The sequence below is a fragment of the Lynx canadensis genome, chromosome F2, assembly GCF_007474595.2.
Source record: "Lynx canadensis isolate LIC74 chromosome F2, mLynCan4.pri.v2, whole genome shotgun sequence".
Taxonomy (NCBI): Eukaryota; Metazoa; Chordata; class Mammalia; order Carnivora; family Felidae; genus Lynx; species Lynx canadensis.
Window position 1 is genome coordinate 53,226,122 of NC_044320.2, and position 144,179 is coordinate 53,370,300.

The following is a 144,179-nucleotide window of genomic DNA, read 5'->3' on the forward strand; positions in this document are numbered from 1 at the left end:
ACTGGTGTAGAACGCATACGGAATTGGATAACCAGTGTCCTCCTTCTCTTGATTACTGCAAATACTTGTGCCTGCCACAGTGCTGGTTTCCAGAGTTACATTAATTTTAAAAAGACAGTCCTTGTGAGGTCGGCCCCGATTTCAGTTGCTGCACAGAGGGAATTTCAGCATGCAATATTTTAGAAAAGCAATTGGGCATATCCATAAGGACTGGGCTCGAAGACGTCTGCCTAGGAAAAAGACAAACAGACCAACTCCTCTTTCTTTGCGCCGCCTCCCTAGGGGCCTGGAGTGCATATACACTGGTCACTCCAGGCACTCACAACCGGATGACTGCTTCCGGTGAATGCACCAACCCACCTGCAGGCTCCGCCCCGAGGTCCGCCACCCTCCCAGCAGGCGCTGCGCGTGAGTCGTAGCCCCGCCTCTTGCGGCGCTGTGCTATGGCGGAATTGGACATAGGACAGCACTGCCAGGTGGAGCATTGCCGGCAGCGAGGTGATCTAGCTGTCCTTAACTCTAGGCGTGGTAGATGTGTACCCCGCTGAGCCTCCACGGGCAGTGGCGGCGGGTGAGGGGAGGTCTTGGGGTGGGGTCGAGTCTGCAGAGGCAGGGCGGGTACGTCCCTCCTGGGTCGGCAGTGAGATGTGTTGATATTTTTGTTGCCCCTGAGCCTTTGGCAGTCTGGCGGTCTCTTTGGAAGGGAACTATGCAATTTCTGGAAACATGGCTTGCAGTGTTCATTTTGGGTTTCGAGTGCGCTTTGCCAAGAAGTTGCGTCGCTCCCAGTCCTTTCTGACACTTAGGTCTGGGAGTGTGGAGACCTGTGTTCCCCTCTGGTCCTGCCACTGCGGCCTTGGGCAAGACACCTCTCTTTCCCAAACTATTTATCTGTTCCTCATCTGTCAGATGAAGGAGTTGAGCGAGATCCGTTTTAAACCTGGTCTTCGCAGCTTCTAGTGAGAACGCCCTTAGCTTTGATCAGACTCTCCTCCTCGGGTTTCTACTAGGATGATCACCATGCTCACTCAGTTATGTCATTCTTTGAATATCACTGACTCAACATTTATTGAGCATCAGTTTTGGTGCTGGAACTGCATAGGAGGGTATACAACACGATCTTTTCCATAGAAAAGCTTTCAGAATAATCTGCAGTTTGGAGCATTAATAAGGTGATGTTCTCTCTATGCTGAACTGAGAGACGATGTGATATACACACAGTCCAATGTAATAGTCAGTGGTAGTATGGCACAGGCCTTAGGATGGCCTGCATCTGGAGCAGGCAAGTTCCCAAAGCATTACAGCGGTATAGAATGCTCAGTCTTTGGTACCCAAGTTTCACTCCCAAATGTGTGCTATGACTGTTGGCCACTGTTTGCCTGGGTGGCAAACAGGTTTCATCTCTCACTGCAGCCTCGGTTATTGGTAGTAGGTACCTGGTGAATGGAGTACTCTTGACATTTAGCCCAGATGTCATGGGAATGTTAACAACTGATTCGTGATACCTGTTGTGGTCAGTGGGCAAAAGGGCACAATCCCTGGTAGGTTCTTGTTACCTACAGCACTCTATGTGTATCTTTTACCACTAGCTGTCATGGCCAGCCGTTCAGGAAACCTATTTCCTTGCACATCTTTCACAGAGAACCTTAGCCAATTGGGTTTTGACTGTAAGTTATGTTTATGTCTTGTATACCTGATTACCAAATCCATGGTATCTACCAACTTCTGATAGCTCTTAAAGTATAAATATATATGAAATGAGACCAGGGTGTAGCTCTTTTGGACTAGCGGAGAGGGGTTTTTAGAGGGTATTATGTGAGTATCCTAAATTTTGTTTAGCTTTTGTTGGATAGAGGGATGGTGTCAGGAAATTACCTTCATCTTAACTCTTCCTTCTGGGTCCTCTTGGTTTGCATTTAATTTTTAGTTCATCACCAAAAGTGCAAGCATGTACAATTTCTCCAATTTAAAAGAGGCATAAAAGTTGAACAGTATTTTATGGTTCAGTTTCTTGTTGACAAATGAATACATACTTCCTTGGCCTGAAACATGCTCACAGTGTCATACTTCAGAACAATGGTGTCAATTCACTTAGGCTACTTCTGAGGTATAAGAAGAAGAGCTTTGTTCAGTCTCTTGTTCCACAAACGGAATTATCCAGGGATCCCTGTGGATTATAATAGGATCTCTTCTTTCTGTTTTGGATAAGGTATCCTGTAGGATGAGATCTTTTGCAGGGCAATTGTAGTCTTTCTGTAAAGTGTGGTGCCTTTTGTCTTCACTTTGTAAAAGTGGTGTGATTGGACATTTGCAGCTTCACTTGGCTGTATACTGTAATACGAGGTCAAAATAGTTTAAACAGTCAATAATTTGGAGAGTGATTGTATCTAGTGAGAGTGGATACTTTTGTGTGCTTTTCAAAAATTCATTTCCTAACTTAGTTGTTCCTCAACAGAAAGGAAAAACAATTCAGGACTAAATATGGCAGTATCAATTTATCTATTGGATTTCTGAAGTATCTTTGAACACATTTCCCCATAGTCACCACAGGATTTTTCTGAGTTCAGTGTATTCAAAACAAGTTAATTGTTGCAGTTATTACTAATTAGTTACTTCCTATTCTTATCTTTTACATCTATCTCATTTGGTTTTTGCAATTAACCTGTGAAGTACGTGTGACATACAGTATAGAAATATGTACACACATATAAACATGTACATACAGAAGACATGATATGCCTGTACTTAATATCTATTTATGTCTATACTACCTGATAATAGAGCTTTGGTTTTGTGTGCATACACACACACACACACACACAGAGTACTATATTCTATATCAAATATATATCCAAAGCCCTATTTTTTTTTAAATATTTTACTGAGTAATACAAATGGTTCACTTTATTTCCCTATAACTTTTTAATTGGCATAGTTAACATACAATGTTATTAGTTTCAGGTGTGTAATATATAGATTCAGCAATTCCATATGTATTACTCAGTGCTTACCATGATAAATGTAGTCACCATTGTCACCATACAATGTTGTTATAATATTGATTATATTCACTATGCTGTACTTTTCATTTCTGTGACTTACTTTATACCTGGAAGTTTGTACCTCTTAATCCCCTTTATCTATTTTGCCCATCTCCTCACCCACCTGTCCTCTGGCAACCAGCAGTTTGTTTTATGTAGTTGTCAGGTTTTTGGTTTCTCTGTTTTGTTTTTTAGGTTCCACGTACAAGTGAAATCATATGGTATTTCATTTATGATACTCTTCTGGTTCATTTATGTTGTCACAAATGGCAAGATCTCATTCTTTACGGCTGAGTAATATTCCATAGTATGTGTACATACCACCTCTTTATCCATTCCTCTATTGATGGACACTTGGGCTGCTTCCGTATCTTGGCTATTGTAAATACTGCTGCAGTAAACACAGGGATGCATAGAACTTTTTGAATTACTGTTTTTATTTTCTTTGGGTCAATAATGAGTAGTGAGATTATTGGATCATATGGTATTTCTATTTTTAACTTTTTCAGGAACCTCCATACTGTTTTTCACAGTGACTGAACCAATTTACATTCTTACCAACAGTGTATGAGGGTCTCTTTTCTCCACATCTTTGCAGACACTTATTTCTTGTGTTTTTGATTTTAGCCGTTCTGATAGGTGTAAGGTGATATTTCATTGTGCTTTTGATTTGCATTTTCTTGAGGATTAGTGATTTAAACATCTTTTCATAGTTCTATTGGCCATTTCTATATCTTCTTTGGAAAAAGGTATATTCAGGTCCTCTGCTCATTTTTTTTTTAATGGAGTTATTTGTGGTTTTTTTTGGTTTTTGAGTTGTATAAGTTATTTATTTATTTATTATTTTTTTATATTTGGGATATTCACCCCTTGTCAGATCATTTGCAAATATCTTCTCCCATTCAGTAGATTGCCTTTTTGTTAATGTTTTCCTTCAGTGCACAAAAGCTTTTTATTAGCTGTAGTCCCAAGTTTGTTTTTGTTACCCTTACCTAAGTTTTCTAGGAGTTTTATGTTTTCAGGTCTCACATGTAAGTCTTTAATCCATTTTGAGTTTATTTTTGTGTATGGTGTAAGAAATTTGTTCAGTTTCATTCTTTTACATGTTCAGTTTTCCAAACACCATTTATTGAAGAGACTCTTTTTCCATTGCATATTCTTGCCTCCTATTTTGTAGGTTATTTGACCATGTAAGATTTTAGACCATTGTGTTTTCATTTTCATTTATCTTCATGTATTTTTGATTTCCTCTGTTGATTCATTATTTGATAGCATGTTGTTGAGCCTCCAAGTATTTACGGTCTTTCCAGACTTTTTCTTGTAATGGATTTCTCATTTCATACCATCCTAGTTGGACAGTCTTCCTAAATTTATTGAGACTAGTTTTGTGGCCTAATATGTGATCTTAGAGAATGTATTCTGTTTTTGGATGGAATGTCCTGTATATGTCTGTTAGGTCCATTTGGTCTAATGTTTCATTCAAAATCACTGTTTCCATATTGATTTTCTGTTTGGATGATTTATCCATTGATGCAAGTGGATTCTTAAAGCCCCCACTATTTTTATATTGCTGTCAGTTTCTCCCTTTATGTCTGTTAGTAATTGCTTTATGTATTTGAGTTCTTCTATGTTGGGTACATAGATATTTACAATTGTTATATCTTCATGTTGGATTGTTACTTTTTGTCTTCATGTAGTAGGCTTTGTCTCTTGTTACAGTGTTTGTTGCCTTGGCCTTTTTTTGGCTTCCATGTGCATGTTAGGTTTTTTTCAGCCCTTTACTTTCAGTCTGTTTGTGTGTCTTTAGGTCTGAAGTAAGTCCCTTATAGGTAGCATATAGATGGGTCTCGTTTTTTAATCCATTCAGTTGCCCTATGTCTTTTGATTGGAGCATTTAGTCCATTTACATTTAAAGTAATTATTGACAAGTATGTAGTTATTGCCATTTTGTTACTTGTTTCATGGTTGTTTTTGTAGTGCTCATGTTCCTTTTTCTCTTCTCTTGTGGTCTGATGGCTTTCTTTAGTGTTATGCTTGGATTTCTTTCTCTTTATTATTTGTGTATGTCTTACAGGTTTTTGATTTATGGTTACTGTGAGGTTCATATATAACATCTTATGCATACAGCAGTTTATATTAATGTGATGGTTACTTAAACTTGAACATTTTAAAAAGCACTAAATTTTTACTCTCCACCCCCCACCCATGTTTTATGTATATATCATGTTTTACCTAATTTTAGGACTCATTTTTGTGGATATCCTTAATTACTGCCTTTTAATTTCCATGCTGGTTTTATAAGTGATTTATCTACTACCTTTATTATGTTTGCTTTTACCTGTGGAATATTTTCCTTTCGTAAGTTTCTTCTACTTAAGGTGTTTTCTTTCCACTCAGAATTCCCTTCAATGTCTTGTGTAGGGCTGGTTTAGCGGTGATGAACTCCTTTAACTTTCGCTTATCTGGGAAACTTTATCTCTCCTTCTATACCGAGTGATAACCTTGATGGGTAGAGTATTTTTGTTTGCAGGTTTTTTCCTTTTAGTACTTTGAATATATCATGCCACTACCTTCTGGCCTAAAAAGTTTTTGCTGGTAGCCTTATGGAGTTTTCCTTATATATATGCCTGGTTTTTTTTTTTTTTTCTTGCTGCTTTTAAAATTGTCTTTTTGCCATGTTAATTATAATTGGTATGAACCTTCTTGAGTACATCTTGTTATAGGTTGTCTTCACTTCTTAGATACGGATGGCTGTTTCCTTCCTCAGATTTGGGTATGTTTGTTATTTCTTCAAGTAATTTTTCTGCCCCCTTCTCTCTCTTCTTCTGGGCTCCCTATCACGTGCTTTTTAGTACGCTTGATGATGTTGCTGAGTTCCCTTATCCTATTCTCATTTATTGTTTTTTCTTTTTGTTCTCCAGCTTGGTTGCTTTTCATTATCCTGTCTTCTAGATTGCTGATCTGTTCCTCTGCCTTTCCTAATCTCTTGTTCTCTCTAGTGTGTTTATTTCAGTTATTGAATTCTTCATCTCTGACTGGTTCTGGTTTACATTTTCTGTCTATGTGTTGAAGTTCTCACTGATTTCATCCATTCTTTTCTCAAGTCCATTGAGTATCTTTGTGACTAATACTTGCTTTTTCGGGCATAGTGCTTATCTCAGTTTCTTTAAGCTCTTTTCTGTGACTTTGCCCTGTTCTTTCATTTGGGACCTATTCCTGCCTCTGCATACTGTGTAACTCTCCGTGTTTGTATTTGGGAGATCTGCTATGTGTCTTGGTGGTGAAAGTTAGTGTACTTCTGTAGAAGAGGTCCTGTGGTGCCTTGTAGCACAGTACCCTCTGGTTGCTAGAACCATCTGTTCCAGGGATGTCTTCTGGATGGGCTGTGTGCACACTGTTGTGCCTGAGCCTCCTTTGCCTTCATCCCTGTTGGCTGCAAGACCTACTTTGCCTGCTACTGGGCGGAGTTTGGTTCCTATATTGTTGAGAGACCCTGGTGGGCCTGTAGGTGAGTGGGCCAGCAATCAGACTAGGTGTCTGCCATCAGCCTCTGTGGTCCCACTGAACGGCAGGGCTTTCCCTGCTGCATGGCCTGCTAAAAGTTGCTGGAACTTTGGGCAGACTGGTGTGTGGGATTATCTCCATCTCCCCCCAGGGCAGGAGTCGCTTTGGAGTGACACTGGTCCCTGCTGGGACTGCTTGTAGTGTGACAGGAGAGGAGCCACTCTGGAGGGAGTCTGCTGAAGTGAGCAGGTTGGATGTGGTGGAAACGTAGGTGAATACATGGGCAGACACATGGTGCTGGCAAGGTGGTCGGTAGTTAGTGCTCGTTTCTCCAAGCGTACAGCTATCTGGCCTGGGAGAGGAGAAGAGAAATGGTGCCTCCTAGCACTTTTGTTCTTGGAGAGGTCTGCTGGAGGTCCCTGTCTCTCTAGTGCACACTCTGAGATTAGTAAATGAATTGCTTTCATGAATACCCCAGGTGTTTTTCAAACTGCTGCTTCTGTGCTAGTCTCCAGCAGTTATTTATCATGTTGGCTCTTTAAGGGTCAGGACTCAATTTACTATTGCCTCCAGCTCTTGGAGATTTTTGAAGTACCTGCAGTTAAGCCCCACTGATTTTAGAAATTTGTCAAGTTTAGCCTCCCTGGTTTTCAAAGCCAGATGTTCTGGGACTTCCTCTTCCCAGTGCCTGGGGTGCACGGTATGGGCTCTGATCCTCTAGCTTTTCCGTGTTTTGTGGTGTCTCTTCCATTGATGGGAAGTCTTACACAGGTTTGGTTCCTAACTGTCTGCACCCCTCCTACACTTCTAGTGTGGCCTCTCTCGGTAGGATTAAGTGTGGAAGGTCTGTTCTAGCTGTCTTCAGGTGGTTTTCAGATGTAGCTGTTATCTTGGTTTGCTGATGGGAGGAGGTGAGCTCAGAATCCTCCTACTCTGCCTTCTTCTTTCCACCCCCTCCCACAAAGCTCTACTGTTAAACAGTTTGTAGTGTTGCTAGATTAATAAACTGTGGAATCATAATGGAAACCCAGGATTTTCACTTCAAATGCAGGACTTCTGCAGTATAAGGTACTCAGAAATAACACATAGTAAATCTGGTCAACCATAACAACCCAGAACTTTTTTTCTGATTTAGCACACTACAAGTAACATTTATCTTCTGATAATCCAGTTACTCTCTGTGCTTGAGGTTTTGATAGCTTTTGTTTAGCTACTTGTTACACTAGGATATTGGTCAAAAAGGAAAGTTCTCCAATAGATGTAGTTCAGTACTTCTAAAAATCTTTTTAAGGAAACTAAATCAAAATTGGATACTGACCAGTGCATATAACATTATAACATTTTCCCTCAATTTTAGATTTTCTCCCATTTGTTTGTGATGGTTGTTCCGGAGTATTTTGGTAAGTTAAATCTTTATGCAGCATTTGGGAATAATTTTAGTGTTTGTAATAAGACATTTATTTCTGAAAAGCAGAATGATTTAAAATAGTTCTTACTTTAGCCATTGATATTTTATATTCATAATTAGAAAAAAGATTAGGCATAGGCTCTGATTACTTGTGGATATATGTGGCTAAACTTCAAACTTTCAGAAATGGATTTATGTGTGTGATTTTTTTGTGTGTGTGTAAAAGTTGTATTTGTGTCTTAATCGTAAGGGGAGAACATATCCACAATTCAAAGAATACGGTAGAAAAAAAAATCCAGGTGTTGTTACTACTCTTCATCTTAGTTAATCAAATGAAGAGCCCAACCTATACATCTCTTAAGTTGGCTATCACATGTTCTTCGTACACATATCACATGCAGAGTAAAACCTGGAACCTAACCAAAGATTTTTGGAAAATGTGTTTTCTTTGTAATTAAACTTTCATGTTTTAGGCATTTCATTGATTAAATAGAACACTGAAAGAATTATTTTCAGAAGATCACTCAAAGATTTATTAGGATTAAATAAAAGTAATGCATATTTTTAAGTCCTTTAGAACAAGAGCACTTCTTTGACATTTTATTTCTGATGGTCTTTGAGAAATACAAAGAATCTTTTAACTCCTTTTATTTGCACACACCTTGGAGCACTCAAAGGTATGTTAGAGTGGTGAATCGTATTTGTGTACGTTCAACAGTTGGGTTTTGAGACTCTAGATGCTCTACCTTTTGCCATTTCAGCTTATTGTATGCAGAGTTTTAATGTCGTGTAACTAATCTTGAGGATACTAGCCACTAATATATCTCCAATTAACTGTAGTTATATTTGATTGTTTGTATTTAAATAAACACTTTTTTTTAAAATTATTTAAGCCTTGAACACAGAAGCAGGGAGTCACACAGCTGTCGTGAGGTATGTTAATAGTTCTCTTAATAAAACCTGTTTCTTTTTATGTACTTTGATTTTGAATTTGATTCAGTTTAAAACCAGTCAGTGTACCACAGATTAAAATTTGGCATACTAAACTGATGATGTAAAGAGGCTCTTACTTCATTTTGTTATTTTTCATAGTTCGTTTTAAAGAAAAATTGGTCTCCTTAGTAATGACAAATCGTTAGAATTCTCGTATATTTCAGTTATGTTTACTTAGCCCACTTACAGCTTTAGGCTCTATATTTATAAATATACAGTGGAATTAACAGCCTCATCATATACTCCTTCCAGTTCACCTTCACTGTTTTGTTCATTTTCCCTGGATCCTGGTGTTAGGATTGTGTGGTTGCAGATTGTTCTGACTCCATTGGCCTTAGATCACCAAGAACAAACTTGTAGTCCGATAAAAATCCCCACACCAATTCTGACCAAATTGAGACATTAATAAGAGCTGTTAAATAGAAGCCAAAGTATCCTCTTTATTACTCATAAAGGATAAACTGAATGAAGCTTAGTGTAGAGCCTACTAGGGTGCAAAGGAGATTCAGAATTAGGCAGATTTTCCCACCAATCACACAGTGCTTCACCAGGTTAGGCCTTGAAGAGAAAGCTGAGCCCAGCATGCCAAATGTAATTTTCTCCAACTCATAACAAGTGGCTCCACCTCCTTTGGTCCGAGAAAGGCAGAAAGTTAAACTGAGCTCACTCCATTTAGAAAGAAGCATTTGAGGGGCGCCTGGGTGGCGCAGTCGGTTAAGCGTCCGACTTCAGCCAGGTCACGATCTCGCGGTCCGGGAGTTCGAGCCCCGTGTCAGGCTCTGGGCTGATGGCTCAGAGCCTGGAGCCTGTTTCCGATTCTGTGTCTCCCTCTCTCTCTGCCCCTCCCCCGTTCATGCTCTGTCTCTCTCTGTCCCAAAAATAAATAAACGTTGAAAAAAAAAATTTAAAAAAAAAAAAAAAAAGAAAGAAAGAAGCATTTGACCCACACTTTTCAGTTAGTATTTATTCCTGACCAGCAATTACCAAGCACTTTACTGAGGATTTTTATATCTGTTCTCTCAATTATAGAAAATTCGAGTTAAATGAACTTCTGTTCAAATCTGGTCCTTTGAGGTTGAGGTGATTTATGTGATGAAAATAAAAATTAGCATATTGGTATTATGCAGGATTAGTTGGAGAGAAATAGTCATATAGTAAACATATTAATGTTTCTTATGCAGCTTGTAAGTCCTTGTACTTTCCTTTTTCTTACAATATTTGATTTCTATGAACGTCTCTTGTGCAATGTCAATTAGATCTCATTAATTAAATAATGAATTGAAAATCGTTTTACCAGTGGACCATTAGAACAAATTTGGAAAAGTAGTTAAGAAGTTAACCCCAAGGCGCACCTAGGTGGCTCAGTCAGTTAAGTGTCTGATTGGATTTCAGCTCAGGTCATGATCTCATGATCTCCTCCTAACAGCATGGAGGACCCTGCTTGGGATTTTCTCTCTTTCTCTCCCTCTGCATGTCCCCTGCTGCTGCTGCTGCTGCTGGTCCTCTCCCCCTCCCCCCTCCCCCTCCCCCTTCCTCTTCCCTCCCTCTCCCCCCCTTCCCTCCGTTTCCCCTCTTGTGCTTGTGTGCTCTCTCTCTTCCTCTCAAAATAAATATTAAAATTAATTCCAACAAGGTATAACTACCATTTATATAGACGAATGCCCTTTGGTTGTAGATTTTAAGAAATTATCTTGGGGCACCCGGGGGGCTCAGGTGATGAGCGTCTGTCTGACTCTTGATTTTTGGCTCACCTCCTGATCAGAGGGTTGATGAGATCCAGCTCTACATGAGGCTCTGGGTTGACATCACGGAGCCTGCAAAAGTTCATTCAACTCTAGAAACATGGTTATTTAAAACTCAAACTATCCTGACCTGGATATATATATTTTTTAATCTTGTAACATCTCTTCTTCTGATGTAATATTTGCTGGTAATACAATAATACATGCAGAATAGAGAATGTATCATTACAGAAACTGTCTTTAATCTTCTGTATCATAAACATAATTTTAAGTGTTCTTTCATATATATACGTATTAAACTAAAGTCAGCATAGAAAGTAGTTATGACTTGCTCTTTGAGGGTTGATGAGATGGTCACCTAAGCATATTATTATGGGGGCATCTTTGTTTAGGACTGGTACAGAGTAGAACTCTAAAATTATGAAGAGTAACTGAATAGTCATTTTAACTTGACTTAGAAGATAAATACACCATAGTAAGAAAGTTATGAAAATGTAGAACAGTCAGCACAGTAATAATCATTTATCACACAAACATTTATGATAATCTGTTAGGTGAGAGACTGTAAGTTGCTCTAACAAGTTTAAGCAAAAATGTTACATATGTTGCCTTCCAAAATAGATGTTGATTTGTGTTATATATGAACTCTATAATGCCATTTCCTCCTTTTTCCATTTTCAGGTGACCATAATCAATGAGAGACTGAAGTCGGATAAGCCCACATCTTACCCATGCTCATTCAGGGACTGTGCTGAAAGAGAGCTTGTGCCAGTTAAATGTCCTTACTGTGAGAAGAATTTTTGCCTGAGGTGATCACTCAGACCATTCAAATTCTATGTATCTGTTTAAGTCTTGCAAATACGTGAACTAGTGTCACTCTTCTGTTGCTCATAGGCACCGTCATCAGTCGGATCATGAATGTGAAAGACTGGAAATTCCTAAGCCTCGTATGGCTGCCACTCAGAAACTTGTTAAAGACATTATTGGCAAGTATCTAGAAAGTTTGGTTGTTTCCTTACTGCTGTATATCTGTTAGTTATGGAGTCCTGCTTCTTATGTCAGCTTGCCACTTAAGGAAGGTGGGTTTTTTTTTTTTTTTAGTGTTAATTTTTGAGAGAAAGAGAGTGAGCAGGGGAGAGGCAGAGAGAGAGAGAGAGAGAGAGAGACCGACAGACAGCCAGAATCTGAAGCAGGCTCCGGGCTCTGAGCTGTTAGCACAGAGTCCAACATGGGGCTTGAACTCATGAATTGTGAGATCATGACCTGAGCCAAAGTTGGATGCTTAACCAATGGAGCCACCCAGGCACCCCTGGAAGGTGTTTTTAATGGCCCCAATGGTTGCAACCTGGTATAGATTTTGATGGCATTTATGTGCCCATATTTCTTAGAATGCTGACCAATGAAAGATTGGAAATTCTATGGAAGTACTTACCCGATATTCTCTTTTACTGGGCCACTTAGATCAGGTGGTCAAGTATCATGGCTGGAAATGGTATTCATAAGGCCAGCGCAGTGGTTTGCTTTCTCTAAAGACTAATCATTAAGTCTCATCAGCTGTTCTGTGAATGCTGCTGATAATCTGAGGTGCTGGGAAGAATGTATCTGTTGCTTAAACCAGTCTCTCTGCCAACATGTTCAGAATTTTCATTCTGTATTAAGGATAGTACCTTTATTAAAATCTATGACCAAATCTTAAAAGTTTTCTGCAGGGGTACCTGGGTGGCTCAGTCGGTTAAGTGTCCGACTTCAGCTCAGGTCACGATCTCACAGTTCCTGAGTTCAGTCCCTACATCGGGCTCTGTGTGGACAGCTCAGAGCCTGGAGTCTGCTTCAGATTCTGTGTCTCCCTCTCTCTCTCTCTCTCCCTCTCTGCTCTGCTCTGCTCCTCCCCAACTCATGCTCTCTCTCTCTCAAAAATAAACATTAAAAAAAAATTTTCTGTAGGAATGTTAGTGATTTGTTTTGGATTAAATAGGCTTAAATTGGAAAGGAAAGCACATAACAGTGAGTTTTTTCATGTAGAGATTGCTTAGATCAACCTTGATGATATTTTTATAATAGTCATGTATGATACCAACAAAAAAAAATGTGGTTCTGTATAACTATTATGTGTTATTTGTGTATATTTCAAAACTATAACAAATAATAGAACTCTGGAAATTTTTAATGTAAAAATTCTATGTGCTTATATGCTTATACTTATTTCTTAGATTCTAAGACAGGAGGGACAGCAAGTAAACGAAGGAAAGGTGCAAAAAACAGTGAAACGGCTGCAAAGGTAGCGCTGATGAAATTAAAGATGCATGCTGATGGAGATAAGTCATTACCACAGGTTGGTCTCAGATTTTGAAAAACAAAAATGTTTCAAATATAGCCCCCTTTTGACTCCTCCCACCCAACAAATAACAACTTATCTGAACTTGAAATGTATTGTTACTGGTATATGGTATATATCTGCGTAGATAATAATTTTGACTTTTTCACTTTGAGAAGTTACAGTGAACCAGATCAACTCTTTTTTTCACTTGGCATCATATTTTTAACATTTGTCCATGCTGATACATTTAGTTCATTCATTTTAGTAGGTATACATTATTCCATAGTATGAATATGCCACAAATTATCCATTTTCCTAATGAAGATTCAGACGTTTTGCTATTATAAACTGTTACAACAGTGAACATCCTTGTGTATATGTGGGAATGATTTTCTAGGGTGGTCCCTTTAAAACTCCATAATATCCATTATATTTTATAGAACATTCCAGTAGGTACTTGTGTACGTACATACTACATACCTATATACATAGCTTAACACATTATCAGTAATACGTAGCCTTATATGTTACATACTAGCCTTATGTGTTATATACTCTGATGTTTTTTTATTCTGTTTTATTTTAAAGACTGTTGATTTTATAACCCCTAAAGGATTGAGACCATCAGATTGAAAAATGCTACTTTAGGGAATATACCTAGAAATAGACAAGCTGGGTCATGGAGTTTGCTTATCTTCAGCTTTATTAGACTGTTGTCAGTTGTACTGATTTATCTCATTCCTACAGTGTCTGAGAGTTGGTGTTTCTTGTTTCTAAATTTACTGAAGTTTAAAGTTGAATTTCCTTTGTGACTAATAAGGTTCAGCTACTTTGCATTGACTTATTGGCCATTTTACCTGTGTAAATTATTCATATCCTTTGCACAATTTTTCTGTTGGGTTTTTTTTTTTTTTGGTACTGCTAAAAATTATAGGATTGTTCATATATTCTGAATTCTGATGCTTTCTTGAGTAAATGGATGTCACATATCTTCTCAGTCTATGGCTTGTTTTCACTTTGCTTTTAATCTCTTTAGTAGTTCAGACTTTAGAATGTTAATGTACTCAAATTTATCGTTTTCCTTAATTTGTATGTTTGGAAATGAGATTTTCTTATATTTTCTTTCAGAAGTTAAAAAAAAATTAACTCTTTGTTCCATTTCGAATTTAGTTGTAAATAGAGATTTTTTTCCCCCAGTAGGGATTTCCTGTTGTCATAACATAAGATCATGAGTTCCTCCTTATAATGATACCTTTGTCATACACCATATTGTTCTACATGTAAGACTAATTTAGGGATCTCAGTTCAGTTCCTTTTGTCTGTCTTTGCATTAATATCAAACTGTCTTAATTATCATAGCTTTATAATAAGGACAAGTCTGTCCATGTTATTCTTTCAGTCACATCTATTCTTGGCAATTTATTCATTTGTAAAAAAAAAACAAACAAACAAAAAAAAACCCAAAAACCTACGACCACTTTGACCCGTTCTTTGAAATTGCAATTTTGATAGGAATTAATGCTAAATTTTAAACTAGAGACAGTTGACATCTTTAGAATTTTGATTCTTCCCATCTATGTCTATGATTGATCTTTCCAACTTTTCTTTAGGTCTTTTTTTTTTGATCTTTAACATTTTATAATGCATATATATATATTACATATATATTTATATATCTTAGTCTGCTAATTGTTTTTGCTGCCATTGTAAATAACTTAAAAATTTTTTTTTCTAAATGTTTATTTTTGAGAGAGACAGCATGCGAGTGCAGGAGGGGCAGAGGGAGAGGGAAACACAGAATCTGAAGCAGGCTCCAGGCGCTGAGCTGTCCGCACAGAGCCGATGCCAGGCTCAAACTCACGAACTTTGAGATCATGACCTGAAGTCAGACGCTTAACCGACTGAGCCACCCATTGTAAATAACTTAAATGGCGCCCCCATTGTAAATAACTTTAAAAAAATTTACTTTCATGACTGATTATTGCTCGTTGTTTGTTGTATGTTGTCCTTCCATCCAGCAAATAATCTTCCTAGGAGTACCCATAGTTAGATTTTCTGGGATGTTTTCTGTGTAGCCTTATCTTCTGCAAATGACAGTTTTGTGGTTGTGTGTGTGTGTGTGTGTGTGTGTGTGTGTTTGCCAAATTTTCTTTTCTCTTTCTCATTATTATTGTCTTAGTGTATTGGCTGAGATCTCCAGAACATCTTGAATAATGTGAGTGATAGTAGGATTCTTCATCATTTCTCTGACTTCAATGCAAATGATTTTAAAGTTTCATCAGTAAATACTACATTTGCTGTAAATTTTCAGTAGAAGCCTTTATCAGGTGAGCAGTACTTCTTTCTGTTCCTAGTTTGCTAGGACTTTATATCATGAATATGTATAAATTCTTACTGTAAGTTTTTTTTCTACCTCTAGTAGGATGATCAGGTATCTTTTCTTTCCTTATGAATGTTTTCAATTACATTAATCTATTTTTCTGTAAAATCACCCACATCTTCCAAAACAAACTACTTGACTCTGGTATATAATTCTTTTAAAATGCACTGCTAAATTGATTAGCTAATATATTATTGTTTGCGCTATTAGTAGCGAGACTATGCACATAAAATTTGTTGAGTAGCTTTCTCTCTTCTATTCTTTGAAATCTTTGTAGAGGATGGGGATTATTTGTTCCTGAAGGGTTGGTAAAGGGTGTTACAACGTTTGAATCTGTTGCCATTTTTGAGGGGAGAATCTTGAATATGGTTCAATGTGTTAAATAGTTCTTGGTTTATTTGGATAGTCACTTCTTCTGAAATTTTGGTAAACATTAATTGGTCTTAAAACTTACTACTTGATGTAGATTTTCCAGTTGATTGTTCAAGTTTTTCTCTTACGTTCCAAGATCTCTATTGTGTCTTTAGTAGTCATTCCATTTCATTGTTAATATGTTTCATTTGTACTTTATTTTCTCCTTGAACAGTCTTGTTAGAGGTGTGTGTGTGTGTGTGTGTGTGTTTATATTTTAGTTGTAAGAAGCATATCTTGGTTTGATTGACCTTTCTACTGGTTTTCTGCTTTCAATGTCACTAAATTCTGATTTTTATATTTCCTTTTATGTTGGATTTTCTGATCTTTTTCCATCTTCTGACCTTGACAGTGAATTTATTTTCAACCTACTTGTTTGAGTGTGGGTTTTTTATTTGGTAACTTGATACAGTTTTAAACACAGAAGTTACAAAAGTAGTACAATGATTTTTTTCCACATCCTTTATCCAAATGTACCAGTTACTTACATTTTGCTCATTTTGCTTTGTCATTTGCAGTCTTTCTCCTGCCACCCCTCCCGTTTGTATGTATTGATATGCATGTCTGTGTACGTGTGTGCGTACTAATTTTTGGTCTGCTTGATCTATTGGTTTCTGAGACTGAGGGTGTTAAAATCTCCTGCTACAACTGATTTTGTCAGATTTCTTTCTTGTAATTCTAATGTTTTTTCTAAATAATATTATCAGGTACATGAAATTTTTTCATCGTTGTATCTTTATGAATTTTACCTTAAATCCTATTGTGAATTATAATACTGTTTCACTAGCTTTCTTTTAGTGAATGCTTAACTGTTACGTCCTTTTAAAATCCCTTTTATATTCAACTTTTCTGTGTTTTGTTTTAGGGTGTCTTTTGTAAGCAGCATATAGCTGGACTTTCTTTTTTTAATCCAGGTTGATAATATCTCTTTTATAGGTGAGTTGAATCCATTTGTATTTATTGTGATCACTGATACATTTCAACATACTTCTTCCATCTTAAGCTTTCTGCTTATCATCCTTTTCCTTGATTTATTTCTCTCTCCTCACATCCTTCATGTTGATTGCATTTTCTGTATTCCCTTTTATTCTGCTGGTTTAGAAACCATTGATTACAGTCTTCTTTTGTTAGTGATTGTTCTTAATATTTTCCTTTTTTTTTTTTTTTTTGAAAACTTCATTTGTTGGTTTTAAAATTGCAAATGTAGTACATGCCTTTACAAGTGTAACTTTTAACAGATCTGTAAGGAGAAAAACCAAACACACGCTCCTGTGTCCATGTCCCTCCCACTAAAGCAGTTGTTTTCAACTGAAGGTGATTTTGATCACAACTGGGCATGGGGATGCTATGAAATCTAGCGGGCATAGGCCAGAGATTAACTATACATAGGACAGTGCCCACAATAAAAGTTTTCTGACATTCCCAAATGTCAATAGTGACAAGGTTGAGAAGGGCTGCCCTAAAGTATCCAATAATATTGCTGAAATTATTTTGCAATTATTTTATTCCTTAGGCATAATAGTAAAAACTTGTATAGCACTTACTTTGTTCTAGGCCCTCTTCTAACACATTTAATCCTCACAACATGCTTATGAGATAGGAACTGTTATCTCTGCCTAACAGGTAAGAAAACTCAGGCACAAAATGGTTAAGCATAGCTAGTAAGTGGTGAATTACAAATTGAAACCAAGTAGGCTGGCCTCAGAAAACAGATTCGTGATGCACTTAATAGTTCATCATGGAGCATGACACATGTCTGTAGCTATAACTTTTCCCCTTGCATTAATGTGTGTCTTTATACACATATATATTTATACATATACATGGATGCATACATATATATGTGTGTATACCTGTGTATAATTTACATAAATGGATGTTTACTTGTATATGTATGCAATCGCATAAAGAATGTTTTTTGGTCATTATTTTATAAAAATGGCATCATCTCATTTAGTCAATACTTTTTTTTTTGAGCCCCTACTATGTATCAGGCCCTGGGTATACAAGAGTAAATAGAAGTCCTTGCCAACATGGAATTTATATTCTAATGTGGTGAGTTAACTGTTAAATACATACTGCCATGTCAAATAGTGATTATAGCTGTAAGTGAAAATAAAGCAGGTTTTAGGTAGATTATTACCTGTATATATCCTTATTAATGCCCAGCAGAAATTTTCTCAAGGGAGCTGGTATAGCTCTAACTCATTCTTTAAAAACTAGATAAATATTCCATAGTGTGGATGTACAGGTCTGTAGATTCTTACTTTGCCATTTTCCTATTGATGAACATTCACTTTGTTTCCAGTTTTGTCTACTGTGCTAAGTAGTCTTGGTCTGGTTTCTTCTTTTTGTGAGATAAATTCCCAGGAGTGTGTTTGTTGGGTCAAAGGATATGTGTATTTTAAATCTTCATAGATGTTGCTAAGCTGCTTTATAAAGAAGTTGCAACAATTTACATTTCTACTGGCAATAGTTATAATAGCCTTTATTGACTGATTACACTATGCCAGCCATTGATTTTTGGCTTTAAATCTTTTTTACCTCCCTTAATACAACCTCCTGGTATATTATATATCCTCATTTCACACATGAATGATTTGAAGTTATTTAAGATCACTCGGGTGATAAACCTGCCATCTTACCCAGTTTAACATACTGCCTCTTGTGGCCAGATATGAGGTGCGCTTCCCCTCCTCCCATGGTTTCTAGTAGCTGTTATATGTTTTAGTGTGTTCCAGTCTAATGGCTATAAAAAGATACCTTCTAATTGCTTTAATTCGCATGTTCAGTTTGAGCATCTTTTATTATGTTTGTTAGCCATGTGTAGTTGTTCTTTCAATCACCCTTTGATCATTTTTCTTTTTGGTTGCCTGTTAACCCATACTCCTGTCTTCTTATTTTGTTTGGACAACTTCTTATGGAAACTCTTGGAATATAATAGATATTCTTTTTCCAAATCAGATTGATTATAGATATGTTTTCAAAATATATCAAATATATTGATTTCACTTATGTATCTTGTTGACATGTGTTTTAATTTTTTCTAAGGTGGGCCTTTTTCTGCTTCCCCGCACCCCCCACTTTGGTTTCTTTAGGATCTTTATTTTTTGGCATTTTGCATTTGTCTTTAATCCATCTGGAATTTGTTTGTAGCATGTAATAGGAGCTGAGGACCCAATCTTATTTTCTTCCAGTTTTTTAGCTAGCTTTGCCATCACCAATTATTAAATCATTTTTCCTTTTGAAGATGATAGTTGGTATTCCAATTCATGACAAATTTAAGATTTATTTTTACTGGATCTATTTTTGGATTTCCTATTCTATTCCACTCATATTTTTTTTTACTCCCAGGTCAGTACCAAATTGATTTGATGCAATAACTCTATAGAATGTTCTAATATATGATAATGTAAGTTCACCTATATTTTTTTCTTAGCAGTTTTTTTCTTCATATTTATTCATGCTTATTCTATTTAAACTAAAACTTTCTCTGAGATGGGGGGATGGGCAAATCAGGTGAAGGGGAGTGGGACATACAGGCTTTTAGTTATGGAATGAAGAAGTCATGGGAATAAGAGACATAGCATTAGGAATATAGTCAATGACATTGTAATAGCATTGTATAGGGACAGATGGTAGCTATACTTGTGAGCATAGCATAATTGTATAAACTTGTTAAATGACTGCTTTACACCAAAACTAATATAACCTTGTGTATTAATTATACTTTAAAAAAAAAAACCTAGGATTTTTATGGTTATCCTAATGGGACAAGGTTTTAAGTGACAGACTCCAGCAAGTAACGTTAAAGATCATAGGCTCTTTAAAGGAGAAATGGAGAAACTGAGAGAAATCATTATAAATAGCATGAGAACACACTATGGTCTTTAGAAATGTGGCTTTCCGTGTCCCCCAGTTCCCACAAGGATGTAAGCTGTGAATAATGGTGCCGACAGGAGGTAAAGATTTGGCCATTTATGAGAAGCCCCCTTGGCTATTCTCAAGAGGATTTTTACCCTCTTGATACCTTCCTCTTTATCGTGGAGATTCTGGCCTCTCCCTGCTCACTAGGTATAAGTAACTGATGGAAAACCTCAATACATTATCTAGGGATTTCTGTAAAGTTAAAGTAAAATTCAGTCTCCCAACAAGTTCTGACTATTAGCAAGCCCTGACTGAGTATCATTCCTGAAGGATTCACTTTGGGTTTGTGCTATAGAACATTGTCTTCCTGTCTAATAACCTTGTATGCCTTTTCATTTATTAAAATCGTGTTTTAGTGACTTCTGTAACATTTTATGTTTTTCATTTAAGTCTTATTCCTTTTCATCCCTAATTATCTCCTGGGTTTTGTTTTGTTGTGAACATAATGTTTCCCCTAACCTCTATATCTAGGTACTTCTAATATAGAGAAAAAAGATGTTCAGTCACATTACCAAATGCTTTTCTTTGCCTTCAATTTCCAGGTGAACAATCACACCCCATTAACATAAGGGTAGTTTTAATTTTTTTAATAATTATACTAGCTGGTTCCCTTTTTTGTACTGTATTATCTAGAGTCTCCATTGTAATGTTTTATAATGTGATAATAGACATGTGCTAACAATTTTAATTTTTAACATATATAACTAAATACCAATTTGTCTCTCAGAATTTAAAGTTACTTGGTATTGTATCCTCTTGAATGAGACAGGAGTTTGACATGCTTTCTCAAGTTGAATATGTCCTATCCCATCATCCTTGTTCACACATGATTTTTAAGTCAGTACTATAGCTATTTAAATTTGCCAACATATTTTTTTGAATTTCTCCTTTCCTTAGGACTCACTTTTATTTTGGCTAAACTACTGGTAGTTCTTTCATTAAGAGTCTTCATTGGTGAACTCTTTGAGTCTTTTTTTTGTCTGAAAGCGCCCTTATTTTGCCCTCACTTGAGATGGATTGTCCATTAGACTCTCTCAACTCTCTTAATATACTATTCATTGTTCCCTATTGTCTATTATTGGGGAAACATCTGTCAATCTTATTGCTTTATGAGTAATCAGTCTTTCTCTAGTAGCTTTTAAGAGTTTGGTATTTTCCAATTTCAGTGCAATGTTTCTACATCTGGATTTATTTTAATTACCCAGCTTGGGCCTGGAGGTACATCTTTAATTCCACTTATTTCTTCACTTTTGGAAAATTACAGTCATTTTCTCTGAATATTGCTTCCTTCTGAAATCTTGTTAGACCTATTTTTGGGATGTATAATTTCTATCTTTGTATCTATTTGTGCGGCATTCTAGAGGACTTCCTCAAATCCATCTTCAGGTCAATTAAGCCTTTTTATTGAAGATTATCAAAATTTCTCCTGTTTGAGTTTATTTCAGAAACTGTACTTAAAAATTTTTATATTTCTCATTGGATCTTCATAGCTTGTCTTATTTCATTTGTTTTTGTTTCATACCTTCTTGTTCCATTTTTATGGATATTTCATAATTTAAAAAACTTTTAGGGGTGCCTGGGTGGCTGTTGGTTAAGCGTCCAACTCTTTTTTTTTTTAATTTTTTTTTTTAACGTTTTATTTATTTTTGAGACAGAGAGAGACAGAGCATGAACGGGGGAGGGGCAGAGAGAGGGGGAGACACAGAATGGAAGCAGGCTCCAGGCTCTGAGCCATCAGCCCAGAGCCCGACGCGGGGCTCGAACTCCCGGACCGCGAGATCGTGACCTGGCTGAAGTCGGACGCTTAACCGACTGCGCCACCCAGGCGCCCCATGGCGTCCAACTCTTGATTTTGGCTCAGGTCCTGATCTCATAGTTGTGAGATCAAGCCCCACTTTGGGCTCTGTGCTGATAGCCTGTTTGGGTTTCTCTCTCTCCCTCTTCCTCTGCCCCTCTCCCCACCAAATAAATAAACTTTTTAAAAATAAAAAAAATAAACATAACTTTTTATAATGTCTTTTTGAATTCAGTTAGTTCGTCTGCCCATAGTAAGGTTAACTTTTGAATTTCCATTTGTAGATTCTGCACGTTCATCTTGAGTAGGAGGTTCTTAACTGTATCTCACTGTTGTCACTCACCTCTTCCTTTGGAGCAATTTTGCATTTTCTTCCACTGGCCTTACTTAGGATTTCCATTCCAATCCAGGTTTCAGATTGGCAGTTTGGGCTTTTGCCCTCCAGAGATTTTCAGATTATTTTGGATCCATTTACTGACTTGGAAGATGCTGGCTTTGTTTGCTGTCAAGAGGTTTTATCCATGCTTCTCTGCCTTTCTAAATATTACTTTCTGTAAGCAGTAGTCAGCATTCAGCAGCACCTTCTTCAACTTTCTTTCCTGGAGCACAAGTCCTCACTAGCTTCTCCTTCCAAGCAGTGAGCCAGAGCCAGGTACTTCGCCTCCATGCAGCACTGGTTTCCCATTAACCCACAGGCTGAACTCTTGGCTCCTACTTTGTCTTCTGGAACCTTGAAAGTCTGTGGCTCAGCCTACCTATCACTTGTTTGCATTTGTTATGTTTTTGATCCTCAAGCATATTTTGCTTGTGCCTTCCTGCCCACCTTCCTTCCTTTCAATGAGGCTGTAACTTTTACATTCTTTCCTTTTGTATTTATGCTCTTGTTACCTTGCTTTGGAGCAGGAACTATTAAGTTATAGAATTGGCCCAAGGCTTGAATTTCTGATAATTTTTTTTCTTTTAATACTTGTTACCTGTTATGACACATTTCACTGGTTTTCAACAAATCTAAATTCCTTTGTGTTTAGATGGAAATCGTGTTGAATCTATTATTTCTTACCATAATTGTGATATTTTCCCTATAATTAAGAGATAATCCAATTGTAACAAAATATTTATTGTATCAGGAATTGGTCTGTAAAGCTACACTTTGTTAAAGCAATTGTTAGGAATAGGGGAAGATCAGGGGCCAAACACCTTTGCTCCTCTTTATTTTTCCTCCTGCATTTGTTAACTTAGCAAGAAAATACAATGTAAGGAAGCATATAGGGCATAAAATACTAAAGGAACCGTCTCCAAATCTCTGAATCGTTCTGTTTTGTTATGGTACTTATTTTATTGACTGATTGTTTGGACCTTTTGTTCTCAAGAGCCCTGCTGCAACTAAATATGTAGTAAGGTCTTTCAGGTGAAATGTTACTATGTATCAGGAAACTTTAAATTGCAAGTGACAGAAATTTGATAACAATAACTTAATGAAAACAATTTTTTTTAATCCTATAATGGGGAGTGATGCATTGATCTGATCTCAAGGGATGACTGGATTCCAGGACTCATCCTCTTGAAAAGAGTCCATCTGTTTCCTTGACTTTTCTCTCTGTATTGGAGTCCTTTCCCATTTGAGGAAACTTTTCCACATTAGTTCAGGAACAGCTAAGAGGGTTTGGAGGGGGATAGATAGGTAACTTCAGGTTTAATTCAATAAGACTTAAAAAAAAACCAAAAAAACAAAAAACAAAAAAAACAAAAACCAAACAACCAGATTGCTCTTCCCTCCTTCTAGCTTTTGAACATAAAAAAATCCCAGGAGGGGTGCCTGGGTGGCTCAGTCGGTTAAGCATCTGACTTCAGCTCAGGTCATGATCTCACAGTTTGTGAGTTTGAGCCCCACATTGGGCTCTATGCTGACAGCTCATAGCCTGGAGCCTGCCCCTTCCGTACTCATGCTCTGTCTCTGTCTCTCAAAAATAAACATTAAATTTTTTTTTTAAAAATCTCAGGAAAAGCCTTTGATTGGCCTGTTTTACATTACATGCTTCTGTTTGCACAGACCACCCTAGCTAGGGTCTTCAGTCCTATGCCCATGCATTTAGGTGGATTCATGGGTACTATGATTGGTATTCCCAGTAAAAGTTGTATCATTAGAGGGTAGTCCTCTAACCAGGAGAAGACAGGAAGAGAGGTCATGAGACAAAAAGAGATGCCTGTGTCATATACATAATCTATATTTTAACTTTTTATTTTTACAGAAAGAAAGAGTTTACCTTCAGGTTTTCTTACCTAAGGGGAGCAAAGAGAAGAGCAAACCAATGTTCTTTTGCCACCGATGGAGCATCGGAAAAGCCATAGACTTTGCGGCTTCTTTAAGCAGTCTTAAAAATGACAATAATAAATTAACAGCTAAGGTAACAACTGGTCATAATTTTTTCATAAAAGTTTTAGGATACTCTTTTACCAGCATGTTTGTTTATTACAGTATGGTTTATTTCCCTTAACAGAAATTAAGGTTATGTCACGTTACTTCAGGAGAAGTCTTACCCTTGGATCATACTTTGGAAACCTGGATCGCTAAGGAGGATTGCCCTTTGTATAATGGTGGAAATATTATCTTGGAATATCTTAATGATGAAGAACAGTTTTTAAAAAATGTTGATTCCTATTTGGATTAGTCATGTAAGGATTCAAGCCAGAAATGATGAGGAAAATTCTCTGTTAAGTCCATTTCTTTTACTACACATATCACATATGTTTATTCCTAAAAGTTCCCTTTTAATTTATTTCCATTTTGTCATTTCCATTATCAATTTTCAGTTAAATTGAATTTGAGTTTTTGTGTTTTAAGCTATGAACTGACATTCAATTATTAGCAAATTTTTGTATTTAAGTAGCTTTTATTAGGTTATGGTTAGTAACAACAAAAAAGGTGTATTTCATTTATTTTAATGTCAGCTGTTGATTGGTTGTGACTCTCCTGCATATCACCGTTACTCTAGGATCTAAGCTGAAGGAAGGAATGACTGCATTTTGGATATTGCTACTTTTACAACAGAGGAAGAAAGAGCTGACTTTTAGAAGATACACGTAACATGGCTAAGCCTAGCATCATGAGGCCAGGAAGTATAGCCTTAACTGTATGTCAATATGTGTAAATTGATGTGTGTACATGAATCATAGAAACTTACAAGAGTGAATGAGATGGTCTCCAAGTTTTTGGATGAGGAATCTCAGGCTTAGGAAGAGGAAATGGTTTTCTTGGTGTCCCCTAACTGCTTTGGGGCATATCTCTCTGATAAAGATCCTCTTGCAATAGGATTCACCTTTATTTATGTAAATGTATTACAAATGAGAGGAAAGGTGAGGTAGCACAACTTCATTACAGTGTCTTTATATCAATGCAAAATACATGCCAAAAATAACTATTTTTAAAATGATGCGTCTGATTGGGGCACCTACGTGGCTCAGTCAGTTAAGTGTCCGACTTTGGCTCAGGTCACCATCTCACCATTCATGAATTCGAGCCCCATGTTGGGCTCTGTGCTGACAGCCCAGAGCCTGGAGCCCGCTTCAGATTCTGTGTCTCCCTCTCTCTCTGCCCCTCCCCTGCTCATGCTTGCTCGCGCTCACTCACTCACTCTCAAAAATAAACTTAAAAAGATATATTTAAAGTGATGTGTCTGACTGATATATTCCATCAGTACTCAACAAAGTACTACCATATGGAAGGAATAGAAATAATTTCTATTTGTTTTTGTCCCTTGTTGGGGAAGGCTTTGTCCCTTTTCTATTTTAATTATCATGGACACATATAGTGGTTTTAGGTATAATTAAATAAAGGAATAAACTCAAAATATTCATTTTCTCTCTTCATCTTTCATGCAAGGAATGGAGATAACTTCTGACTTCTGTCAACTACTGACACATTTGTTTGGTAGGCACTCAAATAACTACTTTAACAAACAAGAATTTGATTATAATTGTGGCGGTGAATATGATGAGATATATACATTCTTATAACTATAATACAAAACTGTAGCAGGTGCCAATTGAGTAAGCAGACAGTAAATATAGCTATGTTCCAGTGGCCCTTTTATCAGAAACTACAGGACCAGAAGTAGAAATAATCCTTAAATATATTCCCAAATACCAGAAAGTTTTAACACAGACTAAATATCTTAGCATCTGTTATAATTACTTACACATAGTAGGTGATCAACACATGCCTCATAAATTGAACTAAAGCTAAATATACCAGGAAAAATAGCAATGAGTGCTGAGAAAAGGGGAAGTAAGGCTGGTAGAGATTGAGGGGGAAAAAGAAGAAGAGGTCCTATCCTTGATTAGAGAAGAGACAAAGCAGCATGGAGGGACTTGTGTCAATAGTGATACTGGTGGTAAGTTAGGTCAGGTCCCAGATAGTGGAGCAGACCAGTCTGGAAGAGACACAGGTACCAGCATCCTCAGACTCTAGGGACCAGGGGTTCCAGCATGAGTAGTCCCCTAAAGAGAACAAGACTGTGGGGAAGAGAGAAAGTCTCTCTAGCTTCTCATTTCTAAACTACCCTGAAATCAGACAGCCTTCTCAAGCTTTCTTTTTAGGGTTTTTAGTTGAGTAAGCCTGGAAGAAAGAGATTAGATTTCGGCTTGATAAATCCAATCTGTTAAAGCTGTGGCTTTTACATTTTCATAACTACAAGTTCAACAGGTTGTGTTACTCACTAGATACCTTTGTTTTTTTTTGTTTTTACCTTTGTTTAAATTTTTTTTTAATGTTTATTCATTTCTGAGAAACAGCATGAGCAGGGGAGGGGCAGAGAGAGGGAGACAATCTGAAGCAGGCTCCAGGTTCTGAGCTGTCAGCAAGGAGCCCAATGTGGGGCTTAAACCCACAAACCGTGAGCTCATGACCTGAGCTGAAGTCATACACTTAACCAACTGAGCCACCCAGGCGCCCCTCACTAGATACCTTTGTATTTTGAAAAGCTTGATAGTCATGCTCCTACTGGACTTTGATACAGCAAAACAATTGTTACCTAAGTTCTATCACTTGAAAAGAATGTTCTGTAGCTTTTTTAAAAAAACGGTTTTGCTGCATATATGATTTATTTAAACTTTCAGAATGATTAGCAAACTTATTTCCCTGCCTTCGTCCTGCTTTTGTGGTTTATGACTCTGGGAGAGGCAAGGAAGTCATTTCTCAGTGTTCTGAATAGAGCAAAGACTGAAAAACTATTTTTCACAAAGAATGAAGAAATGGTCATCAGAAGATCAAGTTAGGAGCTAAGCGGCCAGACTCCAGCCATCTCTTTTTGCAATTAGATGATCTTAAACTGCTTCAAGTGGTGACTGTGACAAAAACCTTATGACAGGTGAAGATGGAGACACAAATTTGAACATTCAACTATGGGATTCTGAAGGTAGGCAAGAAAGACTCATTCAAGAGGTAATGTTAAAGTCAAAGTGCCTAAACAAAGCAAAGATGGTCTTCAAGGCATTAATGCGTATTGATCGAAATACCCTAGTGCTTATTCTATCCACGTGCTTTTGGTTGCAATATTGAATTGCAGATGTTTCAAACAGTATGAAAGACTCCTTTGCCAGTAATTCTTGGCAAATTGGGGCAATTACACAATTTTTTTCTTAGGCCATTTTATGGATTTCTTTGGACACAGAATTTGATGTTATAAGAGGCACAACATAGGCTTTGGATTTGTAATGACCTACACATGCCCAGGAGGAGTGGGGTCTATTTCTTTGTTCTGCTTCTAGATGGAGATCTCATTTTTTGCCATTTTGATAACTTCAACATTATTGGCCCTGATAATAATACTTGCCAATTCTTATATATATATAGTAGGCTGTTAGGGTTACATCACGTACATTTCATGTTGCTGTTTCTAAAATTGTATCCATACTCCTTTTCATCATTCCAACATCAGTTGGAATAGTCCTCAAGTGTAGCATACCTGAAAAAGCAAACTTCCTGGAGGGAATAATTAGACCTGAGTTTTATTTTAATGTTTGTAGGGATTTATTTGACTTTCAGAATGTTTCTAGAAATAACCTAGAGGAGCTTTCATGGGATGTCTTAGTTCCTGCTTTGGGTTTGTTATTTGGGTACAACTTTGTTAAAATTTTTGTGCTGCCTGTTCTTGTTTGTAGAGTTGTTGCTATTGCAAGTGGGATACCAGTTTCTTAGCTCTGCCATTATTCAATTCTTTTTCACAGTCCAAGGCCGACTTAGCTTCTGTGGCTCCTTTTATAGTGGCCATGTATTCTGGATGTGAAATGTTACTGATCTTTCTGCTTTACAAAGCTAAGAAAAGATGTATTCTTATCATAGAAGATAAAAGGAAAAAGAAATCCCCTGGCCAAACTGCATTACTGAATTCCCACTCTGAATGAGGTACTGTGGGAGATTCAAAGAATATCAAAAAATGATCCTGTTTTCAGTTCACTACAGACCATTAATGTACAGAAATTCAGAGGAAGGTGCCCATTTTTCAAACATGTTGGTTTGGAAATGTTTTAGAGAACTGGATTTGAATAGGGCACTTTATTGTCTCTTAAACGGGGACGAGCAATAAGAAAATATTCCTTCTGTAGTGATTGTGATCTATCCCAAGTATTTAGGGAAGGGATCTCCATAGAATAGGCGGACAGTAAATGCTCACACAGTGAATGAATATGTAAATTCCTATCTGGGTCTCTCATTGGCTCATCAGAATCAGTACGTCTTAAATGTAGCACCTCTGCTGTCATAACTGTACTTACCTGGTCTTGCACATCTCCCACTCAAGACACTACCATTTACCCTGAAACACAGGGTCATCTCTTCCTCTTCTCCTTTCTTCCTTCATTCTTTCCTTTTTAGTCAAATTATCCTACAAAAAGTTTCCTATAATATCTTTTCACCAATCTCTTCATTCCCAGTAATATCACTTTTGTTCTGCCCTATGTTGTTGCTTCCCTAAACCTTTAACTCGCTTTTGGTCCTTCTGTCCACTTTCCAATCGCTATCAGGTTAATTTTAAAATCTAACTTTGATCATGTATCTTCCCTGCTACAAGCTTCTTTGCCTTTTGAACAAAGTTTGTATTTCTTAGTGAGGTGTTTATTATACTCCCTGACTTCACTCTCTCTTTCCAGTTTTATCTCCACTCCCACTTCTTACACACAACCTTGCTCCATTCAAACTGGATGACTTGGTATCTCATGAATATGCCTGTGTTCATGCTATTCCTACAACCTACAAGGAGGCCTACCTCCTCTTTACCTCGATTTTGACTATTCCTACAGACCCGGCTCCAATGTCACCCTCTCCATGAAGCTTCTGCTAATCCCACTTAGCAACCTGTAAGTGACATTTTCTCTAAATTTTCCTCACAATTGTTTATATTTCATATTTAGCCAACTTGTCTTATTTTACAGCTGTTTATATTCCTGTCATACTCTGTTTTGCTGTAAATTCTTGAACATGAGAATTACAAACACAACATATAAACAACATGATAGTGTAAGCAGTATTCATTTTGATACTCCCCATGTCTAGCACATTTCCTGCATGCTTATTCAAATAAAGGGCTGAAGTACAGACTAGGCCCCAAATGAATAGTGTGCTTGTTTTATAACACTTCTCAATTTTCAGTGGCAGTTTTTAGCATCTAGTTCATTTGTACTCCTCTCCAAAGATCATGCAGGCATCATATTGAGAAATATTTCTGTAATCCTGCTCCTCACATTTCCTAGCCCTGGAGTAGGCAAGTTAATCTTTCTATAGTCCAGTATCCTCACCTAAAAAAATGGAGGTGGTAATGTGAACTCTGTCGAATTTGGTGAGAATTGTCAACTAAGAAAAAGAGGCAAAACTAAAGAAAGAATAAAGGTCTTTTCTTTGGAGTCTCACAGTTGCAATTCAGAGAACACAGATTCTGTTAGCAACCAGAAAAGTGTCCCACTCATGTGGGCAAAGCAAGAGTTTATTCTGAGAAAGAATTGGGTTGCTTATGTGATTTTGATAAAGAGAAAAAAACCCAAAACTTAATTGGTCCCCACCAGTTGAGCTGCTTTCGATTATTCTGACTTTTATTGGTGCTATCAAATGCAACTAATCTTACTATGTTTTAGTTAACTAATCTGTCTTCATGAAGTTCAAACCAACAGTTTTATGGTCCTAATGCCAGTTCTTTTTAGCAACTACCTATAACACAGTTGCCACTTTGGACCCAGTTCACGCATTCACTAGTTAGAAAGGAAAATGGAGCTTCAAAATGGGATCTCTCATGTTCGGAAATTTTATTTCACAGAATTAAATGAGATCGTATGTACTTAGAGTAGTACCAGCACATGGTACATGTTCAGTGTTAGCTGCTGCTTTTTTATCCTGGTTTATTTTTTTTTTTATTTTTTTTATTTTTTATTTATTTATTTATTTTTTATATATGAAATTTATTGACAAATTGGTTTCCATACAACACCCAGTGCTCATCCCAAAAGGTGCCCTCTTCAATACCCATCACCCACCCTCCCCTCCCTCCCACCCCCCATCAACCCTCAGTTTGTTCTCAGTTTTTAACAGTCTCTTATGCTTTGGCTCTCTCCCACTCTAACCTCTTTTTTTTTTTTTTTCCTTCCCCTTCCCCATGGGTTCCCGTTAAGTCTCTCAGGATCCACACAAGAGTGAAACCATATGGTATCTGTCTTTCTCTGTATGGCTTATTTCACTTAGCATTACACTCTCCAGTTCCATCCACGTTGCTACAAAAGGCCATATTTCATTTTTTCTCATTGCCACGTAGTATTCCATTGTGTATATATACCACAATTTCTTTATCCATTCATCAGTTGATGGACATTTATCCTGGTTTAAACTTTGACCCTGAGATAGCTGTTGGTTTGAAATGTTAATCTGGTATCTCTGTATGGAGCCTAAAACTTTGAACATTTTCCTCTGTGATATTCACTGTCATACCCATAGTATTAGGGAAATTTTATTTAGTTTGGCAGCTAATACGACAACCCAAATTCTTTTTTTCTAATTTCACCAAACCCAGTATATGAATACCAAGATTTATAAAAGACCTGGTGTGGCATAGTGATAGATGGTTATTTATTCACTTTATAAAATGATAATTGCCTACATGGAATATTTTACTATTGACCCCTTTAAACAGAAATCTCTGCTTAGGAAGTTTATAATTAAGCTTATATAAATTTAACTTACATACATTTTTATGCACACACGTTACTGATTGGGAGACAAGAAATTGCCTTTCTAGTTAGACTTTGTCATTAATCTTTATCATTGCATTGTGACCTCGAATAAGACACTTCTCTGCATTTCATTTTTCAAATCTATAAAATGAACATATTCAAATGAGGTTTAAGATCTTGCTCAATTCCTTAAGTCTGTGGTTCTGGCCTAAAACTCTAGGACCTAACATCATAGGCAAGGTGATGGGGTGATGTGAAGAAGATTCAGGTTGGTGGGAATTAACCACTCATAGATGCTGTTAAGGCAAAAACAAAAATAAGAGCTTCTTGAGAGCAGGGACAAATGCTATTCTTTGAATTCCCTACCATGTTTACCTCAATGCCTTGAATAGAGATCTCATTAAACATTGAATTAATTAATGAGCAATATCTATAAATGTCAAGATCATATACTGTGGAACCAGACAATGCCTGGGTCTGCAGTTCCAGTTCTGTCACCAGTTCGGTGACATTGGTCAAGTTACTTAATCTCTCTAGGCCTAAATTCATGTGCAAAGTGGGGATAATGACACTACAATGATATTGTTGTGAAGGTTAAGTGAGTTAATATTAGTCAAAGGTCCTCAGAACAATGCTTAGCCCATAGTAGACTCTATTATTATTACTCTGTACATACTTGAATGATCTTTAACCTTAAAAGCAGCTGAATGTACACGGATGGAATTTGGAATATATTTTCTCTTACAGATGTATCCTGGAAGACAGATTTTTACATGGTAAAATTTATCTAATATGGATGGGGATGAAGTTATTCAAGTTACCTTTTTTTTAAAAAGAGGGGCATAGAGCATGCTGTCTGATTGCTTGGATTCATACCATTTTATATAGCCTTGATTGGTTAGACAAAAAGATCCAGAGATAGAGGGGTAAGATGCTTTTTTTATAAAGTTTCTTTCCAACCCTCAGGAAGGGGTGATTCTATGATACATTGTTCCAAGAATAAAAATTCTATCTGCAATTCCAACCTGTTATGTCAAAACACAAAAGCTTGTTAGAGATCCTGGAGACTGCATCCCTGAGAACCTGTACACTGTATGTAAATCTTTATCATTTTAAAATCAAAGTCCACTAAATAATTAACTAATAAAGTCTTGGTATGTGGAATCTGATTTTTTCCCCCCAGTAAAAGGAGTTGCTATTTAAAAGAAGTCAGCTCGGGGCGCCTGGGTGGCGCAGTCGGTTAAGCGTCCGACTTCAGCCAGGTCACGATCTCGCCGTCCATGAGTTCGAGCCCCGCGTCAGGCTCTGGGCTGATGGCTCAGAGCCTGGAGCCTGTTTCCGATTCTGTGTCTCCCTCTCTCTCTGCCCCTCCCCCGTTCATGCTCTGTCTCTCTCTGTCCCAAAAAAAAAAAAAAAAAAAAAAAAAGTTGGAAAAAAAAAAAAAAAGAAGTCAGCTCCAGAGACTTAAGTAGAGTTAACAAGATACCCAAGATTGCTGGGAAAAGAATCACCAAGTTGGTCCCTCTTTTTTCAAATATAGGGTAATTGGGCACTATTACTCCTGCCCATGGGTGACCTTGGCACCTTGTGGCTGGGCAAAGGCCATTCCCCAAACCCCCTCCTTGTATAGTCAGGTGTCTGGGAAAGTATCAGGGGCATTGAGTCTCACCTCTTTTCCATTTTGAGGTTTAGTAGAATTAGAATTCTCATGGATGGAAGTCAGCTGGTAGGAAAGGATATCAGAGACCCTGAAGAGGGAACTCGCATTTAGGGAAGTCTGGAATGGTGACCTGGCAGGCACATCAGAAGCAGATTTTGTCCTGACATATTATGTTGCTGATACTGGAACCTGCCTGACCCCCAACCACCATGGAATAGCCAGATGATTTGGGACTTGGAAAAATGGCTGCAGATAGGGCTGTAGGTTTCAAAACTGTTCCTTTGGGGAAGCCGAGAGCAATGTACCAGGTACTGAGGTCTCTGCAGCCATCTGAACTACTCAGAGCACTGGACAAAAATCTTTTGGATTGTGTGGGGGACCAGTTTCCAGCACTGCCAAAACCAGATATGCGCGCTAAAAGATTATCCAATTTTAGGTGTTTGGAAGACCAACAGTCACTGAAGCAACACTGACTTGAACAATTGTGAAGTAGCATCTGAGGCCCCTAGAAAAAGATTGGACTTCCTGCTCGTTTGAGGTAGGTAACCTGAAGTGTTATTTGAATAAGAAGTAAGATTTGATCTTCTGACTTAACGTTGCTTACACTGACTTTTAGCAGCTTTGCCAAATCAGTGAGACCATGCTCACTTAAAGGAGGTATAAACAGGACTCTGGTGACATTTTCTGCAAATGCCTGGAAAATTTCATTTGGTTACAAATCAACACTAGTTGCTATGTAGTTGGCAAGATTATCATAACTGTCAACGAAGAACCAGAAACCTAATTTCTCAAGTTTTCCTGAATTCCTGAAGACAGCACAGGCTGCAGAAAGGAGGTGAGAACAAAAAATAAAAAGAGGCCAAATCTCCAATGCCTAAGCAGTTCTGGATCCAGCGGTCAGGACAGGGCTAGAGCCTCAAACGTCACAATCAGGGCGGATCTGTCCCAGACGGAGTCACGCCTATGTGGGCGGGGCCGCAGGGGTGGGACTTCCTGTCCGGAACATTTTTTCACTCACAGGAAGAACACAGCCACGGATCCTGCCGGTAGTCTAGTGATAGAGTCTGACCTCTTCCAACTTAAGGTACGTCCTGCGTTCCTTCTACCCCATACCGGCTCTCAGGCGGTCTTGGCCGGAGCTTCGAGCCTGGGTGCTGCGGAGCGGCCCTCCGCGGGCGGGAGTGGGTGGGCGCGGTCAGTCGTGCAGGGGTTGGCGCCTAGGGACAGAGGCCGCAGCTGGGGCCGCTTTATCTCTGCAGTGTTGTCCTTAACCCCCGCCGCGGAGTGACCCCACAGCGTGTAGCGATTTCGCTCGCGGGCTCTCTGCACCTTTGCGGCGGCTTATGTCGAGTAAGTTCTTTTAAATTTTACTGATTCCAAGGCAGCTCAGAGACCTGGCATATTCCCAGGGTCATGCAGTCCCAGTGTAACCCCCTGATCCTGTCCTGTGCAGTCGTGCTGCTGGGAACTGGTGACAGGAAGGTGGCTGTGTTCCCACTGTCAGGAAGGCTGTGACCACAGAAACAGTTGAAAATGTTTCAGGTGTGTTTGTCTTTAGGAAAATGAAAGTGAATGAAATACTTCTCTCTTCGGCCGAGAAGTCTGCTCAAAGTGGTTAGGAATATAAGGCACTTAACACGAATAATCAAAACCTGTGGAAGATATTCCTGAGTACCCTAAGTGTGATACACCAAGTTTTATGAGCTCTTCCGGGCCAAGGCATCTTCCCAGCTTCTCCCTGCATGTTCTTTCCTAAGGAATGTCATTGAGATTCAGGACTCGGTTGTTGCCTACTCAGGTGACTTCTATAGTATTTATGTCTGTAGGCCACACCTCTTCTATGAGTTCAGGATCCATACGTTCAACTGCCCAGTGATGTCTCCTTTTGGTTTCATAAAGTCTCTCCCCCTCTACTAATTAAACTTTTGTTCTCCCTACCTCCTACCCAAATTCCCAAATTGACTCTTTTCTGTTATTCTCTGTTTCAAAAGATGTCGCTATTATCCATTCAGTTGTTAAAGTGGAAAATCTGGGCATCATTGAACTCTTCCTCTTCTTCCTAACCTATATCCAAATTATTGCTAAATGTCCCCAACTTTACCTCTCAAAGCAAATATCTCTTGATTATCTCAACTTCTCTCTATATATCTCTCCCTCCATTCTCCCAAGTTCAAGCCAACTGTCAGGTCTTCTCTGGACTACTGCATTCTAATTCTAAATCTCCAATCCAGTCTGCCTAGCATCCACTCTCCACTCTAACCTCCACCCTCCAATCTGTTATCATCAGTAGCCAAGGTGAAATGATTCTTCAGGGCTCTCAAATCAAATGTTACCTCTAAGGCTCTGATTGGGATGATCCCTACTATCACCCCAGTCTCATTTCTCCTGCCTTTCTTTGAGCTCTGGGCTGTCACATTTAAGCCTTTTAGTTACTTTTCACTTACATCCCATAGTCTAGCCCAATTAGTTAATACCTGTTCATTTGTCCTTTAGATCTTGGTTTAATCAGTCATCAGGGCAACCTTATCTGATACCGAAAGCCAGGTTAAAGCTTTCCTGTTCCATGCTTCTCATTGAATTTCTCCTCCTTAGCCTTTATTTTTTTTTTCTGGTGTTTTGTTTGTTTGGTTTTGGTTTTAATAACACCTAAGGGCACCTGGGTGGCTCAGGTCATGATCACCTGGTTCATGGGTTTGAGCCTCACATCGGGTTCTGTGCTGACATTGCGGAGCCTGCTTGGGATTCTCTTTCTTTCTCTCTCTGCCTCTCCCCTGCTCGTGCGCTTTCTCTCTCTCTCTCTTTAAATAAATAAATGGACTTAAAAATATATATGTCTGCCCGCTAGCGAGTAAGTATGAACTGGGCCTGTTTTTCCTCACCATGACACAGCATATAATAGGTATTCAGCAAGTAGCTATCAAATGATTAAATAATGAATTCTGAATAGAGAATCCGTAGAAGGAAGGGTAGCTTTTGAAATGGGCATTAAAGGATTGGTGGGAGTTATAGCCATGCTGTTAGAAGGTAGAGATATGAGTGGCTTGAGTAGTTTCTGACAAGGAAGCAGATGCATTGTGAGAACATCTAGATCTGTTAAGCCTGGAAGAGCGGAATAGGAGTAAGAATGGGGGGGAAAAAGTTTGAAAACAGTTCTTGAGACACTCTAAGCAGTTACTTGTGTAACTCAAAAAGTGGCTTCCCTTTTATATTAAAAAAAGTTCTTAGGAAGAAAAAGCGACTACAAGCAGAAACCGCTCACTGTATATGCCCTTTGCCCTTTCTTCTCTTTCCTACACTGTGAATGCCATGGTAGGGAATTGTGAGTAGTCTTTCAGGTGAAACTCTGTGTCAGTTATTCTCAATTATAAAGGTGATACAATTGGAGTTGCTTTATAAATGATGACACATTTTTCTGAGTCTGACCCCTTGAAAAGCTTCACTGTCCCAGGTACCGATTTTAGAGTGTGGTCAAGCCAGTGGTGAGTTATTTTGGTATTCTTTTGAGAAGTCAGTAGAAAACTAGACAGAAGACAAAAATATGTTGGCTTTTTCTGGGAAATAAATTTCTTCATTATTTTTTTAGTCCCAGAATTTTCTTTCCCACAGATTTTGTAATAGAAAGATCAGAGGACTTTAAAATCAGAATTGAGTTCAACTTCTGTGTCATCTGTCCATATAACCTTGGACAAATTATCATCTCTGAGCTTAAAGTTCTTCATCTTTACAACCTCATTAAAAAACCTCATATGTAAAACCCCAAACTGCCTGACGTTCATTAGTACATGTACCTTCTGTGCCTTCCTTTCAAAGCTTCTCTAATTTCAGTATTCCCAGTGTTCTTTTTTCACTTTATTCTCCACTCAAGCATGCACCTATCTTTTAAAATACTTAATGTGCTTCTTTCTCCATCCCCCAAACCAATGTTGTTTTTTAATTTACTTTTTAAGTTTTATTTTTAGAGAGAGCTCGAGCAAGGGAGAGGAGTAAAGGGAAGGAGGAGGGGAGGGAGGGAGAGAGAGAGAGAGAGAGAGGGAGAGACAGAGAGGGAGAGAGAGAATCTTAAGCAGGCTCCACGCTCAGTGCAGAGCCTGACATGGGCCTTAATTGCATGATCCTAGTATCAAGACCTGAGCTGAAATCAGGACACTCAACTGACTGAGCCCCCCAACCAGCTGAGCCACCCAGGTGCCCCTGATTGTTTTTTTTTTTTAATTTTTAATGTTTTTTTGTTTTTGTTTTTGTTTTTTTTTTTTTGAGAGAGAGACACACAGTGAGTGGGGAAAGGTCAGAGAGAGAGGGAGACATAGAATCCAAAGCAGGCTCCAGGCTCTGAGCCGTCAGCATAGAGCCCGATGTGGGGCTCGAACTCACAAACCATGAGATCAGACCTGAGCCCAAGTCGGACGCCTAACCGACTGAGCCATCCAGGTGCCCCTGTTTTTTTTTTTTGTTTGTTTTGTTTTTTTATTAAATTTTTTTTTTTCAACGTTTATTTATTTTTGGGACAGAGAGAGACAGAGCATGAATGGGGGAGGGGCAGAGAGAGGGAGACACAGAATCGGAAACAGGCTCCAGGCTCTGAGCAGTCAGCCCAGAGCCCGACGCGGGGCTCGAACTCACGGACCGCGAGATCGTGACCTGGCTGAAGTCGGATGCTTAACCGACTGCGCCACCCAGGCGCCCCTGTTTTTTTTTTTTTTTAATGTGATGTTGTGGGCACTTTAGGAAACACTTTTATGGAGTATTTTTTTGTTATGTACATGATTCTACAATGTAAGAGATTGAGGTTAAGAATATTTCTTAATGGACCTTGAGTGAATCTTGAGAAATATTGAACTCTAAGATACGGAAGAAGGCAAATCCAAAATGAAAGTATTTTGCTAACTGAGTTGTTTTTGTGAACTAACTATTCTGTAATTAAGACTTAGGGATTTTTAACTGCTTTGTCCTGACTGCTGTTAAATCTGCTCAGAAGATGGCTGATCCTTGGCAGGAATGCATGGACTATGCAGTAACGCTAGCAAGACAGGCTGGAGAGGTATGAACGGAAATCTTGTTGGCCATTGTGTGTCGGATGTGGACGGCATGTGGTTGTTGTGTGAAATAAAACATGTATCTTGATCTGCACTTGTTTTCATTTTACTAAACATTTTAAACGGAGTCAATACTCTGATTTTATGTCACTAAACTTTTTGTGATGACAATTGTGACTCTAAAATAGGATGTATGATTTTATGACTTTCTACCTAGGTCCTAACCACTAAAGGTTTATTTTGTGTACATTGTGGTAAGACATTTTTAAGAACATCATTTAAGACTAGATTGAATGTTTTAAACCATTTCTATATTTCACCTTTTAGTTTAGTTTAAAATGACATGCATTTTCTATTTGCTTATCAAAAAAAATCTTTTCAGGTGGTTCGTGAAGCTATGAAAAATGAAATGAATGTCATGGTCAAAAGTTCTCCAGCTGATTTGGTAACAGCTACTGACCAAAAAATTGAAAAAATGCTTCTCTCTTCCATAAAGGAAAAGTATCCATCTCACAGGTATTTTTTTTATTTTAGTCTCACATGATAAATTAAAATGTAGTTAGAGTCCATGTACTAGACAAAAATTTTGAATCTAGACATAGAAATTGACTTTAGTTGACTTAAGCTGCAAAGCAATTTATTTGGAGGGTGGTGGGTGGCTCAGAAACCCTGAGATCAGGGCTTAGGCAGAAACCAGGAAGGAAGACAGAGCTGAGATGCCACAGGAGCCATTGCTTCACATGCCACCATTAGCCTCATTGTTGACTCTGCTATAGCTTTGGATGTCTTTGCCTCGTTATCTTAAGATTACAAATCCTGGGAAGGAACATCTTGCTGAACTCAGGTTGTTTGCCCAAACTCAAGCTGCCAGGAAGTAGCAAATGGGATATTTGGATTCCTACATAGTAGGAGTAGTGTTTGGATGCTGGGAAGCTAAGGTCACAAATGTCTGCCATAGGCACGATTTAGAAGTTGAGTTTTATTCTCTATATTGCAAACTTTTTTACATTGTAGAGTGGTGGTAACTCTAACGATTTTGAGAGAAAAATACCAAAATCAGGGCTCTCTTACACACAGACATATTGTAGAAACATCATCATCACTTTAAAATTTTTTATTTTTGAGGAAGAGTGCGCAAGTGAGCGTGAGCAGGGGAGGGGCAGAGAGCAAGGGAGACACAGAATCCGAAGCAGGCTCCAGGCTCTGAGCTGTCAGCACAGAGCCCGACACAGGGCTCAAACTCATGAACTGTGAGATCATGGCCCAAGCCAAAGTTGGACGCTTAACCGAATGAGTCACCCAGATGCCCCACCACTTTAAAGTTTTAACATTGTCATTCTCTCCTTCTTGTTCATGCCATTGACTATTCCTGGTATTTTAGCCATTGAGAAGAAAAAATGTTTTAAGCTGTGGCTAAATATACTTCCTCTCAATAAAAAAGGTTTTACAGCTAAGTGGAAAAGGGATAAAAGAAAACCATAATTATAGGACAGTTCAGTATTGAATAAAGGAAATAAAATAATCATAAAGGGAAAAAAAAAGCCAATGAACTCAGACACCATTTACAAAATTCACCTGGGATTTATTACATAGCATGCTTAAGGAAGGCATGCAGACACAGTAATTTTGGTGGGTAATTTGCTTTCTCATTGACTTATTTAATGATCTCTGTTACCTATTGCTGCATTAATTACCCTAAAAACTTTGGGGCTCTAGACAAGCATTTATTATCTGAGTTTGCTAGAGTCGGTAATATGGGAGTAGCTTGGCTGCATGCTTCTGGTCAGGGTCTCATAAAGTTAGAGTGAAACTGTCGGTCAGGGCTGCAGGCATTTCAAGACTCACCTAGGGCCAAAGGATAAGTTCTCTTATGTGATTGTTGGTGACTTCAGTTCCTCATGGGTTGTCTACTAGCAGCTTTCCTTAGTTCCTTGCCCTGTGGGCCTCTCCATAGCGCACCTTATAACATGGTGGCTGCCTCCCCTGCCCTGGAGCAAGAGAGGGAAGGCGAGAGAGGGAGAAAATAAATAAGATAGAAACCACAGTACCATTTGGTGAATGAGTCTTCAGAGTTGCGTATTATAACTGCTGCTTTGTTCCGTTGGTTAGAAGGGAGTCACTCAATTCAAATTCACACTCAGGGCGAGGGGTGGTTAGGTTCTCCTCTTAGAAGAGCGTAAGAGAACTTGTGGATTTATTTTTAAAACCACATTTCCTTAATAAGTCCTCATCTGCGAGAAATGTGTGTGCGTACACATGTGTGTACCTTTGTTTTTCCTGGTATTCCATCTGAGAATTTTGAATTTTACTTTTCACATGACTTTGTTCCAGGAGAAATAAAGTTTTCTCATTTTACTGGTCTGAAGGAAGAAGGAACAACAATAGAAAAGTGGTACATGGACTTTTGTTATGTAGTCTAGTCGTCTCTGAATATAAGGAAATGTAAAAGTTTGAAAATTGTTGAAAGCAGTATAAAGATTTTGAATTTTTCATTCTTGGTTTTAGTTTCATTGGTGAGGAATCTGTGGCAGCTGGGGAAAAAAGTGTCTTAACCGACAGCCCTACATGGATCATTGACCCTATTGATGGAACAACTAATTTTGTCCATAGGTATGTTTTTAAAATGTTAATACTGTAATTACTGTTTGTATACTAACTGAATGGACCTTTAGAATATTCTGTTCACAGACCTCGATGCTTTAGAGAATTGTATAATTTGTAGAGTGAAATGTATTATGCAGAATTTTCATCAGATATGGAAGAGGTGACAAAATATTCATGTCATGGACTTGTGCAGTGAAGTGCCCTGTTCACCATTCTTTTTCTCACTATTGGAGCCATGTAAAATGTAAGCAAGTAACATTGCTGCTTTGAGATTAAGGAGCTAGTGGGATCAGTATGGGGGGGTGGGGGTCATATAAAATGTTGTCTATATAGAGTGGGTTCAATCCAGGAGAGAAAACTATTGAGCATGGGTTGCATGATCAACAGCCTTGGGTTTGAATCCAGATGCCTTTTTTTTAAGTTTATTTATTTTGAGAGAGTGTGTGCATGTATACGCATGAGCAGGGGGAGGGGCAGAGAGACAGGAAGGAGAGAATCTCAAGCTGACAGCATGGAGCCCAATGCAAAGCTCCATCCCACAAACTGTGAGATCATGACCTGTGCTGAAATCAAGAGTTGGATGCTTAACCGACTAAGCCACCCAGGTGCCCCCATATGCTCTTTTATAGGCTTTGTGACCTTGGGCAAGCTATTTAATCTTCCTAAGTTTCAGTTGTTGTTGTTTAATGTATAAAATGGACATATTAATGGTACCTGCCTCATAGAACTGTTTGTTCTTGAGATTCAGTGAGTAGTACTTTGAACTTAGTGTAGTGCCTGGCACAAAGTAAGTCTGCAACTCTGTATAGTAGCACTGAAAGAGAGCCCGAGGGTATTGCCAGTGACCGTTAAAATGGGTAGTTTGGTGGACTTACATAGATGTTATATTTGAAGTTGCCATGTAGGTATACATATGTTTACTAATTCAGAATTGTTAAAGTCTGTAAAGCTAAGATTTCAAATCTGTATGTGGAGTGTTAACATGGGAAGATGTTGTGATATAACCTATAGAAGACTATAATACAGAGGGTATATGCTACGATCCCATTTTTGTTACAGTGAAAACTCAAATATTTCTTAAACTTTTTATTTTCAATAGTTGAACACATTTTTTCATATTTTCTTCGTCTTGATTCTGGAGTAGAAATTACAACCTATGTGTTCAAAACCCTCATGCAGCCACAGCAATAACTGTGGTTAACAGTTTACTTTTCAGAAGTGAAGCTCCAGATTTGGTGTTAAAGACAAGAAATAGTTTATTGTGTACAATTTAATACCTATGTTTATAGGTCCTCTGTGGGAGAAATGACCAAAAAAGACTTTTTTTAACTGTGGTCAATTAAAATTTTTTTGAATTTGTTTTTATTTTTGGAAAAATTATTTTATATAGTTACTATATTCATGACATATGACATTCCAGAGATCTAAAATGGCAGGCAGTGCAAGGTGTCCTTCCCACTTCTGACCCCAGTTTCTCAGGACCAGTTTCTGGAGGTGGCCACTGTTGCCACATTCTTGGGAATTCTTTCAGAGATGTTTCATGCCTATAGAAGCATCCTGTATGTATGTATATGTATGTATGTATATACCTCTCCCCTCACTATTTACACAAAGATTACATACTACTCACACTGTTCTGGGGGAGGAGGGATGAGACTATATGAAAAAGTATGTAGTCAATTATGTTATGAAAGAACATGTTTATTGAAAGTAATACTTATCTTGATAAATAATGTATATGTGTATGTGTTTTTTCTAAGGTTTCCTTTTGTAGCTGTTTCAATTGGCTTTACTGTAAATAAAAAGGTATGCTGTTTAAATGTATGATTGGTAAAATGCCTTGCTCTCATTTTCTGAGAAAGAGTAAATGTGTCTTTGTAATAAATTTAGGTTTGTCTCTACATTCAATTTACATAGCTGCATTATTTCAAAATACACTACAGAACTCTTAAAGTTGGCATGATACCTTTTCCAGTAAGAATAAAAATTTAATGTCTTCTGAGAAGCAAGAATTGAAAAAAACCTCGCAAGTAACTGAAATACAATTCAGTGTTTAATCACCATGATCTATTGTGATAGAGTCAGATGTGAGAGGTGTTGTGATCTAAATGCTTAACAGAAGTGTTAGGATTGGAGCTAGGAATGCCTTACTAGGTGTCAGTGAAGGGAGACTTTGAAAGACCAGAAAGTGGTAGTGGCCAAAGCATGGTTGGAAAATGCCGAGTGTGTTCAGGAACTCAGTTACTTGCTACATCTAAAACCCAGTAGAATATAATCTCTAGCTATTACGGTTCCTTGTTTGGCTATTTGATCAAACAGTGATGTGTACTAACATCTTCTTCAAGGAGCTTGTGATAATAAATTTGACCAGCATGTATACAAGAGAGTCAAGAAATCTGTGAAAATAAAAATGCATCTTAGGCACAAGGTGTGTTAATTAGTGAGAACATCCAAAAGAAGCTAAAGGAGCCTTGAGCATATAATCAGCCCTGGGCTGTGTGCTGTCCCTGCCACTGAACTAGCTCACACTTCGTGCAAAAGTTAGATGTGTAAACAGATAAATATGTGCTGGGACTATGAAAAAAGGTTGTGAGAACATGAAGAGGGTATATCCAGTTATGCCTAGAGTGGTTTGGGGAGGCCTTCGTAACAGAAGGGGTCTTAGAAGTCAGTCATGTGAGTTTGGTCTTAGCAACTTAGGAGTTTGCCAGATAAGAAAAGGAGGAAAGCATTTGAATCGGAACAGCTTGGAGAAGAGCATGATGTGTGTGGGGAACAAGATGCTCATCGTGAATGAAACTGAAAGTGGCAGGGGCAGAATCGATGAGGTGAGTTAGTTGTGATTTTGTTGTGAGGCACTGTGGCCTGTCTGTGCCAGAACATTTGGGTTTTGTTTTAAGGCAGTAGGAAACCAATAGAGGTTTTAAAGTACAGAGTGACAGATAATTCTAGCAATGTAGAGATCATACCAGAGGGGTGCAAAGGGTGATTCTGAACTAAGATGGGGCAGTGAGGATGGCTGAGGAAATGCCAAAATCAAGAAGTACTTTCAAGATAAAATTTGCAGAGGGAGACACACGGGGAAGGAATGAGGTGTGATCAGGTAATGAGTGATTTTTGACCTCGGGCTGAGGCTGCTGCAAGACTGACTCAATCCTGGCTTCCTACCTCTGATAATGGGGTTATAAGTGGCATAGGCCAAAATTAAAAGTGGTAGTTGAATTTATAGACTGGAAAGAACGAACTTACAAGAATATAGAGAGCTAAAAGGGAAATGGAAGAAATGGAAGAATGAGCAAATCCTGAGCCACATCACTTTTAAGGGTTGGACACAGAACAAGGTCCTTAAAAAAACTGACCCCAAGATAGATTAGTGAGTGAAGTAGGACCAAGAGTACTGCCAGAAACCTGGAGGTGCTGGATTAAGTAATGAAGAAGTGTGGATAATTGTCAGCAGGCTGCAGTTCTTCAGGGAAGGCATTTGGTCAATAGGAGTTCATGGGTAATTTCTTTGCAAGAAGTTTGAGGAGAGTGCATGTTTAGGGCAGAAGCCAGATTGTAATTTTTCTTACTAGAAGAACAGGAGAAGCAAAGTATAGACTGCCCTTTAGCGGTGAAGAGAAAAGGAGAAGATAACATTTTGGAAGTTGTGCAAGGGAGCTAGAAATTGAGTGTGAAAGTACACCAGCATGGAAATCTGAGAGAAGAAGAATCAGTTGATGAAAGAGTTTTTCAGAGAAGCTTGAGAGAGGGTAGGAATCATAATACGGAAGGAAGTACTCACCTTAGAAAGTAGGAAATACTTGTCTTTATCTGAGGCAGGAGGGCAGGAGGTCAAGGCGGGTGCTCTTAAATTGAGAAATAGATGGGACAAGAGTCAAGGATTCAAGTCTGATGACCTCTTTCCTCTGTTTAAGCTGGAAATTAGCATTAAGTATCCCACAGTAGTTATTTGAACACATTCCTAGCATACCTGATTTTTTTTTTTTTTTTTTTTTTTTTTATTGTCACTGCCTTAGAAAAAGTACTCATTTGATGATGGAAAAGACTCAGGTTTGGTAAAGGAAACTTTTTTCCTTCTGCAGATGGAATTTGGAGTTGTATACAGTTGCCTGGAGGATAAGATGTATACCGGCAGGAAAGGAAAGGGAGCCTTTTGTAATGGTCAAAAACTGCAGGTTTCACAACAAGAAGGTAGGTTTATCCTCTGATTTTTGATGTGATTGATATTACATACATGTGTTTTGAATTTTTTGAGTTAACATGTAGAGTTCACTCAGTTGTTAACAGATTCATAAATTGTGTATACTTTCCTATTACTTCTTAATTTCCACTGCAGTTTTGAATGTGGTAGTAGGAGCAAGGATCTCAAGTATAGTCCAGAAACACCCCTTCAGCCCCAGCAGCTTGCTAAGTGCTGGGATAGGAAGATAAATAAGAAGGGCTCCCCGCCGCCATGGAGTTCACGGCTCATTGTTTCAGCCACTGCATCTCAAATTCTTTGTCAAAGTCCTCTGATCTGATGCCACTGGGGCCAGTTGTCAGACCATAAATGTGGGAGAATAAAAGTCTGTTACAGTTGGGAATCATTAAAAATGACATGACACATACACATTTTTCATGACCTTGACGACTGGCGCTTTGTCTTTCATGTGACGGCTCATTAGGCGGGATTGTCCCCTTTTTTCCATAAACCGTGTCCAGCACTTCCCAGCGTGCACCTGTGGTTCTTTCAGGTGCAGCAAGAACTTAGACGCTTCAGAATCCCTCTCCACCTGCGTAACCTTTCTCCTCAGACACTTAATTTGAGAGCAGATTTTTAGTTCATTTAGTTCACTTTTAGTTCAGTTTAGTTTATTGAACTCGAAGACCCCAAAGATTGGAAGATGCGTCCTGATTTTTCAAGATGTTAACGTGAAAAAAGCGCATCTTAGAATCAAAGTAATATAGTTTTTAATTAGCTTATGTGGTATTAGAGGAAACAACAGTAAACACATTTGGAACAAGCTGGTAAGCGTCCGTCTCCACTGGTGGGAGGAGATGACGCGTAGGGTACACGAGGGAGCCTGTTAGCCAAGAGGGTTGCGTGTGTCATGAGCTTCAGTCATGTTGTTTCAAAGAGGGCACAGAAAGCATTGGATAAGCTGTCAAGTTAGTAAATGGAGGTCAGCCACCACTTAACTTTCGTTTTATTTCAAATCTATATTTAAATTTCCCCAGGTTTTACTTTTTAAATATTTAAGGTATTTGCTTGTTTCCCACGAAAGATACCATGCATGCAAGCAAAGTGGTTATATTCTACACTTTTGGGGGATGATCTAAGAAGCAGATTCTTTTGATGATTATAAAACAACCACTTTGAGGATAATAAATTTATCAGAATTTTAAATACTTCAAGGCTTAGAAATCTGATACAACCAGGAAGAGGGATAAAAATGTCCTATTTTGTTCTAAATTATAAGTATCACATTTTTTATCAGAATTCTTATTAAACTCTAGTGATTATTTAAAACATTCTCTTTCAGATATTACCAAATCACTCTTGGTGACAGAGTTTGGCTCTTCTAGAACACCAGAGACTGTAAGAATTATTCTTTCTAATCTGGAAAGGCTTTTGTGTATTCCCATTCATGGGTAAGCTCTTTTCATTTATTCCCTGAAGTTCCAGAGAATTTAACATCTTAAAGAATGAATTTTCCTTAAACTTTCTTTTTTTTTTTTAACATTTATTCATTTTGGGGAGAGAGAGAAAGCGTGTGTGCGTGCGAGCAAGTGGGGGTGGGGCAGAGAGAGGGATACACAGAATCTGAAGCAGGCTCCAGGCTCTGAGCTGTCAGCACAGAGCCCGACTTGGGGCTCAAACTCATGAACTGTGAGATCATGACCTGAGCCAAAGTCAGGCGCTTAACCTACTGAGCCACCCAGGCACTTCGAATTTTCTTTTAGAAGTTAAATTTTTTTATTAATAGGCTTGGGGTCAGTACCATAATTCTAATTTTGTAATGTAACTAAAAAACCTTTTTATTTGAGAACAATTTCATATGTGACAAAATTTGCTGAAATAATTAAAAAAAAATCCCTTTACTCAGATTCACCTGTTGTTAACATTTTACCCTATTTGCTTTATTTTTTCATTCCCTCTGTGTGTGTGTGTGTGTGTGTGTGTGTGTGTGTGTGCGCGCGCGCGCATGCATACATGCAGTTTTTTCCCCCAAACTAATTTAGGGTCAATTACTTACATTATGACTCTTTACCCCTAAATACTTCAGTTTATTTCTTGAGATTGATGAGAGATATTTTCTTCTATGATCACAGTACAATTATTGACTTTATAAATTTATTTTTTATCTGATGTACCATCTGTATTTAATTTTGTCACTTGATATAATGTCCTTTGTAGCCTTTTTTTTTTTTTTTTTTTTTTAACGAATATAAGATTCAGTCTGGGGTCAGGCATTACATTTAGTTATTATGTCTGGTTAGCCACCTTTAATCTGGAGTGTTTCCGCAACCTAAGAAATTACCCACTTCCTCTCAGTTTTCAAATTATTCGCATGAATGGATACAAGGTAGACTCTTATAATTTATTTCTGGTTTCTCTGTATCAATGGTTGTCTTCCCTTGTCACTTCTTATTTTTTATATTTGTGCTTTGTTTTTGTAAATCTTGATTAAAGTACTTACGTGGCTTGTCTTTTTTTTTTTTTTAATGTTTATTTTTGAGAGAGAGCAATCGCAAGTGCGTAAGCGAGGGAGGGGCAGAGAAAGAGGGAGACACAGAATCCGAAGTAGGCTCCAGGCTCTGAGCTGTCAGCATAGAGCCTGATGCGGGGCTCGAACCCACGAACAGCGAGATCATGACCTGAGCCAAAGTCAGACGCTTAACCAATTGAGCCACCCAGGCACCCCTCTTTTTGTTTTTGTTTTGTTTTTTTTTTTGTTTTATCAAAGAACCAGGATTATGATTTATTAATCTGATCTATAGTTTTTCTCCTCTCTGCCTTATTATTTTCATCCTTGTGCCTTTCTTGGTTCCTTTTCAAGTAGAGAGTTTGCTTTTATTCTTTTACTTTTATTAATATAAATATCTAGGCTATGAATTTCTGTCTTACCTCTGTGTTAAATGGTTCCGTAGTTTCTGATACGTAGGGTTTTCATTCTAATTATTTTCATAAAATCGGTAATTTGTTTGTATTTCCTCTTTCACTTAAGAGTTCTATTCTTAAATTTCTACAAAGAAAGTTTCTTTAAATTTCATTTTTTAATTTTAATAGTTTTGTTACATTGTAACAAATCTGCTATGGAACTTACTAATGTTTTCTTTGTGCATTCTATAATTAATGTTTGTTACAGTTCCATATGCACTGAGTTAAAGTATATGCTCCATTATCAGGGTGTAATGTTTGATATATACCCTAAAGATTGACCTTATTACGTTTATTTTTCTACTTCACCTGTCTCATACTGAGGGATATGTTAAATTCTTCTGTTATTAGTGTGTTTCTCAGTATTTCTCCTTGGAACTCATAAAGGTTTTTTTTTTAATGTTTATTGATTTATTTTGAGAGAACACAAGCAGAGGAGGGTGAGAGAGAGAAAGAGAGGGTGGGAGGGAGGGAGAGAATAGAGAGAATAGAAGGAGGGAGAGAAGCAGGCTCCACACTCAGGGGGAGTCCAATGCAGGGCTCTGTCTCACGACCATGAGATGACCTGAGCTGAAATCAGGAGTTGGACATGTAACCCACTGAGCCACCCAGGCACTCCTACAACTCTTAGAGCTTTTATCTTATACAAGGTGGAAGCTGTATTATTTGATGCCTATACATAACTGTTACACCTTCTTGTATCATTTTAGCTTTACTTACAGTATCCTTTGTTTTGTTTCATCCTTTTGGACTTAGTCTACTTTGACATCAAAAATGAAAACTCTGCCTCCTAACTATTATTGCCATTTGCTTGGTACATGTTGGTCCACTTTTATTTGTAGCCCTTTGAATCATTGTTTCAAGTGTGTCTCTTGAATACAGCCTGGAATGGAGTTTTGTTTTATAATGAATTTAATTTTTTTTCTTTTAACAAAACGGGCCTGTTCATTTGCTAATATGACAGTTTAGTCTCAATTCTACCCTTTAGTCTTAGTTTTTTGTTGGACTTAACAAAAGGACTGCTACAGGCATCTTATAAAGTTTTCCCGGTCACCTTAAGATTGTATGAAGCTCATCCTTTATGGGTTCCTTGGGAAGGGCACATGTGCATAAAGTTCCATGAGTTCTGGCACGTTCCAAACTCTTCTTCTGTGGCTTTGAAACTTGAACAGCTTGGCTGGATGTAATATCCTTAAGAAACAAAGTATGGACTAAATTTCTTGAAAATGCTATTTTACTGTTGCCTTGCTTTGTATGTTGCTTTTGAGAAATCTGATGCCATTCTAATTTTTTTGGCTTTTTAATTCATGTTTTACTTGGAGGCTCTTTTTGTTTTGTTTTGCTTTTTTGTTTTTTAATCTTTCTAATTGTACAATGATCTTGGAATTGCTCATTCTGGCAGTTTTCTCCTTTAACATGTACACGCATGTCTTTTTTTATTCAGGAAAATCTTTGAATTACAGTTTTAAAATTTTTTTATGTATTTATTATTGAGAGAAAGACACAGAGCGTGAGCAGGGGAGGGTTAGAGAGAGGGGGGAGACACAGAATCCGAAGTAGGCTCCAGGCCCTGAGCTGTCAGCACAGAGCCTGTCGCGGAGCTTGAACTCACAAACTGTGAGATCATGCCCTGAGCCGAAGTCGGTCGCCCAACCGACTGAGCCACCCAGGCACCCCTGAATTATAGTTTTAAATACTAATTCAGTTCTCATTTTCATTTTCTGTTCTGTTTTCATTTCTTCAGGACACTAGTAGTAATGTTCAACCTGCTTTGTGTCATTTTTTTCAACCACTTTCTCTCTGACCCTTTTTACTTCTTTCCTTTATTGCTTTTCCTCATTGCCCTTCATTAGGTTTTTATTGGCATCTGTTCTCCTAAGGGTACCTTGTAATCTACTTTTCATTCATGATACAATTTTGTCTCCCCCCTCCCCCACCTTCTTTTCTGAGGTTTATGCATCTTTTATTTCTTCCTTTTCCCATCCCATTTCTACAGCAGTTTTTTTGAATTTCTGATTTAACTCCCTCCCCCACCCCCGTATTTACAAACATTTGTTTGAGGGTATTTAATTCAGGTTGGATTGATTTCATTTTCAGTTTTTTTCAGTCTCATTGTGGACTTTTTGGGGGAGACTTTATCAGGCAAAAAAAACCAAAAACCAAAACCAAACACTTTCATTAGCAAATGTCTGATATTTTATAGTAGTTCTGTATGGATGTGGTCTCCTTTTTTTCTATTTCTGTTCATTTTGTGATCAGGGTTCCTGATTTCAGAACTTTTTATTCCCAGTTCTGCCCTTCTGTGCAGTTTCTTTTATGATAATCTATTAAGTTGTGGTGGGGGTTGGGGGTTGGCCTATGTTTCACTTTTATTTCTGTAGGATCCTTAATTTTTCACTCATTCTTTTCCTTCACTTCCTAGTCTAAAAGGGGTGGCACTTTTCTTAAAATTTTTCTTGAGCTATAATTGACATATAACATTCCTTTCTTTTCTTTTCTTTTTTTTTTTTTGAGAGAGAGAGAGAGAGAGAGAGAGAGACAGAGCATGAGTGGGGGAGGGGCGGAGAGAGAGGGAGACACAGAATCAGAAGCAGGCCCCAGGCTCTGAGCTGTCAGCACAGAGCCGGACGGAGGGCTGCAACCCATGAACCAGGACATCATGACCTGAGCCGAGGAAGTCAGATGCTAAGCTGACTGAACCACTCAGGCACCCCAGACTTATAACATTATTTTAATTTCAGGTATACAGTATAATGATTTCATATTTGGATATATTGTGAAATGATCACCACCACAATAAGTCTAGTGAATATCATCACATAATAGAGTTTTTTTCTTCTTGTAGTGAGAACTTTTAAGATCTACTTTCTTAGCAACTTTGAAATATGGGATACAGAATTATTTTTTTTACATTTAATAACTTGTTTTATTATTTTATTTTTTTAAATTTACATCCAAATTAGTTAGTATATAGTGCAACAATGATTTCAGGAGTAGATTCCTTAATGCACCTTACCCAGTTAGCCCATCCCCCCTCCCACAACCCCTCCAGCAACCCTCAGTTTGTTCTCAGCATTTAAGAGTCTCTCATGTTTTGTTCCCCTCCCTGTTTTTTTATTATTTTTGTTTCCCTTCCCTTATGTTCGTCTGTTTTGTCTCTTAAAGTCCTCATATGAGTGAAGTCATATGATTTTTGTCTTTCTCTGACTAATTTTGCTTATTATGATACCCTCCAGCTCCATCCATGTAGTTGCAAATGGCAAGATTTCATTCTTTTTGATTGCCGAGTGATATTCCATTGTATATATATACACCACTTCTTTATCCATTCATCCATCGATGGACATTTGGGCTCTTTCCATACTTTGGCTATTGTTGATAGTGCTGCTATAAACATGGGAGTGCATGTGTCTCTTCAAAACAGCACACCTGTATCCCTTGGATAAATGCCTAGTAGTGAAATTAATTGCTGGGTCATAGGGTAGTTCTAGTTTTAATTTTTTAAGGAACCTCCATACTGTTTTCCAGAGTGGCTGCACCAGCTTGCATTCCCACCAGCAATGCAAAAGAGATCCTCTTTCTCTGCATCCTCACCAACATCTGTTGTTGCCTGAGTTGTTAATGTGAGCCATTCTGACAGGTGTGAGGTGGTATCTCATTGTGGTTTTGATTTGTATTTCCTTGTTGATGAGTGATGTTGAGCATTTTTTCATGCGTCGGTTGGCCATCTGGATGTCCTCTTTGGAGAAGTGTCTATTCATGTCCCCTGAACATTTCTTCACTGGATTATTTGTTTTTTGGGTGTTGAGTTTGATAAGTTCTTTATAGATTTTAGATACTAACCCTTTATCTGATATGTCATTTGCAAATATCTTCTCCCATTCTGTTGGTTGCCCTTTAGTTTTGCTGTTTGTTTCCTTCGCTGTGCAGAAGCTTTTTATCTTGATGAGGTCCCAGTACTTCATTTTTGCTTTTGTTTCCCTTGCCTCCGGAGATGTGTTAAGTAAGAAGTTGCTGTAGCCAAGATCAAAGAAGTTTTTGCCTGCTTTCCTTGAGGATTTTGATGGCTTCCTGTCTTACATTGAGGTCTTCCATCCATTTTGAGTTTATTTTTGTGTATGGTGTAAGAAAGTGGTCCAGGTTTAGTCTTCTGCATGTCGCTGTCCAGTTTCCCAGCACCACTTGCTGAAGAGACTGTCTTTATTCCATTGGATATTCTTTCCTGCTTTGTCAAAGATTAGTTGGCCACATGTTTGTGGGTCCATTTCTGGGTTCTCTATTCTGTTCTATTGATCTGAGTGTCTGTTCTTGTGCCAGTACCATACTGTCTTGATGATTACAGCTGTGTAGTTTAGCTTGAAGTCTGGGATTGTGATGCCTCCTGCTTTGGTTTTCTTTTTCAAGATTGCTTTGGCTATTCGGGGTCCTTTCTGGTTCCATACAAATTTTAGGATTATTTGTTCTAGCTCTGTGAAGAATGCTGGTGTTATTTTGATAGGGATTGCTTTGAATATGTAGATTGCTTTGGGTAGTGTTGACATGTTAACAATATTTGTTCTTCCTCTCCAGAAGCATGGAATCTTTTTCTATTTTTTGTGTCTTCTTCAATTTCTTTCATAAGCTTTCTGTAGTTTTCAGTGTATAGATTTTTCACCTCTTTGGTTAGATTTATTCCTAGGTATTTTAGGTTTTTGGTGCAACAGTAAATGGGATCAATTCCTTGATTTCTCTTTCTGTCGCTTCATTGTTGGTGTATAGGATTGCAACCATTTTCTGTGCGTTGATTTTATATCCTGCAACTTTGCTGAATTCATGAATCAGTTCTAGCAGTTTTTTGTGTGGAATCTTTTGGGTTTTCCATATAGAGTATCATGTTGTCTGTGAAGAGTGAAAGTTTGACCTCCTCCTGGCTGATTTGGATGCTTTTTATTTCTTTGTGTTGTCTGATTGCAGAGCCTAAGACTTGTAATACTATGTTGAATAACAGTGGAGAGAGTGGACATCTCTGTCTTGTTCCTGACCTTAAGGGGAAAGCTCTCAGTTTTTCCCCATTGAGGATGATATTAGCATTGGGTCGTTCATATATGGCTTTTATGATCTTGAGGTATGCTCCTTCTATCCCTACCTTCTTGAGGGTTTTTATCAAGAAAGGATGCTGTATTTTGTCAAATGCTTTCTCTGCATCTATTGAGAGCATCATATGGTTCTTGTCCTTTCTTTTATTGATGTGATGGATCACATTGATTGTTTTGCGGATATTGAACCAGCCCTGCATCCCAGGTATAAATCCCGCTGGGTCGTGGTGAATAATGTTTTTAATGTATTGTTGGATCCAGTTGGCTAATAATATCTTGTTGAGGGTTTTTGCATCCATTTCGTCAGGGAAATTGGTCTATAGTTCTCCTTTTTAGTGGGGTTTCTGGTTTTGGAATCAAGGTAATGCTGGCTTCATAGAAAGAGTTTGGAAGTTTTCCTTCCATTTTTATTTTTTTGGAACACCTTCAAGAGAATAGGTGTTAACTCTTCTTAAATGTTTGGTAGAATTTCCCTGAAAGCCATCTGGCCCTGGACTCTTGTTTTTTGGCAGATTTTTTATTGCTAATTTGATTTCCTTACTGGTTATGGGTCTGTTCAAATTTTCTATTTCTTCCTGTTTCAGTTTTGGTAGTGTATTTGTTTCTAGGAATTTCTCCATTTCCTCCAGATTGCCCATTTTATTGGCATATAATTGCTCATAATATTCTCTTATTATTTTTATTTCTGCTGTGTTGGCTGTGCTCTCTCCTCTTTCATTCTTGATTTTATTTATTTGGGTCCTTTCCTTTTTCTTCTTGATCAAACTGGCTAGTGGTTTATCAGTTTTGTTAATTCTTTCAGAGAACCAGCTTTTGGTTTCATTGATCTGGTTTTTGGTGTTTTTTTTTTTTGTTTGTTTGTTTTGATAGCATTAATTTCTGCCCTAATCTTTATTATTTCCTGTCTTCTGCTGTTTGTGGGTTTTATTTGCTGTTCTTTTTCCAGCTCCTTAAGGCATAAGGTTACGTTGTATATCTGTGATCTTTCTTCCTTCTTTAGGGAGGCCTAGATTGCTATATACTTTCCTCTTATGATCCCCTTTGCTGCGTCCCAGAGGTTTTGGGTTGTGGTGTTTATCATTTTCATTGGCTTCCATATACTTTTTAATTTCCTCTTTAACTTCTTGGTTGGCCCATTCATTCTTTAGTAGGATGTTCTTGAGTCTCCAAGTATTTGTTATCTTTCCAAATTTTTTCTTGTGGTTGATTTTGAGTTTCATAGCATTGTGGTCCAAAAATATGCACGGTATGATCTCAATCTTTTTGTACTTACTTAGGGCTGATTTGTGTCCCTATATGTGGTCTATTTTGGAGAACGTTCCATGTGCACTGGAGAAGACTGTATATTCTGCTGCTTTATGATGAACTGTTCTGAATATATCTGTTAAGTCCATCTGGTCCAGTGTGTCATTCAAAGCCATTGTTTCCTTGTTGATTTTTTGATTAGATGATCTGTCCATTGTTGTGAGTGGGGTGTTGAAGTCTCCTACTATTATGGTATTACTATCGATGAGTCTCTTTATGTTTGTGATTGATTTATATATTTGGGTGCTCCCACATTTGGCACATAAATGTTTACAATTGTTAGGTCTTCTTGGTGGATAGACCCCTTGATTATGATATAATGCCCTTCTGCATCTCTTGATACAGTCTTTAAAGTCTAGATTGTCTAATATAAGTATGGCTACTCTGACTTTCTTGTGTTGAGAATTAGCATGATAGCTGGTTCTCCATCCCCTTATTTTCAATCTGAAGGTGTCTTTAGGTCTAAAGTGAGTCTCTTATAAACAGCATATAGATGGATCTTGTTTTCTTATCCATTCTGTTACCCTATGTCTTTTGATTGGAGCATTGAGTCCATTGACGTTTAGAGTGAGTACTGAAAGATATGAATTTATTGCCATTATGATGCTTGTAGAGTTGGAGTTTCTGGTGGTGGTCTCTGGTCCTTTATAATCTTTGTTGCTTTTGGTATTTATTTATATATATATTTTTTCATCTTTTCTCCCTTCAGAGAGTCCCCCTTAAAATTTCTTGCAGGGCTGGTTTAGTGGTCACAAACTCCTTTAATTTTTGTTTGGGAAACTTTTTATCTCTCCTTCTATTTTGAATGACAGTCTTGCTGGATAAAGAATTCTTGGCTGCATATTTTTCTGTTTAAGCACATTGAATATAGGATACAGAATTATTAACTGTAGTTACCATGTAATATATTATATCCCCATGAATTATCTTATAACTGGAAATTTATACCTTTGGACCCCCTTTATCCATCTTGTTCACTCTCAACCCCTGGTACCCACCAATCTGTTTTCTGTATCTAAGCTTGGTTGTTGTTTTGTTTTGTTTTAATGTTTATTTTAGAAGGAGAGAGAGCATGCGCACGCAAGCACAGGGGAGGGGCAGAGAGAGGGAGACACAGAATCTGAAGCTGGCTCTAGGCTCTGAGCTTTCAGCACAGAGCCTGATGCCGGGTTTGAACTCAAGAACTGCAAGATCATGCCCTGAGCCGAAGCCAGATGCTTAACCAACTGAGCTACCCAAATGCTCCATATTTTGTTTTGTTTTTACATTGCACATATACATGGAATAACCAGTCTTATTGGACTCTCCCCAAGAAGTACAGCTTCCTTGAAGCTGTGCGGTTAGGTTCTACTTTTTTTCTAGTGCCTTCTCTGTAAAGAGAAGTCTTTACATACATAATCTTGCAGGACTATGAATTACCAAATTCTTACCTGTTTTCAGAATTTTTGTTATTTGTTGTCTCACTTTTTCTTTCTTAGGGTAGTTAGCTTCCCTGGGGCTGCCACGTTAGGGTCTGCATATTTTCCAGCTCCTTCCATAGTAGGGCTATGAATTACCAAATCCTTATATGTGTTCAACATATTTGTATTTGTTGTCTCACTTCCTGTTTAAGGGAGTTTTGTCTGTGTTCCTTCTGGGTCCTCTGTTCCCTTCTTGCAACAGTCTTTTCTGCCTCCTCTCCCCAACTTAGCATCTACAAGCTTTCGATGCTCTGTTAGGATTTTTTTGTTTGTTTGTTTGTTTTTCCCTTTACTTACAGGTAGTTTGAAAATTTGTGTTTTCTGGATCCTAGAACTGCTGAAGGAATTGATCCTGTGGGTTTTATTTGTCCTTGTTGATTTTTATTTTGCTTTTTGTGGAAAGATAATATGGGGTTTTAAAATCAGAATGCCAGGAGCACCTGAGTGGCTCAGTTGGTTGAGTGTCTGACTTCAGCTCGGGTCATGATCCCACAGTTTGTGGGTTTGAACCTCGCAGCAGGCTCGTTGCTGTCAGTGCGGAGTCCATTTTGGATCCTCTGTTCCCTGCCCCCCCACCCTCCGTCTCTGCCCCTCCCCTGCTCATGCTCTCTCTGTCAAAAATAAATAATAAACATTAAGAAATAGAAATCAGAATGCCACTATTATTCCCCAAACCGGAGTACTTCTTTAATGGAAGTTTTGTAAATGAAGAAATTCAAAGCAAATGTTACAGTTATATACATTTGTCCTTAAAAGAGAAGCTAGAGTTTTGAGATTCCTAAATTTAATGTAGTTAATGTCTATGTTAAGTACCATTTCTCTGGCCTTTATTGTAGTTGTTATCATGAAAAAAAAGACTTAATAATAACCACAGATTTTTGTATTTTATTTCACTATCAATTGTTTGTACCTTTTTCCTTCTGAAAATATCATTCTGAGAACTGACCAAAGAACATCTGAAAATGCAGACTTATTTGTAGGTGAGTTGACTAAGGTTCAGAGAGATGTGAGATAAGGTAGATGTGGTATAAGGTAGATGGAGATGTGACTAGAACCCTGACTTCCAGACCATTTCTCTTTCTTCAACATTAGACTTTTCTTTTTAGGAGTCAAGACAATCCATGTATAGTTTGGCCATTGTACAAAGTATAATTCTAGGCTGTAAATCTGTGATCTATATAGTAATAAAATAGAAGAGAAGAGTTTGTCAAGAAGGTATAGGACCAGGGCACCTGGGTGGCTCAGTCGGTTAAGCGTCCAACTTCGGCTCAGGTCATGATCTCACAGTCCATGAGTTCGAGCCCCACGTCGGGCTCTGTGCTGATAGCTCAGAGCCTGGAGCCTGTTTCAGATTCTGTGTCTCCCTTGCTCTCTGACCCTTCCCCATTCATGCTCTGTCTCTTTCTGTCTCAAAAATAAATGTTAAAAAATAAAAAGAAAAAAGAAGGTATAGGACCTAGGGGTGCCTGGCTGGCTCAGTCTGTAGAGCATGTGATTCTTGATCTTGGGGTTGCGAGTTCAAGCCCCATGTTGGGCATGGAGCCTACTTAGAAAAAAAAGCTATAAAACCTCCCAGAATGATGTCCTTGAGGGAAGAGCAGTAGGATTTTAAAAAAGCTTGCAGCTACGATGTGCTGTTTTAAAGCAAGGACTTTAACTGTGGGAAAATAAAATGGTTATGTTATTCATAAAGGAGCTGCAAGCACTCTACAACTTTAACCTTTTATGTTTCCATTGAAGTCAAAAGTAAACAGTGTGACCTTTTAGTTTTGGATTTTCTTAAAATTATAAAGAAATATGCCAGGAAAATATTACCAAGGAGAAATGCTAATTTATTGATTTTTTTTTTTCTGTGATCTTTTGTATTTTGCTGATTCTTGAGTTTTTCAATGTGAATTCAGAAGGGTTACACACACACACACACACACACACACACACACACACACGAAACTAAAGGGAGTCATAATTTGAATGCATGCCTTAAACAAGTAGGATCAGTCTAATAGGTTCCTAATTAGGAAATGACATTTATGAGGCAAAGTTAAATCATTATGGGTCTGTTTCCTTTAATTTTGGGAGACTTACTTAGGTGAAATGCACTGTTTGTTTACTGCTGTGTTTTCTGGCATCATGGTTTAGGGAATAATTTCATCTTAAATATAGTCTGTGAGGTCCTTTTATATGCTCGGCACTCTCCCAGGTGCTTTACATCAGTTTATTATGACTATTAAAACAGTGGTTCAAAATAAGTTGGTATCCCCATTTTGATGACAAGAAGAGTAAAACATGAAAAGGAAACTTTTTCAAGATTATAGTTTTAAGCAGTGGCACAAACTCAAATCTCTAAGAAGAACTATCTTCAGTATCACAATTCTATAGAAGCATCAGACTAAGATAGGATTCAGAACACATTTGTACAATGTAGACCATAGCCTTAATTATTTGGTAATTGAGTACTCTCTGGTAATATTTGTCTGGCAAATAATGTTCTTTCTGACTATAAGACTCCTTGCCTGAGAGCCCATTATATTTATTAGAAATGGACAGAAGCATTACCAGTATGTATCGCTATTGTTCCTCCAGCCTACAATTCTATCTGAATAGAATACCAGTGGGTTATTCATGAAGGATCTTGGTATTTGCTTTCTAGGACATGAGCTATGGACCATCACATGTACCATGGGACAAGGGAGAAAATATGCCATTCTTCATATAAACTAACAAAAGCCACTAAAGTTAATTTGGTTTTACGTATTTGGAAAGCAAACATCCGTTTAACATTTGTTACTAGTTCTTTCTTAAACTTGATATACAGTAAGACAAAGGCAGTAAAGCCTTTGACATCAAATTTTAATCATTTTTAAATTGCTTTGGTACAAAGGATGTACTGAGGTACAATGTTATTTTTTTTCATATTTTAGATACAAAATAAATAGTCATAAATTCCTGTTTCTTTTTAAAATTTTTCTGTTTTTTTATTTTTATTTTTTTATTTTTTTTTTTCAACGTTTTTTTTATTTATTTTTGGGACAGAGAGAGACAGCATGAACGGGGGAGGGGCAGAGAGAGAGGGAGACACAGAATCGGAAACAGGCTCCAGGCTCTGAGCCATCAGCCCAGAGCCTGACGCGGGACTCGAACTCACGGACCGCGAGATCGTGACCTGGCTGAAGTCGGACGCTTAACCGACTGCGCCACCCAGGCGCCCCGTTTTTTTTAATTGAAGTATAAACGTATGGTAATAGATTAGCTTCAGGTGTACAACATAATGATTCATCAATTCTGTATCTTAGTGCTCACCATGGTAAGTGTAGTCACCATTTGTCACCAAACAATATACAAAATTATTGATTTTGTTCCCTATGCTGTACTTTTCATTTCCGTGAGTTATTTCATAACTGTAAACCTGTTTTCTTAATCCCTTTTATCTATTTCAGCCATCCCTCCACCCACCTCCCCTCTGGCAACCATTATTTTATTCTCTATATCTAAGAATCTATTTTTGTTCATTTGTTTTGTTTTGTTTTTTAGATTCCACATATATTGAAATCATATGGTATTTGTCTTTCTCTAGCTTATTTTGCTTTGTGTAATACCTTCTAGGTCCATGCATATTATCACAAATGTCAAGTCTCATTCTTTTTTATGACTGAATAATATTCCATTATGTCTGTCTATTCTATTTCCCATCTTCTTTATCCATTCATCTGTTGAAAGACCCTTGGGTTGCATCCGTATCTTGGCTATTGTAAATAATGCTGCAGTAAACATAAGGGTACATACATCTTTTTGAATTAGCGTTTTCATTTTCTTTAGGTAGTGCATCCAGTAGTGCAATTGCTGGGTTGTATGCTATTTCTATTTTAATTTTTTTGAGGACCTCCCATACTGTTTTCCACAGTAGCTGTGCCAATTTAAATGCACGAGAGTTCCTTTTATGTGAATGCTGCAGCTAGGACTCCTAGTAGCATGTTCAAGAAAAGTGGTCTTGTTCCTGTGCTCAGAAGAAAAGCTTTCTCAGGGGTGCCTGGATGGCTTAGTCAGTTAAGCATCCAAATTTGGCTCAGGTTAGGATCTCACGGCTTGTGGATTCAAGCCCTGTGTCGGGCTCTGTGCTGACAGCTCGGATCCTGGAGCCTGCTTTAGATTCTATGTCTCCCTCTCTCTCTCTGCCCCTCCTCTGCTCATGCTCTGTCTTCCTCTCTCTCTCAAAAATAAACATTAAATTTTTTAAGAAGAAAAGCAGGGCATCAGTATTTCACCACAGTATGATGTTATCTGTGGGCTTTTCATATATGGCCTTTATTATGTTGAGGTATGTTCCCTGTAAACCGATTTCGCTGAAGATTTTTAACATGAACAGATGTTGAAAATTGTCACGTGCTTTTTCTGCATCTGTTGGGATGATCATGTGATTTTTATCTTTCATTTTGTGGATGTGCTGTATCACATTGATTGATTTGCAAATATTAAACCATCTTTGCATCCTTGGAATGAATCCCACTTGGTCATGGTGAATGATCATTTTAATGTATTGTTGAATGTGGTTTGCTAATATATTGAGGATTTTCGCATGTTCATCAGTGATAATCGCCTATAGTGTTCTTCTTTTATAATGTCTTTGTCTAGTTTTGGTATCAGAGTAATGCTGGCCTCACAGAATGAATTTGGGAGCTTTCCTCCTTCTGTTCTTTAGAATACTTTGAGAAGAATATGTATTTGTGTGTGTGTGTGTGTGTGTGTGTGTGTGTGTATTTTCTTTTAGTATTGACTCTTCTTTAAATATTTGGTACAATTCACCTGTGACTGCATCTGGTTCTAGACTTTTGTTTGTTGGGAGTTTGATTACTGATTCAATTTCGTTGCTAGTTACTGGTGTGTTCAAATTTTCTATTTCTTCCTCATTTAGGTATGGAAGTTTATAGGTTTCTAAGAATTTATTCATCTAGGTTGCCCAGTTTGTTGGCATATGATTTTTCATAATATTCTTATAATCCGTTGTATTTCTGTGCTATAAGTTGTTTATCCACCTTCATTTCTGATTGAGTCCTTTGTTTTTGTTGATGAATCTGGCTAAAGGTTTATCGGTTTTGCCTTTGTGGAAAACCAGTTTGGTGTCATTGAACTTTTCCATGGTTATTTTTAGTCTCTGTTTTATTTCTGCTCTAGTCTTAATATTTCCTTCTATTAGCTTTGGGCCATATTCTTTGTCTAGATTTCTTAATTTAAGGGTTTGTAAGGTGTTTGAGATTTTTGTTTCTTGAGTTAGACCTGTATTGCTATAAATTTCCCTCTTAAAATTCATTTTTGCTGCATCCCAAAGATTTTGTACAGTTGTATTTCTCATTTATCTCCATGTATTTTTACTTCCTCTTTGATTTCTTGGTTGACCTATTGATTGTTTAGTAGCATATTGTTTAGTCTCTGTGTATTTGTATTCTTTGCAGGTTTTTTCTTGTAATTGATTTCTAGTTTCATACTGTTGTAGCCAGAAAAGATGCTTGATAGTATTTCAATCTTGAATTTATAGACATTTGTTTTATGGTCTAATATGTCCTGGAGAATGTTCTATGTGCACTTGAAAACAACATGTGTTCTGTTTTCAGATGAAATGTTTCGTATATATGTTAGGTCCACTGGTCCAATGTGCCATTCAGGATACTGTTTCCCGTTAACTTTCTGTCTGGATGGCATATACATTGATGTAAGTGTTGTGTTAAAGGCCCCTACCATTATTGTATTACTGTCAATTTCTCCGTTTAGGTCTGTTAGTAATTGCTTTATATATTTGGATGTTCCAATGATGGGTGCATAGATATTTACAATTATTAACCCTGTTTTTAAATTTTTCCCTTTATCATTATATGATGCCCTTCTTTGTCTTTTGTTACAGTCTTTGTTTTAAAGTCTGTTTTGTGGGATATAAATATTGCTGCTCAGGCTTTTTTTCCACTTCTGTTTGCATGGAACCTTTTTCCATTCTTTAAGTGGTCTAAAGTGAGCCTCTTACAGGCGGCAAATGGATAGGTCTTTTTTTTTTTTTTTTAAATCTGTTCATTTACCCTGTATCTTTTGATTGTAACATTTAGTCCTTTTATATTAAAAGTAACTATCCATAGGTATGTAATTATTGCCGTTTTTTTGTGCCTTATTTTCTGGTTCTTCTCTATTCCTTTCTTCTCTTGCTCTCTCTTGTGGTTTGATGGCCTTTAGTATTATGCTTGGATTCCTTCCTCTTTTTTTGTGTTTTCTTATTTATTATAGGTTTTTGATTTGTGGTTGCCATTAGGTTCCTATATAAAATCTTACGGGTGTAGCAGTTTATATAAAGTTGATGATTGCTTAAGTTTAAACATATTCTAAAAGCACTAAATATTTACTTCCCCACCCTCGTTTTATGAATGTCATATATATATATATGTCATATATATATATATGTTATATATATATGAATATTTTTTTTTAAAGTTTATTCATTTTGAGAGAGAGAGAGAGAGAGAGAGAGAGCAAGAGCATGAGCAGGGGAGGGGCAGAGAGAGAGAGAGAATCTTAAGCAGGCCCTACACTCTCAGTGTAGAGCCCAGTGTGGGGCTCGAACTCCCGAACCGTGAGGTCATGGCCTGAGCTGAAATCAAGTCAGACACTTAACTGACTGAGCCACCCATGCACCCCACGAATGTCATATTTTATGTCATTTTATTTATGTGTATCCCTTGACTCATTTTGTATATTTTACTACTTTCATGTTTTTTTTTTTTTTTACCTCCATACTGGTTTTATAAGTGATTTACCTGCCTTTGTTATATGTTTGCATTTATCTGTGAAATTTTTTCTTTCATAATTTTCTTATTATGGCCTTTTCTTTCCAGTCAGGATTCCCTTCAACATTTTGTGTAAGTCAAGTTTGGTGGTGATAAACTCCTTTAACTTCTGTTTGTCTAGGAAACTCTTTATCTCTCCTGTTCCAAACAGTTCTGTTGCTGGGTAGAATATTCTGGATACTTTCCTGTAAGCACTTTGACTGTATCATGACACTACCTTCTGGCCTGCAAGTTTCTGCCAAAAAGTCAGCCAGTAGCCTTATGGAGTTCCCCTTGTATGCAACTGTTTTTTGCTCTTGCTTTTAAAATTCTTTTAATAATTAACATGGCAAGGGGCACCTAGTTGACTCAGTTGGTTGAATGTCCAACTTTGGCTCAGGTCATGATCTCCCAGCTTGTGAGTTCGAGCCCCACATCAGCCTCTGTGCTGACAGCTCAGAGCCTAGAGCCTGTTTCAGATTCTGGGTCTCCCTCTCTCCCCCTCCCTCACTCATTCTCCCTCTCTCCCTCTCTCAAAAATAAATAAACTTTAAAAAAAATTTTTAAAAATAACATGGCAAAAATGATGTAGGGAGGTGTGGACTTCCTTGGGTTCATCTTGTTGGAGGGTCTCTGCCTCCTGTATATGGATGTCTGTTTCTTTCAGGTTATGGAAGTTTTCAGCTGTAATTTATTCAAATAAGTTTTCTGCCCCTTCTTGCTTCTCCTTCAGAGAACTTATGTTATTATGCCTGATGAAATCGTTGAGGGAAATGAAATGCTTTCCATTTCCCTGTCTTCCAGATCACCAGTCTGTTCTTGTGCATCCTCCATTCTGTCGTTGATTCCCTCTAGCATGGATTGAGTTCTTCATCTCTGATTGGTCGTTTTTATATTTTTTCTCTGTTAAAGATCTCAGGGATCTTCTACTTTTTTTTTCTCCCAAGTCCAGTGAGTATCTTTATGGCCATTACTTTGTATTCTTTATCAGGCATATTGTTTATCTCCATTTCATTTAGCCTTTTTTGCTGTGATTTTTTTTTTCCTTGTCCTTTCATTTGGAACATAGACAAAATGAGGAGACGGGACTAACTCTCTGTGTTTATTTCTGTGTATGAGGAAGGTCTGTTTCCTGCTCTTGAGAGAAGTGGCCTTGCGAAGGGAAGTTTGTGGTGCCATGTAGCACAATGCCCCTTGGTCACCAGAACCAGGCACTCCTGGGATATCTTCTCTGGGGGCTGTGCACACCCTACTGTTGTGGCTGAGTCACGTTTGCCTTTAGTCCAGTTGGCTGCAATAACCTATTATGTGTGCTGTGGGCACACCGTGCTGGGTTTGGTCACTGCATGCTTGTATGTGGGAGGTGTCTGCACCTACTCTGCCCTAGCTGTGGGCCCACCAGAGGGCAGAACACTCTCCCTGTGGGGCTCCCTGAGAGGCTTTCTTCGGAAGGGGTGAGCAGCCATACTAGATGTCTATACCCAGTCTTGTCTGCTGTAGCTGTAGGCTCACCAGGTGCAGGGCACCCTTCCTGGGTGGTCAGCTAAAAGGTTTGGCTGCTGGAACTGTGGGTGTGCTGGTGTGTGGGGTTATCTACCCCTCTATCCAAGGGAGAGTCACTTGGTCCCTGCCCAGGCTGCTTGCAGGATGTGGTGGGGCAGGAGCTGCATTTGGGGAATGCCTGTCGAGTTGTGGGAGGAGTTGTATGGGGTGGGTCTGCAGGTGAATGTGGGGGTGGGGCAGGTGGTTCTAGCAAAATAGAAGGAGAATGCACAAGTTCCCACATGTATCTGGCTATTTAAGCTGGGGGAGATGAAGGGAAGTGGTGCCTGCCTTCACTTTTGTTCTTGGAGAAGTTTCCTGAAGATGTGTCATTGCACCACATGTTTTGTGATAGTAAATAAATCTATCTTTCCACATATACCACAGGCACTTTTCAAGCTACTGCTTCTATGCTGTGTCTAGGCTGCGATATTTATTATGGGTTACTTATTTTGGGTTGTTTTAGGGTAGAGACTGTTTCCTATTGTCCTCCAGCTCTTCCAGAACTAAGCCTGCTCATTTTAAAAGTACCTGGGGTTAAACCCCACCGATTTTAAAAGCTTGTGAAGTTAAGCCCCACTCATCTTCAGGGCCAAATGTTACAGGGACTTGTCTTCCCGGTGTGTTTCCACAATGCCTAGGGTACATGGCACGGAGCCTGATCATCTCACTTCTCCATGCTTGTGGTGACCTTCCTGTTTGTTTGTGGTTAGTCTCACCGGAGGGCTTTGGTTCCCAACTGCATGTCTGCCCCTTTTACCCTTTTGGTCTGCTCTATGATTAAGCTCTGTTCTGCCAGACTCTGGGTCCTTGTTCAGTTCGTTGCACAAATGTAGCTGTTGGCTTGGTGTGTCTGTCGGGAAGGCTGAGCTCAGGATCCTCCTAATGTGCCATCTTCCAGCTCTCCCCCAACTCCTGTTAGTTCCTTTTCTGTGAACAGATAGCATTGCCTTATATTCAGAAACTTTAACAATTACAAAAGGAATTTGAGGAAAAACCATTTGAAAATTACTTGCAGACATGATGAACCCTTTTTCTTAAACATTTCAGTGTGTGTTCCTTTAATAAGGGGGATACTCCCTAACATAACTACAGTTATAAAAATCAGGAAATTAATGGCGATATATTACCTAATATAGTGGCCTTACGCAAATTTTGAAAAATAGATCCAAGATCCAATCTAGGATCAAACATTGCACTTAATTGTCATTTCTCATCAATTGTCTTTAATCTGGAACTATTGCTTAGTCTTTGTCTTTTATGATCTTGCTATTTTTGAAAAATGTAGGCCAGTTATTTTGTAGTATGTCCCTTGATTTGGGTTTGTCTGGCTTTCTCAAGATGAAAGTTACACAGGGACATCTGGGTGGCTCAGTTGATCGTCTGACTTTGGCTCAGGTCATGATCTCATAGTTTGTGGGTTCAGGCCCTGCATTGGGCTTTGTGCTGACACTCTCTGCTCCTTCCCCACTTGTGTGCGCTCTCTCTCTCTCTTGCTCAAGAATAAATAAACATTAAAAAAAATTTTTTTTTGAGAAAACAAAAGATTAGAGTTACATTTTTGTCAGGAATGCCAGACAAGCAATGTTGTCTCTCAGTGCATCATAGGAAGAGGTACTTGATACCTTTTTGTCCCATTGGTGATAATAAATTATATCACTTGATAGTGGTAGACCATTATAAAGAAGGTTTCCCATTATAAATGCAGGCATATCTCAGAGATATTGCAGGTTTGGTCCTAGACCACAGCAAAAAGGCCAGTCAGATGAATTTCTTGTTTTTTTCCGGTGCATATAAATTATGTGTTTATTTTACCATGGTATATTAAGTGTACAACAGCATTATGTCTAAAAAGGCAGTGTGCATACCTTAATACTTTATTGCTAAAAAATGCTAATCATCTGAGCTCATCATAATCACTGATCACCGTAACAAATGATGAAACAAATCATGAAATAATTTTTTTTTAACATTCTCCATATTCACTCAAATTCTCTCAATCAACCCTTAAACTAAAGGAGGAACCTGTTTGAAAGTTTTTTTTTCCAATCTTATTTTTAAATGTTATTTGGTAGGATCCGAGGTGTTGGAACAGCAGCTATTAATATGTGCCTTGTGGCAACTGGCGTTGCAGATGCATATTATGAAATGGGAATTCACTGCTGGGATATGGCAGGAGCTGGCATCATTGTTACCGAAGCTGGTGGAGTGCTAATGGACGTGACAGGTAAAATGATGGGACACTGGGGGCGCCTGGGTGGCGCAGTCGGTTAAGCGTCCGACTTCAGCCAGGTCATGATCTCGCGGTCCGTGAGTTCGAGCCCCGCGTCGGGCTCTGGGCTGATGGCTCAGAGCCTGGAGCCTGTTTCCGATTCTGTGTCTCCCTCTCTCTCTGCCCCTCCCCCGTTCATGCTCTGTCTCTCTCTGTCCCAAAAATAAATAAACGTTGAAAAAAAAAAAAAAAAAAAATGATGGGACACTGAAGCATTTTTCTCTCTGTTGGACTTTCTTTTAGTTACAGCTTTTTTCTTTTAATGTTTAACATATACTACACTTCACCTGTTGAAGGCAAAACAAAAACAAGCCATGTGATTTTCTGCAAAATCAGGCTATCAAATTTTGACAGGCAAGGAGGATAAAAAGCCAATTGTAATGTGGGACTAATAATGATAGATGGCTAAGCCTTTTTAAAGGTACCAGGAACTCGAAGGTTGAAACTAGACCACTTTCTCACACCATTTACAAAAATAAACTCAAAATGGATAAAGGACCTAAATGTGAGACAGGAAACCATCAAAACCTTAGAGGAGAAAGCAGGAAAAGACCTCTCTGACCTCAGCCGTAGCAATCTCTTACTCGACACATCCCCAAAGGCAAGGGAATTAAAAGCAAAAGTGAATTACTGGGACCTTATGAAGATAAAAAGCTTCTGCACAGCAAAGGAAACAACCAACAAAACTAAAAGGCAACCAACGGAATGGGAAAAGATATTTGCAAATGACATATCGGACAAAGGGCTAGTATCTAAAATCTATAAAGAGCTCACCAAACTCCACACCCGAAGAACAAATAACCCAGTGAAGAAATGGGCAGAAAACATGAATAGACACTTCTCTAAAGAAGACATCCAGATGGCCAACAGGCACATGAAAAGATGTTCAGCGTCGCTCCTTATCAGGGAAATACAAATCAAAACCACACTCAGGTATCACCTCACGCCAGTCAGAGTGGCCAAAATGAACAAATCAGGAGACTATAGATGCTGGAGAGGATGTGGAGAAACGGGAACCCTCTTGCACTGTTGGTGGGAATGCAAATTGGTGCAGCCGCTCTGGAAAGCAGTGTGGAGGTTCCTCAGAAAATTAAAAATAGACCTACCCTATGACCCAGCAATAGCACTGCTAGGAATTTACCCAAGGGATACAGGAGTACTGATGCATAGGGGCACTTGTACCCCAATGTTCACAGCAGCACTCTCAACAATAGCCAAATTATGGAAAGAGCCTAAATGTCCATTAACTGATGAATGGATGAAGAAATTGTGGTTTATATACACAATGAAATACTACATGGCAGTGAGAAAGAATGAAATATGGCCTTTTGTAGCAACGTGGATGGAACTGGAGAGTGTGATGCTAAGTGAAATAAGCCATACAGAGAAAGACAGATACCATATGGTTTCACTCTTATGTGGATCCTGAGAAACTTAATAGGAACCCATGGGGGAGGGGAAGGAAAAAAAAAAAAAAAAAAAAAAAGGACGTTAGAGTGGGAGAGAGCCAAAGCATAAGAGACTGTTAAAAACTGAGAACAAACTGAGGGTTGATGGGGGGTGGGAGGGAGGGGAGGGTGGGTGATGGGTATTGAGGAGGGCACCTTTTGGGATGAGCACTGGGTGTTGTATGGAAACCAATTTGTCAATAAATTTCATATATATATAAAAAAAAAAAAGGAAGAACAAAAATAAATAAATAAATACATACATAAAAAAAATAAAAAATAAAAAATAAAAATTCTTTTGGAGCAAAAAAAAAAAAAAAAAATAAAGGTACCAGGAACTCTTGAGAAGCTATCAGAAAAGTAGAGAAGGTCACTGAATCTGAGGATTGTACCAAGAGCTCTTTGAATGGTGATCATGGTGGTAGTTGACAGTGAACTGTCTCCACCATCACTTTGTGCCTTGGGCCTAGAGAGGCTGACTGCTTGCTTTGAACTGATGAAGTTTTTTACAGTGAACAGTGAACCAGGCCCAGAAGTATTCACCAGTGATCTGGGAGAAAGGCAACAAAGAAGGGAATGGAAGAAGAGTGGTATGAAATGCTTTGGAGGCAAATTTCACATAGGTTCCCAAACATTAAAGAGGTAGTAAGAGAAATAAAAAGAATTGAAAAAGAACACACAAAAGAAGGAATAGATGAAACTAATATTACACTGATGTTAACTGGAATTTAAATAAAGACTAAAAACTATAAAGATAACATTTTTCAAACTGGTATGACAGACACCACAACCCCCTCAAAAAAAAACCTGGTACTTATTAAAATACTCTTAAAACTCATTTATGCATCGCCAGAGCTTAAACATTATGGTTCTGCGACAGAGTAAAGGAAACTGAAAGTATTAAAATACTATGATTGACCATAGTACATATTGCTGTACTAGTTTTACAGGAATTCTTGTAGGAGATATAACCATTTTCCATATTTGGTTTGATTTTAGGTGAGCCATTTGACTTGATGTCACGAAGAATAATTGCTGCAAATAGTAAAACATTAGCAGAAAGGATAGCCAAAGAAATTCAAGTAGTACCGTTTCAAAGAGATGATGAAGATTAACTGCAACAGCCTCGCGTATTCAGTCACGGTTCCATCGCCCCTGTATTTGCTGACACACTGATGATGTTATAAAATTTAGGACGTTTATTTCAGATGTATAATATGATTGGCTTAAGTTGTCTTTGATATCCAGATTAAAAAATTGCAGTTTGTTGTATATTTTACTAAGACTAGGTATGCGAGAATATATGAAATGTTGCATTGTTTTAACAAACTTTGCTTGTGAGAGTGCACTTTGGGAAAGATATACAGGTAGTTGATAAGACAAAGTATCATCGACTGAAATAGCAGTTTAGAGTTTCTAAGTATATATGAGCCTCTGAAATTCTGACTGTGTACATAAGCATTCTTAACTACAAAGTTAACTTTTTGGAAAAAATTTTCTTTAGTTCCCAAAGCCATATTTAATTAAATTTGTAAGAATTAATGGGTCCTTCCTAGACCAAGGTTTTTTTTCTTTGCAGAGAACCTTGTTTTATTCATCAGTGTACACGTAGCACCTAGCAGAGTATTTGTTAAACATGGGCAGTCTAAAAATAAGCATTCAAAAGATATTTTGAAGGTAGCAATTCCTAGTTATACATAAAGCAATGAGCTCACCCTTTATTTTTACTTCAGGTGTTAAAGATGATCTCATCCTTTTCATATTTTACGGTATCATTCCTTTTAACTCTTCACATTGCCATATCATTTCAATTCCCGTACCATCAGGTATCCTTTCTACTTGTGGGCATTTCTGCAGTTAATGTTTTCCAAGACACTACAGTATTTGTTTGGAATCTTTTAAAGTCCCAATGTTTAAAAAAAAAAAAAGTTTCAAAACATTATCAGGCATCTAATTTAAATTCTATAATTAGAGTATAAAATTGTACTAAATCAGGGGCTCCTGGGTGACTCAGTTGGTTAAGTGTCCGACCTCGGCTCAGGTCGTGATCTCACGGTTTGTGGGTTCGAGCCCCGCAGCGGGCTCTGTGCTGACAGCTCAGAGCCTAGAGCCTGCTACAGATTCTGTGTCTCCCTCAGGCACTCTCTCAAAAACAACCAAACATTTAAAAAAACTGTACTAAATTCAGTATTAATGTTTGAAAGTTGTTCCTACTGATCTTGTGCACAGGAGACCTACAATCTGGCAGGTGAACTGTATTATTAATTGGTGTTTTTTTCCCCAAACTCCTTAATTTTGTTGCCACTGGATTCTATTCAGTCTTTAAATATTCCTTACTAGTCTTTGTCTTAGGAAACTCAAAATTGTTCTGGTTCATAAACATTTTAAATAAGGTCAATTGACTGCTTAGCCTTGTCCTTTGACACTTGAATAGAGTATTAATTTTTGTTAGTCTCATGTGAACCTTGTATTTGATAAAAGGAAAAGTACATTTATAAAGTTTAAGGTAGGGGATTATTGTGCACTTCATTATACTAAGATTTGAGTATTGTAATTATTTACTGTTGGTCATGTGCAGTAAAAATATACTGTATTCTGTGGTTAATTTTGCAATTAAATTTATTTAAGATTCATAAAATTTTAAGTATAACTGAACATTGTTAAAGTTTATAGTTTATGTTTGAGATTTGTGTTGAGTTGTAAATGTTGACACTTGCAGTTGTGGCTGAATATATGTTCTTGGGTTTTTTTTGTCTACAGTTTTCTCAACTTTTCTAAAAGTCTTTTAGAATAATTTTCCAAAAAGTAGATTTTTTTCCCTAAATGCAATTAATTAGATAATTTGTGGCTGAAATTTCTTTAGACATTGAAAAAAAGAGGTTTGACAAGTGAGTTATCTGCCAATAGTTTGTAAACCTTCTAGCAGTTTCTTCTAGTATTTACCTTCATCATTTTAAAGGTATATTAAAGGATATTTAAAGGCTATATTTAAAGGCTATATTCTGCTATATATTTGACTTTATTCATTATTTAAACTTGCTGTTATGGAAGATGGGGATTTTGTGCTTCTAACTCCCCCTTGAGCTACCTTTACATCCTCCTTTCATCCTCTTATAGTAATTACTAATTTACTTAATATAATCTTTGTTATTAAGTTTATATTCAGTGTTCAAGGACTTTTATTCACTGATTAACCAACTAGTATGTTATATCTTCTTACCTGTGTAATTTTTGTTCTTCCTGAAATTAACACATCGTCCCCAAGATTATAAAACCTCTTTATTAACTGCTTTCTTTTCCTCCTATAGATACATCTTTTGGGGCCCTTTTCCATCTCTTCCAGTCTGAATTGGTTACTAAATGTGTTCATAGTAGTCCTCCTGGGGCTTCTCTTTGCTTCTCTTATGTTCAGTCATCTGTGTCCTTGATTTTTTTTGTGGCAGTCCCTTATTTTGCTGAGCCCATCTTCCAGGGGTTTTCTCTGAAAATGCATTTGAGACGGAAAGTTTTGGAATCTCACAAGAAAATGTCTGTTCCTTCATTTATAGTTTGGCTAGGTCTAGAATGCTAGGTTGAAAACAGTTTTCCCTCAGAATTTGCCTCACTCTCTTTTGTTCAAAATTATTGATGAACAGTCTTTGAATTTTCAATCCATTAACAAGTAGTCCTTTTCTATTTATTTTGAGAGTGTATGAGCAGGGGAGGGGTGGAGAGAGAGAATCCCAATGAGGGGCTCCATCTCAGTAATTGTGAGATCATGACCTGATCTGAAACCAAGAAGCAGGTGCTTAACTGAGCCAACCAGGTGCCCCACAAGTCTCTTTTATTGAAGATCTTATAAAACTCCAGAAATCAAAAGAAAATCCTGAATTTCCTGGTGATAAGATTTGTCTTTTTTTTTTCTTTTTCCCATCCATTGTGCTAATTATTCACATCCTTTCATTCTGGAAAGTTTAAGTCCTTTACTGTTTGGCTGCTTTAATACTTTCCTCTCTTCCTCATTCTCTGTCCTCTTTTTCTGGAATTTCTCATATTTAGATATTGGACCTCCTATGTTCATCGTCTTAACTTCTTTGCTTTTGTTTCCAAAGGATTTCCTTATGTTCCAGTCCTTCTATTAGCTTTTTTTTTTTTTTTTTTAATGTTGCTCTATCCCTTTATTCCCTACATTGTCCCTTTCAAGTTCCTCTGTTTTCGGGGGGGGGGGGGGGTTTGTTACGAAAATATTAAAATTTGTGGGTTGCATGTCAAGCACTGCTGATAGGGAAATCTATAGTCAAATACAAGAAAACAGTATAAGGATTGAGTGGAGAAATAAAATTAATTCACAGTCAATGGGATGGAAGATCCTTTTGGATTTTCTAAGTAGACAAAACTTTCTAATTAGTGTTTTTGGTGGTGTTACTAGAGGTAAGGTCAATGTAAAATGTAAGGTAATCCTATGTATAAGCCACACCTAAGATAATATTTAATGAAATACATAATATTTTAAAAACTATCAGCTACCTAGGAATTAGTCTCAGACTAAAGATGTGCAAGAGCTCTACACAGAAAAACAATTACTGAGAAATTTCTGAACTCTGAATAGAGTAATAATACACGTTGGTTTGAACACTAGTTTTTAGATATTCTTGTTAAATTGATGTAGATTCAGTGCAATCGACCAAAATCCTAATATTTTGGTGAGGACATAAGGTGGGAGGGTTAACAACTTACATGGAAATAGAGAGCCAAAAATAGCAAAGACCATCTTAAAGCACAATAGTGAAGTTAGAAGACTACACCACTAGGTATCAAAACTTGTTACAGAGCTACTGTAATTAGTGATACTAGCACAAGGATACACAAATAGAAAATGGAATAGTGTTCAGAAGTAGACTCAAACACAAACTAGATAGCTCTATGATAATTGTCAATGTAGTACAGGAAGGAAAAGATGATCTTTTCAGTAAGTGTATGGAATCAATATGAGCATCCCAAGGGGGAAAAAGCTTGATCACATCATGCACAAAAATCATAAATACGAAAAATAAAGCTTCTTAGAAGATGGAATATTTTCCTATCCTTGGTAAGTAATGATTTGGTAAACAGGACACACAACATTAGCCATACAGGAAGATTGGGCGACATTAGGAACTTTTATCATCTAAACATACTAGTAGGAGATTCAGAGGGCAACCTCCAAAGTTTTCAATAATATGTCTGACAGATTCTTTCCAGATTATATAAATAACTCCTACTTATCAATGAAAAAGTATAATTGGGACTCTGGTACAAGATAGCTATATAGGAAGACCCTGAACTCCCCTCTTCCACATACCATATCTATACCTATATGTAAACCAATTCCTCCTGAAGAACTGAGGGCTGACTAAACAGCTTCTGCACAACAAAAGATAGACCACCTAGAGAATGGCAAGAGAGAGACACGGTAATGAAGGGAACCTAACTCCCCCCCCCCCCTGCCTCCACCCCCAGGCACACACTGCGGTGGGGAGGGACAGTACTGAGGGACTATGAGCAGGTTTTCTGCGGGGGGGGGGGGGGCAGAAAAAAAAAAAAAACAATGGTTTAAAAGAGCAACTAGAGTAGAACTAGTCCTAGAACTAGCCCTAGAATCCTGCCAGATACCAGGGTTGCTACTGGAACTCTCCAGGTCAGAGGGGCTGGTGAGCACCATGATTCATCTTCTCCTTTCACCTTGGTAGGATGGAGGAGAAGCAATATCTAGGTGCCAGAGCTGGCCTACTCCCTCATGTGCTCCTAGTCCCTAGCCTGTACCAGCCCCAGGTGTCCCACCAATGTGTGTACCAGCAGGATACACACTGGGACACCCCTAGTAAGTGCTCACTATGGCTCTGGCTGCTAGGCCAAGGTGCAACAGGCACAAGCTACCCCAGAACTCTCTAGAGACTTACCACTTTGACTCCAAGTGGCCTCCTAGGGCATCTCTGGCACAGTACTTTGGGACTTCCTTGCTCACCTCTGCTTCAGCCACCCCACCAAGTAGTCCCTTACACACCTGATTGGCACTGGCCTTGGCTCCAGTCACTCTGCCTGGGCATCCTCTTGTGCTGAGCACACTCTGGCTGGCACCCACTTCAGCTTCAGCTATATTCCCAGGGTCCCCTCCCCCCACAGTATGGAGTGCCCCAGGACCCTCCATTCTATGCCCCCCTCAGTTTCAGCTAACCCACTAGGGTACCCCTGTGGTATGTGCCAAGAACTTCCTGTCCTGGGCCTCGCCTTGGCTCCAACTGACCTGCCAGGATGCCCTGTGTGTGGAGAACCCTGGGAAAACCTGGGCTGCACCCACTTCAGCTATCCTGCCAGACTGTCTTCTACACAGAGAACCCAGAGAGTGCCCCATCCCATGCCCACCTTAGCTTTAGCTGTCCTACAAGAGCACTCCCTATGCAGAGAGCCCCAGAATCGCCCCAGTCCATGCCCACTTAAGCTCTGGCCATCCCACCAGGGCAGTGCCAGCAGAGTATGCAGGGACCCCTATGCCAGTCACAGCTCTAGCCAGCCAGCCAAAGTTACCAGGCATACAATATGCACAGGGGATGACCATACACAAGACCATTCCTTCAAGTTTAGGAGAAATAGCTATGTTTCATAGAAACAAACACAGTCAAGCAATATGGGGAGACAGGAGAATATGCTCCAAATGAAAGAACAAGATAACCTCCCACAGAAAATTTAAAAAAAATTAATGTTTTATTTATTCTTGAGAGAGAGAGAGAGCATGAGCAGGGGAGGAGCAGAGCGAGAGGGGACACAGAATCTGAAGCAGGCTCCAGGCTCTGAGCTGTCAGCACAAGCACAGAGCCTGACACAGGGCTTGAACTCACAAGCTGTGACATCATGACCTGAGCCCAAGTCGAAAGCTTTACTGACTGAGCCATCCAGGCACCCCAAACCCCCCTCCCCCAGAAAACTAAATGAAACAAGGATAAACAATATGCCTGCTCAGAGTTTAAAATAATGATTTTAAAGATGCTCACAAGATTGGAAAAGAATGTAAGAACAATGTGAGAACTTCAACAAAGAGATAAAAAGAATATAAGAACCAGGGTTGAAGAATACAATAATTGAAAAATACACTAAAGGGAATCAACAGATTAGTGGATGCAGAAGAGTGGAACATCAATTTGGAAGACAGGGTAATGGAAAGCACCAAAGCTGAACAGCAAAAAGAAAAAAGTCTAAAAACTGAGATTAGGTTAAGGGAGCTTTTGGACAACATCAACTGAACATTTACATTTTGGGGTCCCAGAAGGAAAAAAGAGAGAGAGAAAGGGGCAGAAAACTTATTTGAAAGAAATAATGGCTGAAAACTTCCCTAACCTAGGGAAGGAAATAGATATCCAGTTCAGGAAGCACAAAGAGTTCCAAACAAGATGAGCCCTAGGAGGTCCACACCACAAAACATAATAGTTAAAATAGCAAAGGTTAAAGGTAAAGCAAGAATTTTTAGAGCATGAAGAGAGAGGCAAAAATGTAGAGACAGGGAAATTCCATAAGGCTATCAGCTTATTTTTCAGCAGAAATTTTACAGACCAGAAGGCAGTGGCATGATATATTCAAATTGCTGAAAGGAAAAAAACCTACAACCTTCTACCTGGAAGCTTATTCAGAATTGAAAGAAAGATAAGTTTCACAAACAAAGGTTAGAGGAATTCATCACCACTAAATAAGTCTTATAAGATGTTAGAGGGAATTCTTCAAGTGGAAAAGAAAAGGCCATAATTAAAAGAAAATTATGAACAAAAAGATGCAAAATATGAAAACATATATACATAAAATGTGGAGGAGGGAGGAAAAAGTTCTTTTAGAATAAGTTCAAACTTAAATGACCATCAACTTAATATAGACTGCTGTATACTTAGGATCCCATATATGAACCTCATTGTAACCACAAACCCAAAACCTATAGTAGGTACACAAAAGGTAAAGTGAAAGAAAGCCAAACAAAACACTATAGAAAGTTATCAATTACAAGGGAGGAAAGCAAAGAAGAAAGGAAGACTATAGAAAAGAAAGAAAAAACAGAAAATAACAATATGTCAATAAATACATACCTATGAATAATTATTTTAAATGTAAGTGGTCCAAATGCTTCAGTCAAAAGATATAAGTGGCAGAATACATTAAAACACAAGACCCATTTATGCCTACAAGAGACTTACTTCAGACCTAAAGACACATACAAACTGAAAGTAAAAGGATGGAAAAAGATATACCAAGTAAATAGAAGCAGAAATAGGAAAAAAAAAAAAAAAAAAAAAAAAAAAACAATAACAAAACCAAGCCAGGGTAGCACTACTTACATCACACAAAGTAGACTTCAAAACAAAGACTGTAGCAAGAGACAAAGGAAGGGCATTACATAATGATAAAGGAATTAATCCAACAATGGAATATAATAGGTGTAAATATGCGCCCAATATTGGAGCATAAAGCAATTATTAACAGACCTATAAAGGAAGAAATTGACATTAATATAATAATAGTAGGGGACTTTAACACCCTACTTACATCAATGAATAGATGATACAGGCAGAAAATCAATAAGGAAACAGTGTCTTTGAATGACACATTATAACTGATGGAATTAACAGATATAGACAGAACATTCCATCAAAAACAACATAATACACATTCTTCTGAAGTGCACATAGAACATTCCCCATCATAGGTCACACATTAGGCCACAAAACAAATATCAATAAATTGAAGAATATTGAAATCATATTTTGAAATCACATTATGAAATCATATTATGCAACTTTTCTGCCCACAGTGGTATGAAAAAAAAACACACATGAAGGCTAAACAACATGCTATTAAACAGGAGATGGGTCAAAGAAATCTAAGAGGAAATCAAAAGATACATGGAGACAAATAAAAATAAAAACAGTCCAGGGGTGCCTGGGTGGGTCAGTAGGTTAAGCGTCCAACTTCGGCTCAGGTCATGATCTGTGCGTTGTTCATGAGTTCAAACTCCACCTCAGAGCTTGGAGCCTGCTTCTGATTCTGTGTCTCCCTCTCTCTCTGCCCCTCCCTTGTTTGTGCATTCTCTCTCTCAAAGAAATAAATAAATAAGCATTTTTAAAAAGTAATTAATTTAAAAACTTACAAAAAGTCCAAAGTATTTGGGATACAGAGAAACAGTTGTAAAAGGGAAACTTATAGTGATACAGGCCTACCTCATGAAACAAGAAAAATCTCAAATAAAAAAACCAAGGAGGGAAATAATAAGGATCAGAGCAGAAATAAATGAAATAAAGAATAAAAAACTAGGTCAATGAAACCAAGAGTTGGTTCTTTGGAAAGACAAACAAAATTGATAAATCTTTAGCCAGACCAAGAAAAAAAGGGATAGGACACAAATAAGTAAAATCAGAAATGAGAGGAGAAGTAACAACCAACACAACAAAATACAAAAGATTATGAGACTGATGTATAATTTTATGTTAACAAGTTGGGCAACCTAGAAAATAGAAACATGCAATCTTCCAAAACTGGGAAAAAACAGAAAATCTGAACAAGCCAATTACTAGTAATGAAATCAAATCAGTAATCACAGATCTGCAAACAAACAAAAGTCCAAGACCAAATGGGAGGGAAGAGTGGAGTAGGAGGACCCTAAGCTCACCCTGTTCCAGAGAGCAATCCAAAGACTGGAAGAACAAACTTCACAAATAAATGTGGAGAAGAAACCACATTGGAGAGGTGGTGACTGGGAGCTGCCTGCAGGAGGAAGGGAGATGTGGGCATGGAGAGGGGAAAGCACCAGGGAGCCCATACAGGGAAAACAAATCTCCAAGATGTCTGGCCTTGAAACCAGAGGGGCTGAATTCTGGGAGTTTGTGTAATCAGCAGGACTTAGAGCCTGGAGCTTTAAAAGTCAGCTGGCTTGATAGTGGGAGAGCCAAGAGGGCAAGTGATAACTGGGTCACCACTCTTAAAGAGACAATAGCCCACAGAGAGGCAACATAGAATCAACAGTTTGCACAACTCCTGGGACAAATGGGAGGGATATCTGTTTATAAGGATTTTGGAGCATGTTGAGGGACTTCTTCAGGAACAAAGAAGCTGGTAAGTGCCATTTTATTCCCCCACGCCCCCAGCATAAACACAGAACCACCTGCAGGAGGCAACCCTCTACAGACACTTGCCACTTAATCTGTTAGCAATGTACCCCACCCATGAGTTCTCCCAAGGACTTGCCCACTCTAAACCGGCTGGCCTTGACCCTAAGCTCAGTGCAAAAAAAACTTTTTTATCACCAAGCACATCTCACATAGCCACTCCCTCCATGCTCCATGCTCCTGGTGGCCATTGCAATCTGGAGCATCTGGCCTAGGACTAGCAGCTCAGCACAAATTTTGCTAACATGGCCAGCCCACCCCTGAGCCCTTCTGCAGTCTCCTGCCTCAGAACCAGCGTGCTTGGGTCTTACTAACATCAGAAAGAGCAAGCATGGCCCACAACAGGCAGAGAGTCAGTGCAGAAGTCTACACTGAATAGAAAAGAGACTCCTACACCAAGATGCAGGCAACACACATAGGAGATTCCCCTGAAGTGTCAGGTTCTGGTGAACAGGGGACCCTGCATTGTAGGACTCTACAGAACCTCTTCTCCATAAAGCCACTACTCTCAAGAGCAGAAGATATAGCCTGACTTTCCTAACACAAAGAAACAGACACAAAAAGGAATACAAAATGAGAGAGAGAAATATATCCTAAATGAAAGAACATGACAAAAATCAGAGTAGGAGATCTAAGCAAAACAGAAATAAGTAGAATGCTTAATAGAGAATTTAAAGTTATGATCATAAAGATTCTCACTGGACGTCAGAGGAGAGTGGACATCAGTGAGGCCCTTGACAAAGAGATAAAAAAGAGAGAGAGAGAGAGAGAGATGAAGAACTCAATAATTGAAACTAAAAATACAATAGATGAAATAAACAGTAGGCTGCAGAAAGCAGAGGAACATTATCAGTTACCTGACCTGGAGGATAGAGTAGTGGAGAACACTCAAGCTGAACAGATGAGAGACAAATAAATACTGAACAATGAGAAAAGACTTAGAGAACTCAGTGACTCCATCAGGCATAACATTCACGTTATAGGGATCCCAGAAGAAGAGAGAGAGAAAGAGGGGCAGAAAATATATTTGAAGAAATAATAGCTGAAAATGTCCTGAATCTGGGGAGGGAAACAGAGATCAAGATTCAGATGGCACAGATCGCTAAACAAATTCAACTAACAGAAGTCCACACCAAGATACATGGTAATTAAAATGGCAATAATAATAATAATGATGATGATGATGATGATAAGGAAGAATTTTAAAGGTTGCCAGAGAAAAAAAGACGGTTACATACTAAGGAAATCCCAAAGGCTATCAGTTGATTTTTTCAGCAGAAACTTTGCAGGTCAGAAGGGAATGACAATATATTCATAGTGCTAAAAAGGTAAAATCTGCAGCCAAGAATACTCTATTCAACTAAAGCTATCATTCAGAATAGAAGGAGAGATAGAGTTTCTCAGACAAACAAAAACTAAAGGAATTCATGACCACTAAACCAGCCCTACAAGAATTAGAGGAGTCTTTGTGTGGAAAGACCATAGGTGAGACTATAAAAAGTAAAAGACACAAAAGCATATAAAAACATTTCTGTAAAGATCAGTCAAGGGATTCATAAAAGGATATAAAACAGGATACCAAATATCTGAAACATTGAGGGGAGAGGAGTAAAGAAGTTCAAAAGTAAACAACCATGAGCTTAATATAGACTGCTATTCACAGAAGATGTTAATAAGCCCAATGGTAACCACGAGTCCAGAAACTGTAATAATATAAAAAATAAACAAACAAATAAAAAGAGTAAGGAATCCAAGTGTATGACTAAAGAAAACCAACAAACTATGAAGGAGAAAGAGAGGAAAGGATCAGAAAGAAACTACAAAAGCAACCACAAAAGGGGTTAAACTGGGTAACTCAGTCAGTTAAGCATCCAATTTTGGCTCAGGTCATGAACTCACCACTAGTGGGTTCAAGCCCTGTGTTGGGTTCTGTGCTGACAGCTCAGAAACTGAGCCTGCTTCAGATTCTGTGTCTCCCTCTCCCTCTGTCTCTCCCCTGCTCACTTACTCTCTCTCAAAAATATATAAAAATATTTTAAAAAAACCCACAAAAGAAGTAAAAAAAAAAGGCAAATGCCTATCTATCAATAATTACTTTGAATGTAAATGGACTAAATTCTCCAATCAAAAGATATAGCATGACAGAATTGATAAAAAAAAAAAAAGAGCCATCTATATGCTGCCTTCAAGAGACTCATTTCAGATCTAAAGATAACTTGCAGATTGTAAGTGAGGGAATGAGAAGTATTTATCATGCAAATGGATGTGAAAAGAAAGCAGGAGTAGCAATACTTACACTGGACAAAATAGACTTTAAAACAAAGTCTGTAAAAAAAGACAAAGACACTATATAATAATAGAGGGAACAGACTGACAAGAATATAAAACAATTGTAAATATTTATGCATCCAACATGGAAGCACCCAAACACATAAAACAGTTAATAACAAACATAAAGAAACTAATCACTAGTAATACAATAATAGTAGGGAAATTTAACCGCTTCCCCTCCCTCCCAATTACATCAATGGACAGATCATCCAAACAGAAAATCAGCAGTAAGGAAAGAGTGGCTTTGAATGGCATACTGGACCAGATAGAGTTAACAGATAAATTCAGAACATTCGATCCTAAAACAGCAGAATACACATTCTTTTCAAGTGTACATAAAACATTCTCCAGAATAAATCACTTATTAGGCCACATAACAAGCCTCAATAAATTAAAAAAGATAGAAGCCATACCATGCATCTTTTCTGACCACAATGCTATGAAACTACAAATCAACCACAAAAAACAAAAACAAAGACAAAAAAACAAAAACAAATCTGGAAGAAGCACAAATCTATGGAGATTAAGTAATATGCTACTAAACACTAAATAGGTCAACCAAGAAATCAAAGAAGAAATTAAAAGTACATGGGAACAAACAAAAATGAAAACACAATAGTCCAAAACCTTTGGCATGTAGCAAAAGCTATTCTATGAGGGAAGTTTATAGCAATAGAGTCCTACATCAAGAAGCAAGAAAAATCTCAAATAAACAACCTAAGCTTACACCTAAAGGAGCTAGAAAAACAACAAACAAAACCCCAAACAAGCAGAAGGAAAGAAATAATAAATATTAGAACAGAAATAAATGATATAGAAGCAAAGAAACAAACAAAACCCAACCCAATAGATCAATGAAACCAAGAAATAGTTCTTTGAAAGGTCACAAAATTGATGCACGTTTAGCCAGACTCATCAGAGAGAGAGAGAGAGAGAGAGAGAGAGAGAGAGAGAGAGAAAGGACCCATTCAAGATCAAATCAAATCACAAATCACAAATGAAAAGGGATAAATAACAACCAACACCACAGAAATACAAGTAATTGTAAAAGAATATTATGAAAAACTATATGCCAAAAAATTGGGCAATATAGAAGAAATGGATAAATTCCTAGAAACATATAACCTACCAAAACTGATGCAGGAAGAAATAGGAAATATGAGCAAACTGATTACCAGCAAGGAGACTGAATCAGTAATCAACAGACTCCCAACAAACAAAAGTCCAGGACCAGACAACTTCATAGGCAGAAGCTACCAAACATTTAAAAAAGAGTTAATACCTATTCTTCTCAAAATATTCCAAAAAACAGAAGAGGAACAAAGACTTCTGAATTCATTCTGTGAGGCCGGTATCACCCTGATACCAAAACCAGATAAAGACACTACAAAAAAAAAGATCTACAGGCAAATATTTCTGATAATCATAGATGCAAAAATCCTCAACAAACTACTAAGAAATTGAATTCAGCTATACATTAAAATAAATTATTCTCCATGATCAAGTGGGATTTATTTCCAGGATGCAAGTGTGGTCAATATTCACAAATCAATCAATGTGATACATAACATCAATAAGAGAAAGAATAAAAACCATATCACCACTTTAGTAGATGCAGAATATGCATTTGTCAAAGTATAGCATCAAAATAAAAGCCCTCAACAAAGTAGGTGTAGGGGGAACATACCTCAACACGATAAAAGTCATATTATGTAAAATTCACAGTTCATACTCCATTAAAAAAACAGATCTTTCCCCCTAAGGTCAGGAACAAGACCAAGATGTTCACTCTCGCCACTTTTAACCAACATAGTACTAGAAATCCTAGCCACAGCAATCAGACCACAACAACAACAACAGATCCAAATTACTAAGAAAGAAGACTTACACTATTTGCAGATAACATGATACCATATATAGAAAGCCCTAATTACTCCACCAAAAAAAAAATACTATAACTGATAAATGAACTCAGTAAAGTCACAGGATACAAAATCAATATGCAGAAATCTGTTGTATTTCTATACACCAATAATGAAGCAGCAGAAAGAGAAATTGAGAAAACAATCCCATTTACAACTACACCAAAAATACTAAGATACCTAGGAATAAACTTAACCCAAGAGGTGAAAGACCTGTACTCTGAAAACTATAAAATATTGATAAAAGAAATTGAAGATGACACACACAAATGGAAAGATTTTCCATTCTGATGGATTGGAAGCATATTGTTAAATGTTTATACTATGCAAAGCAATCTACACATTTAACACAATTTATAAAAATATCAATAGCTTTTTTTTGCAGAACTAGAACAATCCTGAAATTTATATGTAACCACAAAAGACCCCAATAAGCCAAAAACAATTTTGAAAAAGAAGAGCAAAGCTGGAAGTATCACAATTCCAGACTTCAAGTTATATTACAAAGCTGTAGTAATCAAAACAGTATGGTACTAGTGGAACAGAACAAAAACTCAGAAATAAACCCACAATTATATGGTCAATTAAACTCTGACAAAGCAAGAAAGAATATTCAATGGGAAAAAGACAAAATGGTGCTGGGAAAACTGGTCAGCTACATGCAGAAGAATGAATCTGGACCACTTTCTTACACCATACACAAAAATAAATGCAAAATGGATTAAAGACCTAAATGTGAGACCTGAACCATAAAAATCCTAGAAATGAGCATGGGCAACAATATCTCTGATGTTGACAGTAGCGACATTTTTCTAGATACATCTCCTGAGGCAAGGGGTATAAAAGTAAAAATTAACCACTGGGACTACACCAAAATAAAAAGCTTCTGCTCAGCAAAGGAAACAAATCAACAAAAATAAAACACAACTACAATTGGAAGAAGATATTTGTAAATGACATATGCAATAAAGGATTAGTATCCAAAATATATAAAGAACTGATACAACTCCACACCCCAAAACCAGTTAAGAAATGGGCAGAAGACACAAAGAGACATTTCTCCAAAGACAACATACAGATGGCCAGCAGAAACATGAAAAGATACTCAATATCATTAGAGAACTGCAAATAAAAACTATAATGAAGTATCACCTCACACCTGTCAGAAAGATTAAAGTAAAAAACACAAGAAACAACAAGTATTGGTGAGGATTTGGAGAAAAAAGAACCCTTAACACTGTAGGTGGGAATGCAAACCAATGTAGCCACTGTGGAAAACAGTATGTAAGTTCCTCAAAATGTTAAAAATAGAACTACCCTGTGATCCAGTAATCACACTACTGGGTATCTAATCAAAATATACAAAAACAATAATTCAAAGTGATATATGTACTCCTATGTTTATAGAAGCATTATTACAATAGCCAAATTATGGCAACAGCCCACAGGTCCATCGATAGACAAAAGGATAAAGAAGATTTGGGGTGTGTGTGTGTGTGTGTGTGTGTGTGTGTGTGTACGTACAGACACATACACACACACGAGAATATTATTCAGTCATAAAAAATAAAATCTTACCGATTGCAACAACATGGATGAAGCTAGAGAGTATGATGCTAAGTGAAATAAATCAGAGAGACAAGTACCATATGATTTCACTCATACGTGGAATTTAAGAAACAAAACAAAACAAATGAGCAAAGGAAAAAAGAAAGGAGGGGAGATAGAAATGAAGAAACAGACTCTTAACTATAGAGAACATATTGATGGTTAACAGAGGGGAGGTTGGTGGGAAGATTGGTACAGTAGGTGATGGGAATTAAGGAGGCCACTTGCTTGTGATGAGCACTGAGTGATGTATGGAATTGCTGAATTTCTATATTGTACACTTGAAACTAATATAACACTGTATGTTAACTATACAGGAATTTAAAACAACAGTAACAAAATTACAACAAAAAGAGTGTAGGACCAGATGGAGTCATAGGTGAATTGTACCAAACATTTAAAGAAGAGTTAATACCAGTTACCTATTATTCTCAATCTAGTCCAAAAAAATTGAAGGAAAGCTTCCAGATTCATTTTATGAAGCTAGCATTATCCTGATACCAAAATCAGACAAAGATTAGAAAAAAAGAAAACTACAGGTCAGTATCTCTGATGAACATAGATGTAAAAATCCTCAACAAAATATTAGCAAGCTGCATTCAACAGCACATTAAAAGGATCATTCACCATGATCAGTTGGGATTTATTCCAAGAATGCAAGGATGGTGTAATATTTGCAAATCAATCAACATGACATACCACATCAACAAAATGAAGAATAAAAATTAAATGATCATTCCAAGAGATGCAGAAAAAGCATGTGACAAATTTCAACTCAGTGAACCCACTCAGTGAAGTGGGTTTACAGGGAATAAATATACCTCAACATAATAAAGGCCATATATGAAAAACCCACAGCTAACATCATACTCAATGGCAAAATACTAGAGATTTTCCTCTAAGAGCAGGAACAAGACAAGAATGCCCACTCTCCCCACTTTGCTTCAACATACTACTAAGAATCCTAGCTGCAGCAATCATACAAGATAAAGGAATAAAAGGCATCAAAATTGGTAAAGAGGAAGTAAAACTGTCACTGCTTTCAGATGCCATGATACTATACATAGAACACTGGAAAGACTGCACCAAAAATACTATTAGAATGGGCAAATGAATTCAGTAAACTCACAGGATACAAAATTAATACACAGAAATCTGTTTCATTTTTTTTAAGGTTTATGTATTTATTTTGAGAGAGAAAGCATGCAAGTAGAGGAGGGGCAGAGAGAGAGAGGGAGAGAAAGAATCCCAAGCAGGCTCAGTGATTTCAGTGCAGAGCCCAACCCAGGACTCAATCCCACAAATTGTGAGATCATGATCTGAGCTGAAATCAGGAGTCAGATGCTTAACCAACTGAGCTACCCAGGTGCCCCAGAAGTCTATTTCATGTTGGTACGCTAATAATTAGTCAAAAGAGAAATTAAGAATTCCACTTACAGTTGTGCCAAAAAGAATACAATACCTAGGAATAAACTTAATCAAAGAGGTGAAAAAAGATCTCGGAAAACTATAAAACACTGATGAAAGAGATTCAAGACAACAAAAACAAAATGGGAAGATATTCCATGCTCATGGATTGGAATAATTAATATTATTCAAATGTCCATACTACCCAAGACAATCTACAGACTCAGTGCAATCCCTATCAAAACACCAATAGCCTTTTCCATGGAACTAGAACAAATAATTGTAAAATTTGTATGGAACCACAAAAGAGCCCACATAACCCAAGTATTCTTGAGAAAGAAGAACAAAGCTGGAGATATCACAATCCCAGATTTCAACATATATCACAAAGTTGTAATCAAAACAGTATGACACTGACACAAAAATAAACACATAGATCAATGGAAAAGAACAGAGAACCCATAAAGAAACCCACACTTATATGGGCAATTAATCTACAACAACTCAGGCAAGAATATACAATAGGGAAAAAGACAGTATCTTCAATAAATGGTGTTGGGAAAATTGGATAGCTACATTAAAAACAATGAAACTGGACCACTTTCTTATACCATATGCAAGAAAAAACTCAAAATAGATTAAAGATCTAAATGTGACACATGAAGCCATAAAATTCCTAGAGGAAAACATAGGCGGTAATTTCTTAAACATTGTCCCTAGCAACATTTTTCTAGATATGTATCGTAAGGCAAGGCAAACAAAAGCAAAAATAAACTACTGGCACTATATCAAAATAAAAGTTTTTGTACATCAAAGGAAACCATCAATGAAGTGAAAAGGCAACCTATTGAATGGGAGAAGATATTCACAAATGATATAGCTGATAAGGGGTTAATACCTAAAATATGTAAAGAATATATAAAACTCCACACCAAAAAAAAAAAAAAATAAAACAAATAATCTGATTAAATATGGACAGAGGACCTGAATAGACATTTTTCCCAAGAAGACATATAGATGTTCAAGCAACACATGAAAAGATACTCGACATCACTAATAATCAGGAAAATACAAATCAAAACCACAATGAGATATCAGCTTATAGAATAAAAAAGACAAGAAATAACAAGTGTTGGTGAGGATGTGAAGAAAAAGGAACCCTCGTGCACTGTTGATGGGAATGTAAATTAATGCAACCACTGAGGAAAACAGTATGAAGTTTCCTCAAAAAATTAAAAATAGAATTACCATGTGATCCAGTAATTCCACTACTGGGTAATTACCTAAAGAAAACAAAAACACAAATTTGAAATGATATATACACCCCCATGTTTATTGTGACATTACTTACAATAGCCAAGATATGAAAGCAACCTAAGTATCTATTGATAGATGAATGGATAAAGAAGATATGGTACATATATAAATGGAATATTACACAGACATAAAAAGGATGAGATCCTGCCATTTGTAACAACACGGATGGACCTAGTTGGCATTATGCCAAGCGAAATAAGTCAGACAGAGAAAGACAAATTCTATATGATTTCACTTGTACGTGGAATGTAAAAAACAAAATGAATGAATGAATAAAAGGTTGAAACATACTCATAAACATGGAGAACTGATTGTTGCAGGGGTGAGGAGTGGGGGAATGGGTAAAATAGGCAGACAGAGGTGGGAAATACAGGTTTGCAGTTACGAATGAATAAGTCATGGGAATAAAATGTACAGCATAGGGAATATAGTAAATGGTATTTTAACAGTGTTACATGGTGACATATGGTGGCTACTTTTGTGGTGAGCATAGCATAATGTGTACACTTGTTGAATCACTATGTTGTATACCTGAAACTAAGGTAATGTTGTGTATCAACTATACTTCAATGAAAAAGGAAAAATATAATTGCAGAATAGACAAATAATTTGAACACAGACTCCACAGGAGTATATATGCAAAATATAAGCCCATGTAAAAATGCTCAATATTGCATTATCCAAGAAATTCAAATTAAAATAATAATATGCCACTACACACACAAGAAAGACTAGAACAAAACAAAACCCAGCGACATCCAAAAGAAACCAAATAAACCCTCAGTGATACCGAGAGTTGATAAGGATGTGAAGCAATTGGCCGCCAATATCATTCCAATAGTTTTGCCCTTAAAATTTTCTTTTAATGTTGGGGCGCCTGGGTGGCGCAGTCGGTTAAGCGTCCGACTTCAGCCAGGTCACGATCTCGCGGTCCGTGAGTTCGAGCCCCGCGTCGGGCTCTGGGCTGATGGCTCAGAGCCTGGAGCCTGTTTCCGATTCTGTGTCTCCCTCTCTCTCTGCCCCTCCCCCGTTCATGCTCTGTCTCTCTCTGTCCCAAAAATAAATAAACGTTGAAAAAAAAATTTTTTTTTAATGTTTATTCATGTTTTTGAGAGACATAGAGCACAAACAGGGGAGGGGCAGAAAGAGAGGGAGACACAGAATCCGAAGCAGACTCCAGGATCTGAGTTTTCAGCACGAAGCCCAATGCAGGGCTCGAATTCACGATCCGCGAGATCATGACCTGAGCTGAAGTTGGACGCCCAACCCACTGAGCCTTCCAGGCGCCCCTTTGCCTTTTTTGCAGTTGGCAGTGATGTCCTAATTTACAGAAGCTGAATCTTTCCTGCCTCTAACTTGACTTCTCTGCAATTCTTTCCCCTTGCTTGTTGCGTGTTTTTAAAATCACACTTAAAATTCTCTCCACTGTGCACTTCTCGGCACTTTGCTGACTTCTCTGCCTGTGGCAATGATGCTGCTCTATAGCGTGTCATCCGTGGTCCGCTCTCCTGTCAAGTCACTGAGGAAACACAGGCATGCTCAGGACTTCAACTCTCACACCTATTCTACTGGTTCCCCGATCTTGATCGAAGGCCCACATTTCCCTTCTGAGTACTCACCCTGATTCTCTGGTTCCTTACTGGACATTTCCTTCTGAATGTCTTCTCCTTTAATCAGCTCAACATGCGTCTAACCAAACGAATTAATTTCTGCTCAGAATTTTCTCCTACTGTCCTGTAATGTATGCATTTCCTCCCCACTCCCACCTCCTTTCACTTTCAAGTTAGAACCTGCTACATTTGATGTTTCCTTTACCCTAGCCCCTAATACCCAATTTATCCTAGCCAAAGTTTTTCATAACATGGTCCCACCTAATATTCCCATCCAATACCAGGCCAAATAAACTATTGCTCTTTACTGGAATCCTCTGAGTCTTTTCAGATATTTCTTCTTCCCCAAGTCATCTATAGTAACAATAGATCTTTTTTTTTCTGATTGTAAAGATAACTCTAAGTCACAGTGATTTCCTATTCTTTACAAACTACTGCCAGTGCCTAGCACTTCACTACTGTCACAACATCTGTAGAGATGTGGTTCTGCTCCTGATTAATTTAGGAAATGATATCTGACCCAAGCAAGACAAAGGAAACATGGTAGGGAAGTGACCATTTTGAACCCAATGACAGAGACTGGGAATGACTGAGAATAATTTACTATGCTATAAAGCACTTTACATTTTCTTTTTGAGAGAGAGAGAACACAGAGTGTGAGCAGGGGAGGGGCAGAGAGAGAGGGAGACAGAGAATCCGAAGCAGGTTCCAGGCTCTGAGCTGTCAGCACAGAGCCCGATGGGGCTCGAACTCATGAACCGCGAGATCATGACCTGAGCTGAAGTTGGACGCTTAACTGACTGAGCCACCCAGGTGCCCCATATGCCCTACAGCACTTTAGATCAGCACCAATGAAGTCATGTGCTCCTCGGGGGATGGCTGATCTGGGCATCAGCATTCAATCCCACAAGTCTTCCAGTTTAAGAGGAATAGAAATGTGCCGTATATAATATGTTCTAATTTCTAATATGCCATATGTTATATGTTCATATCCCTCAAGGTTGTTTATTCCCTTAAATAACTCACAAACTATTTTCCTTTATAGTAATACATAATAATAAAATTACTATTAATATTTAAAATTTGTTTTGAATACTCTGTACTAGGCAGTATGCTAAACACTTGACATTTATGATATTTAATCCTCACAATAACCCAAGGAGGGTTGTTACCCTCATTTTACTGAGGTACATAGATGTTACTTCATTAGCCTAATTTCCCTGCTCAAGGTTACATAATAACTAAGCACTGACACTCATGTAGTGATGGAGCTGGAATCACAGTCTTTTTTTTTTTGAGAGAGAGGGCACAAGTGAGTGAGGGCAGACTGAGAGAGAGGAGAGAGAGAATCCCATGAGGGGCTCAGAGAGAGAGAAGGAAGGAGAGGGGGAGAGAGAGACAGAAGGGGGGGGAGAGAGAGAGAGAGAGAGAGAGAGAGAGAGAGAGAGAGAGAGAAGTGGGGCTCACCTGTATTCAATCAAAGCAGGGTTCTAGCTCACGAATCATGAGATCATGACCTGAGCCGAAGTCAGATGCTCAACGACTGAGCCACCCAGGTGTCCTGGAGCCCATAGTTTTAACCCATTACCTGGTCGTCCTTACCCTGGCTGCATACTAGAATAATGTGGGAGTTTTTAAATATGCCATTGCTGGGTCCCACTTGAGTGAATCTGATTTTCTAGGCCTGCAGTGTGGCTTACCCACCTGTACTTTTTAAAAGTTTCCCAGGTGATGACATTGGGTAGACAGAATTGAGAACCGTTAGTTACACACTACTGTTTCCCACAAGTAACTGCTATCTTACCAGTTGCCTATTCTTGCATTCACCCAGCCACTCCCTCACCTCCACAAACCTCAGAGGGTCTCATGGTATAATTTGATGTCTTAACATGGTGAGCCTGACTTGAAATTACTGTACCAGCCTTTTTTATTTCCACAAATCAACACTAGATGGCAGACTATACATAGGGAATCATGTTAAGCATTGTCATTTCAGAAACATTTTATTTTTCCTTTGAATAACCTCATTAGCCAATATTCCAGTTTAACAATATAGTATTAAAGCCAGGGTAATTTTTCCATAAATTGACTTACTCTGTATTATGGGTCAACTCGTATTACTTTTTTTTTAAAATGTTTATTTCTGAGAGAAATAAACAGGGGAGGGGTGGAGAGAATGGAGGAACAGAGGATCTGAAGCAGGCTCCATGCTGACAGCGGAGAGCCCGATGTGGGCTTGAACCCACGAATCGTGAGATCATGACCTGAGCTGAAGTCAGATGCTCAACCCACTGAGCCACCCAGTTGCCCCTCAACTCATATTACTTTAAGCAGAGCCATGAATACCCTGTATATACTACGGCCTGGACTTGGTCCTCTTCCAGTTCTAGCTGTAAAAGGGGTTTATTAATCATAAACATATAGAAAGTGATATATTTTTCCTTTGTTGTTTTACTTGAGAACACTTTTCCACTAATAGATTTCAATGTCCCTGTCAAATAATTGTCCCATTAATAGAAACATTTACAAATATCCTGCTTACCTTTCTTAGGGATCTTGTTACATCTCCAACCTGCAAGGCAGGGGGCACTTAGTTCTATATGCCCATTTTCCCTTCTCCTTAGAGACTCTGTTTGCTTGGATATTGGAACTACAGATGTGGGGTATGTGAGGCACAATATAAGAGGAGCATATTAACATGATCATTTATCTAGGATCTCACAACCAGCAAAGTATCTTCACCTTCCTGACCTCAAAGGGGTCCAGCCACCTCCAAGTTAGCATACCCGGGGCAGCAAAGATAGGGCATACCTGTGTTGGACTCTTTCAAGGTGCAATGGGATTCTCCATTCTAAATTTTTTTCACTACCTTAGATTTCAAGTGTGAAACAATTAATATCCTTCCTCTGACCCTATGCATGATGAAAGATAGGACTGGAGAGATTTAGTTTAAGCAATCTTTCTAAATGCAAACAAATGATCACCAGCTCAATGGCTCTCCAATTTTCCTGGGATACAGTCTAGATTCCTTAATATGGATTATAAGGTTATTTAAGATCTGCACCTCCCCCCTCATCTCCCAGGTTTTTTACTCCCAATTGTACATACACTATGTGCAGCTTCAGCAACATACTTTCTTCTGTTCCATGAATGTTCACAATGAGCTGGGAGGTTTTTTGATAAACATCCTCTCCCATCTTCCATTTTGAACTCCATCCCAACCCATGCTTAACCTACCTTTACATGTTTAATTTCTACCTACACATTAGGTCTCAGCTTACATGTAATTTCCTCCACCAAGCCTTCCCTGACCACCGAGGTATAGTTTTGTTTCCTCTCTTGAGTATCCTGCATTTCCTCCTTCAGACTATTTGCCACACTATGTTATAATCACCTCTTTTCACTTCTGTAAAGATAAGACTGCAAACATCATGGAGGCAGTCTTGGCTACTCTTGTATTCTTATCATCTAGCTCAGTGCTTGGCAAGTACCAAGCTCTCTATAGATATTTAATGAACAAATGAGTGAGGTCTCAATATCTAATAGCAGCCTTCTTAAGTCATTTTGTACCCAAGGCTTGACAGCAGTAATTTTATGCACACCTGCAAGTAATAAATTGCCTAAAACCAGCCCAAACTGTCCCTTTCCTAGAAAACCAAAAGAGCATCTCAACCAATTCTTGATTTGTTTAAAAAAAGAGAACGTCTATGAAATGGCACAAGGTCTTGCAGATTCACTTCAGATTCAAGGCGGCAAGATGGGAGACAGGAAAAACAGAATACAATTTAAGTCTCTTTTGCTACACAATTGAAATGAAGGAACCTTTACAAGATCATGAAAAGTTCATGTGTATCAAGAACGTCACCACCATGAGAACTTTCAGTGATTTCGGGTCACTAAAAACAAACTTCGGTCTTCCCATAATAAGGATGAGCTCACTTCTTTCCATCCCCACCCCCTCCCTACCCCTGCCTTTTGCCTCCCCCCTCTACTACAATTTAAGCTGGGAACAATACAATTCCCCAAGAATAAATTTAAGAGAAGAGTAGCTAGACTACATCTCTTCAAACTCATATTCTAGGTTGTAGATAAATCTCCGTGCTTGCTTGCATACTTTGCTTGCATACTTTGCTGACAGATTTCCTAAGAACTTGTTCATTTTTAGCTCCATGTAAAGATAATGGGATTGAGTAGATTTAAAATCCTTTTAGTTCCTATCGTGGGTCAAGCCAAACTAACAAAAATCAAGTTCCTGGAGAACATCATTATGCTTCTTGTTCCCTCTTTATCAACTCTCAACATAATTACTTTCACATAACTGTGGATGACAAAACCTATTTTGAAGGTTATTATAAGCATCAACCTGAGGGCCTCTGAAACTCATCTTGAATCTCTGTAAGAATGTTCCTTGGATTTCACAAGGTCTCCTTTGTCACTCCCTAGAAGAAAGTCCTGGAGATCTTAATATCAAGAATAATTGTTCTTGTCCTGAGAAGTTGGTTTCCTTTTATCCGAGAGAGCAAAAGAACACATTAAAATTATAACTCTCAGGATCTCACCCCACATCTACAGAATTTGAAATTCTATTGGTGGGGCCCAGGTGATTATAGTTTTATAAGCTCATTAGGTGATTCAGATGCACATACATGTTTGGGAATCTCTCTTATAGATGAGAATTATGCAATTGACTAGGTTTCTCCTCAAATTAGGCCACTGGAATGCTTAGAATGCAAATTTATGGCTGACGGGTAGCAGGTATATGGATCATTTTTTTATACTTTTTAATTATTTTCCTGTCTCCCTATGCTTGCATCTTTGGTTTAATTTCTTCTTTCACCTCACTTCCAATTTAAATTCTTGTTATAGTACATAACCACATAAGCCATCTTAAATTCCTTTTGGAACATGTCAAGAAATAGGCAGAGAGCCAGACAAATATGTAAATAATTATGACACTCAGCTTCTGTAGAGAAAAAAATATTCTTGGCAATTGGTACAGAATAAGCACCCTTGGCTGACCTGAAGAAAGCCTCGTGTGTGTGTGTGTGTGTGTGTGTGTGTGCGCACATGCTCACTCATGTTCCAGGAAAGGGGAGAGGCGGCCATACATGTGAATTAGAGAACCATTGTCTTTATGCTTATCAGTGAATGACTTTTACATTCCTCTATCAAAAAGCAATTGTACTTCTTTGATGCTCTTCATTAAACTTGTGGTACATGTACCAGCTAGAGAATTCATGTCTGAAACAGTACTGTGGATGGATGTTAAATGAGACTACCCTTCTGTCTGTTGTGCCCTTTTTTGCTTAGCCCCCAATTTTTTCCATCTTAATCCCTGTCTTATCTTCCTTTACTTCTAACTAATCCCCAACAAAGGCATAAATTTATAGGAGCTTTAGAGAGCGATTCCCAGAATTACTGGAAGGGAAAGGGACCCATAGGTCTTTTTGATATGTTTCAATGAGGGGAAATCACTCTCTGCCCTTCTTTCTAAAACCACCAGCCTTTGAGAATCACTGCAAGTGGGGCTAAGCCTGGGAATTCTATCACATGGCTAACAGTCTGCTTTATTTATCTGAATGACTGATCATGTGTCTGTGGCTGGGAGAACCAGATATTCATCTCCTGTTTTAGTCTCCTCAGTCATTCCCAGGAGGAAGCTCTGGGACAACCAGCTCTGGGACAACCAGCCCAAAGGCCTCGGGGAGCCTTTGGGTTAATGTAGACTGACACCAGTTCTCTGGCTTGAGGCTGTTAGACTTCAATGCATTTGCTGGTTTTTTACTTTTTGGATACCTACTTATCATACAGCTCCAACTGGTCTGAAACATTAAGTGATGGTTAGGCTTCACCATACCAAGATGAGCTTTATAATAATTGGGTAAGAATTGGGTCACTTTGGTCCTGCCAAAAACCCCAGAATCTGGTAAATCTGATTGGGAGTTGTTCATCGGTGCTCTGTAGGTCAACACAATGCTTGTCAAACTGCTACTAAATTTTGAGATAAGTATTAAACAAAAGGATCCACCTAAAGGCAAGATCCTTCAATACAACCAGCATTCTGAGAACCTATTTTGTATAATGCATGGGCTAGACATTGCAGGGATCTGCAGACAAGAAGGCTGATAGAATTAATAACAAGAGCCAGCATTTAGTGAGCATCTGGAAGTTAATACACTCACGTTAATTTACTTTGAAAAGTTGACCATTACTCACTTATTACCACAAGAGAACTAAGTCCAGAATGGATAAGAAACTTGCCCAAAGCCACTTATATAGGGTGTTAGAGTTAGGATCCAAAGCTGCTGCTTTTCCCTAACTAGGGCACCACCTGCAGCATGGAAGTGTGTGTGTGGGTGTGTGGATGTGGGTGTTGGTGTGGTGGGGGTGTTGATGTGGTGGGGGTGTGTATGGGTGTGTGGATGTATGGGGTGTGTGGGTTGTGGAGGTGGGCATAGGAATGAGGGTGGGTGTGGGGGTGGGTATAGGTGTGAGGGTGAGTGTGGGAGTGTGTGTTGGGGTGTGTGTGGGTGTGGAGGTGGGTGTGGGGGTGTGTAATAAGATATGTAAATCAGTAACCACAATACCAGGAAGAAGAAAATAAAGGAAGTATGATGGGAGAAACACCAACAATGTGCTAAAAAGAGATGGAGGGAAAGATCTTCAGGAGGAATTGGAAACTGGCTTTGGAATTGAGTTGAAGGCCTTAAGAAACGGATGGAGTTGGGGAAGAAGGAACTGAGACTGGCATACCATGAGGAAGAAACAGTGTAAGGAAACTCCCGGAGATGAGAGGACCAGTCGCTTTAGGAGAGGGGGAGATCCCCAGTTTAGTGGGCATTCAGGGTAGGTCCAAGGGCCCATGGTGGAGAGCTCTGGTGGTGCAGCTGGGCCAGGGGAGCATCTAATTCGTTAATGGGCTACTCATGGTTTTTGGGCGGCAGATTGACCGCAGTTGTGCCTAAAATGAATGGGCAGGTTGCCTACAGGAATGGTATTTGAAAAGCATGGAGGCCAACTAAAAGAACTTCAAAGAAGTCCTAGAAAGAGTGAGAGCAACTTGACTGTGGGCAGCAGGAATTCATGGAGGGGGACATATCCAAAACCCATACTCAGGGCTTCAGCAATGATTAGAAAGAGCAGGAGCAGATCTGGGGATAAGTTCAGTTTGGGATACGTTGAGCTTCAAGCAAGAGCAGGAAATTCAGGTAGAGATGCCCAGAGGGCAGCTGGAATCACCACCTACAGTTAGGAAAGGGAAGTTTAGTAAAATGTGAGAGAATTTTGCATAGAGGTTTATAGGAGGAGTTTTGTACTAAAGGAGAAGACAGGACCGCAGAAAGGCAGAAGGAAGAGATTGGAGATAATAGGTGGTGGTTATTAACTGTAAACACAATGTGACTGGGGAGAAAAAAATATGGGTGCAACAAAGGAAGACCTGTGATGAATTAACTGGCAAACTTGCCTTTACAGAACTAACTCCCCATACACAAAAGACTTAAGGAGGGAAGAACCATCCCTACGATCTTAATAAAAGTTGGATGACAGGCGAGGCCTCCTGGTTTGTGATATTCAGGATTCCCTCGGGTTGTTTTTTGTTGTTGTTTAAGATCGGCCAACCTGAAATAACTTTTCAGTTTTCTCCTTTTGGTTTGTTTCATTTCCTATGTCTTGGGTAATAGGAACAGACACCAGCAATTCCTCTTTAAAATAGAAACCTAAAAGGTAGGCTGAGAGAGATCTACCCCACAAGCTATTCCCGCATCTACTAATTTTTCCTGCTCGCCCTAGCGCTGGAAGGTGATCCCTGCTTCATTACCAAGGAATTACCTGGGCATTGCTGCAACTGAGCAAACATTTATTCAAGCCAGAAGCACTTCAAATGGCAAGATTACTCTTTCAATATTCACCATCCTGCCCTAGGCAACGCAGGCCAGAAGGCTGCTAATTACTTTCAAACTCAGAAAGAAAGGTTAATAGATTTGAATGATCGCTATTGTGCTCTTAAGTCACTTGGCAAGTGGCGAATAATGGTGTAGGGCATACCACGACTGAGGGAATAACTACTATAAAATAAATAACTAATACCATGCAAATTGATCTGTTCATACACGCATAGGTTGTACTCACCGCAGGAGGAGTAGCTCCTGAAAGGGCGGCACCAGCACCTCTCTCCACGCTCTGGTCTTTACCGCAAAGCATCAATGGCTCTTAAATGGGGAATCCACCTGGCCCAGAGTTGATTTGGCTTCTTGCTGTCTCCTCTGGCTGTAAAATTTAGGAGAAGAGGCAAATGAAGATCTGTTTGAAGATTTTAAATCTTCTAAAGAATCAGATCCGGTTCATTTTAGACTCCGTTATCTTCACCTCCTTTTTAAAAAACCTGGCGGTGACATCTAACTCCAAAATAATTCAAATGAACCAACCAGTAAGGGGTTGCTGTCTGCATTTTGGATATGCATGGAAGTTAGAGTTTCTCGGTTAGAGAAAGGGCTTTGGAGTCAATTAGTCCTGAGTTCAGTTTTCAACTCATTGATTACCATTAAGCCACTTAACCAAATTACTCTGGAAAAGAGCTGTGGCAGGCTTTAGGCTCTGGGTTACGGTGATAAACAAGCAGACACAGTCCCTGCTCTTATGGAGCATACCTGTTAGTTGGAGGAGATAGGCAATTAAAAAAAAATGCTGTAATGGACATCAAAACAGGGCCACGAGGTTCAGAGTTCCTGTGGGGTCTTGTCGGGGAAGGTGTTGGAAGTGTTGCTTACTTCTCCCTCTCTATGTGTGATCTTGGGCAAATTTCTTTGCCTCTCAGCTTCCTCGTAGGGCTGTTGGGATGATTCGGTTAAATAATAATTACAAATCCCTAAGTACTAATCTGGCATGTGGGAAACACACAATGAACACTATCTGATACTATTTTAAGCTCCCAGTGCCAGTATTTTGAATCATTTTCTTCACTCACTGCTGCATCCCCAGTGCCTAGAGTTGTGCCTGACACATGGCAGACATTTAATAAATGTCTGTTAGCTGAATAACTTTTATGAGGAAGATAATCATGATGGGGAAAAAAAAGACAACAGTGGAGATAAGAGTAAACAACAAAAAGTTTCTTAGACTACTTGATGGAGCCCTGGTAACTTGGGTGCAACAAAGTAGAGCTTTTAAGGGAGAAACTAAGCCCCAAAACAGTGCTCAAAAATTGAAACGGTAATTAACCCTCAAATGAAGGAATCAAATACTGTCTTCTCTCTCTTTATCCACTAGGGGGAGTATACTCCTTACCGCAAGTCAGCCTTTCCCAAGCTTTGTAAAATAAGGAGTTAATGGGACAACAACTAGAACCTGAGGCTGCAGCCTGTAGGTTTAAATTTAAGAAGATAGTTAAAAAAAAAAAAAAAAAAGAAGAAAGAAAGAAAGAAAGAAAGATAGAAGGAAGGAAAGAAAGAAGAAGAAGAAGAAAGAAAGAAAGAAAGAAAGAAAGAAAGAAAGAAAGAAAGAAAGAAAGAAAAGAAAGAAAGAAAAAAGGGTCTCAGATAAAATCAAGTGGTAGGCAAAACAATTGATCAACATGTGATTCGGCTACTCTTTCAATCTTTGTAAGAGAAGAATAAAAATTAAAGAAAACCATTATTTCATTAACTGTAAAAAGAACAAGCCCTATTACGAAGTGTGCATATCTGCTCATTTCTTAATCTTTGGGTACTCAAAGTAAGATGTTCTAAAAATTATGGAAATACCATTACTTGATTGTTTTAGAAATCTAAGTTTGCCAATATTGATTTTTTGAACATTTCTCAAACATTTTATTTTTGAGTGATCCCTATACCCAAAACGCACAACCCCAAGATCAAGAGTTGCACGTGTTACCGAATGAGCCCCGGGCTCAAACGCACAACCCCAAGATCAAGAGTTGCAAGTGTTACCGAATGAGCCAGTCAGGCAAGCCTTCACATATTTTCCTGCATGCTTGATCCAGATCATTTGTGAATTACAATATTTTGCTTTTCATTAAAGCTGCTATCTCATATTCATGGATGGAGCTTATAAACCACTATAAAACCTGTGTTGAACATATGTTGAAATGATGAGGCAAGAAGCATAAATAGAGCGGTAATCTCTAACAGAGCCTGGTAATCCTCTAAGCTCGAGTGGCTGTTGGCAAATGTGGCCTCTGCACGCTGTACAGGTAAATCCCAGGTTCCTTCCATGATGACAATGATGTGACTTCCTGGAACTCTCAGGTATGACACACTACTACTTAAATGAAAATCATTTGTATCATAATAAGAACAATTTTAGAAATGCCTTTATTTTGTTATGTATGTATAAATAACAATGTTGCGTGTTTTTCATGTCGGTTACAATTTCAGTGACTTAAAGCTATGAACAAAAGTCACTCTACGCTTCAAATTCCAAACTCAAGGAGGCACCTGTGTTAGAGCCAGCTCCCTCCCCAAAGGTTAACTAGAGAGACACCTGTCAGGACTGAGTCTCTCACCAAGGCTTACGATGCTGCTGAGAGGGGAGAAGGCAGCCTGTCTTAGGAAGTGCAGTTTGCAGAGAGTCAGACGCTTTGCTCCCCAAAACCCAGAGAAGCACAGATGCCAAGAGCATCCTCATAAGGCTTGGCCTCGCCTGAAAGAAAATGGACACTTTTCTCCTTAGTTAGATGTCTGCTTTGTCAGGGACTTGTCGATCTGTCTCATTCTCTTGAAGCAGTGGGAAAGTTAACTGGAGTGAACCTGGCGTCACAGGGATTGCCAGGTAAGGAGGGGAGTCAGGGCTATTTGGGGTTTCTGGGAGGTAAGGACGATGGATCCTACCGGTCCTGCCTGGAGATGGCTGCAGAGGGAAGATGAGATTCAGACCTATAGAGTTGCCTGGAAACAAAGCAAGAGTAGCTAAAAGGTGTAGGCAAAGGAAAGCCACATGAATGTGCCAGCAAGGGGTCAGCAGTGGAGGTGGCCAAACTTAAGGAGCAATGCCCAGGAAAGCTTCAAAGGCTTGAGCCTGGCTGGAGCAGGGCAGGTTGGAGCTATCGTCCACCCTTAATGGCAATAATCCTGGTGAGCAACTATGGTCCACCAGGGAGACACCTGTAACCTCACCCAGTTAAGTAAGATGTTTATTCTTGTCACAACACTGAGGAGCTAGCAGCTAGAAGAGAGAAAAGGGAAAGTTTTGTAGAGAGCAAACCATGCTCCCTCCCCCAAAGGAAACCATAGGAACCATATAGTTGGATCTAGTCAAGTCTGGGGCCATCGGAGAAATGCAGTTTAATTTTTAAAAATGAACAGAAAAGGGTCTTTAAAAGATGAAACAAGACTTCTGTGATAACCAAAATTTATTGGAAGTTATCAACTGTGGTCACTAATCATGAAGGGACTCAATATCCATTAAGAAAGGGAAGTTCCAACCCCGTACTCATGGAGACAGCTACTAGAAGAAATTAAAACCACTTATGTTCAAACCCTCAAATTTTTTTCTTAAAACTATCTACTTTAAACAAATTTTAGGGGAAAAAAGGGAAGATGGTATTCACTCCAGTTCAGTCAGGAATCGAGTATTGGCGTTCTAAGGCACATACCTGGTTTCTTGTGGTGCCTCCCATTATTACTCTGTCAATTGCACTTTGTTGGGTTCCTGTGAGTCATGGTGGCTTAGAGGTCTGAGTGAATCTCCCTTCACATCCTAGTCCATCCACTGATAAGATAAATGTGCTCTTCTCAAATCCTTCTTTTCCAATCTAAGTCAGCTGACCTATCTAAAATCCAGATCTTAGCCACTTGCTGTAACACCTGGGTGAATGATGTAACCTCGGTTTTCTCATTGACAAAATCCAGGGGTGACTCTACGAGCCTTCTGACCCTTCTCCTTAGTAAGGAAGAGACTTCTAGGATGCATTATCCCGAGATATAGAGCAAGGTGGAATTGAAAAAAAAGTTTAAAAGGTGTTTAAGTGGACTCATGGCTAACAGATGAGACTATAAAGAGTAATGTAGACAGAAAGAGATGAGAAGCATAGGCGAGAATCTGGTTTTGGGAGTGAGCATGTTTCAGGACACTTTGAGGAGAGACCGATTGTAATTAAGTTAAAGGGAGGAAGGCAATTAGGTAATGAGGCTAAGGGCTTTACAGTGTGAGATTTTATAACTATATTTGAAAAAAATTCCCCTGGGCTGTGAGAAAAGAAAGCATATAGGGAGGCTCAGGAGAGAGAGAAATAGTTTATGAGCTTGGGAACTAAGGAACAAAATGAGGATGATAGTTTAGGAGTGACACAGGAAGAGCATTCACATAGTTTGATAAAATTAGCATCCAAACTGGCGGGTGAAAAGAGGATCTCCCGAAAACAGCCGGAAACACAATAACATCAACAACTGCTATAGCAATTTAAGGGTTACAAACCATTCTAATATGGTCCTCAAACTGACCTCAACAGGGCAACCACAGAGGGAGTCAGAGGCCAGGGTTAGGGGCAGGTCTCTGAAACTTGGTTCATATGTCCAATGAAGAGGATGTTAAAACTGATAGGCTGAGCTTGCAAAAGTCAATTTTCCTTCCGTCTCCTAAAACCCTTCGTAATCTTAACTACAATACATATAGGATAAGGAAAAAGAATTAAAAACATAAAACTCACCCCCAAACTCAAGTGCTGTGTTAGGGTTAAGCACTAAGTGTTTCAAGGTTATTAATAGGAAACAACCAACAGAGATTTCCGGGGAGGGGGGTGGTGCGGATAATAAGCTAAAAGCAAACACAAATATCTTTATGCATATTGAGAAGGCTATATTGGTAGAATATACATGACACAACTCACTGCCATTCTTTTGCAACATTCATGTTTACATCAAACCATGAGGAGCATGTTTTTTGGGTGCTCTTAGGGAACGTACTCAGTCATCTTTGTCAGTGTTATTCTAGTCCCAGCTGTGATTCACTGGTTTGTTTATATCTGAATCCTGACTATGTGTGTGGGGCTTTGTAGGTGTAGACAAATTTGTATTAGATAATAATATGTATCCCTTTCCTGTGGCTGCTATAGCAAATTCCCACAAACTGGGTGATTTAGAGCAATAGGAATTTGTTTTCTCAGTTCTGGAAGCCAGAGTCTGAAATCAATGTCACTGGACAAACATTACAATGTCAGCACCGTATGTTCCTTCTGGCAGGTCTGGGGGAGAACCCCTTCCTTGCCCCTTCCAGCTTCTGCTGGAATTCTGGTGGCTTCTGCTGTGCTCAGCCACTTGTGGCCCCGTGACTCTAATTTTTATTTTCACAGCACCTTCCTCTGTATGTGTATGTGAACATCTCCTGTTTCCTCTCTCTTACAAGGACCCTTGTGACAGCATGTGGCACTCCGTCTGTTAATCCAGGGTATTCTCCTGTCTCAAAATCCTGAATCACATCTGCAAAGTGTGTGTGTGTGTGTGCGTGTGTGTGTGTGCATGTATGTGCATGTGTGTGCACGTGTGTGCACATGTGGGTGGAGATAAATATCTTTTGCTATTCAGTTAGTGTTCAGCTGAGTCTCCTTAATGGTCTAGATGTCCTTCTCAGAGGAGAAGTATGGCCATCAGGTGTTATACTATGATTTGATGACCACTGTCCATCCATGTGCCTTAGTCCAGCACCTCAGGCATGTTTCTCTTGTCTCCTGTCCTGTGGTGCCGTTACCTATGTGGTGACTCTGAAGTCACAGCTCACTACCTACTCTCAAATCAGGAAACTTCTCTAATTTGCAGTTGCTTGAACCCCAAAGTACACAGCAACACAGAGCCTAGACCCAAGGGTCCTTTAATGTTGTGAGTGGCTTTCTCTGAGTGCTAGACCCTTGACTTCTGAAGTTCTCTGGTGCCAGAAAGTCTGTAGTGACAGGATTTCAGGGGCCTCTGCCCTAGGAGTTGATCACGTGCCTCTGGTAAACAAGCATTCTTATCTTAGATGCTGGGAATGGCTGCTTATCAGGCAAGACTTTCACTGACCCAATCAGAGGCACAGCTGCTCATCTGCCAGGCCCTAGGAAAATTACTGAACTGTATGAAGACTGCAAAATCAGTGGCGGCCAAGGGCTCTGCAGCTTGTCTTTGGAACTGTTATTGTGACTCCAGACTTAGCCTCCATTGAAGACAATTGTGGACCGAGTTCAGTCATAAACATTCTGGGATTGCCATCAGAAAAGGCAAGCTCACACTAACAGGTTTCTCTTTGGTGAGCTGGGACACGCCCCAAATGAGAGTTGATCCGACTGAAACATACACTTGGAGATTGACTTCCATGGGCTTCTGGATGGAAGGTCTTCATTTTTTTCATTACCTTCCTTGCTTGCTCACATTCTAGGAAAGTACCTCTATCGTTGTACAGATGATGAAACATAATGGCATAACATACTGTTGTGACAAAGATGAAGAAATGTACATTTTAGAATGAGAAAGCCTACAAAGTGGCTACTGTGGGTGTGAATAATCTTCACATGACACATTTCTTAGGGAGGATTTCTGAGACAGTATGCTGATTTTCTGTGTTGACCTGTTTGCATAGTTCCTAGTTTATTCCATTAGCTCTGCCAAACCTCATTTACTCTGCCACTTGGTGTGGTAGGTCGCTTGAGCCCTAGACTGGGAGTGAGGTCATATTTTTTTTTAAGTTTCTTTTTTTATTTTGAGAGGGGAGGGGAGGGGCAGAAAGAGGAAGAGAAAATCCCAAGCAGGCTTCTCACTGCTAGCATGGGGCCTGGCACAGGATTCGAACCCACAAACCGTGAGATCATGACCTGAGCCGAAATCAAGAGTCAGGTGCTTAACCCAGTGAGCTACCTGGGAGTTCCAAGGTCATGTGCTCTATTCCAATCTCCTTTGGAGAATAATCTATGCCTCTAGAAAAGTCACAGGCTCTTTTTTTGTTTACTCCTTCTCTCCATCAAATACACGTTATAGCACGTTATTGATAAGGGTCTCCTCAAAATGGAAAAGATCAGGGCAACATGTAGGTCTTAGATTTTTTGAGAGAAAAGAGCAATATAAACGCAAGAAATGACTGCTATTCTACATACACGTTATATTAGTTGTAGACATAAAGGTTGTCTACTGAGATTGTGTTATTCTAAATAAAACATAGGAAAGGGGATGGGTGAAATAGGTGATGGGGATTAAGGGCACTGCGTGTTGTATGGAAGGGTTGAATCACTAAATTGGACACCTAAAACTCATATCACCTGTTTTGTTAACTAACTGGAATCTAAATAAAAACTAAAAAAAAGAAGCATATTTAAAAAAAAATAAAACATGGTAAAAAGAACATTATACTTTCAATGTAGGGATAAGGAAAATGTGTATCTATGGGGGAAAATATGTGAAAAATACTATGATTTCCAAAGCAATTAAATGACAAATTTCTTTTCTTCAATGGACTCTTAAATATAATAACCTTTTGGCTTATAGACACAGTATAAATAAGCAAAAAGAATGTATTTGCTTTTGAAAATGAAATTAATACAGAGCTTGCCCATTTTGCCTCTTCTCCTAATAAGTACAAGGATCAAGAAGTCTTTATTGGTTCCTAATTTCTCCCCTACAAACAACTTAACATTTTTCTACCCCATTCTACTATCACACATTACTTGCATTTCACAGCTGGCGTTTAACAGCTTGAGCTATGGGGTCAATATCTCTGGGTTCAAATTCCAGATCTACTCTTAGTTATATGACCTTGGGCAAGTTTCGTAATCTTTTTGGACTTCAGTTCTGTCATTTGTACAGTGGGGATAACAATAGTACATCCCTTAGAATGTTGTAGTGCATATTAGTGCTTGGTTCCTAGAAAGCTCTCAATAAATCTTAGTTACTAATATTACTTTCTTTTAATAGATGACCTATTCTTTCTTGTATGAGACTGATTTATGTTTGTTTCCATCTCTCCCACTAAGTTATTGCGAAGAAAGAGATGGGACTGTGTCTTCTTCACCTTGCATCTCTCCCATGTGTTTAGTATAATTCATTGCACGTGGCAGATACCTAGTAAAGATTTGTAGAACTGAATTATCTCAAGCATTTGGAAAATGTATGCACACGTAGTCGCATGAAGTTTCAAATTAAGGATCAGAAATCCAGTATATTGCAAAAGCCTATTTTAATGGGAACAATATCACCTTGAAGACTGCAGTTGAATCCTTCCTCCCTCTTGCTGCCCTCAGACTCAAACTGAAACCAGGTGTCACTCATCTGCCATTTGCACTTTGGTCTCTAGACATTGTCGGTTAGCCCATCCAGTACCACAGATAGCTCCGCAGCTCTTTCTCCCCCGGAGGCTCACACCAAATCATGTCTTCCTCCAGAATGTGTGCTGTTCCACAGCGGTCCTCCACTTTGGTTCTTAGAACCTAACAAGTAGGGCCTCCCAACTCTCTTAGGACCCAGTTTCTATCTAAAGTGGCCTGGGATTTGCAAGGTTTAACACTCATGAATCCCATTCTACGTGATCACAGAAATACATATTAAATTGTGTGATTCTGTTAAACAAGTTTGAAAGCTCTTCCAGCTACACATTTGAAGCTGTAGTCTTTGCTAAGAGATGTTTTTTTTTTCTTTTAATGTTCTCTGGAGGCATCTGGTCGAAACCCCTAAGCAACTGGAGCGGGTGAGGCATTGCCGTGACAAGGGATTTGCTGCATAATGCTTGGGTCTAAGAAATGTCACATTCCCTTGTTTGTTCAAAATCAAATTAAATCTGGTTGTGAGCCTGATTTCTCCAATCCCAGTCAGGTTTGGAATTCCTTCCCCTTCCTCAGGGTTAAGCAGGAGGATATTTTCACAGTTAAGGACGTTTGGGAATAGGTATTTTTAAAAATTAATTTATTTTTGTTGAGAGAAAGAGAGAAAGAAAGGCAGTGTGCACGCGTGTGGAGGAGGGGCAGAGAGAGTGGGAGGGAAAATCCCCAGCAGGCTCCTCACTGGCCCCGTGGAGCCTGATGCGGGACTCGAACCCATAAACCCGTGAGATCATGACCTGAGGTGAAACGAAAGGTCGGATGCTTAACCGACTGAGCTACTCAGGCGCCCCAGGGAGTAGGTATTTTTGATCACAGTTAATGCTCTCCCCTTCATCCAGATTCTGCAGGTCGGCAGCTCCAGCCCCCCTAGGCTGAGTAGTGGCATCGGAGCCATTCTGAGCTGCCTCCTCCCTCATTCCCGGTATCCAACTCAGACTTTATCTGTTCTTGTTGGCTCCCCCATTAGAGTTCAACATTTCTATTCAGCAAGAGACTCTGGGCCTCTACCACTCTTGAAACCAACCCTTTTTCAAATATGTCCCCTCCCATCAATCTTCCCTTTCCCTGGTCCTAGAGGTTTGCTGTAGGGTATCTCCCAGGCCAAGCTGTCAAAAAAAAAAAAAAAAAATCCTACTATTTCTCCCTTGTGAACAACAGAAGCCTTCAGGATGAAAGCTTGGATAAAAAGCATAAGGAAGAGAGAAAAAAAAATGCACTCTGTCCTGAGTCTTACACAACAGGAAAAATAAGAATATAGTATCTCTATAAATTATTCTGCTGTGTATTTTATTAAAGTCCCTTGCCTTACTACATATTCTCTTTCAAGCCAAAATCAGAAATATGGACACAAAAGCCCATTGCAAGGAGACAATGGGGCAGGGTGAGCATAGGCAGGACTTGTACCCAGCATGCATCTGGGAGCTGTTGACAAAACCTTGTTTTTCTTGGACAATAGAAACCTCCAAAGGACTAGATTGTGAACAGTATCTGGATTCTCGATGGGGAAGTATGAACTTCTTCATTGGGGTGAGTCAAAACAACCAAAGGAGACTAAATTCTGGTCTTTCCTATCTTTCTTGTGATGTCTATATTTTAGCCAACATTAAATGTCTTCTCATATAGGGCACAACAAAGCAGTTCTGAACAGACCACTGCCTTTGGAATCAAAGAAATAGTTTTATTTAATGGGCTCATTTTGCTGATGATATATTCAGAGCAAAGATTTTAGGTTGTATTTTTAATTAATTTATTTTTTAAAATGTTTATGTATTTTGAGAGAGAGAGAGAGACAGAGCGCAAGCAGGGGAGGGGCAGAGAGAGAGGGAGACAGAGAATCCCAAGCAGGCTTGGGATGTTCATAGCATCTTTATTTGCAATAGCCTAAAACTGGAAACCACCTAAGTGTACTTCAATGGGTGGCTAGAGAAGCAAACTCTGGTAATCCATACAATAGAACACTATTTAGCAATAAAAAAGAACAAAGAATTAATAAACAAATAACTAGATGAGTCTCAGGCATTGTAATGGGTTAAAAAAGCCAATCTTAGAAAGTTACATTCTCTATGATTCCATTTATATAACATCCTGGAAGTGACAAAGTTATAGTGGTGAAGAAGAAAGCAGTGGTTGCTAAGGATTAGGGCTGGGGGTGGGACGGGAAGGTGAGTATAAACGGGTAGCATGAAGGAGTTTCTTAGTGGTGATGGAACAGTTCTGTATCCTGTTTGTTTTGATGGGTACACTAATCTATACATATCATAAAATTTCATAGAACAATGCAGCCTAAAAAAGAATGAAATATTGTTAAAATCTGACTAAATCTGTGTTATCAATAGTATTGTACCAATATCAGTTTCTTGGCATTTATTTATTTATTTATTTATTTAAATGTTTATTTTTGAGAGAGAGAGAAAAAATGAGAGTGGGGGAGGGGCAGAGAGAGAGGAGGACAGAGGATCCAAAGTGGGCCCTGTGCTGACAGCAGAGAGCCCAATGTGGGGCTCAAACTCATGAACCATGAGATAATGACCTGAGCTGAAGTCGGACTTAATGCCCAGGCACCTCAGTTTCTTTGCATTTATGATGTGATGTAAGATGTTATCACTGGGGGGATCTGGATGGAGTGTACATGGGAATTATCTGCATTATTTTTGAAATTTCTTATAAATCTAAAAGTGTTTCAAAATGAAATGTTGAAAAAAAATCCAGGGGTTAATTAAAAATCTGGTTACAAAATGACATTGTCATTTGGCTTCCATACTCTTTCTTTTTTTAAGTTTATTTATTTATTTTGAGAGTGTGTGTGCACATGTGCATGAGTGGGGGAGGGGGAGAGAGAGAGACAGAGAGAGAGTCCTAAGCAGGCTCCACACCATCTGTGCAGAGCCCGATTCTCTCACAACCGTTAGATCATGACCTGAGCTGAAACCAAGAATTGGACACTTAACTAACTGAGCCACCCAGGTCCCCCGGCTCCCACACTCTTCTTCTATATACATTTTTCTGACCTTAGAATTCTTCTCTAGGAAAGAATTAAAGAACTGTCTGGGGTGAATCAAGTCTCCTACAGTAGATATTACCAAGCTCTTTCCAATTTGGGAGTGTTCTGCCGATTCAGTCTAACATGGAGCCTTCCCTAGTGGGAAAGCGAAATATATACACAGCAGAGAAGAAAACCTACACCAGTTACCTTGAAATAGTAAACGTAAAATATAAATAAGAAAGAAGAACCAAACATCACTATATATATGAAGAAAATCCACAGTTTTAAAGACCAAGAAAAAGAAATGGAAACTAACTGGTAATTTAGAGAACAAAAGAAAATTTAAACTCCATGAACTCTACTCTTGTCCTTAAAGAGAACTGTGAAGATGTGGTATTCACAAAATAAGAATTGGGCAATCAGAAAACGAAAAAAGAGCTCTTAGAAATAGCTCTATGATTGTTCCCTTCCCCTACATTTTTAGAAGGGCCAAGGAGGAAAATCTAGAAAGGAAAATTAAAACAGAAGATCAAGTCAAAATATCAACAAGTTAAATAGTAAGAATTCCAGAAAGAGAACAATTGAAACAAAATTAAAAGGGTGTGGAGGGGGAAAAAATCAAGGGAAAAGAAATAATAAAAGAACTGAGATAGTCTCCCAGAGCTAAAGAACCTTCCTTTAGAAGCAATCCACCAAATGAGGAACAGATTGAATAAAAATGACCTCCATCAAGTTATAACTCCATGAAAATTCAGTATCTTTTTTCTTTTTAAAGTTTATTTATTTTGAGGGAGAGAAAGAGAGAGTGCACTTGTGTTCACAATCAGGAGAGGGGCAGAGAGAGAGGGAGAGAGAGAATCCCAAGCAGGCTCTGTCCTGTTGGCAAAACTGAGCCACCCAGGTGCCTCCAAAATTCGATATCTTAAAGATAAGGCATAAAGTAGAAACTTCTTCTGAGATAAAAAAATAAAAAAATACAGATCACCTGCATAGAAGAAGAAATCAGACCAGTGTATTAGACTTTTCAAAAGTAAAATGTTCATAGAAAAATAATATTAACCTAGAATTCTATACTCTAGTCAATTTAATCAAGTCTAGGAACAGCATAAAGACCATATTCAATATGGAAGGATTCAGAAACTTCGGTGCCAGGCATCATTTCCAAAAGTTACTTGAGGACATAATCCAGCAAGATAATTCTAGAAAACAAGAAAAAGAAATTGGATAAAAAGAATTGGAAACTAGCCTAGTAGTTAGTGAGGCAAAGAAAAGAAATCTTTGCATGATAATTGGATAGCAAGCCAGAAAGTCAATTAAGTAGACTCTAGGAAGACTGTCTTAAGAATAAAGAAATAAAGAATAAAGAAATCATTTCTAAGAATTAGATAATGTGACTATACATTGTGAGATGGTAGTAACAACATGGTGAAGAAAAACACACACAAAAAAAACTGTGTAGAAAAATATGTGTGATTATGAAGCAAAATAAAATATGTCAAGATTTTGAGAAATTGAGGAAATATAAGAAATAGCATCATAATAGGAAGTTGAGAAAGGAGAGAGGCAGTACGACCGTTAGAGAATCTTATATTGGAAAACTGAAAGTAATAATTTAAGTCAGATATTTAAAGTTAGAAAAACAAATACTAAAGAATTAAAATCAGAGATAGTTAAAAAGCTTACTTTGGGTATGGGGGAGAAAACGATTTATTTATTTATTTGCTGAGGAAAGATTTATTTTGTTTTTAAATTTTTATCTAAATTCCAGTTAGGTAACACACAGTGTAATATTAGTTTCATGTGTACAATATAGTCATTCAACTTTTCCATACAACACACGGTGCTCATCACAAGTGTATTCCTTAATCCCCGTCAACTATTTCATCCATCTGCCCACTATCCCCCTACCCCCACCACCACTTCCCCTCTGGTAAGCATCAGTTTGTTCTCTATAGACTCCGAAAAACAGTTTACTTTAAAAAGTAGGATTGAAAAGATGTTTGTATGGAAACTATTGCTATTGTTCACTATGAGGCCCTTAGTATAGCTTTTCCACACATACATGTACATATTACTTTGTTGTAAAAAATTAGCAAAGGAGAAAGGACACACTCCAGTGTTCATGGTATTTTTAAGACAGCTATATTGAAGTATCACTGACAATCAAAAACAGTGTAAACATTTAAAGTATACAATTTGAAGAGTTGACATATACACCTTCATGCAACCATCACTACAATCAAGATAATGAACATATCAATCATCTCCAAAAGTTTCCTCCCGCCCCTTTGCTATCTCTCCCTTCTCCTTCCATCCCTACCAACTATGTCCAGGCAGCTACTGATCTACTTTCTGTCATGAAACATTAGTTTTCATTTTGTAGAATGTTATATAAATGGAATCATGTGGTATATATACTTTCTTTGTCTGGCTTATTTTGTAAGGTTAATGACATTATGATTCATCCATGTTATAGTGTATACTAATATTATAATTCTTTTTTATTGCTGAGTAGTAGTCCATTGTATGGATATACCACAGTTTTATCCACCTAGTTGATGGCCATTCGGATTGTTTGCAGTTTTTGACACTTAAGATTACTAGGTATTTTTTTTTTTAATTTTTTCAACGTTTTTATTTATTTTTGGGACAGAGAGAGACAGAGCATGAACGGGGGAGGGGCAGAGAGAGAGGGAGACACAGAATCGGAAACAGGCTCCAGGCTCCGAGCCATCAGCCCAGAGCCTGACGCGGGGCTCGAACTCACGGACCGCGAGATCGTGACCTGGCTGAAGTCGGACGCTTAACCGACTGCACCACCCAGGCGCCCCAAGATTACTAGATATTAATGTACAAGTTTTTATATGGACATGCACTTTCAGTTTTCTTAGAAATACTTAGGAATGGAATGGCTAGATTCCATAGTAAGTGTATTTTGGGGGGAGGGTGTATGTTTTTTGCTTTTCAAAGTAATTTCCCAAGTGTTTCCCAAAGTGGCTGCACCACTTTATGTCCCCACCAGCATGCTTAAGAGGTTCAATCACTTTATTCTATATTTTGCCTATACTCTGAATGGTTGGTTGTTTTAATTTTAGCCATTCTAACAGGTATGTAGTGGTATCTCACTTTGGTCATAACTTGTATTTACCTGTTGGCTGAACAGCTTTTTATATGCTTATTCATGCTTCTTGGTGAAATGTCCATATTTTTGGCCTATTTTATACTTGGCTTGCTTATTTTCTTACTCTGGATATGTAATTTGTTTTACTCTATGTTCTTTTTTATTGGTATTTGCCTCCTTTATTCCCCTCCTGCACATTCCAGTAGAGTATAGATATGGACATTAGGATATTATTTAAAAATACAGTTAAATTGAACCCATTTTGGGTTGACCAATTTGAACACCTGATTCCTAGCCACTCAAGCAGATACCTACCTACAGGGGGGAAGCATTCATTTAGAAAACAGAATGTGGCCCTCTTGGTTTAGGGTAGAATGTCTTATACCCAGGACTCATCAGGTCTCTCAATGAAGAAATCCACAGGAGTGTTGAAAAGTCTTCTCTAGCAGATCAGGGGTTTGATTGGGGCCAGATAACAAAGTCTGTGGTTGTCTGTCCTGGGGAGATGCTGGAAGGGCAGGGTGAGGTCTGAACTTGCATTCAGGCTGATCAGGAGACAGTAATTGCAATGGCCCCAGGGGCCTGACATGGCAGGAATTTCATGTTCTTGATTCTCTCTCTGCTAGCTAATATCAGACAGCTCTCAGTTGAATCAACTCTTTTTGGGCTACGTGCAGATTTGTGGTTCAGGGCATAGTTGGGCAGTTTGTCTATAATTCCTCATCAAACATTCCCTGCTCCTTTTCCTGTTTGTCTGATATGGGAACTTTGGAATATTTCTTACTTCTTCTCAGAAGTAAGCACCTAGAGTAGATGATTCTAAGATGTAATTAGGGTCACCTAATGTTTTACAAATACCATCTTAGGCATATTCAAGTGTAAAACATGGTACAATTTTAATTATTAACCCCCAAATTCAGCACATCTGAGATTAAGGGCTTCCCAAGGACATTTCAGAGCCCTCTTCCAGACACCTGAGCTAACCAGACCAGACCTCAACCCAAAATCCTTTGCCTCCCACATCCCTCCCAACCTGTTCTCAACCAAACATGGCCCTGTTAAAAAGCCTTATGTTCTGAGTCGAGAGACAGCACGTATACAGGGAAGTTAGTTTCAGCATTTAAAAGACAACGTTAGAGTCATATGGAATTTTTTACAAAACAATAATAGAAATGTTTTGGATGTGTACTGTGACAAGTTCAATAACTGTTGGAGAACAACAGGAAATAAACTTTCAAATTGGTATTATCCTGTGAAATCTGCAATAAATGGTTTATGAAAACTAACCATGTTGCCCTGGGTTTGTTAGTTGTTTCACTGATTTCAAAGCCGTGACTTTAAATGACCCCAGCATTTCACTGATGAAATCTAAAAGGGCTAGAGCATAAAAAAACACTTAAGATCATTTGAAAAAGAAGGTTTGTGTTCACGTGTGATCTCTACCAGTTACTATCTATGTGGCTTAGTCTCTCTGAAATTTAGTTTTTTCATCTATAAAAAGGGAATAATCCTTCCTCAGGTAAGATAGGAAATTTTAAAGACTTTGTAACAGTAAAGAAAATTCTGGTTATCACCCAGATAGACATTTTCTGTGACTAGCAAAGGGCTGTTTGCTTTTTTTATTGTTGTTTGTTTGTTGTTTTAATTAAGAGTTAAAGGAACATATTTCATTCTAAAAACTCTTTGGGATAAATTGGACTTTGAGTGAGCTGCAATAGCTTGCAACTCCTTACTCGGTCTTGAAGTTAGCACTTCCCTGTGTTTAATCTCTTTACTCTGATGGAAGAACAGATTAAAGGAGGCAGAGGTCCAGCTTTTGCTCTCTTTTAGTGCTAGGTCCACACCAAGGAGGAAATGAAGACAGAATTGCTGAGTCACCTGTTCCCTTCAGAACACTGTAGAATCAAACTATTTCTTATTCTAAGTGTCTGCTCTTGCAGCCCCAGGGTTTAATGCTGTGCATCTCCATTTGGCCTCATCATAGTTTACTCTGGTTATGCTCAAGAACCACATAATAAGCCACAAATGGCCAAAACCCACTTGATAACTATCTTGGTTTCTACCCAAACCTGCCTTTTTTTGTTAAGTCAGCATTTTAAACACCACTGCGTTTTAGAATGATAGCTACAATACTAGCAAAGGAACAAAATTAGTTTGTGCAGTTTCTTTCCTTTCTTTTCTTTTCTTTCTTTCTTTCTTTCTTTCTTTCTTTCTTTCTTTCTTTTCTTTCTTTCTTTCTTTTTTTCTTTTTGCCAGCGGGTATGTGCTAGCACATTGATCCAACTCTTGTTATCTAAACTTGAGCCAGAATATCACGTAGAATATTTTCCCATTTATGAAGTACGTTCATACACACTATTATCATTTGATTCTTTCAGGAAGAGTGGGAAATGATTGCTCTATTTCAGAAATTTGGAAATTTCTAAATTATGACTCCCCTAAGATTTTACCTCCACTAAAGTAGAGTGGGCTAGAAAGAAAAAATTCTGCTGATTTTCCAACAAACTTCATTGCTTCCAGGGGCTGGGGAAGGATAATGAAAGGTCCTCAGAAAAGGCACATGATCCACTCATGGATGGGAAGACTTGTACTGGGAAAGGTGCAGGACCCCCCATGCCCCTTGGCTCTTCCAGGTCACAGAGACATCCTGAAGACATAGCAGCTGAGTGTCACTTCATCAAGGAGAATTACCGTTGCTTCCCCCACTTACTGCTGAGGAGCAGCACAACATAAGAGTCAGAGCATGGGCTTTGATGTCACAGCATCTCTGTCCTAGTTCTACCACCTGTGGCCTGTGTGCTCTGGGGGAAGTCACCTAATCCTTCAGAGTGTGTGTTTCTGTAAAATGCCAAGGAGAATAAATGAGATAATGATCTTAATAAAAGCTGGCACTGGGTCTGTGGCAGAGTTCTTAAGGAGCACAGAAGATGGGATGGAAGAAATCTGCAACATCCTGCATTACAGCTGATGGTCTGGCTTTGCAAAGTTGGATCTGTCTGGCCAAAGACAATCCACAGATGTGTTTTGTTTGGCCCACCTAGTACCTAGGATGTCAAACAACTTTTTTAAGGCAAAGAAAATAAGGCCAGGAATGCCTTGACCATAATCAAAAGGTGATGTGTATTTGATTTTTTTCTTTCAATGTAGTTAGTTGGTGCTTTGTTCCAGCATCTTCTTTTAAGTTTAGAGGTATGGCAGACATCTCCTAATCCTGTTACCTTAGCACAAGTAAAGTATGAGGGAGATAGAGAGTAAGAGTGACTGCCTGCTAGAGGGGAAGACAGTGGGGCTTTTATGCCAAATTAGTTATTTCTTCATTTCTTTCAGTTGGCATTCTTTATTTCATTTTATTGGAAGACCATTACTGCAGCTCTATATAAACATGGCTGAGAGTGAGAAAAGACTTTGTTGTGCGAATATTTTTCATGATTTTGTTTTTCAGAATGAATAAAAAAACAAAGGATGGTGGCTTGGCTGGGGATGAGAATGGAAGGAGAGAAAGAACAAATATATAAACAGCATATCATTTTTATATGTAATGATAGCTGAACCTTGCATTCCTACAAAGAATCATTTGCATCATTCAGGAGTCCTTTCCATTCGTGAATTGTGGTTCAATAGCTCAGAAATTAAATTGCTTCCTCTTGGACCAGACTATAGAGGTTGATCACCTCATGCTGCAGACAAGTTACAACCTTTCAGAGTTTCTCTCCCCAGTGTAGGTGGCAGTGGTATTGCAATGCTCACCCAGGCTTCTCTTGAATTCCCAGGAACAGAGCATCAGATGCTGAACTTTCAATACAGTCTATACTACCATGCAAGACATTTCTTTCTGGGGGTCAACAATCCCCCCACCCTACCTTTTTTTTTTTTTTTAATAATTGCAGAAAACAAGGTACATGGCAAAGAAAGATGGTACCTGGCAAGGTAGATGTGGAAAGAGCTCCTTTTCACCACATTACTATTGAGTCCATTTGAACCAGACCTCTTATCATCTTGCTGAGAAAAAAGAAGTGGGTCCTAGACCCATGAATGAAGAGAAGACAAGGTCTACTCTTTGCTGATCCCAATTGGGATCAGTAGGCCAGCAAGAGCACTTCCCAGGATACCACTCTATAAGGGGCATAAAACATCACTGGGACTGTTACAGGATGGAGAAAATCTCATACTAGAATTCCTTTCAGAGAGAAGATTGTTAAGTGTTGTGAGAAATACTTTGAGAAGCTGCTTGGAATGGGGGGTGGGTTGAGGTAAGATTCCAAAGGGAAATGCCCAAGGAACAAAACATGGTTGCTATACTGCTTTCTTAAAAAAAAAAAATTTTTTTTTAATGTTCATTTATTTTTGAGAGAGAAAGAGACAGTGAGGGAGAGAGAGAGAGAGAGAGAGAGAGAGAGAGAGAGCAAGCAGGGGAGGGGCAGAGAGAGAGGGAGACAGAATCTGAATCAGGTTCCAGGCTCAAAGCTGTGAGCACAGAGACCAACACGGGACTCAAAATCTCACAAACTGTGAGATTATGACCTGAGCTGCAGTCAGATGCTTAACCGACTGAGCCACCCAGGAGCCCCTGCTAAGCTGCCTTCTAAGAGGAAAGGTTCTGCTGAAGCCAAGAGTGTGTTTTGCAGAGTGGAGCATGTGAGTTTGGAACCAGTGCAGAATTGTGAGGACATTACAGAGACTCCCTGTGCTACCAGGGGTCCTCCTGCTCTGTACTTTCCCTTGGAAGGACTCACCCAGCCTCTAGCCCCTTCTATGCCCAAAGTACCTTGGCCATGTGACCCCCTGGGGGCAGATGAGTCTTGGTTGGCCAAAGCAGCCTTCGTCTGGAGCAGGTCTTGGCATTCGGCAGCCTGGAAGGGAATACAGGCAGGCAGGTCCTGGATCTGTGTTGTAGAAGAAAGGAAAGGAAGAGGGTTTAGGGGAATGTGGACTGGGTTTGCCCAACTTCCTCTGTTACCCTTCTTAGAGTTGCAAAGAGCTCGATTCAAGCTACTGAAGGATGAATTGCCAGAATTCCTACTCTAATCACTATGCCCTCTTAGACCCTCTTAGGTCTCCACAGGAGAGATCGCCCTCTGACACATAGCTCATCCATTCACTGTGTATGAGAAGAGCTCAGAAGGCTGTGTCCTTATATGCCTTTGTGGCCATTTCTTCTCTTCCTCCCATCTGGGAAAGAATTCTAGAGCATAGGGTAGAGTAGCATAGGGGCATGTCATAGGTACTGGTTCTCTATTTGCCAATAGTGCTTTCATGCAATCCTCAGGTCCACTTGGCCTAGAGGGAAACTTGGGCAATCGTGTTGTGCTGTGTGCCCACGGCTTATTACCTACCTGGCTTCTTGGACTTCCCTCACTGAGTGCCCCATGCTTCCTGCCCATGGAGAGTCTAAGCCATGAGTACCACGGTATCACTTTCAGGTCTCAAGCCTGAGTACAGAGAACAATATGTATTTATCTGATCAGGCCTGTATGAGATTTTAAAACCAAATTTAAATGATTATAGAATAAGCCCTCTTTCTTATAACCAATGTCTTATTTTTATCCTTTGGCTAATTAAAAGACTTGGTGTAGAAAACAGAAGAAAAATATAATCTTTTTTTTTTAATTGACATATGTAACCCAGATGTCAGCTCAGACCTACTTGTAGTTTGAGAAAACACTTAAAGATTTTAATTGATTTCAGACTGAACTAAAATAATTGCCACTTATATAGCTTTCTTTCTGACAGCTAATCCAATTTTACAATAATGTGGTATAGTGGTCAGATTAGCTTCCATCTGGAGACATGATTAATTCAGGGCATCACATTATATGAAACTCTGAAGATTTGAGGTATATACAGAAGAGAATGATAAGAATGATTTGAGGGATAGGAAACCATATTATATAAAGAAGGTTCAAGAATTAGTTACCTTCTTCCGGGAAAAAGTAACACATTCTTAAAAGGGAATTGTTAGCTATCTTAAAATATTTGGAAGACAACTGGGTTTATTTTGTCCATATCAGGAAAGCATGATTATATCTAATAAATAGGGAGTTACAGACAAATGAGTTTGACTCAATATAAGGAAGACAGTTTCAGCAATTGGTATCCCCCAGAAATGCAGTGTCAAAGAAAGAAGTGAGTTACCCTACCCTAAAATCATTCAATCAACAAATATTTTTTGTGACTAAGTTCTAGGCACCATTTTTACACTGAGATGTAGTCATGAATAAACTCCAGAAAGGACCTGTTAGCCATGTGTCTGGTATGTGATAGATCTTCTTAACTGAAGAGAAAAGCTGAATTATGATATTTCTATGGGATTTCTTCCTACTTTAAAATTTGATGCTCTCATTCATTTGAAGAAAACAGTAACAAATCTATTTATCACTTAGCATTAAAATTAGTCCTTTCCAGACAATGTTTATTGCCTATTATTTTCCATCAGTGCTAATGAATTGGCTTATTGTATAAAAATAGGCATTCAGTTAGATCTGGATTGTGGCTTTAGCAACCCCAGGAGGAAGGCAGCAATGGTAATGAGTGTTCTATCATGGTAGCTCAACAGTCTTCTCTTCCCACTGTTCCAGTCAATCAAGATGTTTTTAATCTAACCGTTCTTTTCAAACACATTAACTTTCACCTTAAACCTCATACTTTGGTATGTTTAATAAAATGTGCCTTCCATATCTTCATTCAAATCCCTGGTAGAATTGTCAGAGAGAAAAGGAGTAGAGTATTCCTGTCAGCTTTCCATTACCTGCTAATCAATGTTTCTGTGCAACTGGGAATCCAACTTGCTAACTGTAGTATTACATATGCAATTTAAAAAAATCTTATTAACACAGATACTGTGAAAGATTTTGAGAAATGACTTATAAATACCAAGGCACTGTGTTTTAGGATGTTTCATTCTGCTCATTACAAAAGTATGATTTGTTACCAAAATGCTTTAATCGTTTGGAAGTCACCATTTCATTTCCTGCATGCTCACAAGTTATTTAAGAATTTACTATAGCAATTTTCCACAATTCAAATGTACTTTTTTTTTTTTTAAATTAGAACATCTAGAGTCTTTGGTCACCCATGCATGCTAGCTCTCTCCTCTAGGGTCTCTAGGTGTGAAATTATTTTCCCGAATACTTTTTTTCCTGAATATTTTTTATTTTGTTCATGTCCTTCTATTAAAAGTTTCTATTAAGAATATTTGAAAGTTTATTCCAAGCTGAATTTAACAGAATAGCTGTATTTTAACTATGGTATAAGATGTTGCTTGAATTGAATTGATACTAGGAAATAAAGAGAGCTGTTATAGAAATAAATAGTAAAACTGTGTTAACTCTCCTAAACATATTAAAGACCTTACAAAACCATTAATAGATGGAGAACTACCCAATGCTACTACCTTCTTTCCATCACTCCCATAGAAGTTTTATCAGTTACTGAATAAATTTTCACTTTAAAACCAGGTTTCCACTTCCAAGTATTATACTGTTAATTAAAAAAAGACAAGAAAAAAATGAGGACCATTTATCTGGTATTAGCAGTTTGGATTTTAAAAACTTCCAAAAATTATCAAAATTTGTTTTTCTAAATTCTAGGAGTATCGTCTAACTTTTATGTTTATTGTCTCTTTATCCCCATGCATTAGAACATCAGCTTTCTGAGGGATGGCACACACTTTGTCTTGTCCTGTGCACCCAGGCTCTAGAAAAATAACTGATACAGAATAGAGGACAATATCTGATACAGAATAGGAGATGATAAATACATTTTGACTAACTGATTCATGGTTATATTCTCTGGTTATTTAAAAAATCAAGACCATGCGGTTGTTGTTTCCCATGGAACATATGACTCCTTCTTTAGCCTACAATTTTCTCTTCCTGGTCAGAATTAAGCCTCAAGTGCCAGTTTTTCTTGTTACTTTTAAAATATTTTTAGAGAAGAGTATTTATCCAGGCAATTCATAGAAAGAAAACATGAAAGTGTTTGCCCTGACCTCATGCCACCTCAAACTCTGTAGGGGAAACAGGCTGTGGGACAGGACCACTATACGTGAGATTTTGTCTCAGACTGGTTCTTCCCTCAGCCCAGGGGACTTGGTGAGGCTTAGTGCTGCAGATGGCAAATCAGGAGGGAGGCAAGGCAAGTTGACTAGTTTGCCAGCCCTTGAACAAGTAGAAAGTGCCCCCTTAGAAAAAATGATTTTCCGGCCTCTTATTGAGAGAGGAGTATAAGGTTGGATTTCAACAGATCAGAAGGGGAAGAGGATGGGGCTTTGGGATCAGACAGGCCTGAGTTCAAATCTTCCCTCTACCATTTATGGACTGTGTACCCCAAATCTCTGATTCTTGGTTTCTCTTCTTTACATTTTTCATGAGGACCAAATAAGACTGTGTATGCAAGGCACCCAGTACAGCAGTTGGCACACAAAAGCTTTCAAAATGAATTCCATTGTTGTAACAACCAGTCAGAGAATATAGTCAGTGCTGTCTAGCTAACCCAACATTCCCTGCTCATTATCTTTACTGTCCTCAGGAAGCTTAGAGGATGCATTTGGGATGTATCAGTGAACAAAACAGACAAAAAAGAAAATCACCGTCTTCTAGGGAACCTAAATGAGGCATCGATCCCCAGAATTCTTAAATTTTTCACAAATCACAGTTTTTTGTTTTTTAACCTCACTATGGTTTCCTTAGTTCCAAGCGTTATCTCCTTTAAATACCTTCAACAAGCCTTCTAAACTTGTCTCCTTTCATCCTGCCTCCAGTCCACCCCATGGTAGAAGCCAGAGTGAATTCATTAAAATCTTAATCTGACCAAATCATTGCTCAATTTAAATCCCTTCAACAGCTTCCAAGTGCCCCGGGGTTACCATCTAATTTCCTTCAAACCCCACCTTCTTCCTTGACCCCTGCTTCTTGCCTGGTCTGCAAGAGCTGCACTACCTATTCCTTCATTCTGAACTTCCAGCTCTGCTCAGGGGCCTTGCTCTCTTCCTCACACCAGAGCACTTGTGCTTGTCATTCTCTGTGCCTGGAGTCCGCCTCCTTGCTTTCTTTCATTCTTGCTATTCTGGATGTTCATCCTTCAGGTACTGCTTAAATGTCGTTTTCTCAGGGGAGCCTTTTCTGAATAATCCCATGGATTGGTTAAGTGCCTCTGTGTTGAGCTTCCCTAGCACTTCAGAGCTCTCCTCGCGTTTACCTCAGATTACTGCTAATGTCTGTTTGTTTGTCTGTGTCCCATAGTGCCTTATAAGAGCGGTATCACAGGACTTTTGATCGCCTTGTTCTCTATTGTATTCTAGGACCTAGCACCTGAGGGGTCCAGAGTAGACACTCACATATTGATGTTACATGAATCAATGAATAAAAACATAAATAAGTGAATGAAATGGATTTTTGGAGGGCCAGCAACCCAGATGGAATAGGGAAGGTAGAAAACTTCATGGACATAGACAGAAATGATTTGGTGAGCTGGGAAATGCTTTTTCGCCCTCTCTTATCCGAAACATGTAGAATGATCATAGGGAGATAAAAAAGAATAATTTAGTTGCATAACGCATTTTCCATTTCTATTTTGTATCATTCATAAAATTTAAATGATAGATTGATTTCATCTGCTTTGTGGAAGAGGCGAGATATTCCCTTGACTTTGAACATACCTCCCAGAAATACCTAACTTCTGATTCCTAAATATTGGGTATCTCCAAAAGAATACTGGTTAGAGAACATGCTGCCTATTATGGACTAAATTCTGGTCCCTCCGCCCCAACATTTTTATATGCTGAAATCCATGCCTCTGGTAAACCTCAGAATGGGACTCCATTTAGAGATACGGCCTTCAAAGAGGTGATTATAGTTAAATGAAGTCATATGGATGGGCCCTGATTGAACAGACTGATGTCCTTATAAGAGGAAGCATCGCCAAAGATACTTACACACAGAGAGGTCACATGAAGACACAGTGGAAAGACTACAGTTGGCAAGCCTGCCAACATCTTTATCTTGGACTTCCAGCTTCCAGAACTGTGACAAACTAAATTTATGTTGTTTAAGCCACTCATTCTGATATTTTGTTAGGGAAGCCCTAGCAAGTGAATACTGTACCGTCTTAATGTATAGGTTTTAGGGAAGATCTGCTCCATAAATTGGAATTCTCCACATTGACTATGGGTAGGGCATCAAACCATTCTTGTTATGAGATAATCTGGCCTGACAAAAATATTTTCAGTGTTAGTTCTAAGAAGGTGTAGAAAAACTCACTCTGAGATGGATGAAATACACCAAGGGTATGCTTATCCTTCTGCAGAGACAACTGCCAGAATTGGTTATTCTGTTCCTGTTATAACAACAGCCCAAAGATCCCAGTATCTACAAAACTTCCCAGGGATTTTAAAAATCCTTCAGGCTTAAAACCTCAGAATAATTTTGACTCTTTTTTTTTTGCCACCTACATATAGTCAATGACCAATTATTGTTGACTCTTATTCCAAACTACCTCTTTCATACATCCCATTGTTTTTCTTTGCACAGTCATCAGGAAAACCCAAACTCTCTTGACCTTACAGGTAAGTCATTGCCAAACCATCCTATCTGATCTTTTTCGTTAATCTTCCCCTCCCACTCTGCACCTGCCAACAAGTTGATATTCATAAAATGCCATCTTATGCCTGCTGAAGAACTTCAGGGTCCTCATTGTTAGAAATTAAAGTATAAATGCTTATACCTGGAATTAAAAGAGCTCCCCAGTCTGGTACCATTGGACTAATGCATTTTTTTCCCAGGATTTTTTTTAATGTTTATTTATTTTTTTGACACAGACAGAGCAAGAGTGGAAGAAGGGCAGAGAGAGAGGGAGACACAGAATCCACAGAATCAGAAGCAGGCTCCAGGCTATGAGCTGTAAGCATAGAGCCCAGCTTGGGGCTTGAACTCATGAACCATGAGATCATGGCCTGAGCCAAAGTTGGACACTCAACCGAGCCACTGAGGTGCCCCATCTTTCCCAGGTTTCTATAACATCACACCTACACTTCAGCTGGCCAGTTGTCTCACTGTTTCTTGAAACTGATGCTTATTTCCAACTTCACGCCATTATTCCATGCTCTTACCTCTTTATGTAATATTTCCCACACTCCCTGCCTCCTCTCCTCTCTACCAGACAAAACCCTGTTTACCAGTGAAGGCCTATCTGATCTGCATCTTCAGGAAGCCTTCCTGATCATATTGCATTCCTGTCTCTCTCAGATCAATTCCCATGGATTATAGAATTTGAACTGCTCATTTGAGTTCTTGGCACATTTTGTTTTATTTAATCTTAAGTCTTTATTTCAATTTTCGTTGACATACAGTGTAATATTAGTTTTAAGTGAACAATACAGTATTTCAGTACTTCCATGCAGCACCCGGGGCTCATCACAAGGGCACTCCTTAATCCCCATCACCTACTTAACTCATCACTCCCTCACCATCTCTCCTCTGGTAATTTCCTGGCATTTTAGCCAGAAATTTATAGTCCTCATAGTTGCAAATTTTTATTTTGCTTTGAGTGTCTGAGCAAAATAAGCTTCAACATACATCCCCAATAGACTTTCTATCACAAGGCCTAGTCTTCAGATAATTTTTAGACCCAAACACAGTATTTCACAGTGTACCCCAAATGTTCTCTGCCTCAAGACCCTTCCTACTTTCCTAAAACAAGTTTTTAGTCTCTGAACGGTTTTAAGCAACCGTGACCACTAACATTTGATTGACATAGAAGGCTTCTTGAATTCTGGGAATGCTGGAACTCTCTTCTATGAGTCAAATACTTGGAGAGTGCAAAACTTTGAGAATACAGGCAAGACCATTTCAGACATCAGAAAATGTAGGCTATTTTTATAATAACAGTCATTTTCAGACAGAGATCATAGTTGCCCGGTGGTTCTTAATCATAGATTCACGATAAAATCAATTGGAGAGCTTTGTAAAACCCAGTTATATTGGACCAATATGAATCTCTGGGGGATGGTACTCAGGGAGCAGTATTTGAGGTGCCTAGATGATTCCAATGAGAACCATTGCTGTAGTCCATAAGATAAACATGTGGAATGGATAGACAGTGACAACTTGGATTCTGCACCCAGAAGGGAGATATTTAATGTTATCATAGCCGAGAACATCTTGGTTGTCTCTATTTTTGCTTAATGGGGGATCCACTATCAACTCAGGCACTATTTACCTACTCAAGGGGAAGATTTCCATCCTCACAATCAGGTAATAGAGTTGTGTGGCCACAAAAATAAAAAAAGCACCTGTTTGGGGGTATTTAATACAGCATTTTAGAGAAAGGAATCATTCCCAACACTGACTGAGACTAAATGAAGACTATTCTCGAGCAACTGCATGAATAGAACTTGATGGTTTTCCATAAATAAGAATAGAGCCTTCTCTCATTCTCTAGCTAAGTGAGGTCCCCTGCCATTTCTCTCTTTCTTCTTTCTTTCTTTCTTTCTTTCTTTCTTTCTTTCTTTCTTTCTAGTGTTTATTTATTTTGAGAGAGAGAGAGAGAGAGAGAATGAGTAGGGGAGGGCAGAGAGAGAGAGAGAGAGAGAGAGAGAGAGAATCCCAAGCAGGCTCTGTCTGCACTGTCAGCACAGAGTCCGATGCAGAGCCCGATCTCATGAACCACAAGATCATGACCTGAGCTGAAATTAAGAGTTGGATGCTCAACCCGACTGAGCCACCCAGGTGCCCCTCCCCTGTCATTTCTATGTGCCTTTCATTCATTGCACTTATTGTTAGAGTTTGCATTCATCTGTATGACTTTTTTTTTTTATTCCTGCCTTACTCCCTACTATATTGTAAGCTCTAAGGTGGCAAAGACAGTATTCACTCACCATATCCTTGCCCAACCTTGTCCATAGTATAGATCCAAACATACTTGTTAAATGAGAGAGAGGAGAAGGTGGGAGTGAGGAAGGAGGAAACCTTTAAACTCTTTCCAATTGCATGTCTCCTGGAAAAGAATTTTATGTCTATTGGAATCTCCACTCATGAAAATTCTGCTCCCTGAAATTTCTAGAAATTGAGCATGCACAAGGGAAACCCCCAACCCATTTGCAAGCCAATGCAATCCCATCAGATGTTTGGGTCAGTATCCTTTGGAACATTTCTCCTTATTTTTTGCCTTTTAAATATAGTTTTATAAGCTACCAAAGATTATAATAAGATTATATCTTTTGTCTTGTTGAATACTATATTTGAAATACCTATCATTGTGTGGAGCTTAGGGTAGGTACTCAATACATATTTATTTAATAAATGTTGAATAGAATGAAAGAATATATGAAAGAGTGTGGTGGCCTCTCAGTACAGATGTAGCAAAACTGGAGATGGACGAATTTTAGACAAATTAAAAAGAATGTCTAGACTGGTCTAGAACTGAGAAAACTACATAGCTACAACAAGGGTACGATAAGCACAGATGATTTCAACAGCATTTTAAAAACAAATAATGTAGCATTTATCCCATCCTTCCAACAGCAATAGAGACACAAGATGCACGTCAGCAGAAGTCTTTGAAAGCCAAGTTAGAACGGTAGGATATAAAATCCCTAGTGGTTCTCATTTGAATCCTTGAAGTCTAACTTGATTTGTTTTATTCTGGGATATTTTTCATGGTTACTACATCACAAGAGAACAGATTCAAGAAATCTCAGCAGATGACACCAGAACATGGGCTTGTTACCTACATCAAAAATTTTAAGCCCACAGCCTCATTTATCATCACCCTGTTGCATCTTTCTTCCACTTTGTCCCTGTAATATATTGGTGATTCCTTGTCACAACCACAGAGAATCAGTTTGGCAGCCTTTTAAATATTGTTCTAACAAGTTTCATGTTTCTTAATTGCTGCTCCCCTTTCTGTGGCATCAAAGAGAAAAGGACAGTATGGATTAACCCATTCTCTATACTGTTGTTTGTTCTTTTGGTAGGTGCCAAAGGCAAAATCTGTGGTCTGAAGCCTCACCTGGTTTATCTGAAAATGTCTATAGTCACAATCAGATAATGGCCAAACTCTAGCTTGCTCATCAAGGCCTTCCCATCAGGTCTGTCACCTTACTCTTGTATTAGTCAGGGTTCTCCAGAAAAACAGAACCAACAAGATGCGAGTATGAGTGTATGCATGTATGTGTGTATATTTCTATATCTATCTATCTATCTATCTATCTATCATCTATGTATCTATATCTATCTATCTATCTATCTATCATCTATCATCTATGTATATCTATCTATCTATCATCTATGTATCTATATCTATCTATCTATCTATCTATCTATCATCTATGTATCTATATCTATCTATCTATCTATCTATCTATCTATCTATCATCTATCATCTCAAAGGCCATCTGCTGGCAGAATTCCTTTTTGTTTGGAGACATCCAACTGTTCTACTCAGGTCTTCAACCAATTGGGTGAGGCCACTGACATTATTTATTTTCCTCAAAGTTTACCAATTTAAATGTCAACCTCATGTGAAACAATACCTTCAGACACATCCAGGATAATGTTTGACCATTTATCTGGGCACCATGTCCTAGCTATGTTGACACATAAAATTAACCACCAGACTTTCTGTTCTAATTATGCAGATTTCCTTAATATCATCACTCCCATCTGTACGTATCACACTCATTTTAGCCTCTATTTGTCACTAGTAACAACCACTTATTCACCTGCCAGTGATGTCCTCCATTATCTGATCTAATGGTTCTCACACTGTGGTGTGTATCAGAATCACCAGAAGCAAAGAATCGCGTGGGTCAAACTTGTGAAAGTAGCATAGGACGTGGGTACCTGCATTTTACCAAATTCTGTACATGATTCTGATACACACCAAAGTTTGAGAAGCATGACTCTGGTCAAAAGTATGCAAAAGTATAGTGGTTTCCCCATATTTTCTTTACCGTGATACTAGACTTCTATGAACCCATCTGTATCAGTTTACTAGGGCTGCCATAAAAAACTCTATGGGCTGGGTGGCTTAAACAACAGAAACTCATTTTCTCGTAGTTCTGGAGACCAGAAGCCCAAGATCAACCCTGTCAGCAGGGTTGTTTTCTCCTGACGCCTCTCTTCTTTTGGTTTCTAGGTGGCTGCCATCTTGGTGTGTGCTCACGTGATCGCTTCTCTATGTGTGTGTACCCCTCGTGTCAGTTTGTGTGCCCAAGTTTCCTCTTTTCACAAGGACACCAGTCAGGGAGGCTCAGGGTTCACTCTAAGGCTTCATCTTAATTTCATTATCTTATTAAAGGCCCCCCTCCACCTACAGTTACATTTTGAGATACAACGGTTAGAATTTCAACATATGAATTTTGGGGGGACACAGTTCAGCCCATGACAGCATTCCAATTCCAAAAGTAAATTGCTGTTAGCACAGAGCCCAGTGAAGGGCTTGATCTCATGAAACCACGAGATCATGACCTGAGCCGAAAACCAAAAGTCGGATGCTTAACCAACTGAGCCATCCAGGCTACTCGCCAATACTTTAAGTATATACCACACAATTTCACATTTCCTTATGCATGATCTTAAAATAGTTTTCCAAGTATATTATATTTGTATGAATTTTTCTCTAACTTCTATACAGGGTAAGTGTTTTGAGGGTGGTAACCTTGTATATAGCATAATCTAATAAATGAAAAAGGTTCTCAATCCTGGATGTACTTTAGAATCACTTGGTTGAGGGGCGCCTGGGTGGCTCAGTCGGTTGAGTGTCCGACTTCGGCTCAGGTCACGATCTCACGGTTCGTGGGTTTGAGCCCCATGTCAGGCTCTGTGCTGACAGCTCGGCTCTATGCTGACAGTTCGGAGCCTGAAGCCTGCTTCATGTTCTGTGTCTCCTTCTCTCTCTGTCCCTCCCCTGGTAGCACTCTGCCTCTCTCTCTTGAAAACAAATAAACGTCGGAAAAAAATTTTTTTTAAAAAAAGAATCACATGGTTGAGCTTTCAAAAAAAAAAATCCTTAAGCTCAGGCTTCATTTCCAGAGATTCTGACTTACTTACCAGGAGTGAACATTGGCACCAGTATGTTACAGAAGCTCTCCAGGTGATTCTAGTGGAATCACCAGGGTTGAGGACCACAGTTACAGTGGAAAGAGATGAGAGGGAAGGACCTTTGCTTTGTAGCACTGTATATCCCAGGGCAGTGTCAGACACATGGCAAGTGGTCTGTAAATATTTGATAGGGTGAATCTTGTTTTTACCGTTTTTGGACTATACGAGCTCTGTGAAAGTTCTTTCCCTTCTCTTACTCTGTTTCCCATGTTTATAAAATGGGGGTAATAGTACCTATATTGATGGGGGTAGTTTGGGAGAATAAATTAGATGATAAAATAAGGTATTTGGCACATAGTAGGTGCTCATCAAATATTAACTCCCTTCCCTTCAAAAGTTTGTGTCCCCACCCTATTTCTGACACTGGCAGGGATACTTGTGAGCACAATAACAAAGTGCATGTGAGATATGTATCGAGTGAACTAACGAGATATAAAAAATTAAGTGATGGATACATTACTGAGTAGTTTAAACTAGGCCTAAAAGGTGACACTGTCTCATTTTAATTGTTGGCTTTGTGGATTGCACTGCCCTACTCTGGGGCAGAGATAAGACGGTTAATGTTAATCACAGGATATGTTGCAATTACGTATTCAGGATATTTCTGCCAGTACGTGCAGAATGAAAAAGAAGAGGAGTTTTAATTCATGTGCATTCTCTCCCATTAAAATGAATGCATAGCAATTAAGAAACTGGAATATGATCAAATGAACTCATCTGGTCCCAAACCTTACTTACGTGTTTGATTTGCATTGAATCCCAGAGACCTCACAGACCATTGTGTAGTGCTAAGACTAATGGGGGACGGAAGAAATGCCAGAGGGATGGAAGGAACAACACCTCAGTGGTTCCTTCAGTCATCTGAGGTATGCGTGCACACGTACACGTGCTCTGATACCATGTTCTTCCACACCTGATGAAATTAAACCTGGGCCAGGTGTCGGGAATATTTGTGAGCTGGCAAAGGACGATTTCTATTTCTAAATTCTTGGCAATTTCTCAACTTCCACCATTGTCCTCTCTGGATACGAAGCATGGCAATTCTGATTTCTTTTTCTCCCTTCTCATTCACATTACTCAGAAAATAAATGTGAAGGGAACAAGTGAGTTTTTGCAAATAACTCTTGTAAGTGTGTCTGAACAAGTAAAATGGCCAGAGGAAAAATGCTGTACTCCAAGGCCTGCCTTCAAAAGAATACTCAGAGATGCCAGGAGGACGTGTGAAGACAGGCGGCTACCCATGTCAGCAGGCTGGTTCCATTCAAGAATAGCTAGGCGGAAACATAAAGCACAGATAATAAAATACATAGAGCTTCTCTGTTGACATTCTCTCAGAGAGGTCTGCTTAGATGAGAAATGTATCGGAAAATCTGTACACGGTGCTAGTACATATATTAGAGCTCAAATTTTGGCCTTACTGTGGAATTTGTTCCAACATGTTACAATTAACTAAGAACGCTCCTCTGTGAGGAGAGTTTTTTTCCGGCTTCTTCTGGCATTTTATTTAAAATTCCCAGGCGCTTGGGTGGCTCAGTCGGTTAAGCGTCCGACTTCAGCCAGGTCACGATCTCGCGGTCCGTGAGTTCGAGCCCCGCGTCGGGCTCTGTGCTGACTGCTCAGAGCCTGGAGCCTGTTTCAGATTCTGTGTCTCCCTCTCTCTCTGACCCTCCCCTGTTCATGCTCTGTCTCTCTCTGTCTCAAAAATAAATAAATGTTAAAAAAAAAAATTAAAATTCCCACTATGTGGAAATGGTTCGAGTTCACTGGGAAATATTTTCCCCCACACGCCTGTATTCATTCGTGTATACTCGCTCTTCACAGGACTTTTCATTTTGAACACCTCAAATGCAAATTCAGACTGGTTTCGTTATCGGTGTAAAATTACTTATCTAAAACCCTTAGGCCCTAAAAAAAATATCTGGTGTTAGACATTTATCAGGTCTGGGAAAGGTAACACAAGGCCTGTGCCATATGTTATGGGGACAACACCCCATAATCAAATACAGTATTTCTTTAGCAAACTGTGCGTATTGACTCTAAGGAAGATATGTAAGGGTTACAAACAGCCTTATGTTAATTCAGGTCAGGCTTACCACCGGGTGAGCTACACCAGACTTATTTACTAAATGTTAGATTTTCAGAGCTGTTTAGATTTGAAATCTTGGGCGAGGGACTATGAACTCCATCTCTCCATTTCTTCTCTCAGTCGTATTGCTCTTCGTCCATCCGCCCGAGCTGACTGGTCCAGGGGTGACCTTTGCCTCTTGCCTCCGCTGGAGCCCCCTTTCCATATCCAACCTGTTGCTCGTCACCACAGCTTTTGCACCCTCCCGCTCTTCACCACCTCCTCTCGGATTTTCTGCAACAGCCTTCCTTCTGAGGGTGCGCCTTATTTCTAGTGCCCCCTGCCATCTAGGCCACGCTGTTCTTTCAGACATCTTTTGAAAGCCTGTGCTCACAGCGAATCAGTCTCAACTCATAGAGCCCCAACCGATTCCCAGAAGCTCTGTGGTAACTAGCGGTCTTCTTTCTTTCCCCACACCGGGGACTCCCTTCAATTTTCCAGATCTTGATTAGAATGGGACACGAAGGTAAAGATAAAGATTTTCTGTCCACAGTTCCGGCTGCTACATAACTTCTTATTCGTTTTTGCCCTAGACCTTACCCTCTGGGGTTACCCAACTTTTCACTCTTCCCTGATAATCCATAAACACTTCCTGGCCTGTAAACCATTGCTCATGAAATCCCTTCCCAGAATAACCACCACCACCACCACTTTTGTATGTGTGTGTGCCAGTTTCCACTTAGTAAGATCTTCTTTGATCCTGCAGAAAATTACTTTTACCTCTCACTGGGCTTCCAAATACTTTGAACATTTTTCTATTGTGGCACTTAAACAGCACATTACAATTATTTTGATTATATGCTTTTCTCCCCGCACTGGACTTCATGGGGGCTGGGATTGGATCTTACTCATCTTTACATCATACTAGGAGAAGAGAGTGCCAAATGAATTTGGGGAGAGGTATGGTATACAAACTTAAGCGGGTTTTTTTTTTTTTTCCCCAGTGTAGGTCTTCTCATTGCCTGACACATATAGAGATCATAAATGGATCACATATATGAATCTCTCACTATATGGATCTTATATGGGTACAGTTCTTACAATTTTCAGACCTTTTCCCTAGAGTGGTTGAATGGTCCCCCCGCCCCACCTACCCAAAGATACATCCACATCCTAATCCCTGGGTCCTGAAAATGTGATATTATTGGAAAAGGATTTTGCAGAGGTAGTTAAAGATTTTGAGCCAAGATCATCCTAGATTATCCAGGTGATCTCTAGATCCAATGACAAATTTCCTTATAAGAGAAGAGGAAAAGACGTGCATGCAGGGGAAAAGGCCATAGGATGATGGAGGCAGAGAGAGGAATGATGTGGCCACAAAGCTAGGAAAAGGCTAGGCCTTTCCTTCTAGGAAAGCCTAGAGCCACCAGAAACTTAAAGAGGCAAGGAAGGATTCCCTGCTAGAGCCTGTGGAGGGAGCACGTTCTCGCCACATCTTGATTTCAGACCTCTTGCCTCCAGAACTCTGAGGGAATAAGTTTGTGGCAGCCTTGGGAAACTCAGCCACTCCCCTTTTCTCACCCCACTGGTTGTGTTTATATGTTAGTTTTTCATATATCTCTGCACCTATTCCTTTTACTTCACACTCTAATCTCGAGTGGCCTCTTCCACGTCAGCCAAAGTGTGCATTCAGGGGTACCTGGGTGGCTCAGTCAGTTAAGTGTCCGACTCTTGATTTCTGCTCAGGTCATGATTTCACAGTTTGTGAGTTCAAGGGCCTGCTTGGGATTCTCTCTCTCCCTCTCTCTCTGCCCCTCCCCTGCTCACACATGCTCTTAATCTCTCCCTCTCAAGAATAAATTCATACAACATTAAAAAACCCACACTGGCTGTCCTACAAACACTGGCTCCTTAAGTTGAACTCACATCTCTGTTTTCCCTTCCTGTGTACCCTATATTTTGCATGGCCTGCATCAGACTAATTTCTGACTTCCGTGCCATTTCTTGTCGGTCTCCCGTGCCGTTGATGAAAAGTATTTTGTTTTTAAACTGTTATCTTTTTATTATTATTTTACACAGAGTAGGGTGTTATTTACACATACCGAAGCTTATCATCTTAACCCTTCTTAAGTGTACAGTTCGGCCATGTTCAGGGTACTCACGGAACTTTGTCATCTTGCAAATCCACAACTCTATACCCACCTCCCCCAACATGGAAACTCTCCATCATCCCCCAGCCCTCTGCAACTGCCTCTCTATTTGTTTTCATGATTTTTACCACTTTAGATACTTCATATGAGTAGAATCACATAGTATTTGCCCTTCTGTGGCTTATATTTTATTTTTATTTATTTTTAATTTTTTTGATGTTTATTTATTCTTGAGAGAGAGAGAGAGAGAGAGAGAGAGAGAGGAGAGAGAACACAAGCAGGACAGGGGCAGAGAGGGAGGAGACATAGAATCCAAAGCAGGCTCCAGGCTCTGGGCTGTCAGCACAGAGCCCAACTCGGGGCTCAAACTCATGAACTGTGAGATCACAACCTGAGCCAAAGTTGGATCCTCAACCACTTGAGCCACCCAGGCACGCCTGTGGTTTATTTTTTTAAACGGAGTTTATTCTTTTAATTATAGAACAATTCCAGACAAGTTTAAATTGTTGAAAAGTAGGAAGAAAGAAAAAAGGAACTTGCCCGTAGTTCTATCATCTCAGACACTCACTATTAACTTAGTGCATTTAATTCTAGTCATTTTGTTACGCAGTTTTAAATATTTTGATCAGAGTATAATTTTATGTATCCATAAATAAATGAATGAGCAGATCTCATTGTTTTTCAAAATTGTTGGTGCTTATTTCTAGACAGCCCTGAAACATAATTTCTCATCTATTGCCAATAATCCCTTAAATTAATTTCAAAATAGTGTTTGCTTTTCATTTTCACTTTGACTTGAACCAGGGCCCAGGCACTAAACTCCCATATTCTCCCTTAAGTTCCTTTTTCAGGAGAGCCATCATCATCATTAAAATAGTGTGAGATGATGTTTTCCCTTATGAGAGCTACTCTACATTGCCCAAACCTGCTGAAGAATTATCACATGTAATTGTTCCTGGAATGTCATCACTCACTTTAGATTTCACAGTTGATGTTAATGTGAGGAGAATAAATTACTCACATAACGCCTTGCCTAGAGCTAATTAGTTTCATAACATACACTTATGATCACAAAGCCAAAGATGTAAATGTTCTGCCTTCTATGACAATATGTATTTTTATATTACTGAATATTTCATTGTAATTTTTAGACTCTAAAGTGTCAAAATATCTTTTTTTAAAAAAATTTTTAATGTTTATTTTTGAGAGAGAGAGAGAGAGAGAGAGGGCATGAGCAGGGGAGGGGCAGAGAGAGAGAGAGGAAGACAGAATCTGAAGTGGGCTCCAGGTTCTGAGCTGTCAGCACAGAGCCCGATGTGGGGCTTGAACTCACAAACTGTGAGACCATGACCTGAGCTAAAGTCGGATGCTTACCCAACTGAGTCACCCAGGCACCCTAGAGTTGAATATCTTAATTGGAGATGATATTAGATTATTCTGTAGATTATTTTGTTGGAGTAGATTTTCTTCCTACAGTTGATACTGAAGTCAACCCTGTGCACCTTTGGGTGCAGTTGGCTTTCTCCACCGCAGCAAGGAGTCAATGCTCTCAGGTAACCCTCCTCCCTCCCTCCCCTGGTTGTGCAACTGCTTTAGTCACTGATGTTGTAAAAGACCATAATCTCCTGTCTGTCCTGATCACAATGTGGGAAAATCTCTTCTTACTTCATCAGCAACAAAATTAGAGTTTTTCAAAAGTGAAGATTAAAAGAAATAAGACACACAAAAACATTAGAAATGGGTGCATTTGTGGAGTATGGTGTGTTGGCTCAAATGCAGGTTTCCAGGTTATTGCAACTTGGGCACAGTCAGCATGCCCAGAGAATTGCATATTAGTGATCCATGACTTACCTGCCACCTGTAGACTTGTGGGAGCATCTAGCCCCATCCAGAGCTCTTTTACGGCTCAGCGAGGAGGCATGGAATCCCATAAACTTCTCCCCACACCCCACTCACCAGGTTGGTTCTAACTTTCAGGTCATTACAGGCTTGTCTCAGCTGCTCTCAAATAATTTGGGTGCTGACGCACCTCTTTCCTGAAAAAATCCACGTGCCACAGTCCAATTCAGACAATGTTTCCTGAGGATGACATTTGCCACGATGCATCAAGGTGAGTGCCTTGTGTTTCCCTACAAAACAGCAAGAAGCTCTGGTTTCCTTATGGCAGACTGGGCCAGTCACATTTTCAAGGAGTAATTTCTCCTGACTTTTAGCCTTTAGCAATTCACTTTAATCCTTTTCCTCAAGACAAGAAGATCAATGTCAACATGTCTGGGGAACTGTCCATTTTCACCATTCTAACTGGATTTTGTTAATAATACCCCATCAAGAAACTGTCTTTACAGAATCGGTAGATTCTTGTTTCTGATACTTCAATGACACAAAAGTAAAAAGCCTGGCACAGAGGAAATTGTTTACCATCCTAGTTTTATTCCTAGGCCTCTAGTGTCTCCTACCTATCACCTCTGATCACAGATCCTGTTGAACTTTTTTCTTTTTTTTTTTTAACATTAGGGTCTCTGGAGTCCTGTCCTTTTTGTTGAGCTGTTAGAAAAGCAAGTTCTCCACATGCCATTCTATCTCTAGATATTTCCAGGCATGGTTGAATGTGGCAAATGCATACAGCATTTGAGTTTATAGTGACAACAGGTACAAATCCCAGCACTAGTCACCATGGGAGGTGCATGGAAAGATGTCACAGGAGGCTTGTAGGAGGCAGTACTTAAAATGCCAGGCAAGTTGACTTTCAGCAAGAGAGAAGTCTGTGGAAGGTGGCAGGGGCCCAGGCACAGAGTTAGGGATCAAAGGCGAGACTCCTGTCTTTTAAGGAAGAAAATGTCTCACAAACACAAGATAGGGTGCTTACTTTTTTGAAGGTGTTCCTATGTTAGGACTGAGCCCTAAAGAGGGACATAGAAGCTGAGCCATCTGAATTTGGTTGACAACTTAGCCTGGGGTCTTAAGAATAAGTTTTGCTTAATCAAAACTGGTGTATGTCTCAGGCCTGGACAAGATTGACCTGATGCTAAATCTCAGGCTTGTTGTAAAGATCAAGCTTGTGGTAAAATTTTCAAATTTTATTGGACATTAAACAATTCGCCTAAGGATCTCTTGAAAAAATGCAGGTTCTGATTCAGCAGATTTGGTGTGGGTTCTGATAATCTGCATTACTAACAAACTTTCGGGTGATTCAGGTGTGCTGATATGTGGCCAGTACTTTTTGTTTTTTTTTTTTAATTTATTTTTACATTAAAAATTTTTTGGAATAATTTTAGATTTACAGAGAAGTTGCAGATATAGTACAGAGAGTTCCTATATACCATTCATCCAACTCCCCCTAATATTAACATCTTATATTATGGTATACCTTTGTCAAAATTAAGAAATGAAAGTTGTTATAATACGGCCACTAGACCGTAGACTGTTCAGACTTCTCCAGTTCTTCCACTGATGTCTTTTTTTCTGTTCTAGGATCCAAGTCGGGGTCTCATTGCATTGAGCCATCTTGTCTCCTTAGTTTCCTCCAATCTGCAACGGTTTCACAGTTTTTCCTTGTTATTCAAACCTTGTGATTTTGAAGAATGTCCCTCAATCTTGTCTTCACATGTCTCTTGCTTTCTCATGATTACATTTGGGTTATGGGTGTTTAGAAAGAAACCCACAGAGATGAAGTGTCTTCTCACTGGGTCATGTCAGGGGGCACATGACATCAGTATGACTTAACTTGGTTAAGATATCAAATATGATCTTAAAACTTGGTGTCCACCAAACTTCTCAAATCACTCTTTCTTCCGTTCCATACTCTATTCTTTGGAAGTAAGTGTAAGTGCGGGCCATGGTTCTCAAACTCAAGCACACACGAGAATCACCTGTAAGGCTTGTTAAAACACAGGTTACTAGGCTCTTTTCCCAGAGTATCTGATTCAGCAAGCCTTGCGTGGAGGGAGTACAAGAATTTGCATTTCTAACCAGTTTCCAAATGATGGTGATATTGCTGGTTCAGGAATCATACTTTGAGAACTACTGGTCTAGTGCCTTTGCCCTTCCTTACTGAGCCTTAGAAGTAGAATCACCTGGGAGACATTCTAAAAATCCATATTGCTAGGTCTGGTTCTTGGCAATTCTGATTGAGAAATCTAGGGTGCCGACATGAGTTGGCAGTTTTACAAATGCAAGTCAAGCTTGGGAACCACTGGAGTTAATGCTACTTTATAAGAATGTGGTGAATGTGTAACTGTGGTGGCCTCAGGACAATGCTAAGGCAGCAGGTGGTGTTCAAACAGCTGTAACTGTGGGAAAAGAAGGGCAGGGGAGCCTGGGAACCCAGCAGGATCTGAATCACAGGCCCTCAGCCTGCCTGGCTTTGACCTTGCAGTCTTACTCATCCCTCTAGGAAATCTTTCTGTTATTTTGATTGGTCTGAAGCACATGATTGCTCAGAAGCAGACAGCACTCAACCCTAAGACCAGCCTAAAGTTAGCAATCTGCTGAAATTCTGAAACAGAATAAAGCATAACAGGGTGCTATTTACCGGCATCAAATAATTTATTTTATCATCAAAATCTTAAATCCTTCAGTATTCACCTAAAAGAAATTGTGTGATTCTAAAGAATAATGGTAGGGGAAGAGGAGAGGATATCAAGCTAGAGGAACAAAGGAAGTGTTTTTCTTACATGAACTTCTGAAAAAAAATTAATTTACATAATTTTATTATATAATTCTACTATTATTTATCCATTATAATTCAGCCTTTTATTATATTATCATAATTATTACTGTTATTATTATGTATAAAAGTTACCTCTATCCTTGGTAAATATGATAACTTTTAAGTGACCAAGAAAAAGAATCCAGTGAAATAGAGACAATTCTTAATAAGTTGAAATGTTATTTTACATAATGAAATAAACTCCTTCTTTTAAACATAGAAAGGCCTAAGATTTTTTCAAATGAGTTTCTTCATTTAGTAGTTTTGTAGAGCTGCCATAAAAAATGATCACAACTTGGTAGCTTAAAGTGACAGAAATTTATGATTTATTATTATTTATTAGTATCTTATAGTGTTGAAGGCCAGAGGTATGAAATGAAGGTGTTGGCAGCCTTCTGGAGGCTCTGAAGAAGAATCCATTCCACGCTTTTCTCTTAAGTGGCCACTGGCTGAACTTGGTATTTATTCCTTGGCTTACGGCTGCCCTCCAGTTTCTGTCCTGGTCAGTCTGCTCATGGCCTTTTCTTCTGTCTCTGTGTTTCAAATCTCTCTCTCCTTCCCTATGTGTCATTGGATTCAGGGCACACCCTAAATCCATTAGGGCACACCCTAAATCCAAAATGATCTCATTTTGAGATCCTTAATTCAATTACATCTGCAAAGACCCTATTTTCAAACAAGGCCATGTTCATGAGTGCCAGGGGTTAGAACTTGGACATATCTTTGAGGGGGACACCATTCAACCCACTATGCTTCCTAGTGGAAAATATTAAGGAAGTGCATGAAGAACATCGGTATGGAGCACATGCCACGAGATTGCTTGCTTGGGTGTCCATGTGCCTCAGCCAGTCACGCAGTCCCAGCTTGCTGTTTGCTGTTCACCTCCAGGTGCTCGTGTGAACAGTGGAGGTAATGCGGAAACGTGCTGAGCCTCACAGATGGCCAAGTTGCCAGCCTTTCCCCATTGTCCTTGACTCGCACACACGGAGCAGGTGGCCAAGGAGAGCTTTGCTCTTCCCAAGTGCATGAACACCCTACAAAGTCCAACCAATATAAGAAGAGAAGCAACTCCTTAGATCACTGTTTTCTGTTTATCACTACACCTAAAGTTTTGTAGTGGATTTCCCCTATTTCTAATACATTTTCCTTTAAAAAGTCATCACAGATATTTTTCTTACAGCATGGTTTTAATCTAAGTGCATTAGAACTGCATGCAAACCCTGAAAGCTTAACATTACCAAGGCCACTAAAAGGATGGGAGAGTCACGGCTGCTTGTGAAGAAAGCTTTGGAGTTTAACAGGACCATTAGGGGTGCCTGGGTGGCTCAGGCAGTTGAGCGTCCTACTTCAGTCAGGTCGTGATCTCACGGTTCCTGGGTTCAAGCCCCATATTGGGGCTTTGTGCTGACACTGCACAGCCTGCTTCAGATTCTCTGTCTCCCTCTCTCTCTCCCTCCCCCATGCATTCTCTCTCTCTCTCTCTCTCAAATAAATAAACATTTTAACAAAAAGTGAAAACAGGACCATTAGACAACTGGAGGTTAGACTCAGGAAAAGGCAGACAGCAGGACAGCTCTTTTACCCTGTTTCTTTCCTAGTCAATTTAATGCTTGTGTCTTTCTGCCTTGCAACACTCGCAGCAACTTTTAAAATATTTCATCTATATTTGACTGATAACAATCTCTCTCATATGACTTTTATGAAATGCCAGAGCTTACTTAGCTTCTTAAATTACATTTTCTGTTGGCCTTATCCATGACATAATTATAAAAATGTCTCTTCTTGATGAGAAAGCTATGGACAAAAAATGTCATCCACCACTTTTGTGTCCCAAGCAAAGGAGGCCTACCGACAACAGTTGTTATGATCTTGAGTTTTAAATAATCAAACTTGAGACTCTAAAATGGGGGCTGGCAAACATTGTTCTGTAAAGGGCCAGAGAATAAACATTTTAGGCTTTGTGGGCCATGTGGTATCTGTCTCAACTACTCAGCTCTGCTACTGCAGCACGAAAACAGCCTTAGATAATATTCAAAGGAATAAGTGTGATTGTGTTCCAATAATATTTTACAGGTAGCGGCTGGAATTAGTACACAGATCAGGCTGTGCTGACCTCTGGTCTAAAATACGAACTAGTTCTCTATGTTTCTACTATACAGATATATATCCATATAGAAATACTGGGGAATTTAGCACAATTTCAGATTCTCTCTCATAATGTTGGAAACATTTTGGAAGTCTCTTTCATTCCCCATTATATACCAGAGCTTAGCATGGGGGTCTTGTGTTTAGTAGGCACTCAAATGTTTATTCAATGAATAGCAAATGAGTAAGGCCTGGGTTTTCCTAGCATGTCAATCTCTGCGTAGTGCCCACTAGGACTTGCCCAGCTCTATTACACTTCAAATTGTTTAGCTGAAGTAATGAAAGTTCAATATGTCAAAACACTGGAGACCCTTGTATGGTGAGGCTCTCCTCTTTTTCTGTAGGAAAGTTACGAGATCTGTACTTCTGTTTCGGATCAATATAGCCACATTACCTTTCTATAGAAAGAGAACAGAGATCTATATCTATCATCTATCAACTCTCTCTCTCTCTCTCTCTCTCCCTATCTCTCTCTCTCTTCTATTTCTATCAGTTGGTTCATTGATAGCAATGGCAATGATGAGACTCTGAAGCAACAAGGGGCAGGTGACAGCACTTTATTGCCAGAAGCCAGGGGGTTTCTATTATCATAGCAATAGGCAAAATTGAAGGGCAGCCAAGGGGGCTTGACCTGGAGGGAGATGTGGAGATGATTAATGGAACCTTGTGTCTCTAAAGGCAAAATAGATGAATAGCCAATTAGGGTGCTGCTTAAAACATCAACAAAAAGAAGGCATATGAATAACAGATGGAGGGTGGTTGCCTCAATAGAATGTCTTTATCTTTTTGCCCAGATCCTCGAATTTAGCAAGTTTGTAGACCCTGAAACCAATAGCTAAAGAGGTGGCCAAGTCCACAGGAGGAAGACTTTGAAATGCCACGGCAAAAACATACAGTGTTAGTTTCCCCCATTTTCCTTAAAGGAGACCTAAGATATTTACTTGAGAAAATACACACTGTGGAAAGAGGACTATCCAAATATTCTGAGGGTATTCTGTCTGAATTAACATTGATCTATAGGGTTTCGAAACATCATGGTACAGTGGAGGCATTGAGGGGCCAGGATCTGAAATAAACAGAATCCTGCCTAAATCTGGCTCTCAAAGGCTCAGGAGGTTTCTAGACCCATCCAGGGGTCAAGTCCCTGGTCCCCAAATATATGATTGGAATTGACACATTTGGCTGTTGAAGGAAACCCACCTTGAATTCATTCAAACCAAATGAGACCTATCATAGTGGAGAAGGTGAAGTGGAAGCTTCTGAAACTGTACCTCTACAGTCCCATTCCCTCTATCTCCCATTCCCTCGCCAGTCCTGGATAAGATGGTGAATCAAACACCACTGTATTTGGTGGTGATGATGGGGGGGTGTGTGGCAGAAATTAATGCTACTCTAAATGATCTTAAGAATGAAGCGGGAGGTGGTCCATATCATAGCTCCATTTAATTCACCAGTCTGACCTTTGCAGAAACCAAATGAATCTCGGAGAATGACTGTAGGCTACTGCAAACTCAAATAATAACCCCAATTATGGCTACTATGCTAGATGTGTTATCTTCGCTGGTGCAGATTAATATGGCCTCGGGTATACTGTATGACATTCTTTTCGATCCCAATCAGGAAAGATCAGAGAAAGGAACAGAAACTGTTTGTGTTTACATGGAACAATATACATTTACAGGTTTGTTTGGGGTCTACATTAACTTCTGTTGTTATAATATGATCAGATGAGATCTGAGCCGTCTGGACGTCCTACACATCCTGTTGATAAGGTGAATGAGCAAGAATGGCTAGCACTCAGAGACATTGATTAAGACATATGTGTTACAGTGTATAGGAGTTTAATTTGATGGCAACTGAGTGAACTTCCACCGTTGTAAAGTGTTTAGGGATCCAGCTGGGTCAGGCCAAGTGAGGATAACTCTTCCAAAAGACAAATTGCTGCATCTTGCCTTTGTACCAGAAAGAAGGAAACAAAATTCCTTTGGCTTCTGGTGCAACATATTCCACATCTAGGAATGTGTTCCAGCTCATGTATTGAGTGACAGGAATAGCTCCCTGCTTTGAATGAGAACTGGAGCGGAAAGTCAGAATTGCAGTACAAGCAGCCCTGCTCCTTGGATCGTATGATCTGGCAAACCCTAGGCCAACAGAAGATTAGTGATGAGAAAATATGCAGTGTGGCATCACAAAACAGACCTCTGGGGTTTTGGAGCAAGACCATGCCGTCTGCAACAGAAACTTATATGCTTTATTTTTTTTTCTTTTGGCGTGGGGGGGTGGGGGCGCAAAAGCCAGGGAGGGGCAGAGTGAGAGAGAGAATCTCAAGCAGGCTCTACACTTAGTGCGAAGCCCCACGTGGACTTGATCTCATGACCGTGAGATCATGACCTGATCTGAAATCAAGAGTCCGATGCTTAACCAACTGAGCCACCCAGGCGCTCTGAAACTTACAAGCTTTTTGAAAAGAGTCCCTGTGTGTCATGTGTGTCACCTGTGTTCCAGTGTGTCACTGGAGCCTAGCAGAGGCAGAATTCCTGATTGTAAGAAACCAAGTAACCATGTGTCTGGAACTTTCCATTATGAGCTAGGTTCTGTCAGACCCACAGAGTCATAGACTCAGGCAGGCCCAGCAACATTCCAAAACAAGATTGAAATTGTGGGATCAAGGCTAAGCAAGACCAGAAGATATGAGTTAACTGCATGAACAGGTGACTCAGATCCTCATATCACCCACCACGGGTGTACCAGCACCCGTCCCTCAGATCATTCCTACACTATGTGGGGGCTCATCTAACCAGCTTATGGAATAGGAAGAGCTTGAACATGTTTTATGGGCAGGTCGGCTTACTGTGTGGATGGAAACCAAAACGGGCAGTGGTTTAATTACACTCAGAGTGGGAGGGGACTTGAAAATAGTGATAAGGAAAAATGGTCCCAATGGACAAAGCTCAGAGTGGTGTGCCTGTTACTCATTCTGTGTGGATGGAGCAGTGGCCTGAGGTGAGAATGAAGACATACTCATGAGTAGAGGGGATAGTTTAATGGGTTGGTTGCAGGTCTGGAAGGACAAGGACTGAAAAATTGAAGCATCAAGGAATGTGGATGTATTTAAGGGAACGGGCATAAGGTGTGAAGGTTTTTGATTCGCATATTAATGGACACCAGAAAGCATCTCTCACAGAATAGGCAGCGAACAACCAAGTAGACACATGACCAGGCTAATGCGCCTTAACTGTCTTTGAATTGGCATGATGAGCACATGAAGAGAGAACCATAGGGGCAGAGACAGAGGCCATGCATGGACTCTATTTACTGACACTTTTCTGAAAGTCTAACCTGCCAGCAATAGAGACCTATACTGAGCTCCCAGTATGAGCTCCCAATCATCAAGGAGATGATTTCCAATAGGTGATTCTCCTTGTGTTAGAGGATCAGTGTGCATCAGACTCATGAAACAACACATTTGACATTTTCTTTAAAAAAATCCTAGGAATTTTAATAAATTCAATGCTTAATTGTAGTATTTTTAGTACCTTTAATGGTAAGTCATTTCCTGGCCTTGGCCTCATGCTATTCAACTGAGTGGGGATAAATATAAATTGTACACATTAATGTAAAAAAAATTATAATAGTAAACTTCCTAACACAGGAAAGGAAAACAAACTATGGTATCTTTTTCAACCATCGTTGGGACATTAAATCAATGGTGTATGCAAAATTGCTTAGCTCATATTAGGTATGTAATACTGGGTGCTCCATAAATATTAGTTGAATAATTATCAGTAAGACCATTGACCTGGGAAAGTGCTTTAGCAGATATTTATAGATATTGGATATTTAATATTTTAATTGGAATTGTTATAAAATGCTATTCTCCTTTTCTGTCTTAAAAAATTTTTATAATTTCATTTTTCTTACTAATTCTGTGTTAGCATATGGACATCAAGCATTGCCTAGAATTAATAATGGTGCTCTCAGGGCTGATGGCATGTGTAAGGCTGTGCTTGTCTTTTAACCTTTGGAGTCTCCTCTTCTCTAGTTGGTGTATTTGCTATTATATCCCTTATCCTCTGTTCTGATTCCTTACAGATATCAGAGGACATCAGAGTGTTTCAGTCAAGACTGAAAGGAGTAAAACCTAGCCTAAATTAAGGGGGATTTACTAAGAAGATATTTGTGTTCTCATGGCAATGATGACTCTCTAAGCTCATGGAAAATTGAACTGGCATCTGGAAAAGCATCAGTAACAAGGCTGTGTGTGTGTGTGTGTGTGTGTGAACACAATCTCTTTCTTTCCTTTTTTTCTATGTTCCATTCTCTTGCTCAATGTGTTCATGGCTTAAAATGATTGTTCTAGCCCTCACTAAATTTAACTTTTTAGTTCAAATGTCAAATACCATCTATGAAGTCTTTCTGGTTTTTAGTTCAAAATATCAAGGAATGAGAATGTGATAAGATCTCTAAACAGCTGATAAATGGGCTTATTCTATTTTTTAAATATAATTTATTGACAAATTGGTTACCACCCGGCACCCAGCACCCAGTGCTCATCCCAACAAGTGAAATGGGCTTATTCTAGATCACCCTTTGTCAGAGAAAGAGAGACAAAGACCTGCAGTAGAGGGATTCTATGGCATAAACATAGCTGCCTAGTTCCACCCCTTACGCACTGGTTTATGTGTGTTTGTGGCAGTTCCTAGGGAAGGAACTAGAATTTGTAAACCTATTTTTAATCCTAAATTAGAGATGGAAAATTATATCTGGTACTGCCAAAAATTGTTTTCATTTTCATCTTGACCAGTTTACATTTGAGAGAGTTTCCTGCTTTGTATTGTATTCAGGAAAGATAACAAGGACTAGAGTTCCTAATATTTTCCCCTGACTTTTCTGTGCTATCCACCAAAATTGTATGAAAAACAAGTTCTAACACTATTTCAGGGAAAAACAACATACTCATCCTAATGATGTTATTTTTCCTTAAGATCAACTTAGACAGAATGGTTGATCAGCTCCAAGGAACATGGAAATCCATTTCTTGTGAAAATTTTGAAGAATATATGAAAGAGCTGGGTGAGCCGTTTTTACTTTTATATTGTAGCCAGGAAAAATGGGAGACTTGATAACACAGACACTCGCTTTGTATGATATCAGATTAATCTTGGGACCCTCCCTCCAACAGAAATATAAAAGCAATCACATAGAAACAATCGGCATTTGTTCAGAACCTAGATGCAGTTCTATGCAACATTAGTTTATAATCGGCAGAATCCTGTCCTCACGTAATATACCATGGATTTACACAGATAAAACATACACGTGCCATATGCTAAATGGAAAATTATTTGCATAAATAATTTAAAGCAAACGGTCATAATTATTTTTAAAAATGATCATTTCGCAAGCATTTGCCCCAAATCTTTAGAGGATCTTCAGAATAGATCTTGTTTTCTAGTTTCAGGTGGCTGCTGGCCCTCCTTAGTGTCCGGCCACCATTGTCACATTGTCTTCTTCTCTTCTAGAGTCTAACATCTCTTTTCCTTTTCTTATAAGGAAAGTTTCTTACGATGAAATTGTGATTATCTTTAGGCTCCACATGGATGGTCCAAGATAAACTCCCGATTTTGAGATCCTTGAGTTAACCATATCCACAAAGTCCCCTTTAGCACATAAAGTGATGCACAGGTTCCAGGGATTAGGGTGTGAATATCTTCGGGAATAATTATCTAACATATCACGACTTGTTGTGTTTCACATTGTGCGTTCATGAGGCATATTACGGTGTTTCTATAAAGTATTATGTATTATGTAACAATAACAAAAATTTATCCCTATGTGGACTGACACAGAAAATCTCCAAGATATAGAGATAGGGGAAAAAGTAAGTGGAATAATAATTTATATTTTATTTTAATTTATATTATTTTTATTTTATTTATTTTATTTATATTTATTTATTTATATTTATTTATATTTATATATTTTATATATTTTATAGAAAATATATATATTGATATAATATATAATATATTATTTATATAATATATAAATAATAAATTCCTATCTCTCATATCTATATTTTTATAATTTCTCCATCCCTCCTCTCTCATCCTCTCTACTCTCTCCCTCTACCTATCTATCTACTCCCCTCTTCTCTTCTCTTTATCCTACCTCTCTTCTCTTCTCCTTTCTTCTCTTCTCCTCCTCTACTCCCTCCTCCTGTCTCCCTCTTCTTTCTTTCTTTTTCTTTCTCTTTATTTCATTTCTCTTTAAACACTCCTATATAGTGGCGGTGGTTGTATAACATTTACTTAATGCCACTTAACTGTACACTTTAAAATGGTGAAAATGGTAAATTTTATATGTATTTTAGCATAATACAAAATATGTAATGGAAGAAAACAGACTCTATATATGTGTACATATAAGAATGTAAGTGAAGAGATAAAGATGTTGAATAATTCATGCCAAAGGATTTTGTCTGTATAAATGAGTACATTTTAAAATAGGGAGTTGGTTCATAGCTTTAATCAAATTTTCGAAGAGGTTCTTCATGAACCAGCAAGACCAGTAACTACAGGACTAAAGAAAAATGACGACCACCAGCCAAAACTAGAGACTAATTTCATTCTGCAAAATATAATCTATTTTAACTTATAACGGTGCTACTTGCTTCAGATACTTGAATTCATGCAGCATTTAATCTGTTTAACTCACAAACCTAGTTAGTAAAGAATTATACAGCTAACATGAGTTTCCAAAGCCAGTAACGGATTTAACCATAGTGTCCTTTTATCTGATTCCTAGGTATAGGAAGAGCCAGAAGGAAACTTGGCTGTCTGGCAAAACCCACGGTGACCATCAGTACACAGGAAGGTCTGATCACTATAAAAACCAGAAGCATCTTTAAAAATAATGAGATCTCCTTTAAACTGGGAGAAGAGTTTGAGGAAAACACACCAGGTGGCCATAAAACCAAGGTGAGGCCTTCAACACTCTTTTAGATAAATTTCATAAGAATACTAATTCAAAATCATTCTAAGTAAATCACGAATTATAGCAAACACATCTAAAGTCTGTATTAGATCAACTTGGGCTAAAATCTAGGTCTCAGGATCTTAAATTTTAATATGCATACAAATCTCCTGTGATGCTTATGAAAAATGCCTCCTTGTAGGTCCCATCCTCACAGGCTCTGATATCTGGTGTAGGCACCT

The 144,179-nt window shown here is 38.7% G+C and overlaps 4 protein-coding genes across 10 annotated transcripts in view; all 4 read left to right on the plus strand.

The window, feature by feature from the left end:
• Positions 1–423: 423 nt before the first annotated feature.
• ZFAND1 (zinc finger AN1-type containing 1) lies at positions 424–25,175 on the plus strand. Its single transcript, XM_030303879.2, has 8 exons — positions 424–498; positions 7,903–7,945; positions 8,847–8,886; positions 11,370–11,497; positions 11,583–11,674; positions 12,899–13,020; positions 23,768–23,923; positions 24,017–25,175. Exons 1-8 carry the CDS (start codon positions 444–446, stop codon positions 24,185–24,187), a joined length of 807 nt encoding a protein of 268 aa, XP_030159739.1. The 5' UTR covers positions 424–443; the 3' UTR covers positions 24,188–25,175.
• Positions 24,605–29,900, plus strand: SLC10A5 (solute carrier family 10 member 5). Its single transcript, XM_032591898.1, is given in 11 exon segments — positions 24,605–24,649; positions 26,643–26,793; positions 26,796–26,876; positions 26,879–27,053; positions 27,055–27,211; positions 27,213–27,356; positions 27,359–27,385; positions 27,388–27,518; positions 27,520–27,572; positions 27,575–27,700; positions 27,703–29,900. Coding segments are annotated over 11 exon segments (1,308 nt in total). The 3' UTR covers positions 27,921–29,900.
• Positions 26,861–70,056, plus strand: IMPA1 (inositol monophosphatase 1). 7 transcript variants are annotated; one of them, XM_030303871.2, is made up of 12 exons: positions 26,861–26,932; positions 32,825–32,926; positions 33,409–33,472; positions 33,648–33,738; positions 37,311–37,426; positions 37,804–37,937; positions 39,927–40,031; positions 41,786–41,831; positions 44,111–44,219; positions 45,551–45,659; positions 65,427–65,578; positions 68,071–70,056. In XM_030303871.2, the coding sequence occupies exons 4-12, from the start codon at positions 33,732–33,734 to the stop codon at positions 68,184–68,186; spliced, it is 894 nt and encodes a 297-aa protein (XP_030159731.1). In that variant the 5' UTR covers positions 26,861–26,932; positions 32,825–32,926; positions 33,409–33,472; positions 33,648–33,731; the 3' UTR covers positions 68,187–70,056. The 7 variants fall into 7 exon arrangements, with proteins under 7 accessions (XP_030159731.1, XP_030159734.1, XP_030159736.1 ...); XM_030303874.1 differs by lacking the exon at positions 26,861–26,932 and having other exon boundaries at positions 32,117–32,926; positions 37,361–37,426; positions 68,071–68,343; XM_030303876.1 differs by lacking the exons at positions 26,861–26,932; positions 33,648–33,738 and having other exon boundaries at positions 32,117–32,926; positions 37,361–37,426; positions 68,071–68,343.
• A 71,906-nt stretch (positions 70,057–141,962) lies between these two features.
• The window catches only part of FABP12 (fatty acid binding protein 12), a 4,589-nt gene continuing 2,372 nt past the window's right edge, over positions 141,963–144,179 (plus strand). Inside the window, exons 1-2 of the mRNA XM_030304412.1 lie at positions 141,963–142,035; positions 143,770–143,942. Of these exons, the coding sequence (XP_030160272.1) occupies positions 141,963–142,035; positions 143,770–143,942 (246 nt within the window). The remainder of the gene's footprint in view (positions 142,036–143,769; positions 143,943–144,179) is intronic.

Coding starts and splice junctions, on each gene's coding strand:
- ZFAND1 (XM_030303879.2), top strand. CDS start 444: ATGGCGGAATTGGACATAGGACAGCACTGCCAGGTGGAGCATTGCCGG. Junction 7,946..8,846: donor GGTTGTTCCGGAGTATTTTG/GTAAGTTAAATC, acceptor AAATTATTTAAG/CCTTGAACACAGAAGCAGGG. Junction 23,924..24,016: donor ATAATAAATTAACAGCTAAG/GTAACAACTGGT, acceptor TTCCCTTAACAG/AAATTAAGGTTATGTCACGT.
- IMPA1 (XM_030303871.2), top strand. Junction 41,832..44,110: donor GCTTTACTGTAAATAAAAAG/GTATGCTGTTTA, acceptor TTCCTTCTGCAG/ATGGAATTTGGAGTTGTATA. Junction 65,579..68,070: donor AGTGCTAATGGACGTGACAG/GTAAAATGATGG, acceptor GTTTGATTTTAG/GTGAGCCATTTGACTTGATG.